Here is a 126707-nt window from a genome sequence, read left to right on the forward strand (position 1 = left end):
TTTGTTTCTGTGCGTGTATGAAAGTGTATTGTTTGTTGTTATAGGCTATACTCACATTTGACAAGAGGAATAACTGAAGAGTTGAACAAGTCAAGGTAACAACGGATAATGATAAACATTTCATCCAGGTACGTATATATTTTCATGTTAAGTAGGATCTGAAACAGCTGATATAATGCCAGTATACATGCATGTTAATGAGATGGGTGCGTATACATGTATTTTTTTTACTGCTCCTAAGTTTAAGTAATGGATAAAGAAGTAGCCGAATGTTATACCAGCTAGCAAGCAACATTGAGGAGGTAATAGAGACAAACATTGGATATAATTTGGTTCAGTATGTTTCTGTTGTTGAAGCACTTTGGTGCAAAATAAGCACTTATGTAACAAAACAAACAAACAAAGTTCATGCCACATCAGGCATAATATCATGCCAAGAGAGCCTCAGCAGGACTGCATCAGGTTTCTGGGACCTCCGACCGTGTCTCAGCTGTTCTCACCTGTCTGAGTGCCAGCTGAGGCGTGTAGAGGCAAGAGAGAGGCTCGGTCCAAGAGAGCAGGTCCAGGCCGCGGGGGCGGCAAACAGGTCACGGATTTGCGTCATTCCCATTGAAACCTGAATGAATGACCAACCGGCTTTCTGTGTCGATGTGCTAATCAGCAGTGCATTGATAATGAACCGACCCAAAGTGATTCAGAGAACTAACAATGTGGAAGATTGGCAGGAGGGGACAGAAAAGGTGTAAAATGTCCTGCTGAGCTGCAGGGTTGTGAAGAAACGATTGTGTGTGCGTATAGTACAGCTTGTTCCTGGAACTTGTTTTCTTTCAAATTGAGAGCTTTAAAAGTGGCCATAATAAAATCAGCTAATACTTGATTGATCTATAAGATACCTCTATGCTACAAAACCCTCCCACAGCAACATGCAACATATTTTTCCTTCAAATAAGGTTGTTTTTTTTCACTGCAGTTATGTAATGTTGCCTGTATGCCTGCATTTGAAACACACTATGTAATTGTGTTTGTGTGTTTGAGGTGTTTGAGTTCAATGCACCCCTGAAAGCATATTAGCCGACAGAGATTACAAAGTAATTGTTTCCTCTATTTTTCTAATTTTTCTAATAGATGTCGTGCTTTCTCATTTATTGCTATGTAATTTATTTCTGTTGGTTATGCAATCTCTCTCTCTCTCTCTCTCTCTCTCTCTCTCTCTCTCTCTCTCCCTCCCCCCCTCTCCCTTCCTTTTGAGTGTTTCCACAACTGTAGTTTGTTTCCTGGTGGCTTTGTTCCCACTGCTCTTGGAGACTTACAAAAAAAAATAAAAAATGCCTTAAGATGCCAGTCAAGCTCTGAACCAATTCCATTAGATGGTTGAATGAAATCCGCAGGTGGAGAACAGTCCAGACAGCCGAACGGATTCATGGTTGTGTAGAGAGGATGTTTTTGCTCTAATCTCTATTCATTCTAGTTCCACTTCCAAGCAGCTCCCACAGACGCTGCGGTCAGTCTGGCATTGCTTAAAGGCTTGCATAACTTCTACACAGCAAACTGCCAAAACAGGCAGTGACGCTCCCTGTCAGGACGCTCTCTGCAGTGCAGGTGCATAAAGGCTTCAGCACCTTGATGGGCAGCCTGAAGTCCCTGAGGCGTAACTGGCGCTGTCCACCCTCTCCTCTGTCCACTGATCTCTGTCAACTCCTGAGGGACATATCTGGCTCCATAGCAGCTGAATTATTTGCATCAACGTATCGCTGTCTGCTGTTTGGTGCTGGGCAGGTAGTCTACCCTGAGTTTATTTATTTGAGCTTTTTGCTGAAAACACCTGCTTTTTTCATGAGGAAACAGCTCAGGCTATGTTAAACATATACCCTGGCCTTCCGTGGCCCTGCAAACAGTTCTTAAATTTACGCTGCTGTACACATTCTAGAGTGCTCACAAAGTATGAAAGGTCACCAGGGATCCACTGCTGTTGGATTCCTCAAGCCGCTGTCATCACACACCAAGTTGGCAAACATGTTGATGAACTAGTTCACCCACACCCAACCCATCGCAGGTCTGTGACAGAAGATATGGCTCTGTTCTGTCAGTCACTTTCTTTTCTGTCCGAGTGTGTTAAAGGGCCCATATTATAGAAAGTGAGATTTCCTTCCTTTTTTGATCCTTAAGTACAGACTTTTATTGGTTTGTTATTTATACTTTGCATGTTGGTTTTGAGTTTGATGGTAACAATGCAGCTAAGGTAAATAAAGTATTTTTTTATCTGTCAAAAGTGGCATTTGGTAAAATAAATAAGATTTGGCACAGGGCCCCCAAGAAGCTAGAAGCGTCCCTGCTAGCTGGTGCATCTTAAAGTTGGAGGAGCTGCTGAACAAGATGCAAGAAGTTTAACAACAACTGTGTGCTACACAAATCCGCCCCGATCCTGTCTTCTTAAGAGAAGTACTGCTGAACTAGTTGACAGTATGAGGAAACTAACATGTTTTTTTGTTAATATGAATGAATGTTAATATGCTCTTGTAAAAGCCCAAAATACAATGATTAATGAACCTGAAAATGAGCATAATTCTTTTTCATATCAGAAAGTAGAACTGTCACATCACCCAATTCGCTGCATCCCATTTACCACTTAAGACTGCAGTAAACTCTTTGCTTGTTTGTCTACTTATATCACAATAACATGCAGAGACACGATTTGCGATATATTTATAGACAATGAAAATCAAACTTAAAGGTGTTTTTCAAGCCTTCTTGTAAAATTCACATTTGTTTACCATTGAATGTTGGGGCAACATGACACACTGTAATTTTGTTTACATGTCCCAAATAAGTGTGTCCCTAAGTTGAAGAGATCTGGCCTTCAGATGAGAAGTAATAATTCGAAGATGGTCTTGTTGTGGAGATTTAGTGACATAACCCACCGTGGTGCATGCAGTCCAAATGTGACAAGGGAAGGCTGTCTAAGGGAACAAGTATGACATCGCTTTTGTCCTTCTAGACAAAAAGGAGGCATTGTCTTCTCCGACTGACTGAGTAGAAAGCAACGAACCCACTCACTGTCCCATGAACAAGCTCCAAGGACAGCGGGGAGGCTTGTTTCTCGGTGTAATCTGCGTAGATGCTGTTGTTCAGATTGGAGTTGTTCTTTCTCTGAACACTGTTGACCTTTGCAAATGCCTCGGTGCTGATCTACGTCATTAAATCAAAGCTGCAATTGAGAAAAATATGCAATTGCTGTTCTCTTCATCCAAACAATAGGGATAAACTTCAAGTGCTTGCGTGAAAAAACAAATCTAGAATTTAAATATCTCTAGTCTTGTGACTCTCTGTCGTGGTAAAATCATCATGCTACTAAGTTAATTTGAAAAATGCATTTTACTAGGAAGTGCGATAAAAAGTATGAGCAAGGAGAAATAATAAACATACCTTTTTGGTAAAGTACACTGTGCTCCCTGCTTCAGTTCCCCATACATTACCACTTGCTTTCTAGGTTTAGTAAATCTCCTCTTCCTCTGTTCTCTGCTTCTACCACTGAATGTAGAATCACATACAGGATATGATCACTTGGCTGACCTCCTGCTCTGCATGTCCAAACCAGATGAAGATCACTGACGTAATCTTCTGGAGATTGACAATACCAGGTGCACCAGTCTGTGAACTTCCACAGTCCGAAAACTCACAAGCATCACATTCACCACTACGTTGTTATGCATCTACATTTAATTTCTGTTCCCCCTTGACTCACAGAAGTTGCAAGGGTTAATGACTGAGGTGAGGCTAGTTACCTAACGCATCAACGTGTTGCGCCAACATGTGTCAGTCACTCTCTCTCCAGTGACAGTGCTGTTGTGTTTGCCGTGCTGGTTCATTCCTTTGTCGGTGCAAACGTGTGCGTCACTCTCATTGTGTTTGAGCATGTGTGCTTTTTTTCTCACATGGGCGTTACATCAGTGGTTTTCCCAAATGAGGAATTTTAAAATAGAAGCTGAGCAAGCAACTGAGATGACAATATACAGAAATTCGTCATATTTCGAGAGTTTGTTCCACATTTTGAATAATAATAATATTGGGACAACTTGAGTAAAGTACCACTAACCCCTAAATTGCACTAAGTATGAGTAAATGTACTTGGCCTAATTAATTCCCACCTCATTGGTCTGATTTCCCACTTTGGCGTCTGCTACTTCCGGAGTAGTGAGCCAATTAGTGTCATCTGCCGAAACCGGGTAAATGAAACGGGCTACGATGAGGAACTTTCAGCTTACTGTAGAAATCAAACTGTTCATAATATTTACGGCTACGTCATGCACCGTAACGCTGGATAAACAGAACAGACCAGTTTTTGGCTGATTTAACGCGCACTATCCTGACTAACAACTAACTTAAGCTGCATAACGTCATAACCAAGGTTACCGCTAGACAGCCAGCTGGCGCTAGATAATTGAAGCTAAATCAAGGTACTTTGTGTAACACTAGAATTAACAGTGAGCCTTTAAAAATGCACTTAGTTGCTGTAAGTAAGGTTAGGAGCAGTGTGTGTGTGTGAGAGAGAAAGGTAGTGAGGTATGGTTATGGTTACGTTTGGGAAACACTGGTTACTAAGGAAAGATGTGGTCATGTTAGCAGTCCCACGATTACATTATGTTTGTGCAAGTGTTTGATATTTGGGGCTGTTGAATCAAAGAATGGGTTATCCTTGGTTGTATCGTCGTAGCATTTATAGCTTTGCTGGACCTCTTATCTTGGAGCTGCAAACAATACTTATTTTATTGTGCCAATTAGTGTTTTGCTCAATTAGGCAATTCACATTGTTCTATAAAAGCCAGAAAACTAGAAAATGTCCATCGTCTTATAACCCAAGGTGGCATCTTAAAGTATTTAGTTTTGTCTAACGAACGGTCCAGAACCCAAAGATGTTTCACAAATAATACATTTATCAAATCGTCACATTTGAGAAGCTGGAACCAAAGACATTTTTGAAATTTTTGCTTTTGAAATTAATTGAGCAATCAATAAATATAGCCGCCAATTTTCTGTTGATCGACTAATTGATCAATCCCTCTTATCATTTCAGCTGTAGACTGGTGTTCATTTCGTTTGCCTGTTCTTACCACAAAGCATCACATTTGGTAACTTATCTTTCACTATATAGGTTTCAAATACATTATCTTTTCCTCAACATAACCGAGTAGGTTTGTTGCCTAAACCTAAGGAGATTTCTTGCAGAAAGGCAAAGTTCTCCCGTGTACATTTGGTTAGGTTTTTCCACATGTCGATTTAGCATACAGCTATTGTCATTAAAGTCCAGCCCAGCCAGTGAACCAGCCTTTTTTCACAAGTCTATTAAATTGTGGATATCTCCCCTCATGGATAGGACTCTTAGCACTTACGTAACACATGTTATGGTGAAGATTTCCCCCACTGGCAAAGGGCTCTGACTGGCTTGGTTACATGGAGGATGACAAGCTGTCGTCTCACTGAAGATAGATTTTAGCATCGCATATTTCACAATCACATCTCATTTTCCACAGCACGTTTTTTGTACACTGACATAAACGGTTAGTTATGCATTCAGCACACACAGTATATTATGCTTCCATCCACCCATAACTTCAGGTTTCATTGACTCATTGCATGAAAATCTGCAATTATGTAATTTGCATTTAGTTTGTACCATCTATGTTGTACTATATATATATATATGTATGTCAGCTGGGGCCAGGTTGTTCAATTTTGTTATTCACCTTGTGTAACAGCAGTTGCACGATGACATATAGATATATTGCATAGCAAAGCCAAGCAGCTCTGGTATACATTTGAGGAAAAAGAATAATCATATGGGAATTGACTTTGTGAGACCACAACATTGGACTTAATTCCTGATGCAGTGTGTTGTTTTTGTTGCAGGGTGAGATCTCCCCTGACTCCTGGATTCCCCCTGCTTTCCTGGCAGCAACAAACTCTGGGAGGCCACTGCTGACAACTTTTCTGTTGTGATGTTGAAAAGGCTGCCAGCAGTTCATGCAAGGTTACAGACCCGGTGAAACATTATGTAAAACAAAAAGTTAAACAAATCAGAAGATAATTGATGCTTCATAAGCTTGCAGTAAAGAGGCCAGAATTGTCTGCAGTGTTAGATCCTAATAGGCTGGCCTCCATCACAGGGCTACTTTTGTCTGATAATGAAGCTCACAGCCAGTACTCACTTGGCAGACTTGCATGTACAGTTTAATATTTAAAGTGATTGTAAATTTGTATTTTTGCATAACCAAGCCACAGTGCTTAAAAGTGCCATTTTCACATAACTGAATAGGGATTGCTGTATAGTTCTTGCTTTTGTGGTCCCTCTTCTCGTTCAGTTATCCCCAACTCTCGAGCCACAGCCCGGCTAGCATCTGAGTCGCTGACCCCCTTTAGGCATGCAGCCTCTTGCAGTCCATCATTCAGCCCCTGTTAATCTCCCAAACCTCTGATCTGAGAGCTTTTATTACACATGCTCGTCATACACACTGCCATGTTTACTGCACTGTTTACTGTCACTGCGCTGAAAGGGATGAAGAGCTTTTTGCTAGTGAACCCAACCAGTGTGCTTCTAACAAGATACATGTTTTTTGTGTGTCTGATCTGATTTACCTTTTTAGAGCATTGCTCAGTTATCCTATGTATACCGTAGGCCTATCCACTTAGAGTTGTCACAGAGACAAGGTCACACTGGAATGAGTAACTGGCCAGCAAACACTGGCTTAATGACAGAAATATTCGTTGATGAACACAAATGTACTGTGTCAAAATACCTCAGAATATATCTGCTTAATGCCTCGCCCACAATGTTTACCTTCAGGAAGGTGGACATAAAAGATTGGTCGATATACATACGGGAGCACAGAAGAGCTTCCCTCTGAGGTCAAAACTAAGGGAGAAATAGATACTTGACACTGGATATGGGAAAGATGAAACCACGTCAGAGTTGTGTTGTGGAGAGAAAGTAACACTGTGCCGGCACCTCATTTGAAGCCCAAGTTTCAAAGCGTGTCCTAGGCCTGGAGCCAGCAGCGCTTCTTTGACCTCTCTGAATAATTCAGGTACTTACCCCAATCCAACAGGGTGACTGGTTCCCTCACCAGTCAGTCATTATCTCTCACTCACGGAAAGTGTGACGAGTTTTAATCCTGAGACTGCATTCGATAATCTGCTAATTCATTCTTTTGATTAGTAGCCATGAGCCCAGTTTGAAAGGAGAAGCATGGTTCTGTAAGGTTTGGTGGATTGATGGTGGCCTTGGACAGCGAAGGGGAGAGCGGTATTTGTCATTGAGAGGGCGCAGAGCACGAAGCCGTTGCATTGGATGAGTGGACCACCTGCTCTGAGTAGCAGTGGCACAATCCTGGGCCTTTGCTAATGGCATGCCTCCATTGACCTCACTCCCTCTAGCTCACATCCTACCATTCAGACTGACACTTGTTAAGTGCCCTTTTGTTGAGGGATTACTGAGTTTATATTTAACCTCTGTTTGCACTATCGAAGCATTTGTTGGCACTGACAGCTCAGCTAGAGTCCATATCTGTGAGTCTGTCTGGCGTCTGACTCCCTTCGCTGTCTCTCTACATTTGCAGCCGGTCTTCTGTCTCACATCTCTCGGTTCCAAGGACTTCCCTCCCTCTGGATAATACAGTCTTTATCTATTTTTGTCGATGCAGGACCTAGTTCCTCCCTGTGGAGACCCCAGCTTGGTTTCACGTTTAGGACCTGAACATTCAGAGAATTACTGCGTCTGTGTGTTCCCATCATTGTGCTGCGTCTGATTAATCAGGCATCACCTTTTTTTCTGAAGTTTCTATGCCTGACTGCCCTCAATGTGTGCACACACATGCACCTTTCATGCCATGTCCGACACTACTCATGTATGTATGTTTGTGTGCGTTTGTGTGTGTGCATTGTGTTTTGGGAACAGGTTGTTCCCTGCCTACCGGGCACGAGAGAGTTGGGCAGAGTGAATTCTAATCTTCCACTGACTCGCTGAGAGTTCAGTTGTGGGGTTTGGCACTTAAGCAACTGTCCTTGATGGCGAAAAAACTCAGGGTATAAGAGGTCAGTGGCATGGAAACAACTGTTTCTATTTTGGGGGTTTGGCTTTGTTTATGACTGCGTATGTGTAACCTTGTTGACTTTTTGTTTAGCAACATATGCATAACTCTGAAGTGGTGTTTATGTGTTTCTGTGTGTTTTGCGGGCGTTGTCTTTCAAACACACAAAGCCAGGAAAACGGTGTTTGAGCTTCAGGTAAGCATGGTCTTCTCTGGACAGCTCAATTGTCTGCAATTCACCCTTAATTCAGTGGTGCACTCATTTTTTACTTTCTGCTCCCAGTCTTTCCCCTCTCCACCTGGTGGGCTCATTCTTTACCTCCAACTTTGGCCCTGACTGTGTCTCGGGTGTGGCTTTACTAGGCCAGGTCATGTTAGTGTTATGTATGTTAGTATAGTTTAGACTTGGAGGTACAGACAGAATACCTGTTGATTCAAACGTCTTCACCAGGGGGTAAAAATAAGCCGTCCCTTTATGGTACACTATATTGTAACTAAACTCCAGCCAGCGGGGAAAGTCCATCTGAATGCCAAATATTGTCGTTGCTCTGAGTAGAGATAAGTGAGGGTTGGACATTTGGACAGAAAGTTGATATGCCCTGTGTTAAGGCTGATATAAATGCCGCACAAGGAAGTCATCAGAGGGATAGACCACGAGTCTGATTTAGAAATTACGACTATGTGACCTTCTGTTAGGGTTTCAACAGCATGTCCCTGTCTCATAACGTACGTGTTGATCCGATGGGTAAATCTGTACCCTAGGACTTCTCAGGTCTCCACACCTTGCACTCTTCAGTAAATCTTTTAATTTGTCAAATTATCTTGGGGAACTGGACGCCCCTCTCAAAAAAGGAAATAGGTTATTTGAATAATTGCAAGGTCTTGATAAATAATTCAAGCTTCTTTTTCTCCACTCAAATTCAGATTTAGATGTCAAACATCCTCTCCCTGCTATTATTGGGACATCAATTGACAAATCAAAAACTCCAACTCCTCTCTTGATACCAGTCCTACCCGTTTTAAAACGGCAGTAGTACAACCTCTCCTTGAAAAACCCACACTAGACATGAATAATATTTGCTTGTTGTATTGTATGTAAAGGACTTTGAAACTTGTTTTGAAAAGCACTTTGTAAATAATGGTATTATTACTATTATTGAGCTGTCCTTTCTTTCTGTGTCTTTGTGGGTGTTCTGCAGGTGTTCTTCAGTCAGCTTCCTTGAACAAGGTCACGCTTTTTCCCATCAGTGCACATTCAGAAACCATCATCTGGCCCAACACCCCAAACCCCAGCATGTCTCGGCACCCTCTTCACAATCCTGCTTCTGTATCACCTGCACCGCTCACAGGTACAGAACTTTAGCTCAGGAGAAAAAGAGACAGAGTGACGAGAGGAGGGTTAGAAATGTATCTAAATTTGAACACGATGTGTTTTGATTATGATGAAAAACGTGCATGTTTTTCCAGGAAAAGAAGTGGCCTTCTTTAGTTGTCAGTTGTAGTGAATTGTATTCTGTAATGCTGCTATTTTGGGTATGACTGAGTACTGGATGTTCACTTGACAAAGGGATAGCAATGAGGGCTTCATTAGTGCAGCAAGGGGTGTAGATTTTATCTGAAGGGGGGGAGGGCGTCTTCAGAGGGGAGTTTGGATGGGCTCTTCTCAAATCCTCTGACATGTGCACTCTTCCTCACGTGCACACACAAGCCCTGCAGTGCAGAGCTGTCTGTGGCACAGAAACACACTGCACTGCTGCCAACGCAGCCCACGCTGCTTTGTATCACCCGCCAACATCCATACCCACACAGACAGTGTAAACATTTCATCACAGACCTCACAATACATCTCCTCACTATTTTCTCAATTGTGCTACAGTGGAACTTTATGTCTCTTCCCAGTCATCCTTTTTTTGTGCTAATGAAATACTACATAAAACCTCCATCATAAGGCCACACTAAATGGTGCTTCTTCCTACATTTTGATAGCAGTCGGTGCCGCAGTAATTATAGGAATCATGTTGAAATTCTGAATCACAAGTTGTGCCATATTTGCCTTCCAATAAAATGATATGGAATACTAGACTTAATACTAAAATAGCTCTACATGTGTTTGCTTTGGATAATGAATAACGGATATATTTTAGTGTGTTGCTGATGTTTTATTGTGCATACGTTACCGTGGAAATATTTGAGAAAAGCAGTTTAAAGTTTAGTAGGAAACAAAAGTAGCGTGCCATGTGGCAGGATTTGGAGTTTGGGTTACATTACCACATAAAGCAGGTTCAGCAAGGGCTAAATGAACAAGATCTAACATCTACAAGCATTTTACAGGTGACAGATTATTTCCCATCCTGATTTTAGGACTGTTTTATGCTCCTTGTGATGAGATGAGATGAGTTCAGATGCAGCCTGCAATGCAAGCAGATTGAACAGCAGAGGAGTATCACAGTAGCACACAACACTCAATAGCCCCAGGTGTCCATCATGTCTTTCACAATGAATAGACTCTCAGGTGTGTAGCCAAGTATGTGTGTGACACAGCCTATTCTTGCTTGCGTTTGTTTGTGCATGTAAAAACATGTACTTCAGTAAGTCAGTCTGCAGTGCACCAAACCTCTAAGTTGCTGTAACTGTACTCCGTCTTAGAGCCTTATCTAACCGTATTATGTCTTTGCACTGTATGTGTGGCCTTTTTTCAAGGATTAATATTCATCTAGAAGTCAGCAGGGGCTGAGTTTGTTTGCCTTTGCATGCTGAGATAATTTACAGTATTGGGTGTCCTGGATGAAGCAGTTGTCTTCTCACTATGATGATCACATTTATTTAGATATGATGATATCTGCTTTCAAACCATGGCTACATCTTACCTTCAGTCTTTTCTTTATTAGGCTCCACTCGTTCACTTGTACCTTCATCATTTCCTTTAGTGTCCCGATCTTACCTTATCCAGTTGTCTTCTCACATTTCCTTTTGTTTTAAATGTCTTTCCTTCATATTCTGAAATTGGGAAAGCTATGGTACCCATGTCTGAAGGCAAGTCAGGTCTGGCATGTCGATGCAAAAGTGTAAGTAAATTACCGCTGCATGGAAATGCTACTGACACTGCATTCAAAACGCAAACAAATTCACCCCTGGTCTGTGCTTTTGCAACTGCAGCATCTGCTGTATTTTATGTTTTTGTCTGGGCCTTCACGGCCCCTATCTATTGGATCATCTGAACACAAGAGTCAGCCCAAATACAGCTGGGTTAGGAGATCGGTTAGGAGCGGAGTTAGGAGTGACTGGGTGCTTGTGATACTGATATGTCGACAGGAACCACTTGCTCACACGAAGTAACACAACTCAAGGTTTCCTGCCAAATACAGAGCGCCTATGATGGTTGTCTGGGGTTTACCGTTTACCTGCCCACAGCCTTGCATGGTCAAGGTTAGACATTAAGACAACTACAAATGACCAATGTAATTTGTGGGTTTATGTTTAAGGAGATATTTGCAGTAATACTTTGAGGATATTAACTATTTCATCTTGTTTCTGCTCCTGAAACATTGGTTGTTTTTTCAGTTTTCGATAAAAAGAACCACTCAATCTCATGCTTATTGGCTTCACAACTCTTGGCCGGGGTTATTGTGATGAGAATAACTTGGTTTCTTCTGAGTAGAATTACATATTATTTTTTTAAGCGTGGTCCGTGTGAGAGGCAGAGGTTTTCTCCAACCAAGTCATAATGCTGTTGGGGGAGAGAAAACACTGCTCTGCTGTCCCGTCTAAGAAGATTCTGAGAAACTAAACTAAAGAGAGGGGGTGAGCCGATGCCCTTTGACCGTCCTCAGCTGCAGAGGAGGAACACAGCCAAAAGGACATGGAAATAGTCCAGTCCAGGCCTGTGTGAGGGAATGCCAGAACCAAAACAACTTAGGGAACGTGGGTTTATTGTCACTGTACAAGGCTCACTTCTTTAGTTTGTGTAAATATGATACACATAAATATATAATTGCCGATATGCACAGAAGAACAGCATAACAACAAGGGATCTTTGAGAAATTCGGCTTATTTCTTCACATAGTAGCTTGATGTCAAATTAATTAGTTATGTTGTGCCTTAACGTTGCTGTCAATGAATGCCAAAAAAAAAAATTCAGTAGTATAAGAACCAGCTCTAGCTCTCTGCTAGACTGCACTGTGTCAATAGACTGAAGCCAGTGTCTGTCTAATAATTCTGAGAAGTGTCGACGGCTTTAAGCATAAATCCAGGAAGTATATGAGACGTCCACATTCCCATGTTCTGTCCAGTGGCGCTGAGCTTTATGGCTTTATAGCCGGGGCTGGACCCAAAGGCAGCACAACAAATTACTATGTCAATGTAACCACAACTATTATGATGGTTATTATAATTATTGCTTGTTTTAATATTATTATTACAATATGACCATTATGTGAAACCATGTCATTATATTGTTTTTATTATTATTAGATATTACTGTTGAAGCATATATTTATTTATTACCATTGCAACAATTCCACTACATCACCAAACTCCACCTTCTGTATGACATATCTCCAGTATCATATACTCCCATTTCACCGTTTCTCCTTGAATCAACTAGGACTTCACTGAGGCCTAGGGAAACTGGCCTATGACATTTCCCGGGTTTAAATTTTGTGTGATAGCGAGAAAATCATGAGTGTAACAACATCAACGCTGGCCTCGTTGTATTTCAGTGTGCCAGTAAACCATGCAGTGGGTTGGCATGCACAGCACCAGGGCCTTGTAACTGACACACTTGAATGGAATCAACCGTTATTAATGCTATACCTGTGTTTGGCAGGTGTCCTCTGTGCGAAATGTCTTTTGACAAGTGAATTGCTTCCTTTCTGTGTGGTCCCTGAGTTTATTTGTCTCTTGCATTTGTAATGGACCTAGCTGTTTATTTATAGCTAGTCCGCAGCCTGAATTACTTCCAGCATGTGGTATTTTTAGTGGGGGCTTAAGTGTTTATCTGGTGTGATGTCATGTGAGGTGATCAGTCTGTAAAATGACCCCGAAAACCACCACATGGGAAAGATCCTTTCCACACTGCACCCGTGCCAGGTGCCTGACCAGCTGAGGTAGAGCTTGTGTGTTTGTATTTACGTGTTGGTGCAGTTTATATTTTCCTTTTTTTTGTGTATTTGTTGCTTTGTTTCTGCCTGTCTGCATGTGTGATTTTCATGACTTTTGAGAGTTTTGCTCACCTGAATATGAGTTGATGTGTCTTCGCATGCTTACCCATGGCCACCGCCTAAAATGGTCCAGGTATAGATCCAGACTCATGCCACCTCATTCAGATTATCTGTCTCATCCTAAATCTTTTAAGGCTCTTGAGCTAGATAAGGTCAGCAGTACAAAAGCACACAACAATCTAGTTCTGACACCCATGAAAAGCACCGAGCATACACGTGACATTTATAAGAGGCATTTATGTATAAAGGAGTAGTTGTTTGTAAGATTTACTGGAAGTAAGAACCACGTGATAGACCTATCCAAGTTTATGTGTGTGTGTGCGTGTGTGTGTGTGTGTGTGTGTGTGTGCTCTTTGTTACTACTTTGCCCTTCACATTCCCCATGTCCCTTGCATTTGTTTTATATCTAAATTCACTCAGCACCTCCATATTAGCCTCCTCCTCCAATGTCAATAGCCACACAAGGGCAAAAGACAGACTGCACCCACCCTTACTTCCCCTCCACCAACCATCCTCCACACCGGTCCTCTTAATACGGACATATCTGCCAATCACCTTTCTAGGACGCCTGAACCTGTTGTGAAGCCCTCCAGAGCTACCTTGATCAATGAATCATCGACCCACTTGACCTCCCCCTCTGTCCCCTTTGCTGCCCTGTTATTGCTGATAGACAACAGCTCACAGATTAAGTTTGCTAGATGAGCCCTTTGATCTCCGTAAATATGTTGATCATGGTGAGGAAGGATGTTATCTGCAGGGTTTTGTCTTTGAATACATGCAAGGAGCAGAAGGTAATGCACAGTTAAAAGCCGTTTTTAGGTGAAATATTGTATGAGAAGAGAGACGGTGGCTTCAGCTTTGTGTGTAGCATGAATCAAGGAAGATGGATCCAGGTTTGATTTCTGGTACATTCTGCGGGGCTTCTCTGTCTTTGTTATTTGTGTGATGGACTGGTGACATTGACTGTGCGTATACCTCTGTGACAATCCATATAGTTATATGTTATATATTGTGTGTTTTATTCAGATTGATTTCAGAGTTAACTAAATCCAGCTCATTTCCAGTGTGTGGAATCACTCTAGTTTCCTAAATGAACCTGAATCTCGCTTGCTGTCATAGAAGAAACCAAAATTGTGACGGACAATCATAAGGCTGAAGAAAAAAAACAGAACTTTGAAATCCATTTGCAAAGCTGTTTCCCCACCTGTTGTGGTTCTGGATTCCAACTTCCTGTTAGCTGCATATCCCAGTGTCTCTGTCTGTGACCGGCACATACCTCATCGGCGCTGTGAAAAGCCCCTGCTAACTGCCCCATGCTGGTCTCGGCCCATTTCTTTCAAGGTCACGGCGCTCACTCCGCTGTCTCCTTTTTTTTTATTTCCGTTGCTCTCTACAGCATGTAATTTCAACTGCACAGTTCATAATCAATTTACAGTTTGGGCTTCAACTGCTGCATTTTTACTGTATGGTACGACTCGACTCGAGTCGACATGCTTGGAACCGTTCTTTTTGCTTTTCCATTGGCAGAAGTTGTGGAAAGTAATCGGGACCTGGTACTTGTTTTGGAATAAAGTCTCCCTCTGTGTGTTGTAATCCATGCATCTCTGTGCTGTGTTTAAGTAGCTGGTCTGGCTAAGAGTCCCTGTTTTTGGGCCCCACCGGCCAGCTACTGGCCTCTGCACTGCTCTCATACCGCAGTTATCACTGATAACGCTGTTCCGACCGATGGCGTCCTCGCATAAGTTTAGCGCTCACCCTTTGGTTCCCCTCTGGTTAACACTGTTAGCACTGTTACCTTTGTTGCCACTGTTCATGCTGTTAGCACCGTTAGCTGCTAGCTGCTGGCTCAGCCTTCGCCACATTGAGAGCCGCGTGGAGGCAATCCCTCAATCATAGATTTGTTTTTGAATTCCGTATTGAGCTTCTTTAAAGTTGGCTTCTTCACATTGCCAACTCTCTGCCACTCTCTCTTTGATCTAATTTTAATATAGCATGCAATACAGGAGTTGACATTGACATAGTTGTATGTTAACGCTGCAGGACACCCATGTGGTGATAAACTCAGGGATTAAGAGCTAACCCAATTCTGTGTCCACCATCAGACAGAAAGCAAAACACACGTGTGTTTAAGTGTAACTGTGGCTATTTCCTACTTGTTTGGCATGGTTTCATTTCTAGTTGTGTTCCTTAAGGGAGGATTAGAGAGATTAGCTCTGGCTTTCTGACTCTGCTCATTGCACAACCAGCCAGTGTCCAACTGTAATGTACAGCACAAACCCACGTGCCTGTGCAAGCAGGCGAGCACACAGTCACACGTTTTGGTAATACACCATGGACTTCTGTCTGTGTTGTGTGTTCCCACCAGCAGCGTAAAGGTGGACGCACATGAATGGAGAAAGCAGGGAATGACTGTCTTGATCAGATGTTGTTTTGCCTGCTACGACAATCTGTGTCACGAAGAAAAGGAGGGTGAATGAGGATTATAGTTTCCACTCTGGCCACAGCATGAGTTCCTAGCAACCCGCTCTTGTCACCCCTCCTTATCTTATCCACAACTTCTGCTGCCATTGACATCTTCTACTTTATCAGATTCTTTAAATCTTTCAATTAAATTCTTATTGAGCCATAGGCTCTGCTATGGTCTGGAAGAATTTCACTTTACGATGGAGTTTAAATGCAGGCAGGATTCCCCACAACTCTTATTCATTCATCTAGTTTTATATTGTTGCTACACCACTATAATTCGGGGTGTAAGTGGGAGAAGTAAATACAACAAATATTGACATTTTTAAAGCTGAATGCATACTATACAATTATTATATAAATTATACAAACTTATTTTCTTAGTCCTTACATTTTGAGTAAGTAAGTTGATTTTGCCATCAGTCAAATTATATTATAGACCTTTACTCCAGTCAGTTAAAAAGGGCATTGTGTAATGGAAAAACATGAATATTAAGTAAGGCAAAAGTGCCTCTTGCCATCTAAAATTGATAGGATCCATGCGGATCTGAAGATGATCCCTGATGGTTGGTAATTGATCCCCCGGTGTAGCGAACACAGAGGGGCCTCGTAACGCCCCTAAACACCGTGTGTAGAAACATTGCAATGCTTTACATACTAGCCAGACAGAACCACAAGTGAGAGGGCTTAAAGAGACAGGCATCTGATTATAAGCTACCTTCTGCTATAAGCTATGAAAGAGATGCTTTTTTCAACCGAACTGCATGAAAAATGAAAGCAATGTTGGTGGACCTGCTGACCTGCTGGCCAGTTGGGAGCAGCAATTTTTGATGGCTAAAAATACTTCTATTTTAAGTGTGACAACATTAAAATCAAGGCTTCTTGCATCATGTGTTGCATATCATGTCAAAGCTGTTGGTTCTTTCAGTCCAAGTTTTCTGTGTAGTTAGTAAGGCATTTTGTTTTGACCTTTATCAGTGTATTTTGTACTGCACGCCAGTTTCCGTGTTCCTATCTCCCATTTGTTCTGTTGTTCCTTTCTCTAAACCTCACTTTACATGAGGAAATGGTGTTACTTGTTGTGTCAGGTTGTTAAAACCTGCTGTGACAGAGAGAAAAACAGCTGGGCTCAGCTTCGCCCTCCCCCCTTGTTTTTATTCTCCTTTCTCTCTCCCTTCCACCAGACTCCCCCCTCCCACCACTGTCTTTGTGTGCTAGCTTCTTTCCCTTGAAGGGTTACCACCCAACAACCTGCTCTGGGCGCTCCTGATTGGTGGATTGCTTGTTCTGGGGGTGGGCCCATTGTCAGGCTTGCGAGAGCTTTACCAGTGGTGAGCCAGCTCTCAGCTGTCAGAGAACATTCTGTCTGAAGTGGAGGCACAAGCAGGATCTCTGTATTCTTTATCTGACGCTGCAGCTCTCGTCCAAACCTCAACATTTAAAGGACTTTCTGTGGCTTTCTGTTTCTACTCAGCTACAACAACTGCCAGACAAGGAGTTAAAAAAGAAGAAGATATCCACTAAAACTTGGCTTTTTTATTCTGTTTCTCTTCTATTTCCTCCTTGCTGTCTTAATGCCCACGGCGGTGTGGTCAGGACCAGAGGAGGATGGGTCCGGCTGTGGAGGCTCAGGCCCAGAAGGCCGTGGATGCAGAGCAAAAGCAGCAACAGCAGCAGCAGTGCTACATGGAGAAAGGGGTGATGCTTGAGCCTTTCCTACACCAAGTGGGGGGACATTGCTGCGTCCTGCGCCTCGGGGAGCAGACCATCTGCAAACCCCTCATCCCCCGCGAACATCAGTTCTACAAGAGCGTACCTGCAGCAATGAGGAAGTTTACCCCCCAGTATAGAGGTAATGCAAACTATCCTTCCTTCTCTAACCGGTGTTGTGTTATGCTGTGTTGTTATTCATCACTCTTTCTTTATTTCACTGCTCTATGTGCTTTTGTGAAAGTCAGGTGGGGAGATGATGCTTTGCAGGTTGTGTGTTAATTTCTTAGATTTAAAGGAAACAGAGCTCCCTGCTCCTGTTCAAGTGTTGTTTCCAGGTGCTTGTCAGCAGCATGTTTCAAACTGTGCCAGAGGACGGTGCTGCAGCTGCAGCTATAAGTGGGCCTCCTGCAAACATACCACCCGGTTGCGATGTCCTATTTGTAGGAGGCTGTACTAACACAGGTACGTCACCCATTTATTTTTCTGGCTGACAGCCAGCACGGTGAAAATGGTACCAAGTGAGATTCTCCCTCGCTTTGATCCCAAAATCCACCACTAGGTCATCTGCATCTGAAATGTCAACATTGGCAGACCTCCCCTAAACCTCCGGACGACTGTGGATTAGTCCACAAACCCAATGGTCACATCACCACCACACCCTTTTTAGGATCTTAAAAAATGAAGCACAGTAAGTGATGTTAGCAAACAGAGCGTGGTGGACTGATGGTTTAACATGTCACCTCTTAATGAGGGAAGCTGTATATCACTCACACAGATTTCTATAAGGTCTTCAGGTTTTTTATGCTTCAGTGCCATCAACATATTAGTTCACACAAATGTCTAATAGGATAAAATGATGACATTTAACTAACTTCACTGCGACATCATGATGTTTTGCAATAACACTTTTCTGGCCATTATGCAACGACATAACTCAGGAACAGAAAGTGTGATTGTGACCATATTTCACAGCTTTGTTCCCCTCTATTAACGTACCCAACAATAGACAAACAGCAGAACAAGAACAACAAAGCTTGACAAAGTAAAGTCAAATCAATTTTATTTTTATATCCCTATATCACAAATACGAAATGTGCCTTCACAAGCTGTACAGCAAACAACATCCTCTGTCCTTAGACCCTCGATTCATCTATATTCATTCCCTGGATGTTCACTGGTACAGGAGGAGATTGTTTGCACCTGCGAAAGTCCACCAACCAGCTTTTTGTTTTTTTTCCTGCGTCGATCTGGAGACAGTTCCGCTGGCAATAGCCCACAAAGTCTGTAATCCTCTATACAAATAGTCTCTAACTGAAGAATGCATGTTTCTTACTGGAAATCATTCACTGGAATCGTGCATATCAATATAGGGATAACGTCCATTTCGGCAAAAAATACACATAATACCTTTTATCACGACATCTATTATATGAGTCTGGACAGACATGGATGTAAATGCAACTTGACTAGTTGGCAAAAGCATACAACCGCGAGTTGTCATCTCTGCAAGATCCCCTTTTCAAAAACCTGTTATTCCCTTCCCTTGCTTTGCTTTAAATATTTTGAGGCATCGGTCCTGTCATTTCAGCGTTTTCACCTCTTCATACTTATTTTTTCACTTACATTCTCAGTCCTCCTCTCCTTCTCCTTCAACCATATTATTGGACACCGTGGGGAGGAAAGACTTTATGATGATGATATGTATGTTTATGATACAAACCTGTCCTGCTGACTGTTATTTGTTGTGCTCTCCATTCGTAGGTGAAGCCTGTAGACTAGCATATATTTTTTTCTGTGTACATTTACAGTGATGCTGTGTTTTTTCTGTATGGTATTTATGTATATTGCTCATCATCTGTGTGAGATTCAATTTTTGGCAAATAAACAGAAAATTAAATTATGCAGCCTTGTGTCATTTATGTCTGGCTATTATTTTCTCTGTGTTGCTATATGCATTTTAGCATTACTACTGAAGAGCATTGTTTGTTTTTTTGTATGGGTTTACACCATTAAAACCCAATGGCAGCACACTGATATTGATTGGTTGTTCTCTCATTCTGTCCTTTTCTGTGTTGCTTTTAGAGCTCAGTATCTCAGTCCCATCCTTTGTCGTGATTTTGTCCAGGTATTGTTAGGACAGATGTCTTAAAGAGATGTGGGTGTAGACACAAACTACTCTGTAAAGCAGCAGGTTGGGGATAAGAGATTCTTAGCACTTAAGAGCTTGTGTTATCTTGTCAGCTTTATTTAGCTTTGCTTCAGTATGAGAGACATATTATCTTCCCTGCTTCATGATCCAGATGCTTTTCTGTTTCCCTCTATGTTCGGCTCTCAGGTGTGGTGTCAGTGAGCTTCGAGGAGGACGAAGAAGGGAACCTTTGCCTGATTGCTTACCCCATCCAGAGTGACCCAGCAGATGATTTAGAAAACAAGGACCCCTCGGCCGACGGTGAGCCCAAATGCGAGATGCTGATGTGGGGGAAAATGATGGCATCCTGGCCGCTTGTGGACAGCGAAAATTACAGCAAAGATGGCAGAAGCCGCCATTCTTGTAAAGACCAGGACAAGAGGTAAAAGAAAAGAAAATGTCCCATCAAAAACAGCAGTACACTGTGGGCCAGTCACGATCTATTTACGATAATCTTTAGTTTTCCATGAATGGTAGAGCTGTAGTCTGTAGACTCACATTAATTGACAGATGACGCACACTTTAACTTACACATACAACCTTAGGCGTTACATACTGTGAGAGGCTGATTCTTGGCCTTGGCAGCCAGAGAGAGGCTTATATATCTACAATAGATGCATGTCTGCATATACACAAACACACTTAGTCAGCCCTGGCTTGGAATGGCAATACCGCCGTAAGGCTGATACTGATTGACGGCGAAATAAATGTTGAGATTGATTTTAAATGTTTTGGATGGATCATAGTAAGTGAAAGACACAACAGCATTGGTTTCCTCTTTACATCCAATATAACAGTTTATTACTGCCCTCTCTTTATACTCTAAGACCCACACACATACTTTACCGATACGATCCCAAGCAGATGCTGAGTTTGTTTTTTTCTTTCTTCTTTGTGCCTAAATCGAATGACTCTCTCTCCGTCTGCTGTCCAGTGTTAATAAGCTGGAGGAGGAGGCCGAGGTGCTCTACTACAGACTGGAGCGCAGTCACAGTAACGCTGTACCACAGCTCAAACACAACCCCTGGACCCAACAGCACCACCTGCAGAAGATGAAGGACAAAGCCATGCACTGCAACCAATACAGTATCCTTTCCTCTGACTGACAACTACACTGTTTTTTTGGCCCCTATTTTGATGAAATTCAGTATCACAGTGCATTAAGATTTAATGTCCAGAGGTTCAAGGCTAGAGGTCATGGTACGTGCATCAAGCCAACTGAGCCACCAGGACACCTTAACACCTGATGCAGCTGAAATGTATACATGATTGTCAGTGGCTCCAGCATGTAACCGGAGGGACTATACCTCCTACAATTTCTAGCTATCAATGTCTTTGTCTGGTGGAGTTGTGCTTCCAAAGCACTCCTATTAGCTACTTGATATTGAAGTGACTTGCCTCTACATACAGTATTGCATGGACTGTAGCATTTATGTGAATACAGTTAAAACTGTGGAGGGGGAAACTTAGATAGACACAGTTTTTTTTAATCTAACCTTGTTAAGCAGTTTTATGTTGTGAACTGATTAGTGTAAGAGATGGCCACATTTTTACGGCTCTTGCCTCCTTGACTCAGTTTACCAGAATTCCTCCTGCTGGAAAATCTGACGTGGCGGCACACGTTGCCGTGTGTGTTGGACCTGAAGATGGGCACGCAGCAGCATGGAGATGAGGTCCCCGAAGAGAAAAAAGCGAGGAAGATGCACAAGTGCCAGCAGAGTACAGCATCTGTTTTAGGAGTCTGCCTCTCTGGCATGCAGGTGAGCTTCACTGTTCATGGCTACATTTTTAAGGGACAGTTGGACATTTGGGAAACATCTCTGAAGTGCTGTAGTTATATTATATCTCAGTATTAATGAGACTATTGCTACTGTTCATTAACCATCCCTTGAATAAATCTGACTGCCATGTATTGTTATGGAATCTACTCTGCAACAAAAGTCTATGACCAATCAAAACAGTGGCTCTGTACATTTTGGAACACTTGTCCTTTTTTCATTCACTGCCGGGATTATTTAAGTAGAAACTAGAAAAAAAGACGCAAAACATTTGTTGTACAATTGACTGTTAATTATCTCTTTTACCTGGCCAGTCTAGTCCAGGTGAAACAAAGCCAATTTTAGGCACTTCTTTCAATATAGTCAAACAAATCTTGGGTGTTATAGAAGAAGTCACTATTCCCTCTGTACTTTTCCAACCCCTCTATGTCTCTCCATCCCTTCAGGTGTACCGGTGTGACACGGGCCAGCTGATGTTCATGAACAAGATCCATGGCCGCAGGCTGACTGTGTTGGGCTTCAAGGAGGCTTTGTTCCAATTCTTCCACAGCGGACGGCGTCTACGAAGTGAACTCTTCTCATCGGTGCTGTTCAGGCTCAGAGAGTTGCAAGCTGCCCTGGAAACCTGTGAATCCTATCGCTTCTACTCCAGCTCTCTGCTCATCATCTACGACGGAGCGCCCCACCAAAAACACACGGAGGATGGCCTCTCGGAAGAAGAAGAAGAGGATGAAGGTGAGGAGGTGGAGGCTGAACCAGAAATGGAGGAGGGTAAAGTAGCAGGTGCACTTGGTTTTCCTCGCAGGCCCTCCACGTCTAGCAATGACAGCACCAGTGGCGGGAGCTCAGGTGTCAGCCAGGCTCGCTTGTCCCTCTCAGACGCTCGTAGCCCCTTGGTGGATGTGAGAATGATAGATTTTGCCCACACCACCTGCAGACATTACCACGGGGACAGCGTGGTGTACGAGGGCCTGGACAGCGGCTACATCTTTGGTCTCCAGCACTTGATCACCATCATCTCCGAGCTGGAGAGCCACAGCACAGACTGAAGACTGACATGACACACACACACATTCAGACATAGATGCACAGTAACACAGAGGACAAAGAGGAGGACTTGACTACAGAGGCGGAGAGAGATTTCTCCTTTCCTCTTCAAACATAGACCTGGCCTGTGATTGGACCCAGTTCCTGGTTCTGCCGTTGGTGCTTCTCAATGTTCCTGTTGTTGTGTGTGTCCGTCTTTGGAATATGAAAGAGACCTGCACATAACATAAACCAGCCGTTTGACTGATGTAATCTCTATAAACAGATTCTGCATCTTATCCGTTGTCAGACTGATAGCCGATGGGTTCCCAGATTGTGACTGAGTGTAGTAATTTACCCGACGTCATCATTCTGTTTAACAAAGTTCACTGTTGGAACAAATGGGTAGGCAGCAATTAAAGAAGTTTGAAGTCTTGAGACAGATCCAGACGAAATATTTTCCTAATGTCCGATTCCAAAGAAGGTGTCAGCAATTTGTACGCACAAACACATCCTGTTGAACAAGTATGTGGTTGCACTGGTACAGGGTTATGAGAGAGAGCAGGAGTTGTATGAGTATGAGGACAGAGCCAATAGGAGGAGAGGTCGTGAGCCCACACCCTCCAGTCTTCTTTTTTGCCTGTTCTTTCAGCCATCCTTCTATCCCTGTTCATCTCCACTCAAAGAGACTATATTCATATAGGTATCAGGGACAGATGATATAGAGTTATTTCTTTATTTGACATGTTTCATAAAATAAACTAAAAGTTCAAAAAAGAATATGAATGAAGAGTACTACATTCCATGTTATTGATGTTATAATAATGATATTAATTAATATTGTTATTTGACATCTTTGGTACCTCTATCTTGTATGTATGTGTTGTCCACACTTTGTTGGCAAAGAAAATAAAGACACTGGTTTGTGTTAACATCTGTCTTCTTTCATATTTGATGTTATTTGTTGAAAAGGTCAGGAACTTTATCATCACTGGGTTAAAGAAAGAAACCACAGACTTGGCTAATTTATATGTGCAGCAATCAAATTTCATGTAAATATCCATGATGTGAGGTCGTCCCCTGGGTGTGTACAATTGATTGCTCTCTGAGCGCCAGCCAACACAAACACATGCTGACAGAATTATTAATGTCTCTACAAATACCCTGGAAAGTATGGGTCTGCATTCAGACCCACTCTCACTATCTGCTTTGCAGACAAATAACTGGAGCAAATGCTGTGGAGTGCAGCCAATACACAAGGTTCCCCCTGACATATATATAGACGTTTTTCCCTTAGTCTAGAATAATTTTATTTGTTGCAGAGATGTTAAAACAGAGACGGGTTGTTTTGGCAGGAGGAGGGGGATGACGACACCCTGGGCTGCCTCAGCCAGTCCCGGCCATCTCTTACCAGTCTGAGGCGGATAGCGAGGAATCGAACAATCTGCTCCAAGAGACACAGGCGCTGTGTCATGAGGAGTACCGACGGCCTGTGTGGAGAAGAGCTGTTAAGCAGACACAGGCTTGTGTCAACAGAAAGCACAAGCCACTCTCATCTGGAATGTACTGCTGCCATAGACATCCATCTGACACACACATTTCAAGTCATTTTGAAGTATACAGCACAATTTTATATTCATTCATTGTCATTTTTGTGGACATTTCAATCTGAATGCAACCCCCCATATTTCTCACCGCTAGCTGTGCAGACACTGTTTTTCTCAATAATGGCATTGGTTGACTGTCAACACATATGTTCTTTATATACTGTATGTTAGAGCTGGCTTATCTGTAATCCTGTGGTTGTTTAGGACAGTGCAATACAAGGTCAAAACATTTACTGTGACCCAGTAAAGGACAGACACTTTATTCTGTAAGAGTCTGGGTCGGGGCAGGGTTAGGGGGTGTTTATGAGCACATACTGTATTTGCACGCAACTTTTAGATGCAAATGTATGTTTAATATACTGCCAAAGTTCAGCTGCAGAGCCACAGTCAGTCCCTGAGGCAGTATAGATCTGATGTTCCTGTGCTGTGTGATTGCAGAGGGATGGAAAGATTGATAGATGAGAGGATGGAAAGATGACAAAGATAAGCTCTTCCATCTCAGCTGTACTGGGAAGAGGGGGGGGGGTCAGACAATGTTGCGTAACAGCCCCAGGATCAGTGGTCTGCTCTCAACCATCAATATGACCCCATTCTGCCATTGTATATGTAGGTATGTATGCAATGCACATAACACTGCACACACAGTACATCTCTGTTATTCTATATACCATGGAGCTTGCATGCCACTGTTTGACACACGTGTGCATGTGTGTCCTTGTAGCCCGATGCTTTGTGATGTGGAGCAGTTGCATAATGGTTAAAATCACTATGGCAACAGCAGGCTTTTCTGGGAATGAAATAGTGTCAAAGCTTTTTGGGTGACGAGAGTCCCAAAACATGAATAAACTATTTCACTACTCTACTCATTCATCAAGTCTGCTCCATCATTTCATGAGCATTTAGTCAGTGATTGTAAATTGTACATTCTTGCATAATGCACATTGTGGTGCACACTTCCATTCAAAGCACACAGTCCTATGATTGGTGCATGTTGTGTGAAAGACAACAATTACTTTGCGTCGCAAAAGTCATCCTTTGCCAACGGAAGTCCATGTCATGCATTATGCAAAATCAATTTCACTTGTTTGTTCACTTCCACCGACTCAATTCCTTTTCTGTCAGCAGTTCACTCACTCATTATCTGCAACAGGCTGAGGATTACTTATAACTGTGAAGCACTTTCACTTATTACACTGTGTCCTTAAATCTACCAACATCCTCTCTGTTTTTCATATGCTGATAGACACACACACACACACACACACACACACACACACACACATACAGAGATACAGCAGGAATATATGCTCCGGATAAATCAAGCACACTCCTTCATGAAGCTGCATTTGAGTGACAGCTGTGAATACACACAGGTGATGTCCATTTAACTAATTATGTCTTATAAACTGCAACATCAAGTCTCTGTCTCATAAAGTATCTCACAGTTACACTACCATGACTGGAGACTGTCAGCCTTGTTTCAGATAATTTTTGCCTTTATTTGGCAGCGTAATGTCAGTATGCTAACGTGCTAACAATGACAATGCTTGCTGTTTGTCCAGTCACAGAAGCAGAGAGAGGCAGAGAAATGGACGGCAAAAAGCAAGAGAGGAAAAAGCAAAGTGGAGCCGAGATGTAATTGGAGGGTTACATAACGGCGGCAGTGACGCTGTCAGCCAGGCGTCGGGCCTTGACCTTGCCTGAGGCCCCCGTCGTACTCACGGCATGCCGGGCCACTCTGTCAAACTAATTTACACTGACCTCTTAATTATACAATGAACCATCAGAGGCACAGATTTACTAAACACCGTCTTTATTCAAACTCACCCAAGAAGGTGAAATGAAGGAAGACTTTCTACCTTCTGGAATCACTCCATGGGTGTTACTCTGGCTCCCATTACACTATTCCACTGCCAGGACTCGATTGGATTAGTTGGCGATTGCAGTTTGGGTTTAGGCTTGAAAAATGGGAATACTATGAATACATAAAACCATTTTGAAACAGTTTTTAGTCATAAGTGGCTGTGCCTTCCAAATGGAGCCCCAGCTGTCCACAGTCTGACATGGTTTCAGTGATAGACAGGTGCCAGACATGGTGTTATGACAAGTTTATTATGAAATATGAAATTATTAAAGTGTATTAGGCTGTGTTATCCTTTTCAGATCATTAAAGCACAGCAGATTAAACAATCATATCTGGATGGCTCTGTGTTCATCAAAGCATGCATTTGATGAATTCAGAAATAGATTCCCAGCGAATAATAAAAACTTCTATTCAACATATCAAAGCAGAGGTTGACTGCTTTCCTTATGACCGACAGGAAGAAGTGTACAGTAGATCTCGAACAGACTGTTCAACACTCTGTGAAAAGCAGAGACATGGAGGGGGTTTGTGTGGTATTTGCTTTCTCTCACCTGTTAGCTCACAGCTCTGTGGTCATTATGTAACCACATGAACAAACATTTCTTTATCTGAGGGCAGATGTGCTGGCTCCCAACCATCCTCCCCCTTCTTTGTGTGTGTGCTTGTGTTTTATGTGGGTGATTGTGACGAGAATAGGTCCAGAAAATTTAGACTGATTAGATGTACAGTTGTCTGAAAGCTCCGATCATTGTGGTGCTATCTTGTCATCATTATGGGTCAGTGGCTATGTGTGCCACCAGCACTTTGCAGCCAAAGGTGCTCACCGCCATTCAATACCACAATCACTGACCTAGAGCTTCACAACTAAACCAAAGTGGTGAAATATTCTCATTATAATAGCCATACGCACAAACAGCCTCTCTACACTCAATCTACATCATCTAAATGTAATTTGTTTTTCTTCGTTTCCATCTAATAGAATACCACTCGCACACACACAGAGCTAACTTTCACCAAAGGAACAACACTGAGCCCTAGTGGTGAGAGCGTCTCAGGAGAAATAATAGCGTTAAAGAAGAAAATTTGATTGCTTCTCAAATAACTTTATTAGAACCGCATGTATTATGAATGTTTGCAGAACACTCCAAAAAGCCCACTAAAATGTTACACAGTACATTTATTGTCATTATACAACGGGGTTAAGTAACATTGTAGTCCTATTTTGCTGCACAACAAAAACAAAAGCACACAAAACAACTACAAAATAACAAATATTCGGGCACAGGAAGTTTTCTTATACAGCCGGTTGAGAGCTTTTTAACCAGGATGCAGATATTCTTTCATCTTAAAACACTGAACTGCTAAGACTTTTTTTTTTTTACAGTAAATACATTTTAATAAAATATTACAGTAAACTTTTTACAGTCTTTTTTGCATACATACTATGCCAACGCAGTAGCCTACTCCACAGCCACACTTATTCTAAGTAATATTAATATTATTTATTATTGTTGTGGTGTATGTTGTATGCACATATATTATCATAGTATAGGGTTAATAGGCGAATGCAAGCGAGCAGCAGAAGAGTGGTGGTTATAAGTCCATGACAGTTTGTATCATATCTCTTCTGCAAGATTTGCAGGTATGTCACTTGTCGGTTCTCGTCCAGTCCTGATCCCGAGAGGCTCTTTATTTATGGGGAAGCATATCAGAGCAGCTGATGAGTCCGGAGCATGGCGCCCTCTGGAGGATGGAAGACCTCTGTGTCATATGAGGTTACCTTTATATATGTTAACAATTTAAATCGGGCGTTTTCTGGATTTGTTCATCTCCTTTAAATAACGTGTCTTCATAGACACGACTGCACACACACCACGCATATGTGCGCGCGTGCAGCTGTGTGATTCATGTGTGATGGGTGTGCGCGTGTCTCGGAGAAGTGACGTGTGTTAGCGGCTTGTCTGGTGACGTGTCTCTACTGCTCTCTCTTTTCTCGCGGAGAGGCTGGATGGAACCACACTGCTGACTCCACTGAGCACTCAAACCCGGTACCAGTAAACACGACAGGAGTCGGTCTAAAAGGACACCATGGGGAGTACGTGACATTCTTCTCTTGTAGACACGTTGTCAAAAAAAAAAAAAGCCTGCTGTCTTTTTTGTTTTTTAAATCTCGGAACTATAACGGACATAATGCTCTCGTCGGCAAGCTAACCTTGAATAGGTTAACGTTGAACGTTAGCTAGCTTATACCGAGAGCTAATTTAAAGCTTTTATTCAAATCAAATTCCGTCTCAACTGGATTAAGTAACGTTTGCTTCATAGTCTGAGCCCATTACGAGCTCCCTGCCTTCCTCTTTACAATAGGTTGCAGAAGCTTCCTGTTTTTAAAGTGATTTGCTCACTCGTTTTGTGATTTAATGCTAGATAGCATCACGCTAGCTCTATGGGCTGTTCAGGATCGTTCCATGAAAAGACAGATTTGATGTTGGTTTCTTCTCCTTTCTTCTGTATGATCACGTTTGTAGATTGTGCCAAAGTGACTAGTCGTGTACCAGATAAAATAATTGAGTAGAATCTGTTAAATCGCTTCCTGTCAAAGACAATTTCAGTTATTGAAACAGCTGATCGGCACCAACACGAAACATTCAGCAGCAACGAGCCCCGCAAACGGTTTAAAAAACGACTCACTGGATACTAGTTACTCCAACCTTTGTTAAAGTCTATTCGTTTGTGTATCCAGATGTTGCTGCATTGGCCAGGTGACCGCTGGCAGCTGTACACCTGAGGGGTTTAGTGATGACGTAGCATCTAATGCAACATGCTGAAACAAGAGACCAGTAGCTTTATGATGACACTGTGTGTGATACTGCGACCGTGTAGTATTGCAGTATTACTCATGTTTTAAAATCTCTTTCTGCAGTTAAGTTTTTGGAGGTCATCAAGCCGTTCTGTGCGGTCTTGCCAGAAATTCAGAAACCAGAAAGAAAGGTACGTAAATTTCCTGTTAACATATATAATTACATTGCATCATGTCTGCACGGTGCATATATGAATGACGTGCTCATTTTTTTTAATCCTCGCAGATTCAATTTAGAGAAAAAGTACTATGGACCGCCATCACACTATTCATCTTCCTGGTGTGCTGCCAGGTTAGTATCTGTTGATGACGAGCAACCTACTGGTTCTGTTAGGGGTGATACTGGTTTGTGACACTGTTTTACATCTTTTTTTTTTTCTTGATCTAGATTCCTCTTTTTGGCATCATGTCTTCAGATTCAGCAGATCCTTTCTACTGGATGAGAGTAATCCTGGCGTCCAACAGAGGTGCTTGATTTGTTTAACAGGGTTAATCACTTCTTTTATGTCCTGTGCAGCTCCAATAAATAGAAATAATCTTAATGTTTGACATAATCTCATTATCACAAGTCAAAGGTCATCAGATAAAGGCCCTTATGCATTGTTTCTGGTGTTGCTGCTGTTTTTGACACTACTGCTGTTCACCTCCAGGTACTCTGATGGAGCTGGGCATCTCACCCATTGTCACCTCAGGCCTTATCATGCAGCTGCTGGCTGGTGCCAAGATCATTGAGGTGGGAGACACTCCTAAGGACAGAGCCCTTTTCAATGGAGCTCAGAAATGTAGGTGTACTTGCTCACTACATTTGCTATTTTTAGACCTCGTCACATGCCTTTTGAAACTGATGATTTTTTAAAATTAGCTTTTGAAGATGGCACACACTGTTTATTGTTTAGTAACATCAGCTGTCCCTGCAAGATTGCCAATTGCAAATCATTTTTTTTCTGTCTTTTTGCAGTGTTTGGAATGATCATCACCATTGGACAGGCCATTGTATATGTTATGACTGGCATGTATGGAGACCCTTCAGAGATGGGTGCTGGTATATGCTTGCTCATCATCATTCAGGTTAATACAAACCCGCTGCTGCTCTCCTGCCTTCACTTTGTATCTGGAAACCGACTCTGTGTATGAAATTGTGTTTTATATAAAACAAGGGGTTGAATATAAAACATGTTAGCTCTTGTGCAGTACGTGTGTTCCTTTACATTATTTTCAAATTAATTTACAAATATCTTACAAATTAAGATGAAATTGTAATCGTCTCCCTTCGTGGGGGAGGCAGAATATTTGAAAATTCAAACCCTGACATGTTGATTTTGACTCTTATAATGTTTTGCTGTTTTGAAAAGCTGGCCGTCTGCCTGATTCGGCTCAATACAAAACCTCTTGTCCGTTCCTTCAGCTCTTTGTTGCCGGTCTGATTGTCCTGCTGCTGGATGAGCTGCTCCAGAAGGGCTATGGTCTGGGCTCTGGAATCTCTCTCTTCATCGCAACCAACATCTGTGAGACAATCGTTTGGAAGGCCTTCAGCCCCACCACTGTCAACACTGGCAGAGGTACGAACACATCTCAAAGCCAAGTGATGATAAATGAGAGACATCATCTGTATTATAACTGCTAACCCCGTGACTCCTGTTGTTTATCCAGGTACTGAGTTTGAGGGAGCCATCATTGCTCTATTTCATCTTCTGGCCACCCGCACAGACAAGGTGCGTGCCCTGAGAGAGGGCTTCTACAGACAAAACCTGCCTAACCTCATGAACCTCATCGCCACCGTCTTTGTGTTTGCAGTGGTCATATACTTCCAGGTAAGCCGGCAACACCAACTAACTACAGTGTCTTACCTGCTGTTGTTGCACTAAAGGAATTTGGACGACATGTTTTGAAGCAGATTATCAGCTTACTGATCAGCACACTTTGTTACCTCACCAGGGCTTCAGGGTGGACCTGCCCATAAAATCAGCGCGCTACCGTGGTCAATACAACACCTATCCCATCAAACTGTTCTACACCTCCAACATTCCCATCATCCTGCAGTCTGCCCTGGTCTCCAATCTCTACGTCATTTCTCAGATGCTCTCGACGCGTTTCAGCGGCAACTTCCTCGTCAACCTCCTGGGAACCTGGTCTGTAAGTATTTAATGGGTGCTCCGCCTCCAGCACTTATGGTCTCAGTCTTTTGCGACACATTTGCAGACCATTAGATTGTATCAAGGAGTCTTAGTTATTGTCATGAAGAGGATCCGTCAGGTTCTGTCTCTTGTGATCTATTTAAGTCATGGACGATCAGCATCTTACGATCAAAATCTTGTTTTGTTCAGGACGCCACAAGTGGTGGACCAGCTCGGGCCTACCCAGTGGCCGGTCTCTGCTACTACCTTTCTCCTCCAGAGTCGTTTGGTTCTGTCCTAGACGACCCGGTTCACGCCGGTATCTACATTGTCTTCATGCTCGGTTCCTGCGCCTTCTTCTCCAAGACCTGGATTGAGGTCTCAGGATCCTCTGCCAAAGATGTAAGTCTTTGTTTGTACAAGCATTTCCTCCTTGCCTCGCGTTAGTCCCGCATGAAATTAACCTGTTTATATCACTTTGTGCGTCTCAGGTGGCGAAGCAGCTGAAGGAGCAGCAGATGGTAATGAGGGGACACAGAGAGACCTCGATGGTGCATGAGCTTAACAGGTACAAAGCAAACAGAGTCTCGGGTTTCATGTTTGCTACTTGCAGCACATTGAAAGTTGTCCTCCAGAATATGTATGTATTTATAATGCATTCACTCCTCACAGGTATATCCCCACAGCTGCTGCCTTTGGTGGCCTCTGCATAGGAGGGCTGTCTGTCATGGCGGACTTCCTGGGTGCCATCGGTTCGGGTACAGGAATCCTCTTGGCTGTGACCATCATCTACCAGTACTTTGAAATCTTTGTGAAGGAGCAGAGCGAAGTGGGCAGCATGGGAGCACTGCTTTTCTAGGAAAAACACCAACCTTCTGACACACATCAGACACAAAGCATCCCCCCCCCATTTTTATTTTGCAAATCGCACAAACTACATTTTGCTGCTGGGATAGGTAATCTTTCTCCGCCACCTTGTGTTTTCCATCGTTACCTCTCCAGCATGTCAATGCTGTGAAAACCTTTATACTTTGAGCACAGCATTGTGCGTCTTCAGTCCTTTTACTCCAATAGCTATTACCCATCTCTCTGCAGGCTGCCTCTGTACCCACTGACTGTCTTTATCAGCTGAAGAATGCCTACACGCACATGCGTGTGAGGTGCTGTCTTTGACTTACCTCAGGCATTGTTCATTGCAGCATGTTCAAGGAACACTAAGACGGCGATGACGAGTTAGTGCTTATTTCAAGCTGAAAGCACTGCCTGGACATTTCGGGGGAAATGAAAGAAAACCATGTCGTGTTCATCAAAAGTAGCAATCAGGCTTGAGGTTTCTGGGGGCCCATAGTAGGATGTGAAAAGTATAAATATGCTTGTACTCCTAAATAGGGTTCTTGTAATCTCAGACAAGCTGTCTGTGGTTTTTATTTACCTTTTATTTTAAATGACAGACTATGTTTATATTCACTCTGGTCTTATGTAGGGCAAAGTGTTTGTCCTCAAAGGAAAGTGTTTGTCAGTATCGTCATGCTCTTTTATTCCCAGACTGAATCGCTGCACAATACTGCCGAGATGGTCGGGATGAGGGTGGGTTTGATAGGGATGAAAAGGGGTTTCATTTTGGTTTTTACTTTATGTAACAAACATAATTGTGTTATTAAAAAAAAAAAAACAGGATATTTTTTTTTTTTTTTTTCCAACATACTTGAACATTTTGTTTTGATTCCTATTGTCTCGTCCTTGCATGTTCTGTGACCACGACAGAATATTATTTGTGGGGGACATCATTAATAGTGGCATAGAATTGTGTTGGCGCACATCATTGATAGGTAAAGCTGAATATGACACTAAAGGGAAGTAAAACAATCTTAGAGCAACAGGCTACGACATACTTATTAACTTACTAGGGCTGTTAGTCTGATCTAGAGATGAGACCAGTTTATGTCCCATGAGTTGATTTATAACTAGTAGTTTAATTCAGTTACTGTAACTACAAATCACTTAACTTCCACTTGAGGTCACTGTATGAGGTTTAAGATCAACTTGTTTCACATAGTAAAGAGTAAAATATACTCTATAACCAGGTGAGGGGTTGCTATTCAAACTGTATATGCCAGTCCATTACTACTGGCAACCTTCTCACATTACATTCAGTGTTTGTATTAAATGTTGCTTAACAGAGCTCTAATGTGACAATGAAAATGAGGATAAATAAGAGATGAATTGCCTTCCAGACAAACCAGAAGTACAGCTACCCATTACTACTTACTACTACTAGATATCCTATGATTTGAAGAATGAGAGTCACCAAACATAAGTTGAGGCTATGCATTAATGACTATTTAATTAGGTGATCAGTAAGAATACGTTTAGGTTATTTAACAGTTTGTTTTATTTCTTTTAGTTTACCATTTTGTCCCCGATACACTCTGCTAGCTCTTTACATGGAAGCTTGCAGCACATTAGACTGTGGGCTGTGTGAGCGTGGATACCACCTGTAGTTTGCCGTGCACACCTCTGTGGCAGAAATGAATCACCTCCCGAGGGAGTGACGGACAACAACACACCGTTTCCCGTGATCGCTTTCGTAGTAGAGGGGTAAATGTATAGGCGTTCAGGTTAACTCATCACTCACAGGTCATATGACTAATAGAACCAAATAGGAAGCACGAGGCAACTCTGTAGGTCCAAATTATAATCTGACATTATTGTTAAATCTATTTGTAAATTCAGTTTATTTAGTTTAGTTTCACTTTTTTTAAAGAATGATATATATAAACACCTATACATGTCTTGTAGTATGAATTAAATAGAAAACATTTACAACCTGTTTTAAGGTAGTTCTTGTGTTCATACGTATATATATATATTTTTTAAAGGACCTTGTGACGTCATTACGGTGCGCCCACATGTGACCGGAGGGTCAGAGGCGTAACGGGGATGTCGGACGCCGGTTAGCTTTTCAAATGAGATCCTTGCAGTTGCCAAGTAGCCTTAAATTCCTCTCACACTGGTCATCTTTTACCGCAGCGGGCGACGGACAAAAGCACCGGAAGGAATGTCGTACTGCAAGCAGGAGGGTAATGTCAATTTTTCTTTCGTTAATTTTTAAACTCCATGACGTCCAATGCCATCGAGCGAGCCACCATGCTAGGCTAACGTACAGTAGGTTAGCTACATGGCTAGCGACGAGGAAAGCAACAGTACAGGCATGTTTATGATAGGCTCTGGCATTGTGATGACAAAGTAACACTGTTCGCTGCTCTTATTTAACGTAACGTCAAGTCGCAAATTGGGAGAACCGGTTAGCTCTGGTCCTGACCGTCCTGTTGGAGCAGGTTAAGTCGAAGAGCTACTGTCAAAGTGCGCTGTTAGGGGTCACTGTCAACCAAATAGTACAGCTATATTCTCCAGGACCAAGGGTACTTCTCAAGTCTCTTAATTGCATCCCCGTTTCCTTCGCTTGCGTCCTTTCCTTGCGTCTCAGTCCCTCCCACCAGGGATGTATGGAGGAAACCATGCGAGGAGAGAGGAACGAGGAAATATGTTTTAAGAGACATGAGACGTCCTTTCCTCAGTTGCGTCACGTGAAGCGACGTCTGTTTCTGATGAAGGTGGCTGATGATCACAGCTGGATCAGTTGTCAGTCGGCTTTAACAGCTGGAGAGACTTGATAAGTTTGTGTCTGTTCACATGATCACTGTACTTAATAATAGTAATTAATAATACTAATGACTAATAAAGACACAGTTATCATCAGTGTAGAGGTGTTTCTCTCTGTAGTCTGTTAACAAACTGTGTTCTGTTTATAAGAACGGGATCGATTTCTACCAGCGGAATGCGATCGTCTTATTTATGAATTATTTGCGTCTGTACGTTTTGAAATTGTGACTGTGGCGTCATTATTAAATAACCCAGAGTATGATTATTGTTTCTCTTAAATGATAAAACTCATCAAACACTCAGGAATGATGTAAAAAGTGTTTAATCTCTCCAGCTCTCTCTGACTTTAATTGTATTCATAATAAAAGTTATTGAGGGAAATATCAGATCATGAAAACACAAATCTTTCTAATAAATGAAGTTCTAATAAAAGTTGTTTGTGGTCCTTTTTGTTCAGTCTACAATGAACATATATTTAAACCAGATGTTGAATCAGAAACCTAATCAAATATAAAGCTTGAGTTTATTCTGTGATCCGTCTTCACTCTGGTATGAAACTCTAGTCAGTCGGATCGGCTGCAGCGTCCAATCACATAACTGATGAACAATGAGGGGGCGTGTCGGCTGTTAAAAGACTTCCTGGAAGTCTGTTCTCGTGGTTCCTCGCTCATGGCTCCTCCGAGGTCCCTCCTCCATCCTCCATCCTCGCTCCTCCAAGCTAAATAAGAGCTTTGGGACGGCCGTCAATATGACGGCGCAGAAACAACTTCCGGTTCAAGCGAGGATCGAGGAAACGACAATTAAGAGACTTGAGAAGTACCCCAGGTCTTCTGCTTGTCTGTAACCCATGATGTTTTCCTTGCTTGTGTTTTTTGTCAATGAAGGTAAAGACCGCATCATCTTTGTGACCAAGGAGGACCACGAGGCTCCCAGCAACGCTGAGCTCATTGCAGATGACCCCAATGATCCTTATGAGGAGCAGGGTTAGTCATTTAGTGGAAACAGTGGGCCTGACTGTCAAACATTCCTTACCGCCACAAAGGTATTCTAACTTGATCCTGTTTCTTCAGGTCTGATCCTGCCGAATGGTGACGTCAACTGGAACTGTCCGTGCCTGGGCGGCATGTCCAGCGGACCGTGCGGCTCTCAGTTCAAAGAGGCCTTTTCCTGCTTCCACTACAGTACGGAAGAGGTGAAGGGCTCCGAGTGCATCGACAACTTCCGCAACATGCAAGAGTGCATGCAGAGGTACCCCGAGCTCTATCCTCAGGATGAAGATAAAGAAAGCTCCTCCCAAGCAGAGTCCGGCTCTGGTTCCGTCTCCACCGACCCGACCGAGGGCTCCGCCTTACCCCCTGAAACTGACTCTACCACAGCCGCCTCAACATCCGAGTCTGCCGTCTCGCCTGACAGCCCGTCACTCACAGACAACCAGACCGCCAGCTAAGGCCGGTCACCCGAGCTTCTGTGTGCAAGCACTGCCCAGCATAACTGACTCTCCACGTCAGAGCTGTGACACCCGTGGGCAATAGTTGCAGGCCATCGGAGAAGGACTTTGTGACGGCAGAGAAACGTAGCGTTTGTACAAGAGTTTAGGCTGCTTTGTTTGCTGAGCAATCAAAAAACATTGAATAATATGATTTAATGACAGCTGGCCAAGCTGTTCGCTGCAGGGACATTAATTGAAAGACTTTATATGCAATTGGAATTTAATTTACTGCGTGTCAATCAGAATAGCTTGTTTGTTAGCGTTCAATATGTGTGTTGTTTGACAGATCTAAACCGTAATCACTGGATTTTTGTTATTTGAGCAATGCTCAGCTTAGGAATTCACATTTTTGACTCTTACTATGACGTAACCGTTAATCTCTTTGCTTTGCATCATTTGAGAGACCAACAAGCAGGTAATTGGTAAGAAAACAAGGCTACTGTTTCGGCTTCTGAGATGTTTTTAGTTGTGTTTTTTGACATCTTGTAGAAACTTCAGGGGTCTCATCTCACCGCATATGAACAACGGTCGTCATATTTCCTAATTGACTGTATCTGTTCTAGACCAAAGTGGTGTTTTGGCACATTCAACTGTCACTGTGTAAATGTTCTTGTTGTCTTCTGTGTAGAGTCTGCAGTTGGATGCTGTGGTCACTATTCACTGACATTCAGGCCTTAAAAGACTTGATCGATATTTCTCAGACATGTCCAGATTAAAACTATAATCAAAGTATTTCAATTTAACTTTTCCGTTTGTTCTTGAGGCACCAATGCCCTCGTATGTCAGTAATGTTCATCTTTACACGTTGAAAGTCTGAGATTTTCTCTCTGAAGTTGCCCAGAATATTTACAAGTTGACGACAATAAGACAGAACCACACCATCATATTTACAGCTTTAACTTATCTCATTATATTGCCTGTATATTAGTAATTTATAGTTTCATTTCATTGAATCCAAATTATTTTCAAAATGTATTATATTTACCATTTACAACAAAAGTTTTAAATACAAGTAATGCAACCCAACTAGACATTCAAAGAGCTAAAGCTCAAGGGTTTTGTGCTTCTTATATTTTCTGTATGATAACAACTTAAAGACATTGAAGAAGATATTTGTTGGACTTAACAAATCCAGGAATTCATTTGTCTTTTGTGTTGCACACTCGCACGTTGTGAGTACCTTTCTTCAATGTTCTGAGCGAGAACGATCATGAGTTTGACTCTTTGATAACGTCCTTATGACGCAGCATATTGTCCAGCGACTTTCAGTCTTTTTTCTGAATTGTCCACAGTCTGAAATTTCCTTAAGAAATCCTCTGAAGCCAGTTCTGCTTTTTTTGGATCTCTATTCACGTACATCCATTCCTCAGACCCTCTGATATAATTAGTCCGAGTCGGGGTGTCCATGGGACCACCACACTCTGCATGGTGACCAGTAGACGGCCTGTCCCGGCCTCCTCTGGGCCTGCCAGCAGGTACTCCATACCTGGTGGAAAAAGGTAAGACATTGTCAATGGACCTAATCTTATTACAAATCTATCTCTTTGGTGTTCGCTCTTTTGTGTCAATGTTTGTTCACCTTAAATATTCATCTTTTAATGCTGAAAGTCTCTTCAAGAATACTTTGAACTGACCAGTGCGGTGCTTCGGGTACCACATCACAAATTCATTTTCTTTGTATTGCTTCAAACTCACCTTACCTGGGTTTAGAATAGGACAGGTGCAGCCGCGGCTGGTCCAGGACAGAGGATAGATGCTGATGGTCCCTAAGTAGAGTGCCACATTGCCTGATCGAAGGACTTTGCAAACTTTGACCTGCACTTCTGCGTGGCTGCCTTTGTCGTGAGCAGACAGCACACTGGCCTTGATCACTGTCATGACCACACAATAAAAACGATAAGACAGAGACAGTATTTTAAAGCAAGTATGGATAACACCTTATTAAACAAGTGACAATTGCTCATCATTTCTTACCATAATCATATTTGATCTTACAGAGGTCAGACACACTTCTCAGCTTTTTCTCCTTACAGCTACACTTTCCTGTGTACAGATGTTGAGTTATATGCCAATCCACTTATATCTCCATAATTACACTGCAGGATTCCACAATTGTAAGCCTTGCAATGCAGATGAACGTCAAAGTACTACTCACCTGTGTAATGCAGAGCAGAGACCGCAAGCTCCTTCGACCACTGTACCTCTTCTTCTATCGTGAACATGTGATCCAGATCAGGGATTTTTCCACCAATGGGCACATTGAACACCTGGTTATTTGAGGAGCTGCAAAAGTGGAATTGAACTCATCGGGTTAAGGTTCATTGTTAATAGTTACATTTTAGGTTCTGTGTTCAGGTGTAAATGATTTGGTTGAATTAAGCATACATGGCTAACCTGTCCAGACACTGCCCAGTGGTTGGATCACAGCTGTGAGGGCATGTGCAGCGTTTACAGCCCTCCTCTCCAAAACCCCAATAGCCAGGCAGGCAGTGGCTGCAGCTCTTGCTGCCTACACCAGATTTGCAGTGGCACTGCCCGCTTCTAGGGTGGCACCAGGGTCCCTCCTCTCCTGGACGAGTAGGCAAAGAGCCCTGTGGATCACACCAGCAGCCTGAGGAACAGAGACACAGATACCGTTGTGTATGCTGCTCAAACATTTGTTTTTATTTCTCTTATTCTATTTACAAACATATGCCAGCAGATGGAGCTCTACAACATTATGATTCCTTTTAATTTCATCCACAAACATCCCACAGGGGTCAAATCAACCATTAAACCTTTATTTTGCTTTTCTGTCTGTCTGAAAACATATTAGCCAATCCCACACCAGAGCAAGTGAAGCCCCCCCCCCCCCCCCAGTTCTGAGTCTCTTACGTGTGCAGGCGTGGGGGGAGTTGAGGGGCAGCAATGGGTGGCGGTGGTGGCCGGGGCGACAGCGCTTGCACCTGCGCCCAACAGTGTTGTGTCTGCAGTCATCACAAACGCCCCCACTGATGCCACTGGAGGAAAGCCATGCCCGCTGAGAGAAGTGGCAGCTATCTGCGTGACCGTGACACTGGCACTCTGAAGTCACACAGCGGTGTGTGTGTGACGTCAGTGAGGACACCAGGGAGGGGAGAAGAGAGAAAGGGAACATTAGGTCTAGCGCTGATTCCCTAACAGGTGTTAGGTGTTTCCCTAATTAACCGAAGGCCTTTCCCTAACTAAACTGGGTGACAAGTGAATCAAAAGTCTGTTCTGTATATGTAGTGTACTTGTATACTATAGGCAACTATATATCTAGTGTTGTAGAAATGATTTGCATCCTTGCTGACATTGACAATACAGAAATAAATGTAAAGAGTAGACTGGAAAGGTAAACCAGGGTCCAAGCAGCCAGAAGCAAAGGTGCACTGACCACATGTGATGAGCAATATGAGGCCATCTCTGAATAGGTCTTAAAAAGACCCTTTAACATGTTTTTGTTTGTATGTCTGGGGTCTGATCTAAAAATGAAACGTCTTGAAAAAGTATGAAAATCATTGCTCTTCTAAAAACGTCTTGAGTATGTATTTGAAACACTGCTATGTGGTGCCTTAAAAAATAAATGAATATTTAATTCACTTTAAAGCTCTTCTCTGGCCTTTTCTTTCTCAGCAAGATGAGTATCGTGCAGTCCTGTTTGTGGTCACTTACTCTGGCATGGGTTGGACTCCCCGCTGCTGCTGTTGGCAGACCTCCAGGGACGATCATTGTAGAGCGGGGCACACTTCTCACAGTGATCCCCCGCTGTGTGGTGAGTACATAGGCACCTACCAGGCACCTGGAAAAAAACGCATCTTGTTCTGCTCAGTTACTTCACCTACACCAGCAAATGTTACAAACACCTGCAGTCTGGGGAGAGCTATAAAATAGATCCAGGCAGGTGGTGTAAAGAGAAAATCACTGGCAAATTTTCCATCAGTAAGTACATTGTACATCTGGACCTAACTTCCTGACATGTGTGTTATACAAGACTGCAATAGAAAACAGGCGAGTGCAAAAACTGATACACACTTTCTCTCGTGATGGTTTTTCTTTTATAGCCGTTCTTTTACTTTTCATGTACCTACACACACAGGACAAATCCACTCACCATGTTACTGTCCTGGCTTGTGTCTTGACTGCTGTTGTATGGTACACAGTACTCCGCATGTCCATGGCACAGGCAGGTCCCTCTGGCCAGTAAAGTATAAATAGCATAAGGTGCCGAAGCTGGGCTTTCTCTGGTGGATGTTGAATTCAGAGCTGAGGCTGTGGGGCTTGTCAACTCCGCAGGGGGATTTAGAGGTGCAGGACAGGTCTGAGCTTTTAGCAGTCTGATGCGGAGATTAGTGAGCGTGAGGCGGACGAGGGCCTCTGGACTGTAAGGGTCCAGTCTTTTAACACTGCTGGGGTCAAGTGTCCGTATTATTACCTGGAAGGAGAGCACCAATCAGCACTGAATCAAACATTGTGGATATGCCAAAAGAAAATACGCTGCATCTTTGTGCATATTCTCTTACCTCCCCCCCGCTGCAGGGTGTAGGGCTGGTATAACGGGATGTACACAAAGAGCCTGGCTGAGTAAAATCATCAGGCAAACCAAACTCCATGCTGCAATTGTGCGCAAATAGCTTAAGAGCTTCCCAGGTCTTTCCAAAGTCAGCGGAACGCTCAATGGCCATGGCAGCAGGCCGCGGTGACCTGAACACCAAAACTACATGGGACAGACAGAAGTGTGCTTCCAGGTCCAACCGGATCTCATCCTGCTGCTGGTTGGCGGTGCCTGCACCTGATGCCCACCAGGTATCCGGATGCAAGAAAGGGTCGTCAGTCATGTGAGCAGATGGGTGGGTGTCCTCGGGGCAGGGGAGGTGGGGGTTCACCGGAGGATTTGGGCAAGGACTGTGGTGGAAGGAGCTGTTCCCACAGCAGCTTGAGTGGGTGAAGAGGGTCCTGCCACTAGCCAAGTTCCCGATTGGTGGGCTACATGCATGGTCCACACACCTGGAGACTGACACAGAGGGGGATGGAGAGGCAGCAGAACACAAACAGGTATTCAGATCACTGCTTTTACAGTATAGCTGGTGACAGAAACATCTTCAAAAAAGAACAAGCACTTCCCAGCACTGACGTCATGGACAAAACCTCCTCATTGTGTTTGTCATGAATATTTAATTTGCCTGACCACTGTGCCACTGCTGCTTGCTCTGATGTGAAACACAATCCCGCTCTTTCCTCATTAGCATTAAAACTATCACGTTACATGCAATGGCAAGACACAATCATGCAGGTAGGCTAATAGGTATATGGCCTTTACTTTACTTTTGGGTCAGCGAAACTTAAGCAAACACAATGAAGAACTCACGTAAGACATCATTAGGTCATCAATTTCATAGCAATGTAACGCATGCTGAGTTATCATACGGTCTGCCCAATCATTAACATAGCCTAACCATAAAAACGAAAAGTTCAGCCACACTGATGCAGGACTTAGAGGAAGAGGAGCAACAGATATGATGATGATGATGCACCTCACCTGCTCCGCTCCTCGTTAGAGCCAAAAACAGCCAACAAAGCGCCACCAGCATCTGATGCCAAGCATCTCTCCCAAGCACATTAGGCACTCTCATCCTTGTTTCTGCTGCGTTTACAACATACATGGTGTGACAAACACCTTCCAGCAGAGATTGGTCCCAACATTATGTACAGCCTGACAAACGGCCAAAGCGCATTTTCTTGCCAATTACGCAATGCGCAAAGCATACAGATGATTCCAATGAGTATTTTCCCGGTATCCTTCTGGGAACAATGTGGGGGCGAAAAAATCCTTCATAAAGTTCAATGCATCCTCAGTAACAGCTAGTGCGTCTCTCTGACAGAAGTGGATTCTGCGCCCCCAATGCAGCCAAAGATGGACGGGATGGATCATTGGTCAGTCAAGAATGAACGCTCCATATTTGACGTAACAACGAAATATTACTTAATTAAGATTTGATAGAGGTTTGTCGTCATCCTTTTTGCGCAACAAAAAGTGTCTAAACGATGAAAATGATGTATCCAATACTAGGCTAATTAATAAACGTATATGTTTTAATTAATTCACAGTCGATCTGAGAGTTCCGAGTCGCAGCGAGTTCCAGCGCTCTGCGCGTTTACGCACAGGAGAGGAGTGTGTGCTCTATTTATCCATGGTCCTCCCCGCCCACACACACGCACGCACACACACACGGTGAGGACGTTGTACCGCAACAACGCTAAACCAAAACTACCCTGGATGGAGAAGATGTATTTTTTCTCAACTCTGGCCGACTTTCATCCATTTGGGATTCTGCGAAAAAATCGTGTGCAGAGGACAGACAGGGCTCGTCAACGCAGTTAATGTGAACCAGCCGCACAGCCAGCTAAGCCAGGTCCCTCCACTAACCAGGGCCTCGTAATGGACCGAGGAAATTTGTTTATCTGCTTCTGCTATTCTGTTTTTCAGCTGTAGTGATTCCAATTTACAGGTCTCTTTGAAGTCTAGCAGGAAGAAACCTGAGAAGAGAGACACAAATAGTCCTCAGTGCAGTATTTGCAGCTTGATGGGGCATTGTGGCACCAAAATAATGTGACAGCTTGGAGTTTAATGCAAATGACTTGAACATGAAAAGGGTCTTTCTCCCATCTGTCTGCCTGACTGGATAGATTACTCTGCCATTATTCATTATAGCCCTGGATAGTGAACACATCTGATATATGACAGTCATTCATTTTAAATTCATTTTAACAACACACATCAGGAAATCTTGAGTCTTTTGCTATATTCCCTCCCTTAGAGAATAAACACCATGTCGCTTCAGTTTTATGGCTCAGCTTCAAATGGGGCTCAGAACATTGGAATGGCCGCCCAGAATTGGATTGGTTTCCATAAATGTCTCTAATACCATGCAAATTCTTTACAGACCCGCCTGCTTGCTTTTCCCCACGAATGGAGAGTGAAAACAAAATTACCAAGGAATGCCATATGGACAATGTTTGCTCTGACAGAAAATACAATATGATGTTTATGAACAGCCAGCAGTGGGTTACTCACATCATCACTTTGTCCCAGTCATCAAACCCTATTAATCTGACATTCATCCATCTGTGTTGATTTTAAATGTATCTCCCTGTTAAAGTTTTCATTTCCTTTTCCACAGTCTCTGAACTCCAGTAGTACATTTGTCTTTGTTCACCCCTCGCTAGTCTCTCCTTTCATCTCTCTGTCCTCCTGATCTCCACTCGTAACACCAGCTACAGCGTCTCACAAGCCTCCACACAATAAAACCTGGAGGCTCTCCATCTTCTGGCATCTCACAGTTTCTCCTTTCGTCACACTCCAGTGGTGCAGTATATGCTAAGATTAGCTTTATGGGAGATTAGGGTAATGCCATTTATGAGGGATTAGCTGTTATCTGGTATCTGGTTGTGTTAGTGGCATACAGACATAGTTTATGGCTGCCTTGTGCTGATTTGGAGTCAGTTCTGGATCGATGGGACACACGGAAATGAGTTTAACATCTTTTCACATGGTTGCAGGATGGGAGGACCTGTGTGCATTTGTAATGGATAAAACATAGAGGGAAATCTTCAGTGTGGTCCAGCTGTGGTTTTGCTTCCACTGACAGAATCAGGTTGGTTCTTGCAGAAGTTCGTACTGTATTTATGAATTCACGTCACTGAGGTTTGAGGCCAAGGTTTGCAGCAGAGCCATAAAACATTTTAAGAGCAGCTGGTTCAAGTGCAAGTAAGCTAAGTTTGGTTGCTCATTTCTCCTTTAAAAATGCAAAAAACACATTGCATTCTTAATTGACTAAGGGTAATTTTCTGTGATATAGGAATGCAGAGCCGCCCACATCAAATAAAGTGCTTGTTTAGAACGTGAGCGTATCAAGGAGGATGAACAACAGAATCCACAGCAGTCAATGACACGTGTTTCATTCTAAGTGCCGAGAGAAGAATGTCTTCTCATTTTTTCTTTCAGTACCTCTTGGCGAATGCATTCTCTTGATGTACAGGATGTATATTTATCCTGGCCCCCAGCTGGGAGAGGTCAAATACCAGCCAGGAAAGGTCACAGAGATCTCCTACCTGCCGCGTGACTGCCTCTCTAATTACTCCTCTTTCTCTCATTTACAGGGCTTAATAGGGGCCGGGGGTTAGAGAGCTGGGGTCAGACGAACGGGGACTCCCCCTTCCCCGCCCTTATAATCTCCAGTGTTTCTCCAGGCTTCTTGTGTTGTGGAGCACATGGTGTCACTCCACAATTCTCCATCTCCCTCCGTGTCTTCTCTCGGTCCTTGTGTTCTACATGTCAGCTCATATATTCATCCACGGATGAAGAGGATTAAGCTGCTTCCTTACATGACTTTACTGCATTTAGCCAACATGGTCACGCTCGGATTTGTTTTTCCAAATAGAACGTCTATTCAGTTAGCGTGTGTTCATTTGGAACGATGAAGTTTATATAACAGTCTACTTTACGTGTCGCAGTTTGTTATGGAATTGTTGTTATGGAGACTATAACGGCACACAGTAGGCCCCAATATGACGTTATCCACTGGCCACAAGAGCCACCAGTAAGTGCAATGGTTAATAGGAGGTACTTGAGGTAAGCACTGAGGTCAGAGGTAATTATCTTGTTTGGAGGAAGACTCGTAGCTTTAAAAAATCTAAAGTACACAGTACTGATGTCTTATATATACCGTAGAGCCAAGAAATTCCAGTTTAGACAGTTGCACTTAAAGTCATACAGCAATTCCTGAAACTCTTCCCCAAAGCCAGTCAGTTGACATAGTTTGAAGTTTAAAGGTCAAGGCGATAGGTTAACAACAAAGGCCTACAGTTCAAGTCCAACAAAACCAAGAGGACTGTATTTCTTTAGGATCGTTTGAGTTGTTCTATTGCTTTAATTTATTATCACTGTGAGCACGGTAATCGATGTGGACAGCATACAAAAGAAAATGTACTCCCTGGGGATGAGTGCTATGAATTTTCATGTCATGGAGTTTTTTTTTTTTAAATATGCACAAAGAGACGGTTCAAAGTCTGTTCGCACCTCTTAATTTGTGTGAGTGTGCTAGCATGATGGGTTTAAATAGCATGTTGCCTCTTTGATGTGAGAGGATGAATGACACAGATTAAGCTGTCAGACCAGAAACTGATAGATGCCAGATGAGGCCTCAGTGAAGCTCTCAGGCAGCTTGCCAAACCAATAATGCGTGCATCTTGTTAGCTTGTGTGTGGAATTGTGTGTATGTGTAAGTGGAAACTAGGCAGAACGGTTTCCATTTATTCTTTATTAATGCTTAACGAGGAGGAATTTCAGAAATATTAAAGAGTGGTTTACTTGAGGAGACTTCAGCTGAGCGGTGGTGACTTATTTATAGCTTCAACTCCTGTTTATTATTGGACAACAAATGAATCTCCCACCCTCAAGCACACTTGCAAACACACACTCCTATACTACTGCTCCCCTCAGTCGTGTGTCCCCGACTGTCTGACTTCTTTATATCTGTTTATGATGTCATCAACTAACAAGACCAAAATGTACTCTTGTGCGTCACCAACTGGCTCACATAAAAACATTGTCCCTCTGACACACAAACACATGTACATGCATGCACATTCACAACCACAGACACAATTTCTTGATGAATCGTTCTTGGCTTTCCATCGCCCACCCACATAAACAAACTGGAATGCCAGTAGACACACTGGTTTGTTACCACAAAAACAATCGCACACACACACATGTGTTACAGATTCCATTCACTGCTTTCTTATTCTTCCAGCTCATATTCGCACACCCACTTAGATAAAAGATAGTGACTTGGCTGACATAACATTTTATTTTAACTTTCATAGAACTTCAATGGATTCAAAGGAACTGTAGTTTGACACGAGGATAAACTAGCCGAAAAAATATCATTAAGTGTGCTGGGGGTCGGAGGTCAGCACGATGAAGATGGGATAAATACTGGACAGTCATTGGAGTTCAACGTCGGTTAGATGCAGAAAGCCACAACAATAATAAATTCACACAAGCAGCTTTAGTTCTTTAACTTTACATCACTGAAATTCTCTGTCAGGGCTCAATATTTCTACGACCTGTGTTGTCTGACTTTGGTTCTCTTCCTAAAAGTCACACTAACAAATGTAGCAAATGAGAGAAGAAAAAACAATCAAATGCAACTGTTTGAGGTCCTGGGCCACAGGTGGGGGGGTTCCAGTCTGCCTCTCATGTCTGGCCACTTTGCTTTATTTGAGGCCCTCCTTTGCTCATTAAACAAGTTTTTATTGGCATGCCAAGAGTCCACCTGTGAGTCATCCAAGCCATGACGGAAACTTCAATGTATGACCAGGCACAAGGGTCACCGTTAAACAACTTCATATGACTGGGCAAAGTCAAAAACCACATCTGCATGGAGGCGGCCTCATATGTATGTTGCTGGTATCTGCTTTGCTCTTGTAAAATGCACTGCCACAAAACACTGTGATGTTAACGTGACCATTGCTTCCCTTGCGGCGGTTACGGTCCATCTTTGAACTGACACCAGTGACAGTCATTGACCACAGCGGTGCTGTCGCTCAGATGCTCTTTAAAAGGGAAAAAAGTGCTTTGAAAATGGGGTGCAGCGATGTGTATTAGGTTGTAAGTGTGAGGTTTAAATTATTCACACAATGTGTCCAGGAGCTCTATTTGGTCCTGGTAGTTCCATAGTGTCGATGTGTAAGTCACGAGGAAGACTTTATAGCTCTGATGCTCTAATGCTCTAATGATCCCTGCATGTTTTTCACAGTTTTCTTATGAAATTAAATAAAAATATCAGTCTATTCTCAAGAAAGTTTAATGAGCCTCTACTGAAAACCACAGCATGCCTTTGTATGTTTCCATTCCTGTGTGTAAATGCAAAAGTAAAATCACCCTGCGACGTAAGGGTGTGCCTGCAATTGTGGTTGGATTGTGGGTTTCTGCTGGAGGTATGCGGGAATATGCGCAACTGCTAAACCCTCCTGGCTTGCCCAACAATGTGACAGTAAGAGGGGGATAGCCAGTGTTTGATCCCATCAGCCAACATCTGGCCCTCAGAAGGAGCTAAAGTTAGCGGCACATACTGATGTCATTAGCGTAAAATTGGAGTTATATTCACAGAGCCATGACCCTCACAACATCCCAATACTGTCAAAGTAGGGCAGAGGGAGGATGAGAAGTGGATAAATAATATAAGGATTTGAGGATGAAGAGAGGATGGATTATACATCTGAGTGATTATGTAAGTGACTAATATTGATGTTCTTTAACGGTTGATGTTGAGCCAGACCTTTCATGTTAGCATATATATCTACTGCTGGACCGTTAGAACGGGAAGTGAGAAAAGGACGAGTACTGGGTGGATCAAAGCTGTAACAAAGCTTGTTAGGATTTAATCAGTTCCACTCACCCAGAGCTGCTGGGCACATCTGTTCAATCAAGTCCCATCGCCACGGTGGGCTCCTGGCTCCAGAGATGGCTTCAGTACTGCCAACCAAACATTGGTAGTCGGCGACCATGTTTTGAGGACCACCACCTCATCAGAGACTTGTGGTTCTCGTGGGCTTTTCTTTGAAACCTCTCTGGCCCCGGATCTCCTCACTGATTTAATCAATACCATTGAACATGTGTTGATGATTAATAAATTCCTGTGGTCAGGATGCTTTGAGTGTTGAGGCCACTCTGATATGATAATGTCTTTATTAGATGTGGGTTATTGAGACCCTTGGCGAAGTCTTTCATTTGGTTTAGGCTTCCTGGTGATGTCATTGTTTTGAGACTGAACTCTATTGAGAAGAAGCCAATGAAGCAGAAGGCCTCTTACTAAACGGGCCTACACTGAGTAATGACCGCTACACAGTATTGCAGTATCCATAGCATCCATATCAAGTCACTCTATTTGACCTGTGTTCGTTGTCTCCACTGTAAAGCAATTTGTTCAGTGTTGTACAGTGATGTAGTCACTTCTGACCCCCTTGTCCTCATGATCCCAGCCACACTTTACCTCCTCAGTGACTCTCCGGTCCCTTAATTTATCCATATCTGCGTGGCAGCATGTCCTACGCAAGTGACACGTGAAGGTTTTAGACACATGAGACTATTCATTTGTGCTTGGCTACCCAATCTCCGGCTGCTCTGATGGGTTTTAACTGAAGAGGCCATGGGCCGGAGCAGGGGCCGCAGTGCATGATGCCTGTGATCTGCCATGGGAAACAGACAACGTTATGATGCCCTTGTGACCCAGGAGTGTGGGGATCCACGGGTTGATGGGGGTTTCCCCCTTGTGGACACATTCAAGCTGTCATGAGTGTGAATGGAGAAGATTGGAAATCTGCGCAAAGTGTGCATTCCAATCAAATTCCATTAGCTTATCATTACTGCCATTACCATCACCATCCTCACCAGGAACAGCATGGGATGTGAGTGTCCTGGTGCTTACCTGTGGAGAACAGTGTTATGTCACATTTCTCTCGTGGTTTACTCACAGTTTTGAGTATCTATATCCCAGAGGTTCAAACTAAATACTAATATATATATATATATTTAACATTTTTTATTTACTCTGAGTTATGTTTTGGGTCTTCGGCTTCCAGATTCAAATGCTTTCATCCAGCAGTTATCCAGCTGTTTAAATAAGACGACTAGTTGGACTGGGTGTGGTTTGAATTAATATTTATCTCAGAAGAGACCCTGAGCAATTACTCTGTTCGTGTTTTTCTTATTGTGTTCACACATTGTGTTCATAATCTGTTGCTCTCTCTCTCTCTCGCGCTCTCTCGCTCGCTCTCGCGCTCTCTCTCTCTGCCGTTGGTGCAGCGACGTCTCCATGATAACCGTTGCCGTGTGTAACGTTTATAATCTGGTCGCATAGAGACCGGTTAGTTAACTTCCTTCACTTGGAAACTGAGATTTCAAAAGTTCAGCTCGACAATATTTTGAGCCATGCAAAGGACAATTAAAAAGCAGCGTTAGCACTCGCAATTGAATTCAAAGATAAGGTATGTCAAAAGTTAAATAAGAAAACGTCACGTAACGTCACTTGTTAATGTCATGGGGCTCAATCTGACTCGAACTGTGGCAGCACAACGTTGCGTTAAATGTTGTTAGCGCTAGCTAACAGCTGATAGCGTCAGCAGTTGCTTTGACGTACACAGGTGACAAAAGTTACTCACACGTTTCGCCGGTGGATGTTGTTGATTTCACATTTTCTTTTACAAAATATAGCTATATAACAGTTTTCATCCACATTTTGTATTATTCATAGTAACACATCATCAGTTTCCACTTACAGGACAAAGAAGACCAAGTGACACAGGCAACAATTCGTTTGTATTTATTAAGCAACAATATAAATATAACATAAACAATGTTCTTTATAGACAACCATTAGGTTGAGGCAGCTCGTCCAGTGTACTGTCTACTGATAAATGCAGCTAAACAGGATTAAATCCAGGCTTCATTGTTTGACATTAACGTCACACATAACGTTGTTTTATTCTGCTAGGAGATGGAAAGGAAATGTTTTCCTGGTGTCGTACCGGTGCCTCATCCCCCGGGCAAACCTCGAGCTCTAAGTCCCTGGTGCAATCTCCCTCCAATCAGAAAATACATTGTGAATAAACAGAGGGGCTTCTATTCGGAAGACATCACTACGTTCAAGTTCCAGGTAAAGGCACAGATGCTCATGCTCCTTCATATTCTGACAGACATTTCATTATGAAGCCCGTGCAAAACACTGAGCTTCTGTTGAGTTCTAACCGAAAACCAAGAGACTGAGTGAGTCTTCCTGTTTATTGATCAGTCCTGTACAGCAGGACCTGAGATCCAGCAGAGGTCCCGGGGTCATTCCATCTCTGAGTTCATTGATCTCAACACAACAAAAGGTGTGATGCTACTGTATTACATACATTCTTTTAGACATGTAGGTATTTCCAGTCATTATTTCTGATACAACTATGTATTCAAATCTGTGTCCTTCTGCACTGTTTTCCTTAGCTACAACCTTCAAGACTCCAGAGGACCAGTGGATCATTGAAAGCCTAAAAAATAAATATAGATCTACCTCACACGAATCACAAAATTCTTACTTCTGCCGAGGTGGAAATGCACCCAAGGTCCAGATAGCCTACCAAACCCTTCCTGGCCAGATCCCACGCAAGTTAGCGATAGAGAGGTATGCAGTGTTTGTGAGCACCATGTATGGCAGAAGAGGACACACCATCTAGTGCTGTGGAGCTTTCCATTCTATTCCTGCATTTGTTGTAGTAAGGGTATTGCACATACGGTAATGCCAAATGCACTGGTCATATGTGATTGAGTAAGACAGTGAGCTTCTATCATACAGCACATATTTTGTGATTTTCTCTTATTGTACATTAGCTGGTTTAGTTGGGTCCACAAATTGGTTCATTTTAACGGCCTGTTAAGACTCATTCATACTGTTTTATATTGTTTTCTTGTAGACGTCGAAGGGAATATTTTAAGTTAGACTTTGAACAGCTCCTGGCAGAAAAAGGCATTGACTCCAATCTCCTAATTCCAAGACATCGGAGCAATAGTGATGAGCATGTGACTACAACAGACAATCCTGTATCACCCTACCTCCCCCTGGAGGTAAGTCTTTTACTGCTGCAATCGTTTCTTTAGCATTTGGGGAGCCAACTACCGGTGCACAGCAGCACCCTACACTCATCTTTCCTGTGTTTGTCCTTTTAGGTATTTGACAATGAGGAGTATGACTGCCGGACCCCAGATGACTGGCTTGCCCTGGGCAATGCTGAACGATCACTTGATCAAAAACCTGTTCCTGCAAAAGCCCTGCTGCCTACAGATGACCAGATTGCCTCCGGTAAAATGTCCTCAGGAATATACTGAGTAAACAGAGATAGACACTATTTTTTGTTCTTGGGTGATTACTCTCTTCCCTCTCTTTTGAAGTGGACCCAAAAAGCTCCTCCCATGGGTACAGCTGGCATTTGGTTGGGGTTCTTGACTATAGTAAGGAGAAATGCCAGTACCTGGTACAGAAAGTTCTCCAAAACAGCAAATTGACCGATGAAGAAGGAAATCAGACTCTAAATAAGGAACACAAAAAGAGCAAATCTCCTGGTTGGTTTTATGTCGTAGCACTATAATGACACAGTATAATCTCATGATTTCCTCTGGTCTCTGTTGACCATGTATGTATACCTTTCATCTCCCTCCTTTTTTATAGAAGTAAACACTATGATAGCAGGCACTAAGTTCTGGGTTCCCAGGATCAGATTGATGTTCAGTGCTGAGGACCCACAAGTCTTTGTGGAACGGATCCAGTTTGCCCTGCGCTATCGGGAGAACACAGAAGCCTTGCTTCTCTACCACTTATCTGTGGACTGCATGCCCTTCTGGAGTGGAACACCATCTATTGATACCCACAGTCTCCAGCGTGTCAAAAGATACGCGCTTTCAACACCTGGGCTCAGGCTGAAAATGTGAGTGATGTCAGAGTATATTACATTCTGTCATTGTCTCCTTCTTCAGAAAGATCTGTTTTATAATAGATCCCACTCAGTTGAAATGTAAACTAAATAACAGGGTGTATAAAGAGAATATTATGTGTGCAGTCTGGAGAAGTGTACAGAGGATCTGGAGAAGGAGGTCAAACTGGACTATGAGTTTACAATGAACCGCATCATCTTTGACAAAGTAGTGATGAGCCACCCAGAGGAGTTTTCCCACATCACCCTGCCACAGAAGGATCCTGAGTGTGTTCCGCAAAAAGGTAAGACGGTTTGCTTCGTACACATTTGTTTGAGTCAATGAAGTTAAGATGAACGAAATGTATTACCATCCAAAACATGGCATTCACCCTCACAATCTGTTTGTTTGTTTTATCTATGTACAGGGCGTTATCCAGTTCCTTGCTTTCCCTATGAGGAGAACAAAGCTGCTTTTTTCGTCCGTTCCATGCTAACAAAGCCAGAGGTGATCTCTGCATTATATGATCTACGGTCTGAGTGCAACAAAGTAGCAACTATGAGGCTGTTCAATGTCACCTCAACCAAGCCACTACAACTGCACGAGTTTGAAGTCATCCAATCTCAAATGCATACTCAGGTATTGTAGCATTGGGGTACCTTTTCTTCTGCATTGCTTCATACTGGGCTTCTTTTAAATAAGAATTTGAAGACGTAGCACCCAAATTTAACTACCACTAGTGCTAAAATTGCAGCTTATTGTTGGTCAAACCATTTGTAAAAGATTAACAGCAACAACTCACTTATTTTAAAACATATGATACTAGGTAAAAAAAAAAAATGAAAGCCTCTACAAATCCTATTCATTCAAATATAATCATGGATACATTTTTGTTGCTGATGTGGATTACCAGAAAGAGATACCATGCAGATAAAGAAGACACCTGCATATCACATGAATAAAGAAGCTTGAAATCTTTTCCTCCCTCTCCAGATAAGCTTGTTTCTGAGGAAGGAATGGATTTCCACGATAAGCAACAGCATCCATTCCAACCTGGTTAAATGTCGCATCGGCACGTACAATGTGAACGAGTCTCGCTGGGACATATACAAGTTGTCCAAGCTGTACAGAGTGATGGCTGTGGTGCACTTACACATGCGGGACTCCCTGCGCTTCCTCGTGCTGAATTCGCTGGTCAGCTTGACTCAGCTGCTGTTAAACGCTTGCCACAGTGTGCTGACATGTCCTCAGGGCCTGGCCTGGGGGAAGGACCTTATCACTAGCCCCTACAAGTAGGATAGCATGCAGTTGCACACATTCATTTATGTAAACATCTTCACACACTTTTTGTGCTTTATGCATGTGTGTTTTCTTATGCTGTTCTTATATCTTGGAGTTAGTTCTACATTATATACTCAGTATGTAAATATTATATTGTACATACACATTGTATACTTACAACTTATTACTGTCCTAAATATTCAGTATTGTGTTTGTAATATTACTCTATTCTCTATAACTAGGCCAAAAAAGAACCCTCTGTTCCCGGTGGACTTGGTTCTGAATCAGACTGGGGTGCATTACAGCCTTCCACTGGAGGATTTTGAGACATCTATAGTCAACCTGTTTGATAAGGCCATTCTGGCCACATACAACGTACCACAGCCTGATAAGGTAAAATAAAATCTGCAATCACCTGAATTACAGAGCATTAACTTAAATAAAGAAATGAAATGTAAAACATGTTCATTATAGGTTCCTCTGTCCATGGATGATGATAATGACTAAGGGTCAATGATTTAACCGTTCCTCTCTTTTCCATGCCAGTTTGTGATGCAGAAGTTGTTCATCAGTGGCAATCCGGTGCTCAATTCAGTGAATCTTTTGGATCCAGATGTAGCTGAGCTGCGAGAGAAGGTCCGCAATGCTTTGATACAAGCAGCCATACCTCTCAGGGCTTATGCTGCTGAATACGAGAAACACTTGGAGTTACACAACTTGGACATAGAGACCCTGCTCAAGTAAGTCTGTTTAAAGATTATGTATCCTTCTCCCGCAAGGTTAAGGCTCAGTCATATTTATGGTCCGTACAGCATGCTTTTCTCATTAAATGGAGTCACTTTTTAATCTTCTCTGCCAGATCTCATATACATGCAGAACAGACATATCAGGAGGTGAAGAAAGAGATGGAACAAAATCTCAAAGACAAGGAAAGGCTCGAGCGCTCTCTTCCATCCTCTATTGTCATTGGTCCATTCATTGTCTCTGTAGAGGCTGTACGTCAGGTTCTCATTAACAAAAAAATGGCTTTAGCCAATGCAATGCTGGATCACCTTACTCTGAAGCTACACAAAGAGATTGATAATGTAAGTCATTTGTATGTATGTATATATGTATACATACATTAAAGTGTTTTGATAATGCATTTCTTTTCCACAAGATCTACATTTACTTCAGTTTAAAAGTGGCCTTTTCCTACCTTTTTAGCTTTGATTATACGTTTTTCTCTTGTATGTGCATAGGCATGTGAAGAGTGCATCAGAATGAGTGGAAAGCTATGTGAAAGGGTCAACAGCATTGAAGAACTGGCTGAAAAGGAGGAGTGGATAAAGCAAATCCCGGAACAGCTCAAGAGTTACAAGGTGCGCATGCATGGACTGGCTGTTTCTGTTATATGTCATATGAAGGGTTACTTTGTCAATAAATCTGATGATAATCTGTCCACAACAGGAAGATATTGACAAGATCCTGCCAGGCTATGAGGTGACAGAAGGAGTTTGCCGCTGTCTTTCAACTGAGGATTTTGATAAAAAGTAAGTGTAACATCATCATGCTAATGTTCTAATTTATACGCTCATTTTGGGGTAATAAGTGATTTGCTGGGTTCGTAGTGATTTGAGGGAATAGAGGAAACTGTGGAGTTATTACAGTGATTGCTTTAGTTACAAATCCCTGCAGGTGGACAGCTATTGGGTGGCCTCAAAGGATAATCAGCCAGATGGAAGCAGTAGCCGTCCAGCATGCTGAGGACAAGGAGCGCTTCCATACGATCCATCTGGTTAAACAGGACGACTTTGAGAAACACCTAAACTCTCTAATGGTCAGTTGAGTCTTTTTGTTCAACAGCAATTGAACTCACAGCCTTGTTTGGACTTACAGTTGTGCCCCTTGATGATTTATACTTTTTCAGATGTCTTCTTTTGAACTGTCGTCCCTTAACTTCTGGCAGTAGTCTCTAAAATAATCCACTCTAGACAAGCTTTAGTTTATTCTGTCTTAATGTTAGAATTTTTAGGTTCAGTCAAAGTAAGTTGATATTATTTGGTTCTAACTCCCCACAACTGTGTTTATAGATGGTGGTTGCTGGGTTTGCATGTCATGCAGACATGGCTCATGCCCATGACGTTGCCAACGAAATAAAGCGTACAAGCAAGCAACTTGAGGAGTGTCAGACAATGGCTCAAACCTACAACGCCAGAGAACGACTGTTTGATATTCCTCTCACTAATGTAAGTGAAAGAGAATCCATCAAATGAATATTCCCCCTTATATATATATGTGTAAATATATATATATATATATATATATATATATATAAATATATATATATATATATATATATATATATATGTATGTAATATACAGCAAGATTTAACTAATAAACTTTCAACTAGTATTCATAGATGGCATTACATATAGTACATCAGGTGTCATACTTTTTCTGACAATGAAATGTAAATCTGTATTACAGTATGATCGGCTGCAGAAGCTTGTCAAGGACTTCCAGCCTTTTAAAGATCTATGGACCACCACCTCTGATTGGCTTCGTTGGCATAAGAGCTGGCTCAATGACCCACTTATTTCCATCGACCCTGAGCAGCTTGAGCACACTGTTACAAATGCCTACAAGACTATGCACAAATGTGTTGAACAGTTCAAGGACAGTCCCGGTAGGTGACACATCTATCACCATATCAAACTTGACAAAGTGAAGTGTGATATGTCTGACGTGTTCTTTTCTTGTTGTTTTCTTTGTCCTACACGACGTCAGCGTGCCAGATGGCATCTGTAATCCACAGCAAGATTGAGGACTTCCATCCTTCCATTCATCTGATTCAGGGCCTGAATAACCCGGGGATGAGAAGCCGACACTGGGAGATGCTTTCAAAACGCATTCAGATGAAAGTTGTGCCCACAGCCAAGCTGAACTTATCTCGCTGCCTGGAGCTTGGTCTACAGAACCATTTGGATGACATAGCTCATGTGTCTCAGGTGGCTGAGAAAGAGTACACCGTTGAAGAGGTACCCTTTGAACAGGATTCATATTCTAAATACAGTGTTTTATGAAGTGTTAAGTTAGTACTAGGATGTGTAATGAATGGAGTGACCCTATGGAACTGCAAAGTTTGGACAGCATTTGGAAAGCCTACTTTTATTCTCTGCATGATCTAAATGTAGTTCAAGTTATAATGCAATTTTCACAATAGGTTCACTTAAGAGGGGTGTTACACCTACAAAGTGATATAGTAAAACTGTGTTTTTTTGTTTTTTTGTTGTTCAAAGCAACTCCACTAACTTTTCTTGCTCATGCACATGGCCAGTGTGTGAATATCTGCATTAAAATTGGTGGCTGCTGCTTTTTTTGACACCTTCTCACTCAGGCCATGGAAAAGATGGAACAAGAGTGGTCGGCAGTAGTCTTTGATGTATTGCCCTACAAGGAGACAGGCACCTACATATTGAAGAGCCCAGATGACGCATTGCAGCTGCTGAATGACCACATTGTCATGACGCAAAGCATGTCTGTCTCTCCATTCAGAACAAACATTGAGGGCCGTATAAACACCTGGGAGAGCAAGCTCAGGATGACTCAAGTACACGTACACACACATACACATGCACACACTTATAGTCTTGTGTTTTGTATCATTATTTTGCAGTGTCTTATGTTGTGCTACTGCCCTCTTCTGGTGCTTGCAGGATGTGCTTCAGGAGTGGCTGACATTCCAGCGTTCCTGGCTCTACTTGGAGCCCATCTTCAGCTCTGATGATATCAACCAGCAGCTGCCTGTGCAAGGAAAAATATTCCAGCTCATGGATAAAATATGGAGGGAAATCATAAAAAGCGCCTTTAATAATCAAAAGGTCAGAGCTTCCATAACACTTCATATTAAAAGCCTTGTGGCAATTTGTAATTTTAGATTATTATTTTTTTGCCTGTGTTATGGCAAATAGCATACTTTTCGGCAAGAGTGTGGTTTATTTATTTGTTTTAACTTTTGGAACCTCATTTCCATAAAAAGTCTATAATAAACTAGCCAAAATGCAGACACTCAGACCTATGGACAAAAAATGTTCCCTATGAAACCCATTCAAACCACAATGTTTGATCCAATGGCCATTACAGCATAAATCACGCATTCTGTCATATCTTCAAAATGGTTTGACTATTTTCCACCATATTGAGCCATTTTTTCATGTTTGCTCTATGGGTATGCTATTTCTCTGGTTTCCTGCACAAAAAATAAAAATGAGTCAAAGTCAATGATCACTGACATATCATGAAAATATTCCCTCGCATTTAGTATGGAGAAAATAGTCTCCATACTAAAAAATGTCTTTTGTTCTTTTTTGTTTAATAAAAACCGAGGCATTATGAAAACAAACTGACATTTAAAGGGTTAAATTAATGAAAATTAATGAATTGCATTTATGGTCAGAACTGATGTTGGTTAAAAGATTAAAGTGGTAAATAATTATTTAAATATAAATATAATTTTATGGCAGATTTCTTGATGCAGACATTTTTGTCCTCTCGGGACATTATAGCAACGTTTTTATAGTGAGGCACAAGGGTTAAAGGACAAAGGTTTTGTTCTTATACAGTGATACAACTTAATTGTTTTAAACTGTTAATATGGGTTTCTGCATTTTTCTCTAGGTAATTGAGCTGTGTCCAGATGTTCATCTACTAAACAAACTGAAAAGGTGCAACACACATTTGGAAGTGCTGCAGAAGGGTCTCAGTGAATACTTGGAGACAAAACGAGGATCCTTCCTCAGGTAAGCCTCGCTGAAAGTGTGCTGAGATTCCCCTGGCTCTCAATTGCTGGTGGTGTTAATAACAAAGTTATGAGATGATTCCACATACCATTCCCCTGAAAATGATGTCATTTTTTCATACGATAATAACAATCACGCCAACAGGGATTGGCCAAATAAACTTGCTTTGGTTGCTATAAATGGAGGTAGCTTTGATACCAAAAGGAAAACAAGCCAATGTCTTCAAAAAGTAAAGGCTAATTTATCAACAATCATATATTTGTGGACGATTTGGGGCCAGAAATGGGTTTCCATGCTAAACTTCGAAACACTTTTGATTACTCAGACTTAGCACTATGTACTGATCAGTGGATATTTATCCTTTTAGGTTTTACTTCCTGTCAGATGATGAGCTCCTGGAGATTCTGTCCCAGACCAAAGATCCTACTGCTGTACAACGGCACTTACGCAAATGCTTTGAGAACATCGCATGGGTTTGTTGTTTCTTTACAATTACTCTGCTCATGTATTACTGAAAATATAACATGCATACCACATACGACTGAGACTTCTGTTGGTTCTCAGCTTCAATTCCAGCCAGATCTACAGATCACACATATGCACTCTGGAGAAGGGGAGGAGGTGAAGCTGTCACTGCCAGTGTGGCCTACTGGAAATTTGGAGGACTGGCTCAGGGTGGTCGAGAAATCTATGAAGGCCACACTGAGGGATAACATTGACCGCTCACTCAAAGTCTATCCGGAGGTTTGCGACCCTAACTCTCACTTTCATATGTATTCCAATCTTGTATTGCTTATTTGTACAATTTCAAATCATATTTAAACTGTCCATTTTTTGTACCATCTCTGTGTGCTCTCCTGACACCTCAGCAACCTCGTGTAGAGTGGGTGTTATCGTGGCCTGGTCAAGTGGTGATAGCTGGCTGTCAGGTCTTCTGGACTGCTGAGGTGTCTGAGGCCTTGGAGCAGGGAGACTTGTCCAACCGCCTTTATCCCCAACTACAGAAACAGGTGTGGAACATGGGGCCAATATTCAAACTAAAAACTTTAAAAATCCATAATATTTGAAAAATACATGTCGCTCACATTTACACTTAACATTGTGCCCACTACAGTGTACTGAGCACTACATTCTTCCCCTTTTGATTCTGAAGCTGGGCGACTTGGTGCAGCTGGTGAGAGGACGTCTGTCTAAGATGCAACGAGCTGTGCTGTCTGCCCTTATCGTCATAGAGGTCCATGCTAAGGATGTTGCGGCTAAACTGGTGGAGCAGGAAGTCTCAAGCATCAATGACTTTGAGTGGATCAGCCAGCTCAGGTTATCTGTTTGTTTTGTTCTGTAATTTTCTTGCTTTTTAGTTCTCACACTCTTGACGTTGGAGTTCACTGTATTCTATCATTGCAATTAATTGTGTGCAGAATAAGTTTGATACTGATCTGATACTGTTTGTAGATATTACTGGGCAAAAGATGACTTGTACATCCGCGCAGTGAATGCAGAGTTTTTGTATGGATACGAGTACCTTGGTAACTCTGGACGTCTGGTCATCACCCCACTCACTGACAGGTAGTTGTTAAGTCTTATGTTGTCGACGCTGTTTTTTTCCCTGAATGTCATTCAATCGTTTGAATAAACTCCCCCTGCCTCTTTCAGATGCTACCTGACCCTAACAGGAGCTCTACACCTGAAGTTTGGAGGAGCTCTTGCAGGTCCAGCAGGGACAGGAAAGACAGAAACCATCAAAGATCTGGGAAAGGCTCTGGCTATCCACACAGTTGTTTTCAGCTGCTCTGATCAGCTGGACTTCATTGCAATGGGCAAGTTTCTCAAAGGACTGGTCAGGTGAGAGGCAATTACCAAATTCTACTGTTAAATATCTTCTTCAATCGCATTCATGTTTTGTCCATCTTCCTTTTTGCAGCTCTGGGGCCTGGGCATGCTTTGATGAGTTTAATCGCATTAATGTGGAAGTGCTGTCTGTGGTGGCACAACAGATCACCGCTATACAAATGGCCCAACAGCAAAGGGTGAGAAGAAGTTAATTCAATAGAAATGCATGTGCTGCTACATACTGTAGTTAACCACAGAGTACATGAGTTGTACAAATACTATGTCTAAGTGCAGTGAGTTTTTCAATGTTGTGTATACATGTTGTACTTTATTTCTACTGCATTTCAAGAAAGAACAAATGCTTGTTATGCTTTAGTAAACATGACATTCATTTTATTTCATTACTTGAGTTGAAGAAACATTCACCTCCTGGAGCAATTACAGAGACATGGAAGCATTACACATTTACAGTAGTATTGTGAAAAAAACAATAATGATTTTTGCAGAGACCAACTGCAGCAATGTGCTTTAATTTTCACATAATTAAAGTCAATTATGTCAATCATTACAATTCTGAAAGTGACTAATCTTGCTGCAAATACAATCTGGAATGAAAGTTTACTTTTCATTGAGTCCTTTCCCATTATGAAGTTGTAAAATATATACATTGTTTTTATTTAAGTAAAGAATTTAGTTTTTCACCACCACTGCATTCCACCCAAAAAGAAGCAAATGCAGTATCATGCATTTGTAAGATAATTGTGTGTATGTTGTGTTTTTAGGCAGAGAGGTTTGTGTTTGAGGGGACAGAGATCCCTCTTGTCCCTTCTTGCGCTGTATTCATCACTATGACTCCTGGTTATGCTGGACGCACGGAACTGCCTGACAATCTCAAGGTTTGATATGATGATTTAATTTTAAATAACTGTATAACACTGAGGATAAGCAGATGGAGCTCAACAAAGGAGATTATATCTTCTACAGGCACTGTTTCGTCCTGTGGCCATGATGGTGCCTGACTATGCTATGATAGCTGAGACCTCCTTGTACTCATTTGGCTTCATTGATGCCAAAGTCCTCTCCAAGAAGATCACCAGCACTTTTAAGCTCTCCTCTGAGCAGCTTAGCTCTCAGGTATTGTATGGATTCAGAGGAGCTCAGACATTACATTTACATTACTATGTAAATGCGATATTTGTCCAGGGAACTGGGTGTACATAAGATTGAAAAAGCTAGTTAAACTGGCATTACTTTATTAAACTTTAATACTTTAATTTGACAGCATTAAACTATAAAATATTGGTATACAACACATAGTTACATAGTTAATACATCTCCGAGAGGATGGAGAGATGTTTGTGTACGTGTGTGTGTGTGTGTATAAGGATAACAAAGATATGAAGATGTGTTTACTTTTGCTCTTGTTTATATGTAGGATCATTATGACTTTGGTTTGAGAGCTGTGAAGACTGTGATCTCAGCTGCTGGAAACCTGAAAAGAGAAAATCCCGACATGAATGAGGTTAGAAATGTTTCTTTTCTTCATGATGGAAATAAAGTAAAGGAAAATATGATGCAAATTTCAAATCGAGTTTGTCAAATTAATATCATTCTTCTGCAATCTTGCTGTCTCCCAGGAGTTGATCTGTCTTCGAGCCATTCGAGATGTGAATGTGCCAAAGTTTTTACAGGACGACTTGAAGCTCTTCAACAGTATTGTGTCCGATCTTTTCCCTAAAACAAAACAGGAGCCAATCAACTATGGAACACTCGAAGAGTGCATGCGCAATGTCTGCACCAAGAAGAACCTCAAAGATGCGGATGGTTAGTGTTTCTGGAAGTACATAAAATATGTTTCTTTTTTTAGATATGCAGGTACTTGTGTTTTTAGGATGAGCAGATGACAGTCTTGTGGTTATTGCAGGGTATATAAGTAAGTGTATTCAGCTGTATGAGACTACTGTGGTGAGACATGGCCTGATGTTGGTTGGACCCTCCGGATCAGGCAAAACCAAGGTGAGGCTTTTACTTGTCAAGATGTTGTTTACAGTTGTTTTCACAGTTTTCCAACGTAGACAATCATTTTAGTTTTGCAGTGCAGAGGTGTGTATGTCAGCATTACTGTTGTGTGTTTTAGTGTTATGAGATACTAGGTGAGGCAATAACAGCTCTGAAGGGCCAGCCCTCTGTGAGTGGGGGTGTGTATGAGGCGGTTCAGATGTGTGTCCTCAACCCCAAGTCTATCACCATGGGACAGCTCTACGGGGAGTATGACCTGCTCACACATGAGTGGTAGGTGATGCTTTGTTTTACACAAACTACAGAACAACCAAAGAAACCAGTCAGACTTATACTACACACAGACACTTTTTCTCCACCCCTACAGGACAGATGGTATCCTCTCATCTGTTATCCGTAGAGGTGCAGCATCCATGGACAATGAGAAAAAGTGGTACATGTTTGATGGGCCAGTGGATGCTGTATGGATTGAGAACATGAACACTGTGCTGGATGACAACAAAAAACTGTGCCTAAGCTCTGGGGAAATAATCAAGCTCACTGATGTAAGGTTAAGTCTTCGTTTTTGTCCCTGTGTTCTCCTCTGTCCCATGTGCATTCAGACATTCTGTGTTTTCCCCTTGCAGGCAATGACCATGATGTTTGAGGTGCAAGACCTGGCGGTGGCATCTCCAGCTACAGTGTCTCGCTGTGGTATGGTCTACCTGGAGCCCAGTATCCTGGGCCTCATCCCTTATACAGAGTGTTGGCTGAGGCGAGTCCCTAAAGCCCTGAAACCGTTCACAGAGCAGCTTGACTCCCTGTTTGCCAGGTTCCTACAGGTGAGAGGGGAGAAATAACTGAAAGACACCACCAGGGAATCCTAAAGCTTTTCATTATAGTCGATGATTATTGTATAAACTTCGTGCTGTTTTTGTTTTTCTGTACTTTTAACAGGACTCCGTCACATTTGTCCGCACATCAGTAAAGGAGGTCATCCCCTCTCTGGACAGCAACCTAACCTGCAGTCTGCTTAAACTTATGGACTGCTTCTTCAATCCTTACGCCATTAGAGAGGTGTGTGCTGCTTTTCTTTGTTGGTTTAGCCCCCATGAAATGAATATATAGGGATTTCTGTGCAAATATGATGTAGAATATATAATACTCGTAGGAGTTCGAGCTTTGTATGGTAAATATTTAGTGCTTTAGAGAAGCTGTACAAGCTACTTCAAAACACAAGGTTTTGAGCTAATTTAAAAACTGCAATGGGATTTGAATGAATGTATGGTTATCAAAGTCATCTGTATGATGAAGCCCTGCGAGGCAAGTGAAAAAACAAATGTTGGTGAAAGATTTTCTAAGTCTCATCCAAACGGTGTTCTCTCTTGTGTTTATGACTTTTGCCACCTGTTCTAAAGTCATACACTCAGGAGAGAAAACAATTTACACGAGACTTAGAAAATGGATCAACAGATTTTTTTTCTCGCTTGCCACACAGGGAGGTCAAGTGTGGTGAAACTATACAGAAGATGCTCTGCTATTGAAAACATTGACTGAGTTTGTTGAGTTGTACCTATTCTGTTTCAGTAATGAATGTATTAGCAATCATGCTACTTGAGCATTCAATAACATATTCGATGCATTCCAACAACAAAGTCATGAGTGTAAATTAATGTGCAGTTCCTGATTTCTCCTCTAAATTCATGGAAAATCTTTCCAGTACTTTTGTATAAGTGAATTGTGTTGATTGTGATCCCCCACCAATCCTTTATTGTCTTGTAGGATGAGAGGCCACAGCCCCAAAAGAAATTGGACCGTCTGCAGGAGCTGATTGAGCCCTGGTTCTTTTTCTCTCTGGTGTGGAGTGTGGGAGCCACAGGAGACGCAGCCAGCTGTAAGCGCTTCAGTGCCTGGCTCAAGAACAAGATGGCAGAGGAAAAGGTCATATCAGCATCTCCACTTTAGCATCCCCATACCAAAATAATTATATTGTCATTTCTATTGACAGCTGGATTATTTCTTGACGTTGGTTTATTTTGATTAACTTAAAAGTATTTGTTCTTCAGATTCAGTTATACTTTCCAGAGGAGGGACTGGTGTACGACTACAGACTGGATGATGCAGGGATTAGTAACTTTGAGGATGATAAAGAAGACGAGGAAAGAAAAGTAAACTGATACCAATATTTCATGCAATCAAGAGCAACAGATGCATTTTTGCTTTTCTCTCAATCATCGTTTTGCCTGTACTTTAGGTCCAGTGGGTCAGCTGGATGAAATACGCAAAGAGTGTTGTGATCACCCCAGAGACAAATTATGCTGACATCATCGTTCCCACTGCTGACACAGTGAGAATGTCTTTCCTCATGGATATGCTTTTGACCAATAAGAAACCAGTGAGTACTTTGACTGTAGTTGAGCTTCACACATCTTGTCTACAAATGTCTGTAATTGTTATATAATAACAAGCACTTATTCAGAATCCAACGATAAACGCTTTACATTTAAATGCTTTCATTGCCTTGGAAAGGCACCAGTAGACATGATTTATATTTATGTGTGTGTGTGTGTGTGTGTGTGGGATCCAGGTGCTCTGTATTGGGCCAACTGGCACAGGAAAGACTCTGACCATGTCAGACAAGCTGCTGAAGAACATGCCTGCTGAATACATCACACACTTCCTCATGTTCTCTGCCCGCACCTCAGCCAACCAGACTCAAGATTATATTGACAGTAAGCTAGACAAAAGGTATGCCTGATCTACTATACTTTATCAATCCAACTACACATAATTTACAACACAACAATATATTTTTGACCAATCATTTCAATGATTCACGTGCCTGTGTGTCAGGCGGAAAGGTGTGTTTGGACCTCCAATAGGGAAGCACATCGTCTTCTTCATTGATGACCTAAACATGCCCATGTTGGAGACCTATGGCGCTCAGCCTCCTATTGAACTGCTGAGGCAGTGGATGGACCATGGTGGCTGGTATGACAGGAAACAGATAGGTGAGAATACCAGAGTTTTTTTCCCCCTTTTCCCACCCTGTTGATCCTTTGAGCTTTTGATATTCAATATTGACCCTTTACTGTTGTATTGCACTAATAGTACATTGCTCTAGAGTTTGTCTTCATGCCTAAAATATTAATTGTTACTATTTGAATACATGGATTTGGGTTTTGTTATTTCCGCACTTAAGAAATGTGAAAAGCCTCATTAGATTGAGCTTCTCTCTTGTTTTCCTGTCCTTTCTAAACAGGGACATTCAAGCACTTAGTGGACATCAATTTTGCCTGTGCCATAGGACCCCCAGGTGGAGGCCAGAGCCCCATCACCCAGCGCTTCACACGCCACTTCAACTTCCTGTCCTTCACTGAAATGGAAGATGCCAGCAAGAAAAAGATTTTCTCCACCATTCTGGGCAGTTGGATGGGTGAGTCGGGTCCGCTAGACGTGCAGAAGGTAGAGAATACTTACGTACATAAGCTGGTGAAAAAGAAAAACTAACAATAGTTTGTAACTGAATCTTTGTTCTCTTTCAAGTGGAAATATGAGTAACAAGGAAGCAGGCAGTAAGTCAGGGACACAGAGATAGGAAGTAGATTAAGAGTCCAAAGAGTGTAAAAATGTATTTTAATACTCAGAATCAGTTAGTTAGCTTGTATGTTATGAGAGGTTACAAAAAAATTGTCATTTTAAGTCGTTTTATTCACAGCGCACATTTACATATGTTGTTGACCAAGTTAATAGATTCTCACATGAATTTAATTTAATGTTTTCAATTCTTTCACCTCTCTCTTCTATCCTGCTATCATTCATCAGGACCTGTGCCAGTAATCCAGCCGCTGAATGAGCCTCTTGTAGACGCTACTATCAGAGTCTACTCCACCATTGCCTCCCAGCTCCTCCCAACTCCAGCCAAGTCCCATTACAACTTTAACCTCAGAGACCTGTCCAAAGTCTTCCAGGGCATCCTGATGGCTGAGGCTGTAATGATAGAGGTAGTCAGATGCAACAGAATCAAATTAATGTCAGGAGGATTGAAAGTCTTATCTTAATACAGCCAGTATAAAAGTAGTGTGACTTTGGTGATTTTAGGACAAATTGCAGCTGCTGCAGCTGTGGTACCACGAAAGCTGTCGGGTTTTCCGAGATCGCCTGGCGTGTGTTGAGGACAGGGACTGGTTCAACAGGATCCTAAAGGACTGCATTCAGGAGTTTGACTGCAGCTTTGAAGTGGCTGTAACCTGCCAACCTGTTTTGTATGGAGATTTCATGAATCCTGGAGATGATCGCAAGGTCTACACACTCATAGAAGACAAGGAAAAGGTGAGTGGTGGAAACCAGTGCTGAGAGTATTTTAAGGTATGTTTTTCTTTTGCTTAATAGCTGATCATTTGGCTTATGGGGAGTAACATTGTACTTACATCAATCTTTTATTTTCTATTCTGCAGCATAAGGGAATGTATACTTTTCCAAAATGCTTGATTCTTTTACCCATTTATTATATCATTTAGTTGGTGAAAGTGATGAATGAGTACATGGAAGACTACAACCAGATCAGTACCACCAAGATGAAGCTGGTGCTCTTCGTGGATGCCATTGAACATGTGTGCCGCATTAGCCGCATCCTACGCCAGCCTCTGGGCAATGCCCTATTGCTTGGAGTGGTTGGGAGCGGGCGTCAGTCACTCACCAGGCTGGCCTCATATATGTGAGATTCCTACACTGTGTAATTCCCATGCCAACGGGCAGAGTACAACTCTCTTGAAACAGAAGGATTGCACTGCTGGTTTTGCACATTTTTGATAATTTTGTGTTACTGCTGCGCACCTTTTTCCAAAGAATACAGACATTTTTGGATTGATGTCCTAACTTATGGGCAGCTTTTTACATTTATTTTCAGCAAACAACATCATAATGACACATGGGATAGATAGAGCAATATGTAACAATCAACAGTTACTTTTGTTTTATACCAAAGTTGCATTATTGATTGATTACTGAGTAGTAGCTCAGGCACAGCAGGTGCTTTTTTTTTTTTTTTTTTAAGATCATTCAACCAAAGGTATACACAATTTAGTGTTAATGTCCTAAAACATGCTGGAACATCTTGTCGCCCGTCCTCATAGTGTTTGTCCATATTCAGGTCACAATATGAGTGTTTCCAGATTGAGCTGTCAAAGAACTACGGTCAGACAGAGTGGAGAGAAGATATTAAAAGCATCACGCTGAAGGCCGGCCTTGAGAACCAGCAGATCACCTTCCTCTTTGTGGACACACAGGTAACAACTCTAATCACCTGCTACAGTATACTGCAAGTTTGTGGTTGTTGATTAACATCACTATCACACAGTCATAGTACATACTGTAATGGAATGTTGTGGTAGGAATGCTGTTGCACTGTCGACACTTTTCAATCTATTTAGTTATTCAAATTGAATGAGATGTGCAACATGCAACAACAAAAATGCCACATGTAGAGTATACAATGCATAAAGACAGTGCAGCATTTTACTCATCATTACCTTTGTGTTAATCTCCCAGATTAAGAATGAGTCCTTCATGGAGGATATCAACAACATTTTGAACTCTGGGGATGTTCCCAACCTGTATACAACAGACGAGCAGGAGCGCATCCTGACAGCCATGAAGCCCGTGGTGCAAGACCTGGGCCAACAGCCAACTAAAGCCAACCTCATGGCTGCCTACATCAGGAGGGTCCGCAGCAACATACACACTGTACTCTGCATGAGGTTGTACAAAGTTTTGATTACTTGGTCAAAAGCAAATTAAAAGAAGTGGATAAATTCATCTTTGTTCTTCTTATACCCATCCATGTTTCCCTTTCTGCTACTCACACTTCTCACTTTCACTTCTTCCTCTGCAGTCCTATTGGTGAGGTGTTTCGTGCACGACTGAGGCAGTTTCCCTCACTGGTGACGTGTTGCACCATAGACTGGTTCAGTGCCTGGCCAGAGGAGGCTCTGCATGCTGTGGCCACATCCTTTCTTAATAAGCTGCCTGAGCTAGAAGCCAGCCCCACAGCCATGAAGGCACTGGTGAGGATGCTCTGTTTGTGTGTGTGTGTGTGTGTGTGTGTGTGTGTGTGTGTGTGTGTGTCAGTGGGCTTTATTGATATGAAGGTTGTAGGATAGTAAGTACCATATATTGAAAATATTTAATAATTTCCATAATTGAAATAAAAATACATAGAAACAAACTTAACCTCGCTATAATAGAAAATGTGTCAACAAGCTTTCTCATTTTATATTTCTGTCTCATTGGCTAATCACACTGAGCCCCAGTTTGGATTTGTCTGTGTCTTATCTCTTACAATGAGAAAAGAGACATAAGATAGCATATAGATAAGATGAGGGCATGTGGGTCGAAACGACTTGAGACTTGCTTGAGAAAGGCTATCAAACCCAGTCAACATGTACATGTCCAATGTTATTGTCAAATTGTGTGGTAATGCAGTTCAACCAGGAGCGATCAACATGCAGCAGATTGACTGCCATTTAATAAGGATACAGGATAATTTCTGTCTCAAATGCATTTTTATACCTTGGTTAAATGAATAGAAATGACTGGCCACCTTAAAAGAAAAGGAAATATGGAAAAAACTGAAATCAAAAATCTAAGATGCTGAAAAAACTTTTCATTAAACAAAGTCTCTCCCTAATTGATTTTCTTCTCCAGACATTGATGTGTGTAAAGATCCACCAGATGGTAGCCAGGAAGTGTGAACATTACCTGGCTGAGCTTTCTCGACACAACTGTGTCACTCCCAAAAGCTACCTGGAACTGCTCAAAATCTTCTCAATTCTCATTGGACGCAAGAAGCAAGAACTGAGCGGTGCGCGACAGCGCATGAAGACTGGCCTGGACAAGGCAAGACACTGAACTGGCAAAATAAACATGCCAGAAATTCAATTTGTGTACATATACTGCTTGATTAGAAATCGTATCTGATTACCTGACGTTCTGTGATCATTTAGTTTCTTAGCACAACGGAGGATGTGAGTAAGATGCAGGAGGAGCTGGAGACGATGAGGCATCTTTTGGAGGGCCGCATCCCACCTTTGCAAGCCAAGTACGAGGACTATGTGGCTATGAAAGATGAACGGGACAAGTATCAACTGTGTGAGGCCCGCCTCGTTCGAGCAGACAAGGTCAGAAGGAGGGAGAAGATGGGATAAGACTTGATCCCTGCGGGGATATGATGTTCTCTAACAGGCATTGTCTGCTCTTAAATGGCAAGGCCAAAGAAAATGCAATTTTCAGTTAATCTCAACATATTTACCTTCATTAATATTGATAATTGTATAATGATGATGCATTTGTTTTCTCCAGCTTATTGGTGGACTGGCAGATGAGAAAGTGCATTGGAAGGAAACAGTGCAACATCTGGATGACATGGTCAATAATGTGGCAGGCGATGTGCTCCTATCTGCAGGATACGTAGCATACCTGGGGCCCTTCACTGTAAGTGGGTTGTATTTCAGTTCGTGCATGAGTGTGAATATGTTTTGCGGTTGTTTTGTGTTTCTTTGTAGGCGTTACGCATCTCTCTGTGGTTTTGTGTCTCTTTGTGGTAATTTTGTGTCTCTTCATAGTTGTTTTGGTCTTTTTGTATTTTTTATTCTGTGCTTATTTTGACCTTTATTGTAGATGTGTGGCTGTTGTGTGTCTCTTTGTGATTTGAGTATTTTTTTGAAGGTTAGTCAGTGTGCCACTGTTTTTCTGTCTGTTCCTAGGGAGAGTACAGGGCGGCCATGTCAGAGGAGTGGCTGCATTGTTTCAAAGAGCTAAGTGTTCCACACACTGACGAACCCAACATGATCAACACCATAGGAGATCCAGTCAAGATCCGCTCCTGGCAGGTCAGAACCATCCTACCATCAGCTGGCATTTAGGGCCTAAGCCTTTTAACATTTTGATTGTAATTTGTCAGACCATCAGACTGAATCAGTTTTAGATTAACTATTAATGATCATTTACCTTTACAGTCATCATACGTTGTCATTTCTATGTGCATAGATATCAGGTCTGCCCAAGGATAAGCTATCAGTGGAGAGTGGTGTGATTGCCCAGTACTCTCTGCGCTGGCCTTTATTCATTGATCCTCAGGGACAAGCCAACACATGGATCAAAAATATGGTGAGAAATCTGTGTGCTGATCTGAACTGTAGAGGGTGCCAGTGGGACAAAAACACATATGAAAAGCAGCTTTATCAAGATCTGAATTTATTCCTTCACAGGTGCAGGTGCTCAATATGTTGTTAAACTAGGTTCAGTACATACACGTGTACCTGCTTTGGCTCTGTGGCAACCAGTGGGTGTACTGTTCTGTTGGGGTTACCTCATATTCCACATCACCCACAACTCCTCTGGAAAGCTTCTCAGTGTCAGTATTTAATCCACTGTTCATTCATACAGTACTTGCTTCCTGTTGTCACCCAGGAGCAGGACAATGGATTGGAGGTTATGAAGCTAAGTGACCGGGACTTCCTGCGCAGTCTTGAGAACGCCATTAGATTTGGTAAACCCTGCCTCTTGGAGAATATAGGAGAGGAGATAGATCCTGCTCTAGAACGTGTCTTGTTGAAACAGGTGAACACACACACACACACACACACACACTTATTACAAACAAAAATCACTTGTAATGTATGGCAGTGTTATATGCAAATATCTACCACATACTCTTAAGTCACATTTTTCTGCCCTTAGACATTTAAGCTGCAAGGTAGCACAATGCTGAAGCTCGGGGATTCAGTCATCTTTTACCATGAAGACTTCAAGATGTACATCACCACTAAGCTGCCTAACCCGCACTACTCTCCAGAGGTCTCCACCAAAGTCACCCTCATTAACTTCACCCTGTCATCCAGGTAACATGCCTTTAACACATAAAAGCAAAATTCAGAAACTTCATTTTTGTAGATTTATCATCAATTATTTCAGGTATGATCACACTTTACTCAGCTCCTTCAACATGTAGAGCTGACAGAACGGTTATTGTCTTAATTGGCCCAGCATCCAAAATACACAGGCTGTGTATTTATTGAAATATTTAGTGCAAACTATATAATAATAACTAACATTTAACAACAGTGGTAACGCAAGATTGTCTATTTGTCTTTCAGTCTCATCTGTTTATCAATTTGTCATTAAATACTGTACCAAAATAGCATTCTACAACTCAAAATAAAATTGTTAGCTAAGGATTTTAGGGTTTATTAAAAAACTGCTGACAACTGTATGCCAGATAGAAAACCAATATTTTTTCAGAATCAAATTTAGGGTATGAACTTCTAACAGTTATGTCTTAGTGTTATGATCTGTGTTTGTGTAAATGTGCATTTCCAGTGGTCTCGAGGACCAGTTGCTGGACCAGGTGGTGGCTGAGGAGCGTCCAGACCTGGAGGAGGCTAAGAACCGGCTGATAATCAGTAACGCGAAGATGAAGCAGGAGCTAAAAGAAATTGAAGATGAGATCCTGTTCCGACTCAGCTCCACAGAGGGAAACCCTGTGGACAATGAGGAGCTCATCCAAGTGTTGGGGGCTTCCAAGATCAAAGCTGGAGAGATCAAGGTAAAATAGTGGGAGAGCTATTACCTCTAATATCGTATATGGCCTACCTTGGAAGGGTTTTTCTACCTTCAGACCTCATATATGATACTAAAGTGATTTGTCGTCAAACTGACAAGCTACTATTGTTGGATTTAACGCAAGCTGGTTTTACTGGTAGGCCAAAGTGATGGTGGCGGAGAAGACAGAGCAGGACATTGACGCCACCCGTCTGGAGTATGTGCCGGTGGCTGTGCGTGCTCGGATCCTCTTCTTCTGTGTATCGAACCTGGCCAATGTTGACCCCATGTACCAGTACTCACTGGAGTGGTTCCTTGGCATCTTCATGGCTGACATTGTCAATTCTAAGAGAGCAGGTAGAAAGAAATTCCACAGCATTGAAACCAGATGAAGGGATGTTTCCCTGCTTCCACTAATTCTTTTTCTTGACATGTTTCTCACAGACACAGTGGAGAAGAGAATCGCCAACATCAATGAATGTTTCACCTTCAGCCTGTACAGCAATGTATGCCGCAGCTTGTTTGAGAGGCACAAACTCATGTTCGCCTTTCTCCTCTGTGCTCGCATCATGATGAATGAGAACAAAATTGATATGGTGAGAAACAGGGGAGTTTGCACAGTCTCCTTCCCATCTTTAATTTCCTGTAGGTACTCATACAAATACATGAAATGGAGTTAATCCGGGTACATTTAATGAATCTGTGTTGTGTCTCCGTGGCAGACTGACTGGCACTACCTGCTTTCTGGAGGGATGCCCGTCCAAGAGCTGACCAACCCGGCAGTGAGTTGGCTGTCGGAGCGCGCCTGGCAGGACATCCTGGGCCTTGGCGCTCTGAAAAACTTCAGCAACCTGGCAGAGAGCTTCAGCGAATATCTGCAGGGTTTCAAGATCATTTTTGACAGCAAACAGCCTCACAGGCACGCATAGATAAGCACTATGCTGACAAGTGCACACTTGTTTCCTTAATTTGAACTGTGCCGAAGCTGTCAATATCTAACAAGGTGTGCATGTGTGTTTGTTTGCCTCTAGGGAGCCTCTCCCTGGAGAGTGGGAGACAAAGCTGGACTCATTCCAGAAGCTGTTGGTCCTGCGCTGTCTGAGGGCTGACTGTCTTGTTCAAGGCCTGCAGGACTTTGTCTCAGCTCAGCTGGGACAACGCTTCAATGAGCCTCAGGTAGCATCACTCTCCTACCTCTTGTGTTAATGTTGATATTAAAACCAATATGTCTTATCTCTCTGGCAGTGGCTTAGATGTGTGGTAATATTAACATGACAATGATGGTTCCATTTGTTTTGGCTGGGTCTGCATCAGTGCAAACATTGGTTAATGTTTGGAGTACGGTATTAACTCTGCTAACTTCACCTGAAAATCATTTCCGGTTGTTTGCTCTACAGTATGCCGCAGCATTATTTATGGCTTGTTGTTCCTTCTCTCTCCATCTTTCCACAGACGTCAGACCTGTCCGTGGTATTCAAGGCGTCGTCCCCCTCCACTCCCCTCATCTTTGCCCTGTCCCCTGGGACTGACCCTGCTGCTGACCTCTACAAGTTTGCTGATGTCATGCGGTTCTCCAAGAAAATGAGTGCCATGTCTCTGGGCCAGGGCCAGGTCAGGGTCATGGGGGGTGCCTGGGAATTATCTCTCACTCTCTCTTTCGTACAGTCTCTCTGACCCTGGGGAGAGGCACTGTACAACACTTTCTCACAGAACCAGGCCATTCTCATTTGTCATGTTAAGAATGGCCACCTATGTGCTAATTGTTTCTCTATTTATGGCCATAGGCCAGGGCAATGTACAATACTACTTTGACAGATGCTAGATTACAGGACACCATAAATAAACTCAAAGAATAACCAGAAAAATCTCACGTGTACGTTTTAGGATAAATGCAGACTCATCCTCCACAAACCTGAAACCTAGTGGCTGGCCAAACATTTCTCCCAGTAACACACTACCCCTGTGGCTGTTCAATAGGTGTTAGCGTGTGTTTATCACATTACTTTCAATTATGTGAGTTAGAATCCTGGCTCATACTGGGCTGTTACATCAACCTGTCCTCTGTTTCTGTCTAGAGCTCTTGAGCCTATCTGAAAGACTCCTAGAATGTCAAACTGGCTGAAGGGAGATTATTTTATGACTATGTTACTCGCTCTTTAAATATAAAAAACTTTCCAGGAAACGTGGATGTTTTCTCTTAAATTTAAGCCTTGTGTTAAATTTACTGTTTTTGGCACAACTGTTGTTGTTGTTGTCTTCACATCTGCCTTTTCTTCTCCTGCTGTTGTTATGTGATTTAGGGCCCCCGGGCTGAGTTCCTGATGCACTCTGCCATGGAGAGCGGTCAGTGGGTCTTTTTCCAGAACTGTCACCTGGCGCCCAGCTGGATGCCCTCCCTGGAGAGAATCATTGAAAACATCAACCCAGAAAAGGTCAGATCATATGCACACACGTACTTCACACTATTGTAGTATTGTATGTTCGACAAGCTTTCCTTTACTTTGCCAGTGTTAATACTTCCTTTACTGCCCACGGGCACCACATGTCCCACAACACCCCAAATAGGTGCACAAGGACTTCCGTCTGTGGCTCACAAGTCTTCCCAGCAACAAGTTCCCGGTGTCCATTCTCCAAAATGGGTCAAAGATGACCATTGAGCCTCCCAGGGGAATCAAGGCCAATCTTCAGAAAACTTACCGAAGGCTCACCAATGATTTTATCTCCTCTTCTACCAAGGTCTGCCCAGTCTTCTGTCACCATCTGAGTCTGTTCCAGCATATTGTATTTATCACTTTATACTTTTGATTAGAAAACCTGCCTTGCAGATCAGCTTTGTTTTTGAGAACATCTAGTACCTAGTAGTATCTCCAACTTATTCCTCTCCTCTGCTCTCCTCTCCAGACCGCACACCTCAAGTCTCTGCTCCTGTCTCTGTGTCTCTTCCATGGAATTGCTCTGGAGCGAAGGAAGTTTGGCCCACTGGGCTTTAACATTCCCTATGACTTCACAGACGGAGACCTGAACATCTGCATCAGCCAACTCAAAATGTTCCTGGATGAGTACCAGGACGTCCCATACAAGGTGGGAGGAGAGAAGGCTTCTGTCAATATTCAACAGCCTGTTAAGACAGCAATAGTTCCAAAGCCACTTCCTTTCCAATCACGCTGATGCTGTTCCCTTTCTCTTCCTAACTTGTCTTGTATTCTACATGTCCATTGCTCACAGTTAATTGCTATTGTGACATGTGCCTTGCCCTGCAGTAAGAGACCCACATTGTCTCAGAGAATGAGTGTGTGTTTGAGCCTTTTTGTCCTCTACCTGTCCAGGTGCTAAAATATACTGCAGGGGAGATTAATTATGGCGGCCGCGTCACAGATGACTGGGATAGACGATGTCTGCTCACTGTGCTGGAAGATTTCTACTGTCCCACTGTGCTTAATGATGATCATGTCTACTCTTCATCTGGAGTCTACCGGCAGATAGACACGAATCTGGATATCAATGTGAGATAAACGCAGGAGCTTTCAAAAGATTGTGATAAGAGTAGTGCATTAGACTTGACCTTTGTCTGCATCAGTTGGTATACTCCAAAACCGCATATCGTTTCAAAGGTTGGGGAATCACGTTGCCGCTCTCTATTCAGTATACCTATCGTTGAGTCTTCAGGCGATAAGACAACCATCTATGAAACATGATGATGTCTTTATAATTAAACACCATAACACTAAAAAAGGGAGATAATTCTTTTAAAAGCAGAAAACAGACAAACCATATTGAATCATTCATTAAAGGGTCGATTAACCAAGACTGGGTGAAACGACCCTTTAAGACACACAGCATTTCTCTAATGAGAAGTCTAACTTTAGCTTAATGAAATGTGCTGGTCCACAGGTTGTGTATAACATTTAGTTTTAACATCAAAATGAGAGAAAAATGCTAAACTATAGTAAATCAAAGCGCATCAACTTCTGAACTGCTGACTCTGAAACTCATTGATAACAGTTGGTGTCCGCGAGTGACCTGATGTCATGGTAATTCTGACTCTAGGGTTACTTGGCATACATTCGTGGTTTGCCCGTCAACGATACACCTGAGATCTTTGGTCTCCATGACAACGGCAACATCAGCTCTGCCCAGAAGGAGACTTTCGCTCTGCTGGGAGCCGTCGTCCGTCTCCAACCCCGAGCTGCATCTGCTGGGGGCAAAACACTGGAGGAGGTACACATATCTATTGATTTGATTTTGTCTACTCTCAATTTTTTAGTACTACTTGTATAATGTCATAGTTTGCAGGGACATAAAACATAATTTCATCATCCCCTCCGAAAATACTTAACTGAGCATTGTTTTGACCTAATGTGTGTGTTTGTAAATGCCTGGACTACGTACGGCTGAGACATGTTGTGCTTCATTGGTGATGTGCCCTTTCCTGTACCGTAGAGAGTGGAGGAGATAGTGGCCGGCATCGTGGAAAAGATTCCTCAGCCTTTCAGTGTTCAGGAGGTGATGGAAAAGTACCCGGTCCTCTATGAAGAGTCCATGAACACAGTGCTCATCCAGGAGGTCATCAGGTAACATTAGGCTGTGCTAAAACATAACTTCACAAACCACACCTCAGGTCTCCTTGATATAAACATAATGATACAGTTTGGTAATTCTTTGAGATCAGAGAAAGAAACTACCATGTGTGCTGCACTGAAAGCCTCTTTGACTATATTTAGCTCAACATTTGCAGCTCAGTGTCCATAATAGTTCTGTGATTTTTCCCAATGTCCAATTGTTTCACTTTTGAGGTAAAAAAAAACCAGTAATTAAATGCGTAACCAACAGTAATGTAATATCTCTATTTAAGTCAAGTAGCTGAAATTGTACCCTTCAAAAGTCACAGCTTGTAATCATAATTATACGTCTCGGTAATCATACTGTAATAATAACTGCTTTTTCATCCGGTTATGTGTGAGTAGCTGTAGCGTGAGATGTCAGCAACTCTCCAGCTGGAAGCTGGAATTGTAATTGCTGATTTATTGATCAATGGTCCTTTCAGCTTCTCGCAAATATATTATCTTTCTTTTTACACTGTGGAGTCGTAAAAACTTTTCTCATTTTTATCTTTAAGTGTTGTTAAACTACCTCTTATATTGTTGTTTGCTTGTTGCTTGTCCTTGGACTAATAAATTCATTCATTAATAACTTTTATAAACTCCATCTGGGAGTTTTTGGTCATAGTTAGTAATTTACAAATTATTACTTATTTAGATTTGTAACTAAATCTAGCAGGTATGTTAGCAGTAATCATATTTAAGTTGTATTAGGCTGCAAGAACAAAATTATTTTACTACTTTTGGGCCCTCAGTGTGATTTCTTGATATATTTATCTTACGTTTTTACTTCCCTTTATGACATATAATTGTTATGTATTTGTCTTTGCCCATCTTGATCAAATGAGCAAACACAAGTGATGCACATGCTCTTGTAATTGGCAAATAGTAGGAAACATGAATGACTGAGTGCTGAATCAGGAATTGCCAGTTTAAATCATTAGTTCTTCAGTAACTGGTCCTTGTATCTTTTTGTCTTTCAGATATAATACACTGCTGGCAGTCATCTCTCAGAGTCTCAGTGATATTGTGAAGGCTCTGAAGGGTTTAGTGGTGATGTCATCAGAACTGGAGCTCATGGCCAACAGCCTGTTCAACAATGTGGTGCCCGATATGTGGAAAGCCAAGGCAAGACACACACAACAGTTATTCTCCTTCTGGTTCTCTTGTGGGTACCACTGCCCATTGCTCAGATGTTAGTTACAACCACTGTTAAACATAACATGATGAAGACAACCCACACAACAAAATGCTGTGTTTATGTGAATGAATTCTCTTCATTTCAAAATCCTTATTTGTAAACAATTACCGTCTCATATTTTTATGCATTTAGCAATTCTGTGGGCAGGACGGCTCACCCTGGATAATTGTGAAACCTTGACTCGCACACACTAAGTCAAAATAGAGGATTTTTTTAGGTAAGGCATACTGAAAATGCCAGTACAGAATACAGCAGTGGGCCTTGAACTGAATAATATTGTGACATCCATCTGTGTGTTTTAGTGGATGCATTTGGGGATGAGACTTGAACATTTGACATTTGGGAGTGATCTCAGTGTGCAAGATATTGATAAACTTTTGGAGACATTTCTGTCCTGCTCTAATAGTTCCAGCCTCTGTTCTCTAAGAATACATAGCTCTTTGACTGGGAATGCGTCTCTCTCTCCTTCCAGGCATACCCGTCTCTAAAGCCCCTGGCCTCCTGGGTGTCAGACCTGCTTCAGAGGATCAATTACCTGCAGAGATGGATCAATAATGGCATTCCAGCTGTTTTCTGGATTAGCGGCTTCTTTTCCCCACAGGCTTTTCTCACAGGAACCCTGCAGAATTACGCCCGTCGCTCCGGCACCTCCATCGACACAATTGGATTTGACTTTGAGGTCTGACATTAAGCTGACAGCTTTAGCCCCACTGGCTAAAAACATACAGATTTTGGGTGTAGCACTACATATTTACCCGTCTAAATTGATGTTGTATCAATATCGACACGTATGGTCAATTTTTATTAGCATTGCTTTGAAGATTTGCTATTAATGGTTTATACAGGCTGTCACCCAGTCTCTTCCTCATTTCCTTTGTAATCCCTTCTACCTCAGGTAATAGTGAAGTCAGCGTCAGAGATAACGGAGAAACCAAACGCAGGGTGCTACATCCAAGGTCTATTCCTGGAAGGGGCTCGCTGGGATTACGAAGCAGGTCAACTCAGCGAGTCCAGGCCCAAGGAGCTCTACACAGAAATGCCCGTCATCTGGCTGATCCCCAAACCCAATCGCAAACCTCCAACCTCTGGGGTCTATGTCTGCCCCGTCTACAAGACCCTCACACGTGCTGGTTAGTACACAGTATCTGAGCTTGAGTGGATTCATCTGTACTACAAATAATATTATTTGCTAGATTAGATCGCGCTGGAATTATAATAATAATTTTTTTATTCAAGAAAAATGTATTCTCTAAAACTTTTGCTGAGCTGTATTAACCCTGTTCTTCAGTGCGACTATAGGTGTTGCTCTGCTCGCTCTAGTGTTTGTGTGTATCCCCTTTTGGTGGTTTTATTACTCACCCAAAATAGACTCCAGTTAGTGTCTTGTTTCACAAAGCGTCTGAAAGTGCAGCTCTGTATTTTCCACCCACAGCACAGTAGCCAACACCTCGTGTGCTGGCATGGTAGACTGGTTAGAAACACTGAACTCAGTGCTGTGATAGAAAATACAAACAACTCAAATGCTTTGTGAAATGCTTTGTCAAATGCACTGAACTGCTTTGTGTGCCTTTGTAGGGACTTTATCTTCAACCGGTCATTCCACCAACTATGTGATGGCTGTGGAACTGCCTACAGATATCAGCCAGAGGCACTGGATCAAACGGGGAGTAGCCCTCATCTGCGCACTGGACTACTAAATTCTGACAAACACAAGAAAAAAAACAAAGCATCTGTTGTATCCACACTGTGTAATAAACTGTTTTTCATAATGCCTTATGAGTGTAATATTGTTAAATGATTTACTGTGATTGAGGTTAGAGGGATCCTGTTCCAGTGGTTTGCTATAAATCAACTCTCCTCCCAGCTTCACTTGTTCTCCACAGTGCTCACTGGACACTGAACTGAATATACGTCCTGCTCCTTTAAGGCTTCCTCATAGATGGGAAATATGACTTAACTGTAGGAGGGTGGTGCTTAAACAAACGGTGACAGTGACTGGCCATGTGACCACTACCAAAGGACTCCAGATCACCGGGAAGCTGAGATCAGCAGAATATCGTCACACTTCTGTCTGTTAAAGACTTCTCTTACTGGAATTAAATTTTTGTGACATTCAGAAAATCTAAAAAATATTCGGATTTCTCTGAAGAGATCAGCTTTGACCGGTTGAAAGAATAGTTATTTTTGAAAATTTGCGGGTATTAAAGTTCAGAGAGAAAACTAGCTATTGGGCAGTTTAAGCGAATGTAATTTGTTTTATAAACTATTTATTTTAGACACAGAGGAATTAGTGTGTGGAGTCCAGTGCCCAGTCCATACAGTGGCTGCGGTGCCCAGGACAACCAGACGCGCCAGCGGTGCTCAAGGATTCCTCTCACCTTTGCGCAATTACCGGAGGGCAGCGGGCGTCATCGCGTCACTTTGGTGAATTACTCGCGCTTTTTCTACTCCGGAGTACCGCTGGTGACAAGAAGCCGGTGTCAAATATGCTGCAAAATGGAAACGGAAATGAGAAGCCGCTGCAAGCGCCAAAGGCTGAGGCAGAGCCGGACTCCCCGGTCGACGAACCGAAGCTGCAGCAGACCGCTCCCCCCGCAACTGACAGAGAGGACCCGGGCGGCGAGTCCACACACTTCGCCTTGCCCGATTATCCCAAAGTGGAGATAAAGCGCAACGCGGTGACGGACGAGTATAAGATCTCCAGTCAGGTTCTGGGTTTAGGGATCAACGGAAAAGTTCTTCAGTGCTTCAACAAGAAGACTGGAGAGAGGTGCGCACTGAAGGTACTGAAGTCACCTGACACACGTTTGTGTTATCAACAGGGAAGTAGACAATAGACCCCTTCAGCTCTGTTTACACTCCCCATAAGTAAACTTCAACTTGCCCAGTCAGCACAAAGTTAGATTCAGTGTAGTGTAGGTCACTTACAGCATTATGGAAGACTTGTGTGTGCCAAATGATCCCGCTTGAGAAATGGTTTCACTTTGTTTTAAGTTGTTTTTGAGCTGTCAATCATTTTTGGAATAGTGCAGCATGTAATAGAGCAGAGGGATAGTCTGAGCATTTAGCTTTCAAATAGAAACGTTTGTAAATTATATAAAAGTGAGTTTACTAGTGAGTCTGTAGCTCAGATGCAAAAACATTGGCCCTTTATTGAAGTCACATTTCTGTCACAGACATACAGGACAAACACTGAAGCTGTTAAACTGTTACAAAGTTGAGGCGGCCAAAAGAGCACAAATACCCGGCCTCAGTGATGTGAATATACATGACTACATTTGAAATTATGGATATGATTTTACACAAACACATTTTTTCTCCCACAAGTGACAAACAAAACTCCTCTTTGTGTCACTTTGTCCAGAGCCCTACGCTCATATCAAGACTATGACTGGTGTACAAGCATGTCTGGGCTCTGCTTTCAGATTTGGATTTGAAATGTACCGAGCATGTTGCCCACTGAGCTCACATGCTCTACATATGGACAGGTTGAGCGTGAATCTCAGCCGATCACTGTATATCAGATGCAAGTTAAAGGCCGCGTGGTCACCCAGCCATGTGCCATGATATGTTGCTTCATGGGGGCACGTAGATTTTGACAGTGGCACCTTGTTCTGGGGGCAATGGAAACTTGAGCATGCCCCCTTTAGAGGCACACAAGCTCGGGTCGTCAGGCTGTCACCACTTTGGTACAGACTCTGAGAGATTTACTGGCTTACAGTAATCCATCTGGATCTGAGCTGCCAAAAACGGGCAGCAGTGGCACAAGCAGAGCGGAGCTGTAGAACCAGACTCTGGGACAGATAGAGAAACAGAGGATGAGAAAGAGAGTGAACTGCAGCAGACAATAGGGACTCAACATCAAGAGATGAAAAAGAGCAAGAGGGATAGGATGCCCCATAGTGTCATGTCAGAGAGGGAGAAGAACACGGTTTAGAAATGACAGCGGAGAGAAAGATATATATATATATATATATATATATATATATAAAAAGTCATAGTAGAAACTTCTTGCTGGCTATATAGCGAAGGTGTGTTAATCTGTGAAAACGGTTTGCTGTGTAGTCATGTAACTGCTGACTGCATCCATAGAAGCATCGCCTGGTGCTCGACAGACCTCAGATTCCACCAGAGAAAGCTATAGCCGGCCAGGGTGACCCCAGCTTTGTGGTAGCTCCACAAACCCACCACTCTCAGCGTCTGAAACAACTTTGATCCCTTAAAAGGCTTTGAGAGATGACAAATGAAACACTCGTAAAATCACAATACGCCTTCTCTATAATAGCCCTTACTGGCGTCTGTGTGTGTTTGTTTGCTCGTGGATTGTACTGGACTAAGTACCTGATAGAGTTTTTATTTCACTTCATTACCATTCAAGCTAATTCACCACTTCTCTGTATTTTTTTAATCTCAAGGCAAAAAGAGAGCAAAAGGAAATAACCGAGAGTGTTTGTGACTGAGGAGAGTTGACCAGCTCACTAGCTTTTTAATTAAGTGTTGATCTCAGCGCTAAACGTAGTGGATGGGTGGTAACGATGTAATCTACTTTGCAGCAGAGCTGGAGGGGAGCCATCCTGTTAATGTCATTGAGTTAAAGTCATCAGGATTCTTTTAACTTGGATTTGTCTGACTCCCTGGAGGAGGGAGGACCTGGGAGAGCCCCGTGCTGCGCGGCAGTCCTCTTGAGCACCCCCATTAACTGTTAATACCTTTGGGGGCACGTATTTGGCCGCTGATCATTCCATCTTAGCGCCTGCAGTGCCTTCCAGCTTAGCGTGCGGAAAGCTGTACAAGCCGCAAGTTTGTGTACCGGCAATCCAATTCACAGTTCATGTGTTTGTTTGTGTTCACCACTGTGGTCAGGCCTTTGGCATGATTGTGACACATCTGGGTTTCCTCTGACACCAAACTGTCATAGAAATTCTCAATAGTTTGATAAGCTCTTCATGGAAGAGATCTGGTGTATCAAAACCACAATCAGATCTTACGCAGGTTCGCTCCAGGCCACTGCTCGATGTGCGCAATTCAAGCTTATTACCCGCTTTGACGGTAGCATGGAGGAAACATGCTGCAGGACTGAAGATCCATGAGGTTGTCGTGAATGAATGCAACGAAAGATCCGTTCTGGTTGAAGATATATTTTGATCCCCTGACTTTTCCTCTCGTGCCATCATGAGGTTGACGTTCATGTTGCCCTTTGGATGAATTGTAATAACTTTAGTGATCCCTTCACTTCTCATCGGGTCCATTTAGTTTTCTTCCAATACTCTGGTTTAGGATTAAATACCTGGAATTATAATTCCCTTTCCCTTGAGCCTCATTTGCATTTTGCAGTTTAGAGCTAATTAGCAAAAGTTAGCATGCTAACATGTTAACATTTGATCGAATGTTAACACTCATTGATGAACTGTATACCACTCTGTTGTAGACTTCATGAGCAGCGATTTATTGGTAGAAGTTGTAAAGATAAATCACCTTTTTATCAAGACAGAGAGATCAGGACTCTCTAAGCCACTAATATGTGAGAGAGTGTAAACATGCTGGAGCCATATAAGTGTGTGTGTGTGTGTGTGGGGGGGGGGGGGGGGGGCTGTTAAACTCAGTGGGCATTATCAGGTCATGGTGTGTGTGTCTCAGTGTGGTCTATGCACAGAGATCTGATTGTGTGAGGATGTGGTTGATTGGTTTATAGCACGATCAGGGACAAGCGTGTGTTTAGTCGTCATGATACGGCCTCACATGAGAAAAGAGTCCATCAGAAGATTAACTGTCTGTCTCATTCTCTTAATCGTCTCGTTGTCCTCCCCCCCATGTTTTATTTATGTATTTAATCCAATACAGTCCTCTTTTATTGGAGCCAACTCTGGTTCAATGCAGGAAATTAAGGAAAGCAGCTCACATGCTATCTGCTCTGATTAAAGTCGTAAAGCTTCAAATGATACAGCAGACACAAACCTGCTTTACAATATAGGACACGCGTAGCTGTAGATCAGACGAATATGTCACCGGAAACCCTCAACTTCTACTTTCAACACGCTGCTGCTCCGAAGCACACGGCCCTCACTTCCTCTTTGACGTTAGCGAGCTCAAACACAATGTTCTTTTCACATTTTGAGAAGTTTAAAGTCACCTGTTAGAGAACACGGTTTTGTGTGTGTGTGCATGTGTGCGTGTGTTTTGTACGTCAGTGAGTCAGCCTCTCTGTGTGTCATGTACTCCAGGCTCAAGCCTTGTGAACAGCAGGAGATCACTCCATTCCTGTCACATCCAAAAATACACCCTGACTGAAGATGTGTGCTATGTCAAGGTCCACCTGCTGGTGCATGTGTGCGTGTGTGCATGTGTGCATGTGTGCGTGCTTATGTCAAACGCACATCCTGACCAGGCTGCCTTACGGATTGTGTTTGTCCTACACTTAGTGGGTCAGTGGAGACAGTCAGTTGCATTAATGTTACTGGGTCTACACTATTGAGGCTCACTTTTCACCAACTAAAACAAAAAAAGTAATTAATATTGAACCACGTACGACTACATTGATGGTATAGGTCACAAAAAAGTATGAATAAATGAAATATAATTGTTTTGACCAAATGATTATAATATTTGACATGCTGTTTTAGGTCTCGGTGATAGTGTTGACATTATCATTACAACATTAACAATGATTCTTTCTGATATTAACATTAGCGCGCTGCAATTATCAATCATTTTCATCATCGATTGAACCACCTGTTATTTTCTTGATTGACCCATGAATTGTTTGTACAATAAAATATTCATTACAGTTTCCTAAAGCCAAAAGTGACACCTTCAAACTGCTTGCTTTGTCCAACCAACAGTCCCAAAGCCAAAGATATTGAATTTACAGTCATAGAACAGAGAGACGCAGCAAATCCTCACACTCGAGAAGCGGGAACGAGGAAAGAAAATGAAATGACTCAAACAATTAATTGATCAATCAAAGTTGTTGCAGATTGATTTTCTGTTAAATTTACATGAGACCAAAAGCTTCATAAATGTAAAGCAAAAACGTGAATTTTGTGAGTTGTTTAATTAGAGTTTGCTCTGAAACGTGAATTTTGACGATTACATAAACGTGATGGGATTCCACTGCAAGTCGATCAACGACAATATTGAACCAGCGTTGAATCTAGCAATATAAATGAATATATTCCTGTAATTAAATGCATATTCATCATATCACATCTCTGTGTCTCCCAGATTCTCTACGACAGCCCCAAAGCCAGACGAGAGGTGGAGCTCCACTGGCGAGTATCAGGAGGACCGTATATTGTTCGCATCATCAGCCTGTATGAAAACATGCATCAGGGAAAGAAGTGCCTGCTCATCATCATGGAGTGGTAGGACTCACATTTCACCACTCTACCCATCAGCTTACACGCTCTCACACTCACGCGCCTGACAACGATCTATTCCCTTATGTCTCCATATTTGGTGATATAAATAATGATTCAATTCTCCTGTGTCATAAAAGAATTGATTAGACAAATGATTTAAATTGGGCAGTGATGAGTTAGTGAGCTATTTTATTATCAGGCTCAAACTTAAGCCTTACAGTGACTACAGTGCCTCCTAAATCACAGCTCTGCTCTCTCTGATCTGCCCTGCGGAGCACAGATCTTAAAAAGGAGGATGATGGGGAGTTATTCAACAAACCTCTTTCAAACAAACGTTGCCCAGACAATGGGAAGTTACAATGACTCTGCTCAGATTCCACAGGTTTCCACTGGAATATTTGCATTTGCTTTGCGATGAATAAAGAACACAAGCTCCGTAGCGACTACAGACGTGTGACCCGACATATTTATTTGAACAAGAGGCCGCTGGTACAAATCAACACACTTTGTGTGATCGTCGAATCACATCTTTATATACACATCAGACTGAAACTGTTGCTTCAGTTTTCACAGCAGGTTTGTTTTGTCTCAAGAAAATAATCTGCGTATTACAGGACTCAACTAAAGCCACTCTCTGGAAAGTTCTGTCAGAAAGTAATTTTTCCAATATACAGTATATAATATGTTCTTATGTTTTCACGCAAATTCGAGCCTTAAGCAGAAGCTTTGTGCCACTGGGAGCATGTTAGAGGTCCGTCATAAGGCCTGAAGACGCCTGCACTGATGGTGAGATATATATAGAGAGAGAGAGAGAGAGAGAGAGACGGAGAGAGAGAGAGCGCGAGCGAGCTTTGACGTGTATACATTTAGCTGAACTTTGTTCCTTTTATTGCCGCTCACTTGTGAATGGAAAAAAAGCAGAATAATTCAGTGGAACAGAAAGAAACCACAGAGGCTGACAGCAGAGAAATGACACCGTCCTCTGTAACTTCAAGGGGATTTTAGATAGTGATTAACTTCTCTTTGCATTGTACTGTATGTATGTGTGTGTGTGTGTGTGTGTGTGTGTGTGTGCTCTCAGTATTCACTCACTGCTTCCTGTGTGAGCAAGGGTCAGAGGAGGACGGCGGTACAGTCAATTCACATATAGACTTCTCTTTCATCTATCGCCCGCAAGGCATGTTCTAAAAATAGTATTAATCACGAGCTCCGTTTAAACATTTTAGTTGCTGTTCATTTTTAATCAAAAACGCTTACATGAATGTTGATTTTAAAATGACAATATTTCGTCATAAGAGAGTTGGGACCCAGAGGCGCACGGCGGACAGCCAGGAAGAGGCTGCCGCGCCGCACTGGGTTTTCAGGTTCTGAATGGCGGGCGCTTCCCGTTGGCGCCGGACGCGCGCCGCGAGCGCACCCCGTCGTCAGATCCGTAAATCCTCGGAACAGTCCGCGGGGCAACAACTCAGGGGTGGCGGGGGTAGAGGCGAGGCAACGCAATCCGACCGAAAAGGCCCAGACTAGAGGTTTGAACGCGGGCGCCCGAAGATTCTCGCGCGCCTCGGAGGGTTGGATCCCCCCTCGGCTATAGACCAGACTGTTTACTAGTTTCTTCGTGGAGACAAAGGTACCATCAGACAAGCTGGTGTCGGTGACAACAAACGGGGCTCCCGCGATGACGGGCCGGCATGCAGGCTTCATTGCGCAATGCAAAGGTGACCCAGACTTCCCAAAATGTCTACATTACCACTGGATCCTTCACCAGCAGGCGCTATGTGCAAAAAGTAACCGGCTTTGATCACGTGATGACTCCTGTCGTGAAGATCATAAATGGCATCCGCTCCAAAGCCAAACAACACAGGATGTTCATAACTGATGATTTGTATAAACATGGGACAGAGTTGATTTGTTGATCATGATTTGTTCAAAAATGTTACAAAAGTGGTGGTTAGTACAAACGAGACATGATTTGAAGATTTGACAGTTGATGATTTTCATAAAAAATGTTAGAAGTGATAATTTTTTACAAAAATACAACAGGTGTGATTTTGAACCAAATGCTACAAATGTGCTTATTCATACAAAACTGTCAAGAAAGATATTTACAAAAATATCAGAGATGTGATACCTCTGACTTTCAAATGTTGAAACAGAACAAGAGAAATACATGTTTAAATATATCTGTGTTTCCTACCATCATGTCGTGGAAATCATTGTTAATAATTATTGTGAGGAATAATTAACATTGACATGTGATCAGACAGTCTCTTCACACATATTATTATTATTATTAAAAGGTGATCTGTGCAACTTTGTTATTCAGGAAGTTTGTATCAAACAAGTAGCCCTTCGTACTACTCGGACCCTTGAAGTAGCTCTCAGTTTAAAAAAGGTTGGTGACCCCTGGTCCATCTGTTCATCTGTGTGTGTTAGGAACCACAATAAGTACGCTCTTACTTAAAACCTCATCCCACTCTGACCCGCGGGCCGTCAGAGTGATAACTGCATATTTGTGTTATGCACACAACTGCCCTGTAACGATGAGTATAATGTGATATCTCATTAGAAAGCTACGGTTCTTGTAATTAGATTTATGCAAACCATTTCAAGATTCAACAACAACAGCAGGTACAGTTAACGTCTCTGTCAAACAAGCACTCCAAAAATAGCCGATAAAATATCGCCGTGACTCACCGATTATGATCCATAACGTGCCCCTCGTGCATGCTAGTCCAGCAAAAACGGTCTTGCTAGGTGGCTAAGGGTCCACTCGATCGAATCCAGTAAAAGATTTAGTCCAAAACACATTAGTACGTCCATAAAGACCCACGGGGGGCTGTTGCATCATTTCAAATTAGCCAGCAGATATGATAACTCGCGATCATATTTCGGGCATAATTTCACTTTTCATGTAAACAGAGCGGAGATTTTCACCACAAAATGGAGCCTGCATTCCGCCGGTTAGATTGACACCTTATTTGACCCAATAGGAGCTTCTATAGCCCGGCCACAGTCTGGAACAGCCAACGAGAGTCCGCTTTGAAAGACAATGCCTGCCTCTCTTCTTTGGGTATAGCTCGAGCCAATCGCAACAGATCCTGTTCAAACTCAGGCTCCACATAGCCAATGAAATTACGAAGCCAGGGATATGCAGATTTATCAGATGGCCCTCTGGGAAAGTTTTCAAAACTGCAATTGAATCCGTGACTGAGGTAACTGGGACAGATTATCAAGACCAAAGTCTGGTTCATGAGAATTTTCAAGAATCTGTGAAAGTTGATAATGGTTAAATATGATATAGCTAACCATACATCGACATAAATAAACTATAGTTCGAATTTCCGACACATGGTTTATCGTAGTAGTATATGCGGTCTCCAAATGCGTTTTTACGCGGTCTCCAAATGCGTTTTTACGCGGCCTCCAATGCGTTTTTACGCTGCCGCACTCTTAGTAAACCACGTGTAAAATATACATTTTCTGTTGTATTGTTATCAAATTAGAACTTGTACCATGACTCCATGGTGACGTAGTATTGTCTTTTCAGGCCTGTAAGTCCCAACCATAGATAACATTTGTCTGAGGACCGGAGCGGAGAGTCTCCGGCATCAGTGAGAGCCGTTTGATGAGTGGTCGTGATTCTGAAACTGTCTGAACTTTAAAAGGGTTAGGTCATAGGTCTCACCATTCCTCAGTTATTGTATTGTTATACAGTTTATTATTGCTAAACAAATTATTTTGTTATAAAACAGCTATGAATGAGACTACAGAGGAGACAAAGCAGCCATATTACTGTTAAAATGATGAAAAACATAATTTTACAAAATCCCGTAGATAAGAATATTTTGGTACTTTTCCTTTCTTCCGTATTTCGGTTCGGTTTTGCACTCTGTTTTTTTCTACTTTCACTTTCACGCATCATTTCTGAAACTGAAAGCTTTCGGTGAAAGTGTTCAACAGATTTCCACTGAAAACCAACCCACTGGCTCACAGTGTAAAACTGTGTATACGTAAGATATCGTGTTTTCTCAAACTAACTGTGGGGACGATTTCACGATAGTTACTTGGAATTGTGTATGGCCAATAAAATGTCACTGCTGTAGTTATGTCAGCTGATCGTTTCAAAATCACCTTCAGTGTACTTTGCACCTGTGAAGTTCACCTGTTACACTGTGACTGTGGTGCTTAGTGCAGATGCATTACCGGTTCCCAGTGTCTTGCACTACATGATGTAAGTAGAAATGTATGAGGGCAAATCACAGTCAATATCCACGAGCACAAATGAGATCCGCGCGCGTGTTTTTTTCTTTTTGACAGTAAGTGGGCAGACCCCGTCCCCATTGTATCACTAAATTGAATTGGTTACAATCCTCGTCTTTGGATTGGCCGTATATCACTCCTGACACAGACGCTAGGTGGCGGTATAAAGGTGGCTTTCAATCCGCCTCTCAACACCACTCCTCTCCATCTCAGACGTAAATAATGTGCTTTACTGACACTACAAACATACAATGATCTTATAGAATACGATGCATTGCTGTAGATTAAACTAACCAACAGTATATAAAGGAGGTACATCGGATATCATTGTAAAACACTGACAGGGAACATTTTAATGCACGGGTACTTTTACTTTCGGTACTTTAAGTACATTTTGCTGATAATAACATACTTGACTAAGGTTTTGAATGCAGGACTTTTACTCGTAGTGGATTGTTTCATCAGTATGGTACTAGTACTTTTAGTGCAGTGAAGGATCAATCATTTTTCATCAACTAATTCAGTGATTTAAGTTTGGGAACTCACTTAGCAAACAGTTAATATACAAACAGGGGTTCCTAACCCATTGAATAATTGTATTTTAAAATGCTATGTACATACTTTGTATTTCATCAGCCTCTACAGTCTGAAAAGTTAACAAGCTGTCAGAGAAATTAATATTTTCCTCTGAGATGTAGTAAAAAGTACAATGTGCGGCTGTTTGAGTTGCACATGCAGGACCTCTACACACACACACAAATGATCTAATTTGTGCTCATGGATATTGACAGTGATTTGCCCTCAATGAAAGACTTAAATTCAAATATGGAGAGCATTTAACAATTTGAAAAATGTTCTTCCTACATTTTTTTTCTACAGAAGGCGAAAATATCAAAATGAGAAAAGAAGATTATTACTTTATTCAAGGTTGATATCTGTGATACAGAGACGACATTATGCCCTGGATCGTCATTTGTACATTTTGTAAATGTGTGTGTACGTGTGTCTCCAGTATGGAGGGAGGAGAGCTGTTCAGCCGAATCCAGGCCAGAGGAGACCAGGCCTTCACTGAGAAAGGTGAGGACTGATGGACTGATGTGAGAGAGAATAAACCGTTATTAACAGAGAAGAACGATATAAGGCAGCCATCTTGGATAACATTTGACAGAGAGTTATATATATGTTCCTTTCTGATCCCTGTTTTATTGGTATCTTTTGTTGTGTGATACTAGAATTGCTTCTGGTTTGAGAGTATGTTCTCCTCTTTTCCTCCCAGAGGCTTCTGAGATCATGAAGGACATCGGCACGGCCATTGAGTATCTCCACCACATTAACATCGCGCACAGAGACATCAAGGTGCAGAGCGATCAAGAGTCAAGACCACCACCGAAATCATGAAGAACGTGATCCGTTCTGGGTCATTAAAGAACATTTTGTGATATTGTTTTGTTCTTCCTCTGCCTCCTAACCAGCCAGAGAACCTGCTGTACACCCTTAAAGAAAGAAATGGGGTCCTCAAATTAACAGACTTTGGCTTTGCTAAGGAGACGACGCTACACAACCCTCTGCAGACCCCCTGTTATACACCGTACTACGTGGGTATGTTGCTTTATCTTGTTTTTAAAAGATTTTCTTTTTTTCCTGACATGTGAACTGTTTGAGGGAAGGCTTGGAAACATTGTCATGTATTCTGTATATGGTATTTCTATTATTTATTTATTTTTTGATAAGAAATACAACATACAATATTTTTTGCCACTGATCGCCATTATATATTTTTTAATCTATTTCTTTGTGTTCATGTTTTGTCAATGATAAGCTCCTGAGGTTTTGGGTCCGGAGAAATATGACAAGTCATGTGACATGTGGTCTCTGGGCGTCATCATGTACATCCTGTGAGTAATGGATGTGGGGTTGGGTCGGGGGCCTGGATGCCTTTAAACAAAGCGTTCAAGATTTTAAAGGTAGTCTGTCTCAACCCGTTTGTCTCTGTAGGCTGTGTGGCTTCCCTCCGTTTTACTCCAACACCGGCCAGGCCATTTCTCCGGGGATGAAGAAGAGGATCCGGATGGGGCAGTATGAATTCCCCAACCCAGAGTGGGCTGAGGTGTCACAGGAAGGTGTGAAGCCCCCTCTCCAAAAAACACACACACAGGCCCTGTCCACACTCACAATTAAACATTTGTTTTTCTCTCCATTTCTAGCCCTGAAAATGTAGTTTTTCAAAAACATTTTCCAGAATACAACCTGCTATCAATGGAATGTTTAACTTATATCTTCAACCACACATTTATGAAAATATCACATCATGTGGATGAAGTACTGCACTTTGCTTTTAGACAGCTTCAGTTTACGTCTACACCTTTTAGCTTCTCGTGTCCTTACCTAAGTGCAGTCTCTTTAAAGACACAATATTTTCCAACTATGGTTAAGGTAAACTATGGTGTCTCTGTCTGCTGCCCTGCAGGTCACAATGGCTCATCTCCAGCACTCACTGGCTTTATTTCCTGCTGCTTTTCCTTCAGTTTTACTTCTAAAGAAATACAACAAACGCTCTATGAGACGTCAGAGACAGATAACTCAAGACACGTCATGCAGCTGGTGTTGTCCTCCTAACCAACTGCGATGACAGTGCATGATGCTTTGCACACGCTGTCATTTTTCTATTTTTTCACTCAGTCTCACTCTTTTCTCTCAAGTAATGCCATTCGCTGTGAACGTAGGCCAGTCTGTCCCTGAGTCCTTGAAAAGCTCCACAAGACACACAATTAGGCATGTATGTGTTCTGCTGCTGATAATGTAATTATCTTTGCATTGCCTTTGCTCTTCCAGCCAAAAATTTGATCCATGAGCTACTGAAGACGGACCCTAATGAGAGAATGACCATCACTCAATTCATGAACCTCCCCTGGATTAATGTAAGAATCTGTGGGTCAAGTACAGATAGACATTGTATACTTCCTGTACTGCTTCATGTTTGTCTGCGCATCTGTTTGCTCGTATCTACACCTGCGTTTTTATGCCCTCTGCAGAAGTCTATGGTGGTTCCCTCCACTCCGCTCCACACCACCCGGGTGCTGACTGAGGACAGAGAGCTGTGGGAAGATGTGAAGGTCAGAAGCACAACAACACTGACCCCCTCTGGTCACATATTCACATTACAACCTCTAAACTCAAAGCTTTAGCTTGTCCCCAGTGTTACAGGGCCACTCCAGCATTTCAGTATTACACATCTGTAAATGTAGGGAGTAGTGAGAGACAGATTAAAAAAAGAATAGTCAAAATCAATGGGGCAGAGGCCGAGGTATCCTGACTTTTAGTCTCTAGTAAGGGGCAAGCTCTGAAAGTGCTAGATCCTACGTTTCCCAGAATGCAATTCAAGAGCATCTTATATGCATGCCTGGTAAATACCCATATGCTTCAAACTCCTCTCCCTCAGTTTGTGATACTCTTTGTTAAAATTTGGAGTCTCCAAGCCCAAACTGAGATACCCCCTGATGACATCACTATGACATCATCGGGGTCATTTTCTCAGCTTTTACAAAACTCGTCCAGAACCACAGAAGCCATACAGTATACAACCGTTTTCACAGGCTAAGTAGTACTCTATATGACTGGGAAACTGATTTTCGTGTGTAAAAAAGTGGGATTGCCCCTCCAGTGATTATAATGATTACCACATGAAAGCCAGCAAAGGAAAATTGCTAATTTTATTTAATTCTTTTACACCCTTCAGTCAATGAAACAAATTAAAATGCTTCAAACCTTGGACTTTTTTTTATGTATCGACATCTTGATGGTCCCCCGATAGCCAATAGGGGGAGGCAGTGGTCACAGTCTTGTTTGTACCATGAGTTAGTTCATCGTAACTAACATTTAACACACACACATACAGTTTTTGTTTAACACACACATTTAAACACAAAGGATCTTAGCTGCCCTGTGGTGGTTTTTTTTTTCCAATTCTGTTTCTAGATTTACGCAAAGCAATGTGTTTACAGAACAAGAACGCTGTTTGCTCTTATCAAGTCACCGTGGGCTTAATGCACAGTACTGTATGTAATGTACTGTATGTAATGTACTGCACAGTTGTGCAATGGCATATTTCTGCAGTGGCTGTAAATGTGAGTGAACATCATGGAGAGAATGGCAACAGGCGAATGAGAAGGTTTGAAGCGATATGCTATGAAAAGAACATTTCCTCAAAAAGATAGGGACACAATACGCCTCTGTTCATTCTACGTTGTGCAAAACATTTCACGGATTGCACTCCTGAGCGACCACTTCTCAAAAAGCACAAAAACGTTCTACATAAGTAGACTGACACGACTGACAAGTGGCTTCAAATCATGAACCATAAAGGATGAAGTGTTTGAGGGTTCACGTTTCCAGCGCTGGAGCTCTCAGCTCCAGTTTGCAGACCAGTCTTCTCTTGTCCCCGGACAGTGATGGTTTGATCTTTCCCAAACTCATAAAAGTGTTCAGTTTCTCTCTACATTGTCCACTTTTGGTTATTTTTACCTGCACTTCCAATCCGTTAGTGAAATAGGAGGACTTTGACATTTTGGGAAGCAAGCTTATTGGCTTTTCGAGACTCTCATGTCTGTATGTCAAGGTTAAAGCCAGCAGTCGGCTATCTTAGTGTTACATAAAGACCGGAAACTGTTGTCCAAGGGTAATAAAAAACACCTACCAGCACCCCTAAAGCTGGTGTGTAAAAATGCAAAGTTGTGTTTTTTTACGAGGGGTTATGTGCCGGACAATGTCTATGCCAGGACCATAGACCCATAAAACGGCAACCTGACCATTTGGTGCTGGTAGGTTGATCTTATTACCTTTGAACAGAGCTATGCTAGCTCTTTCCCTCCGGTTCCAGTCTTAATGCTAAGCTAAGCTAACCAGCTGCTGGCACCAGCTACATGTTTACTGTACAAATGTAAGAGTGGTACCAACCTTCTCATCTAACTCTGCAAGAATGGGAATAAGCATATTTCCAAAAATATTTCCAAAAATGTTAAACTATTGCATGTCTGCACTGATTAGCTAAAATCTATTGATGTAAAGGGGGTAAAAGATGCAAAGTCAATATTTTAAAAACTCCTAAAGCCCCGGTTTAAATAATTTCTAGGTTGAGAATAGGGTTCAACAAAAGTTTACTTGCAACATTATATTATTGCCCTGTATCGTATCATCGCTGCACTCTTCACTGAACTAACACGCTGTGCCCTGTCTCTCACAGGAAGAGATGACCAGCGCTTTAGCGACCATGCGTGTGGACTATGACCAGGTTAAGATCAAAGATCTCGACACCTCCAGCAACCCGCTGCTCAACAAGAGACGCAAGAAGGCCGCTGCAGGGGCCAAGGGTGGCTCCACGGTCTGCCAAAGTCAGTGAGACGCGGAGGACTGTTGGTGGAAACCCAGGCGGGACAGCTGATTGTGATGACAAGCGGTTCACAAGAGGGAGTAAAAGCTGATTTGTGCAGGAGAAGATAATTTAGAGATTTGCCCGAGACTCTTGAGAGACTGGATGTCGAGGAAATAAAGGGGCAACATAGGAACAACATCACAGTGAGAGCTGGACATTTATAAGACGTATCAAGACATGATATCACCTGTTTCTCCTGTCAGTGGCAGACATCAACAGCTCTGTTCACTGTGGTTTTATCTGTTTTTAATCATTTTTATGTATGTACGTCATTTTTAGACCATGCCAGTTTGTAAGAGTGTCTGTGTGCAGACATGGAAGTATTTCTAGTGTTCGTGTTTTGTGTATTTGAATGCTGGGTTGCCTATTTGAGGTCTCCTTTTGTAACTATGCACTGGTGTGCAAATCACACACAAAGAGAGACAAAGCAAACTGTGGACAGACTGAAACTAGTGCGCTCACTATTACCTGCGTGGTTTTAACGCTGTCCGTCAAAGCAACGCATGGCACTGACTGTCTTGTTAATAACATCCACTGCCTTCAACCCGAGTGAGTATTTTTCATTGACACGACAATAAAAATGGCCCCACACTTATTACCCTGCAGTGAATTTCACTCTGTGTCGCTGCTGCAGATAAACATTGTGTCTTCTTGATGGAGCTACGAGAGGCAGCACACAACCTGTGAGTGTGAGGAAAGAGAGCTTCTTGTTTTAGTGGCGTAATGGTTGGTTGTGCTACATGGATGAGTTGTGACACTTTTTTTGAGGAAGGTCTTGCGCGTGTGTTTATGGGGGTTGACTTCACTGCTTCCAGTAAATAGGGGCTGCAGGATCACTTCACGTTAAAACATCAGCAGTGCAGCCTTTCGATAATGGAAACCTCATCTATCAAGTACATCCACTCCGTGTAGAAATTGGATTTGTTGATACGGTTGTCAATAAAACTTTACAAAGCAAAGCTTCATGTGTTTTTTTTCCGAGGATCTTGGAACTACTGCTTTTGTATTCATGCCTTTCAGGCTTTGTGAGGCCGCTATATATAGCAGCAGTGGAATAGTTATTTGGGACGCAGCTATCTGGAGTTCGACTTGGAAAGGTCAACAATATTATGTTTAGATTGTATGTTGAGTACCTTTCCCCCACTTTGATCACATGCAAGTATTTAGGTGATGGGTTAAGGGAAGCTTATCATACAAACGACTTGGCTTCCCCGCAGTAAATACAGGATGTCAGCCATTATTAGATGCGCCCAAATAGAGCACGACCTCTCAGCTGTTGTCCGGTGCTCTATGACTTTGAGTATAAAAGTTCTCAGAATAGAACAAAAGTGTATTTGTTGGTGGAATTTTACAGAGTTTTGCAAATGACATACTTCTTCATGAGGTGGCAGTCGTAGGTACTTTTCCTTTGTTAGTCAACCTCCTCACAGAGACATGCACAGTCATGATTACACCAGGTATCTGTAACACCACTATGGTGTTGACATAATAGTGTCTCATGCACATGCTATTTGAGTTACTTCACACAACAAGTCACTGATCCTCCCCCTCCAGCCTCCTTGACATTGGCTCACGGGGACACCTGACTACAACAAGTTTTTTCAGCAATATTCACAGGACAGACACAGAGCTAGGTCTTAAATACTTTAGTTACATTTATTTATTGTTATTTAGGGGATTCGATTGATTAATCATTTTCAAGTGTATTGTTATTTTAATATAGGCTACAGTCAGACACAGTACCTCCTGATAAAAGACATATCTCTCCAAAAACTGTGCAATGAAAGTTGTATATACATATACATGACATAGCCTGGCGTGTAGAGCAGACTGAGGCGTAATCATTGATTATTACATGGTCATGTAAGGTTATTTTTATTGGATTGTTATATTTACAGAAGATTTAGGAGAATTACCAAAAAGTCATCCAAAAAAGGGAAATTGTTTTTGCGACTACACGACGTTTAAAGCTGCACAAGTGTAACCCCTAAACTCTGAGATGAAGCCCAGCGAGACAAGTCTGACTAGTATGTGAGTGTGGTTGGGGGTGTGGCATGCAGGGTGAGTGTATATGTAGATGAGTGTTAGATCACTTTGCCTTTTGGGGAGGAAGAAAAAGTCGAAGGTCAGTCATCTGACCTTCGACTTTTTCTGTTATGCTCACTCCAAGTGGTCTCAAACTGTCTGAGATCCATTCGTTCCCTTTCTTTATGTTTCATGGCCTCCATGGTGTGAAGAACTCAACAATTCCCTGATTGTGTGTGTGTGTGTGTGTGTGTGTGTGTGATTGTGTGATTGTCTCATTCATCCACAGATGTGCAATCAAAGGCCTTGTGCTTGACAATAAGTGGCACTACTAGCACAGGCTGCTTGTAAGGGTCTAATGACTGCCACTGAATTATAAACCCAAGAGTGTGCTTTCCCCCGGCTACGAAATTTGCATGACTTCATAGCACTGTACTTAGAGGATGAGACGGCTGGGTAATATGATCTGAAAATGGTGATCGTATTTCAAAAATATGTTCAACCCCACGTCATTCCTCCTTTAAGTTTTTCATCAAATCTTTACAAATTGATAAACATTGAACACATTGAAGTCTCTCCCACCTGAGCCATGAAACCCTGCAGCTCATTCACAGTGTCCACAGGTCTCTTGTTGTCCTCCATCAATAATGCATGCCTCTCATTTTCTTCTAACTAACCTTCCTGTGAATGACACATTATCTCTTAGTAAACTTGGCACAGATATGTTGTGTTTAATTATCCTCATGTTCCCCTGTCACATCCTAAGTACACACAGGTAGTCAATAAACAATGTCTGAGGCTGCACCAGTTGTGGTTTAGGTATGTCAAAATAAAAGGGTGCACAGTAATGCAATCCAATTTTAAGAAACCTTTGATCAATTATAGAGATTTCCTTACAATTTGATATTAAGGACTCTCTTGAGTTCTGCTTATTCATGACAAAAAGCCTGATGTTACATAATTAAACATGGACACCATTGAAGTAGGGTGAATGTTTTTACTAGCAATGCAGAAAAACAAGCTCTGCAAGTTTGCCTGCTGCTGGGAAATGTCTAACTTTTCCTGTTTTATTCCTCCACATAAACAATGCATATCCTCAACTCAACCATAAGTGGAACAACGTTAGCCCTGTCGCGACATGTGGGGACATTTCTCAGCAGTCAAGTGGTGGGTGGGGTGTAGGAGGGTGGAGGGGGGGCAGGTAGGCTGCTACCTCACTCCATCCAGTTTTGGAGAAATCCTCCCTCCCGGCCCGAGGTCCGCCTGTAAGTGCGTACTGTACTGTACGGTGAGCATCAGTGAAGAGAAGCGCTCAGCAGGCTGCCGTTTTAACGCACGTATACACACCGCCAGGCGCTGCGCTCCATCAGACAGACGCCCATGATGAGGGGCTGCTCCAGCCGCACCAAGCTCACACAGAACCGGGACACAGCGGGTAAGACGCGTCGCTTTGAAGGCGTTAGTAGTTTTAATTGTGCATCTTTAAACTGGATGACAGAGGGGGAGGGGGATGTGGTCGAGAAGCACCGATGTGCTGTCGGTGTGTTGGCGCTGTCACCGTCGAGACCTTTACCCTACATAACAACAACAAGCGACAATCGTTGGGTTTATTTTAGCAGCCAGCCTCGTTCGTAGCAGCAGCAGCAGCAGTGCTTTGACACAGGGTCAGGAGCCAGGCGGATGTTGTTGGACTGCTGCCGAAAAAACAAACAAACAAAAAAATCTCAATGCTTCGTGCAGCCTGAAGCGGATCTCCTCGGGTTTCTTTTCATTTATTCATATTGTCATTTCCCATACATACACTGATCATGACGGAGATGCTGCTGACGGTTGATGGTTTGCGTTTTCTGGCGGTTTGTGCGTTGTGTTTATGTTTTTGTTGTGATTGTACAGCTCGTGCTGCTGCTACGATGACATTATTATTGTTTTTGTCTTCTATGTTGGTTCTTGAGCTGAAGCGGCCTCTGATGCGTGGTGGGTATTGGTTTACTGTCGAGTGTAACGTTAACATACTATATTGGGAAATGACTTGTCCAGTGTAGTTTAGGGGCTAAACGCTGCTAGCAGCAATCCGAGCACTGACAGCTGCTGTGTCGGGCAGGAGCTCGCCGAGCTGTTTCCTGGTCATTGCCCAGTGTAAATTATGCAAGACACTACCGTTTGAAAAAAGGTGTGTTGACATTTTCACCACAAGTGCGGATGTGAATGACTGCTGCTGTTTTCACACGGGCTACCCGAGCTACTTAAAATAAGACATGTTGCCTGACCAAGTTTTATGCAATGTACAGGAGACTATGTGCCACAGTTTGTATGTTTTTTTTAATTCTGCAATGCATTGTGTTTAAGAGCTAAAGATATATCCCCAGCATGAGATAGTGTGTGTGCGGACCTGATGCACCTGATATGTTTTATAGTCTACTTGCAGTCAGGGAATTTGAGGGAGAGAGTAGGAGCTATTTAATTAGAAAAACCTCCATCCCGCCATATTTAGGTCACAGGCCCTGTTGCTCTATAAAGAGTGACTAAAGCTTAATATAATCAGTGCATCAGATGGTCCAGGAACACATAAACAGATGAACAGTTATCACCCTATCAGGCGAACCTGCACATTCAGTCCAGTACAACACCTCAAAGTCCTGTCTTTGTAAAGCCTAAACTGTTCAGTTTGTGTTGACCCTGTGTAAGTGTGGAATTATCTCCATGGCAATTGTGATAGCAGAGTAACCGGACTCTGGCACTCTGAGATGGACAAAATATTAGAGACACCCTTATAGAGATCCTCAGGTACCTCCCCACCCCACACACTCACACAATCTGAACATTATAAACATTGCATCTATAGGAATTTGCCACAGTGCTGTTGAGTTGGATTGCATTACAGGTGTGTCTTATACACTAGTTTAAAAGTCTAGTCAACACACATACAGAGGAAGAGGGAGAGTAATGCTGCCATCTCGTGGGCATTGTCAGCTTGTGCTTGATGGAATGCACCCTCGATAATAATAGATCAAATACCTTTAAAACATTTGTCACTTAGTGATGGCTGATCTGTGGAAACTTGCAGTAGGCTATCAAGAAATAGAGTGGCATTATTGTCACAATAGATCTTTTTGTTACACAAGATATTTTGACTTGTCAAAGCAGGAAAAGCATTAACAATAGCTCCATTGTATTAAAATGTGCCAGTAAGTTATGACAGTGTGACAGTGAGTCAGCATGCACAATAGAACCTGAAACTGAAGCAGCTCAATGGACAGTCGTCATTCATTTCATTATTTTTACACCTGTGCTTTTACGGCTTGTGACATGTCAAAATGTCTTCTGTGAAAAAGGCCTGTTAAATGTTAATCAGCAGAAAATGTTGAAAAAGGAGAATTCTTCTTCAAAAAGAATCTGAATCGGAATACTCAAAGTAGTGGTTGGGTTCATACTCTATGCCCATAAAACATCCAGCCAGTTGTCCTGTGCCTTGCTTTTATTTTGTCACAAATACTGGCTCAACACACGCAGCACTGCTGTTGCTTCAGAGGTACTGGTCGGCATATTTTTGGCGTTTGTAGCGAGCAAGGCTTGCTGTTTCCCACTGCTGGTTCGAGTTTCATACATGGTGCACAGCTGTGAGTGCTTATCGATCCTGCCATTTTTCTTTAACCATGACCTAAATCTTTTGCAAACTTTAGCAAAGCAGTTTTAGTGAACCGAACCAATGAGCTGGCAGAATATAAGAGTAATGTTTAGTTTATTTTTTCACCTTTTAACCTTTTGTTGTTAAAAGTAGAGGAACTTGTAAGCTGATAGAAAAAATGAATAAATATATAAAATAGCAGATTCTTTAAAAACGAGTCCAGTATAGACCCAACACAAGTGGAATGCTTTGTCAGCTCAACTTTATTTTTTAATTCACTTTTTATTTCAAATATTTTTTATATTATATCAAATATAGATTTTATTATATTACAATATATTACATTATTGATTACATTATTACATTGAGCCACAGCCTCTTAAAAGTCCTCCCTTCTCCAAACAGTTCTTCCCTTTAGGAGATCTCATAAGGGCCGAGATGCTTTGTGAATAACTTTTATCTTTCCTTGTTTTTGTTCCTCACTTGTTGGATCTCATTTTAACTCTAAGGAGGAATTTCATTACTAATGATAACTATTTTACTAGGAAGCTTAATGAATACGGCCCCAGGTGTTTTGAGTCATTCTGGCTGAATAGACCTCTGCTCAGGTTGAAGTTGGGCAAAGCTGTGCTAGACATGAGGTCACCAAATAACGAAATAACCAGTTGAACCGGTAGGAACAATTACAGTGTAATTTGACCCACTTAAACATGTACAGCGAGGGAGTAAGGGAGATATGAATCAAGCACAATCCTTACGCGCCCACACAGTGTTGAGCAGAGGTGAAATCAGGCAACATGATGAGTAAACACCCGTGTGGGTGGATCATGGCGACAGACAATGGAGCAAATGACTGTGATGTGAGAGAGGTTGCTCGTACTAGCAGTTATCCCTCGCGGCTGGCAGCTTAACTGTTTTGGTTCACTGCTCTCATCAATCCCACTTCCAGTCATAGCAGGCAGCTGTTTTCAGTGATAAAGCTCTGTAGGCTTTGTTACAGAAACAGCTGACAGACTAAGTTAGCTACTACCTGTCAAATATATGGAGCATTTAGCAGCCAAGGAGGAGTCAGATATTTCATTCATGAACCAAGGTAGAGTTTTTTACCTATGTTTGGATGACCAGAAACAGACCTCCAAATAAACACCAATGATGCAATTTTACTTTTTTTAACTGTGTTTTGGTAGTCCTGCTGCCCCAAGCGGCTAAAATAATATTTGATTAGCTAAGTGGCTAACTAACTTAAGACAATAGACCTTTTCCACTGCAGGCAGACATCATTAGTGTTATTCGACACACATGGGGATTTCCTGCTGTGACATCTGAAACATATTTTGTGAATTGCATCACTCCTTCAGCATCACCTGTTGCCCAAATAAGTCTAAAACGTCGTTTTTTCACAGTTACACTTGTGCCCGAAAGCAGCTTTGAATATCTTGTGTTTTGTCGCTGAGCACTCAGCGTTGCTAATGTCACTTACGGTAAAGCAGAAATGCGCTACGCCCGTATTATGGTCATTACGGCCAACCGTCGATTTCCATTGTGGCCTGACTGGAGCACGTGACACTGATAACAGCTCTGAGAGCGAGAGAGAGACACCGGCCGGCGGATTATCTCCATCACCGCAGATGAAACACCGGTCACATTCAGAGAAGCATTCGGGGAAAAGGCCCTGTGTACCCGCCGCGGCCTCCTCGGCCTCCTCCACCTCCTCACTGCCGGACGGAATGGAGGACAAAACACCGCCAAAGCCGCGGGAACTCACTCAAAACCCACTCAAGAAGATCTGGATGCCGTGTAAAAATGGCCTTCCTGAAAAGCACATTTCTCAAAGAAAGGGTGCGTATGACGACGTGGCGTCACTTGTTAGCATCTTTATCTATTTCACCGGTGGCGGTTTGGCCAGAAGCTAATGCTAATCCGTCCCCTCTGCATGTAGTATGTAGCATATATCTAAATCCGTTACGTGTTAGCTTAACGTCTCTACGGTTTTAAACGCGTGGACCACAGTTCGCAGAGTTCATGTGCCTCGCTGCTGCTGCAGCCATCTGGCTTACTCAGTTATGTAAGGACTCGCATGATGAAGGCTGCTCGCATCGAGGAGAAAAGGACTGATACTAGCGGTGTCAATGTCATTGTTGCTGTCAGCTAAGTCAACCACCAGCTGTTGATAACACACGAATTGTATCCCTGTAGTGATGTGAGGGATATGCACCCCCGCGTGGATGTGCCGTTGCATTTGCTGTCACTTCTCTGTATGGTCAGTGTCTCCTCACCCGAGGAAACAATTACAATAGCATTGAAATCAGGAGCTTGTGGTGGGTGAACGGGTCTGTTTGTGTGAAGTGAAGTGGGTTTTGGTAAAGTCAATAACAATCAGGGAGGTAGTGAGTAATGCATGCACCAGGACAGACTGTCAGGGGGGTAGGTGTGTAATGCATGCACCAGGACAGACTGTTGTGCCCTCCTCTGATAGTTAGTTTAGTCTTTTCCCCCCCGTACTTTTACAGACTGGGAATGTTAAAACATGGACATCATCTTACAAGAAAACATGAAGTAACACCCCATGAAAACTATCTCGCTCTCTGACCCAGTCGTCTGTGCACACACTGCAGCTGAGTGTGAAAACACAAGCCTGGTGCCACCGTGACCTCTGTGATGCGACTTTATCTTCATGGCAGATAACACAGGATTACACACCCATATCGATAATGGACAATCTAATATTTAAGTTAATATTGACTCTTATAAATGATAGTATAAGGGCAGATTTTGAAAATCGGTGGAGGCATATTCCAAGCTGTGGGAATAATCGTTGGACAAAACCTTGAGATAAGATGATTTTACACTAAAATCACTTTGCATAATGTGTGACGAGCGCACGACTTAAGCTTTCTTCCCCCTCCTCATTCTCTCGTTGCAGTATGTATGACCAACTGTCCCACCCTGATTGTGACAGTGGGCCTTCCTGCCAGGGGGAAGACCTACATCTCCAAGAAGCTGACCCGCTATCTCAACTGGATCGGAGTGCCCACCAGAGGTACCACTTCTTGGGCTCGAGTGAATAGTTTTGTAGACGCATCGATTCTAGAGAATAAAGGGAATGGATTTTAGAAGGTGCATTACAAGTTTCATGCTAAGAGAAAGTTGTCTCATGTGTCCTTGCCTCCATCTTTGCCATAGAGTTCAATGTTGGGCAGTACAGGAGAGAGTGTGTGAAGATCTACAAGTCCTTTGAGTTCTTCCGTCCAGACAATGAGGAAGGGTTAAAGATCCGACGGTAAGAGTGTGAACTGGCCTCGGAATGTATTTAACCACCAGCCATGTGACCTTTTTAACATATGTTATCTTTGATCTTTACAGACAATGTGCCTCAGCAGCATTGAACGATGTGCGACAGTATCTCACAGAAGACGGAGGCCAAGTGGCGGTGGGTCAAATAGTAATATAGTTTTGGTTTAGATGGTTTAGGTCGGTCAAACATGGTGTGCGAGGCTAACAAGCGTATCCATTGTTCTGTCTATGTTAAACAGGTTTTTGATGCAACAAACACCACCAGAGAAAGACGGGAAACCATCATCCAGTTTGCAGACCAGAATGGCTTTAAGGTAACTGTTGTGGGAGGACATACTGCATTAGTTCACATCATAGAAATACAGTAGAAGTAGAACGGACGCTCACGTTCCAATCAACGTAGCAGGTCAGAGTGGTGGCCATTTTTATGTTTGCCATTGCAACCTTTGAGATTAGCAAGCTAACTAGCGGACAGGTGGCTATTAACTAGCTTGCCAATTAAGCCGTGCTTTAATGCTACACTGGTTACAAAAACACAACAACTGAACAGCGGACTTGTGGCCAGCGGTCCTTCTGCATCACTCCCTAACGCTCGGTAGAAAGACATGCTAGCTAGCTAGCTAGCTAACTAGCCATGGTTGACATTCACACTGAGCTTGATTAGTTCCTTCTCCTCGTTTCTCAGGTGTTCTTCGTGGAGTCTGTGTGTGAAGACCCAGATGTCATACAGGAGAACATAGTGGTAAGTCAATGGGTTTATCTGTTTATTTCATCTCAAGAGAGAAAATGAACTGCCGTCCAAGTTGTGCTCACTCCTCTCTGCTGTTTCTCTGTTCAGCAAGTGAAGCTGGGAAGCCCCGACTACACCAACTGTAACACGGAGGAAGCGGCAGAAGATTTTATGAAAAGGATCAAGTGTTATGAAAACTCCTACGAGCCGCTGGATGAAGTCCTGGATAGGTAAGGGGAAAGCTGGTGTGGAGAGTGTGTTTAGTAAAGATGTCCTAGCAGTGGGAAAATATGGGAGTAGCATATTAGCATTGTCAAATATACTCGGGTCATTTCACAACTAATTATGCTGTGGTTCTCAAATCTGTGCACGGGTTTGTCTCCGTCCGTGTTAAACAGGAGGCTTAACGTTTCTGTGGTCTCCTCTCAGGGATCTCTCCTTCATTAAAATCATGGACGTGGGTCAGCGCTACTTGGTCAACAGGGTGTTGGACCACATCCAGAGCCGGATAGTCTACTACCTCATGAACATTCACATCACGCCGCGCTCCATCTATCTGTGCCGCCACGGTGAGAGCGAGCTCAATGTCCATGGTCGAATCGGTGGAGACTCTGGCCTCACGCCTAGAGGGAAAGAGGTATATCTGACTTTTTTCATCAATGTGTCTTCCGTTTTTATCACTTGACTAGAAGAGATGGTAACATTTCTTTCTTCTCCGTGCAGTTTGCCAAGAAGCTGAGCCACTTCATCCAGTCTCAGGGCATCAGCGACCTGAAGGTGTGGACCAGTCAGATGAAGAGAACCATCCAGACGGCCGAGGCTCTCAGTGTGCCCTACGAACAGTGGAAGGTCCTGAACGAGATCGATGCTGTGAGTACTACGTCCTCGACTGCTAAGCAAGCACAGCTGTCTGCTTGCATGCGTGCGATGTTAACAAAAGTGTAATCTGTGTGTGGTGTCATTTTAGGGCGTGTGTGAGGAGTTGATGTATGAGGAGATTCAGGATCACTATCCTCTGGAGTTTGCTCTGAGGGACCAGGACAAATACCGCTATCGCTACCCAAAAGGAGAGGTCAGTGGCTAAAAGTCAACTTAATATGTTTTGTCTAATGATGTTGTTATGTAACTGTTCTTGTATTTTAACATTGAAGTAGCATGCTTGTGGACAGTGTGTCTCTGTTTTTAATGTTTCAACTTCCCAATGCAGAGTCTGTCGTCCTCTGTGAAGATAAGGAAGCTCTCTCACTCTCACACTCTCTCACACATATATTAAAAACTCACACGTCACGACAAACCCAATAAAACTGTGTCCACATGGCCACTGGCCACTTACACTCTGCTAATGAGCCTCAACATGGACGAGCAGCCTCTTAGAATGATTTGGCTAAACACCAGATTACAGTAAACAAAGACTTCGAGTGAGTGAGTGAGTGAGTGAGTGAGTGAGAACTGTGTGGTCAGCTTGTTTACTGTGTGTCTGAATGCCTGCTGGTCTGTTCTCACCTTACGTTCATCCCATTACCACTCCATTAATCCAACACAGGAAGATGGATGTGGGCATTAGCTGGCTGCCCAGGCGCACAGGGCTTTGGAGAATCTTGTTAAAGCTGGCGCTGGTCTAGACAGCCGAGATGGATTTTTCCACCTGCAAAAGATGTAAATCAGTTTAAGAGATAGATTATTCAGCAGACTGTGAGGAGAAAGTGGATTGTGTGGAAGTTTTAATTTCCTGATTTACGAGTTTCTTTGTTTTATTCCATTGTTTTATCTTGACTTCAAATGTAAAGGTGTCGGTTTGCTCTTTCTCTGATTTGCCTCTTTTGCCATCTGTTGTGACTCAGTCCTATGAGGACCTGGTGCAGCGGTTGGAGCCGGTCATCATGGAGCTGGAGCGGCAAGAGAACGTGCTGGTCGTCTGTCACCAGGCTGTCATGCGCTGCCTCTTGGCCTATTTCTTGGACAAAACAGCAGGTCAGTCCTTAAACTGAACCCCTGAAGGCAGCGCTCGTTAAATCAGACTCTTGACTTCTTCAGAGGTGGTGGGAGATGTAGGAAGTCACTAAATCCACTCAGTAGAAGTAGATAAAGTAAGTTGAGGGAAAAGCATGGTTTAATACCTCACACCAAAAAAATAACCAGTAGAATGAAGATTACATAAGATTATCTTGAAGGCACATCTTCCCTTATTTCTGACTCATTTTGAATAAAGCACTGGATCAAATGTTTTGTACACCGTGAAACGTTCAGTGTAAAGCTGTGACATACTTCCATAGTGACCAGATTGAGAAGTGTGTTTCACGCTTTGCTGACTGACCTGATTCCCATGTTGTAGACCAGGGAACTGCAGCAAAAAAAATATGATTAAAGATGAGATTTAGTTTTCTTTCATTCCATTTTTTTCTTTAAAAATACTACAGTTTATATTGTATATTTCAAGACTATAGATGACTATTATTAGGATTTTATTGATACTAGTGTGTTCCGATACTTCATACATACTCTTCTCTTTTTTATTTTTATAAAATATAAAAATGTAGGAGTAATATTAGAACAGGTGTAGAATGTATTTATTTTTAAACATAACAAACCACTGAGTGACGCTTAAAAAGAACAGTAACAGAAATCCGTTACGATCCTTCATCCTGTTCACTGTCCTCCTATTGCTGCTAATTCTGATTAGCTTCATAAAGATTAACTGTTGGACTAATTAGTGCTCTGTGGCTTGAACATACCAGTGATTAACGGGACACTGCGGACACAACAAGGTAATGCTGGTTGAACAGGCATTTTAATAAATTACAAATAATTAAAGTTTTCATTGCACTTACTGTAACGAATGTATTTGTGTTAACTCAAACAATATCTTTACCTTCCCACTCCTGCCCTTGCTATAAACATTACTCCTTGAAGATCACAAGTTATAGATTAAAAGAAGTAGTGTATGCAAGTGTTGTTCAGGAATAAGAGTTCTTTGTTTCATGAATGTGTTTGTCTCCACACAGAGGAGCTGCCCTACCTGAAGTGCCCGCTGCACACTGTGCTGAAGCTAACGCCAGTGGCCTACGGTGAGACTGGTCTCCTGTTAGCTTATATTGCACGTGATGAATCTATTTCTAATTAAAAGAAAGAGGGGAAAAGAACTGAACTAATAGAAACAAATGTTCTGTCTGCTCAGGCTGTAAAGTGGAGTCCATCAGCTTAAACGTGGATGCAGTCAACACACACAGAGAAAGGCCGGAGGTGGGTATATTGTTAACAGCATACACACACACCCAGCAAGCGCACACACTGAAGCCACTTTGTAAAAGGAAGATGGTTCACAAACAGGTTGCTACGACGGCCTCAGGTGCCGGTTGCACCAACAGGTCTAATGTCGGTCATTACTAAGCCCGACCTAATAGTTACTTTTTGCACCATCTAGGCTTAGTCAGGAGCTGGCGGACGCGTAAGTGACGGATGCATAAACACGCCTCTAAACGTCCGGGTCTTAGCTTCGTCTGTGTGCAGTGGATTTAGTATGTCCGATGTGTTTTCATCCCTCCCCCTCTTTGTGTGTGTTGTTTTTTTTATCAAACAGAACGTAGAAGTGTCGCGGATGTCAAAGGAGGCTTTGCTAACAGTGCCAGCTCACCAATGAGGCAGTCTCCCCCCCCCCCCATCCTCCTCCACCCGTCTTTACGCACACTGTACCGGGCAAACTCGGCAACCTCCAGTTCTTCTCCACCTTCCTTTGATTGAATCACCCTCCGCTGTTCTGATGATGATGATGATGGTAATTGACTGGAATCCAGTTTCTAATTTTGACGCGGATCTTGTGTCTCGAGCATGTTCTCCCATTTTTGGAGAATGAATGAAAAGCAGATGACGTGTTTCTGAATTGATGCCATAATACAAAGTGTGAAGCATTGAAATTGAAGCACCTTTTGTTTGTTGTGATGTAGTTTGTTTTGTTATAGATTTTGCCTTTTGAAATTATTTTACGATGTTAACTTTTAGCGGTCTTCTTTGTATTTCTGTTGGTAGAAGTCGGGTCGCTCTACTCTTAGTTTTACAGCTTTGCACAACCCAAAACAAAATTGTGCCTTTTTATATTTTGCACATAAACGAATCAACTCTGTTTATTTTCTCATTAAATGTCCTCTATTGCAGCTTGTCTGTAGCTTTAGGATGGTTAGCACTGTCTAATGAAGATCCTCGAAGCACATTCATACTTTGTTTCATTGGTTTTTTTGTTGAATGTGAAGGTTCTTAAAGTATAATACATAAGAGGAAATATTTCTGTTTGTTTCTAAATAAACTCAACTCAACTGTTTCCCTTCTTGTGCCTCATTTTAAGAACATTTGAAATGAAAAGAGCTTTCCTCTCTAATATTTGGAATCATGGGTCAAAGATGGGTCATCATCTTAATACTTGAGGATCAAAAGTGACAGACCACTTCCTTCCTATTGGTACGATCCACAGCGTTTCCCTTCCTGCGTACTGTGCTGTGAGAACTGAAGACTCCGAGGTTTCCCCCCATTCATTCGTATGCAAAGACTCCACTGGGATGCATAAGAAAGTGCTGCCATTCATCACCCTGAACAAAACGCTCACTGTGTCTCACACAGACACACACACACATATTTCTTCCTGCCTCCATTTAGAGAGATAACAAAACGTGAGCTGATACTCACAGCTAATAATACCGGCACTTTGTTAAAAGGTGCAGTCAGTTAAAGGATGATCTTGCAATGCCAAAAAGAGTTTCCCAAGAGTTGCTGCCATGTACATGGTGTGATCCAAATAGACAGTGATGAAATAGCTGTGGTAATCTGCATTTACATGACTTCAACGGACGCTGACTCATCCAAAAAAGGTCAAATCATCTAATGTATCAATCCAAAAAAACATTTCTAATAAGGCAAACTGTCTTGAAAGCCGTGCTACAGTACAGTAGTAGTCACGTGCAGAAACATGGATATATACAGCATGATGTTGTATATATCTTATGTTTGATGCGTGGAAACTAAATTACACTTTTGGTGAAAACAAACATTTTATACAGACGGGTCAAATCAAGTCATAGCTGATGTTAATCATCTGTTTCTACAAACACACCTTCAATGAAATATGAACATGTTTTTGTGAAGAACACATCTGAGGTGCAACGGTTTTGGAAAATAATATAAGCTGAAAGCTGTTTATGTGTGATGACTTCAAAATGTACGCCCTAGTTAAAGATGTTATTTTTATAAACCAGTCCGTCATTATCTCTGTCATTGTGGGATTAAGTATTTATTGGGGCTACACTGATGATTATTTTACCTTTAATTAATCTCCCAGCACATTATCAATGAATAATTGAGTCTATAAAAAAACAGAAATAAAGAAATGGGCATCAGAGCCCAAGTTAATATTCTACAATGCTGTTTTGTCTTACCAACTGCCTCTAAAACCAAAGATATTTAATGTCTTGTATTCACACTTGTGCTAAAAATATCGAATATCTAAAATGTTGCTTGTTCATTTTCTGTTGATGAATTAATTGTTTGCTCTGTTATTTATGGAGAACATGTAGAGGGTGCCGGTAAGACGGATTGGCGTACTAATAAAGTGTCGGTGACGGCTGATGGAGGTTGGATGAGGTTCTGGGTTCTCCGTCACATGTTGGTTCCCTGACATGAGGAACTGAAGGGGAGGAGGCCGCATGATCAGAATCAAAAAGGTGAGCAGGGAGTGTCCACAGGGTTATTTGATCCGTTTATCTTGCCGTTTTCATAAAAAAAATATGCCAATAGGTTGTGGCACAATTGTGGTTGGGATAGCCCTTCTTCAACCATTATTACTTCAGTGCAGTTGAGCAAAAGCATTTCAAATCCAGCATTACAAGTCTTGTGGATCAGTGTGTGTGTGTGTGTGTACCTGTAGGGAGGTATTGCATGTCCCAAGGAAATTAAGAGTGAATTTTCAAAGGTTATTCTTATTTTGAATTTGCTTCTTTCTTCTCTGTGAACCACACTCTATAGTTAATTTGGATCGCATTGATGTGAACAAATGGTGTAAAACCAGAATGTTTCACAGTGTGCTGCGTTACTTCCCTTTCACCACAGCTGAAATAACACAGCAAGTATATAAAGAGAGTTTGTGGTGAAGAGCTGAATACAAACGACTTCCTCAGGCAGAACAGATCTGTTAAAGGTACAGCAGCAGGACAAACAACACAGAATGATATTTAGTATTTAAACAGGAACACCAAAAGGTATAAACAACTGAGTTTTATTATCTTTTATCATTATTTTCATACGTGTGTTTTGGTGGTTTCTGTATAGACAGCTCTTGCTCCATGACAGTCATTTAACGCCACACAGACTACTTTCCCCAAACATGGCGTTCCTGAACAGAGAAAATTTTGAAAACTAATTTGAACCGACAGCGACAGATCACGCTGACTCACATACACAAAATACAAAAACCTGGCCGGTTAATTTGCAACGGCACATTCTCAATGCCCCTGTACTCGTGGCTATCATCTGGATTAATACTTTAAGGACCCGCCTTTGAATGGGGATTTGTTCTACGTGGCTGAAAATGAAACTGGTAAATATTTCATTATATACAGTCATTGATATTCATGAGTACAGGGAAGTACTCGAGAATGGTGCAAATGGTGTCATCGCCGGATTGGTCATGTCCCTCTCATCTCCTCGCTGATTGGCTGTTTACTCCTTTAGTTTTCCACTCTTGTGCTGATTGGGCCTTTGGAGCGTTTTCTCTGCTTGTTTGGGACCAACATTGCACTCAGAACTGTGGAGAGGAGAAATCTAATTATTTTCTTTAACAATACAGAACATGTGTCCACAATTACAGCTATTAGTCTGACTGTTTTATGCAGAAAAAAACAAAACAAATAATATCTAAATTAAAAGCAGAGAGCAAGTTTCTTACGTTCTTGAGGAATTCCTCAGCAACGATGCGGGCCCTGGCATTAACGGACAGTTTCATCTCGCTGATCTCCTTGTCGATCTCCTCCATGAAGTGGATGACATAGTCCACCAGCTTGTGTTTGTACATCTGCTCCGTGTGGAAGTTGGTAATCAAGAAGCTAATATCATATCCCTGAAACCACAGTGCAAGGGACGCAGAAAAGCGTTGGAGAGACCGGTCAACACATTTTAATCACTTGTGTCATTGTAATCACGGGAATATTGAGGGATTTTATGCCAGTATATACAGTTGTGTGAAAAAGTGTTTGCCCCCTTCCTGATTTCTTATTTTTTTGCATGTTTGTCACACTTAAATGTTCCAGATCATCAAACAAATTTAAATATTAGACAAAGATAACACAAGTAAACACAAAATGCAGTTTTTAAATGAAGGTTTTTATTATTAAGGGGGAAAAAAATCCAAACCTACATGGCCCTGTGTGAAAAAGTGATTGCCCCCTAAACCTAGTAACTGGTTGGGCCACCCTTAGCAGCGACAACTGCAATCAAGCGTTTGCGATAACTGGCAATGAGTCTTTTACAGCGCTGTAGAGGAATTTTGGCCCACTCATCTTTGCAGAATTGTTGTAATTCAGCCACATTGGAGGGTTTTCGAGCATGAACCGCCTTTTTAAGGTCATGCCACAGCATCTCAATCGGATTCAGGTCGGGACTTTGACTAGGCCACTCCAAAGTCTTCATTTTGTTTTTCTTAAGCCATTCAGAGGTGGACTTGCTGCTGTGTTTTGGATCATTGTCCTGCTGCAGAACCCAAGTGCGCTTCAGCTTGAGGTCACGAACAGATGGCCGGACATTCTCCTTCAGGATTTTTTGGTAGACAGCAGAATTCATGGTTCCATTTACCACAGCAAGTCTTCCAGGTCCTGAAGCAGCAAAACAGCCCCAAACATCACACTACCACCACCATATTTTACTGTTGGTATGATGTTCCTTTTCTGAAATGCCGTGTTACTGTTACACCAGATGTAATGGGACATACACCTTCCAAAAAGTTCAACTTTTGTCTCGTCAGTCCACAGAGTATTTTCCCAAAAGTCTTGGGGATCATCAAGATGTTTTCTGGCAAAACTGAGACGAGCCTTTATGTTCTTTTTGCTCAGCAGTGGTTTTCGTCTTGGAACTCTGCCATGCAGGCCATTTTTACCCAGTCTCTTTCTTATGGTGGAGTCATGAACACTGACCTTAATTGAGGCAAGTGAGGCCTGCAGTTCTTTGGATGTTGTTCTGGGGTCTTTTTTGACCTCTTGGATGAGTCGTCGCTGCGCTCTTGGGGTAATTTTGGTCGGCCGGCCACTCCTGGGAAGGTTCACCACTGTTCCATGTTTTCGCCATTTGTGGATAATGGCTCTCACTGTGGTTCGCTGGAGTCCCAAAGCTTTAGAAATGGCTTTGTAACCTTTTCCAGACTGATAGATCTCAATTACTTTGTTTCTCATTTGTTCCTGAATTTCTTTGGATCGCAGCATGATGTCTAGCTTTTGAGGATCTTTTGGTCTACCTCACTTTGTCAGGCAGGTCCTATTTAAGTGATTTCTTGATTGAGAACAGGTGTGGCAGTAATCAGGCCTGGGTGTGGCTAGAGAAATTGAACTCAGCTTTCCAAAGATGTGATAAACCACAGTTAATTTATGTTTTAACAGGGGGGGGCAATCACTTTTTCACACAGGGCCATGTAGGTTTGGATTTGTTTTCCCCCTTAATAATAAAAACCTTCATTTAAAAACTGCATTTTGTGTTTACTTGTGTTATCTTTGTCTAATATTTAAATTTGTTTGATGATCTGAAACATTTCAGTGTGACAAACATGCAAAAAAATAAGAAATCAGGAAGGGGGCAAACACTTTTTCACACAACTGTAGTTTCTATGACATATGTGCATGAAGAGCACTTTGACATATTTTCATATTAAAGATAAACTCTGTTCCTGTTTTGTTTTTTGATTCTTCCTGTATATTGATTCCTCTTTCGTCCCTCACATTCTTTTATACAAAACCCAGATTACCCGTTCATCTCTCTCTCTCTTCTCTTACCTCTACTGGTTTCCTCCTCAGAATGAAGAAGTTCTCCGCTCTCATCATCATGAAGCGCATGAACTTGTGGCAAAGGATCTTCTCAATCTCATCAGCCTGCAGTGAAGAAGTTTATGATTTTAAAAATGCATTTTAGACTGTGAAAGAAAATTAGGAAGTGTGTGTTTTGCATAGCTCATAACCAATAACAGCCTGTTTTAAAATCACCTGTTTGACAGCAATGCTGACTCTGACAGAGTTGATGGATCCCTCGATGAGAACCTTCTCCTTGTCATTACGGCTGATCATCACAGGTTGAAGTAGCAGCTCCTTACTGCTCCTGTAACCACAGAACAATCCAGCCATTACAGAGAGAATTCAATTACTGTCTTGAGTCTACGTGGCTCTTAAAGTGACTTGTTGAATAACTCGCAATCTTCTCATTGGATTTGAAAAAGACACCTCCAAATAGGCTGCAGCAAGTCCCCACAGGCCCATTTCAAGGCCTTGCTCGTGCCATTCTTTTCCTCCCCTCATAGATTTTCTTATGCAAGTTGGCACAAGTCTGCACTTGTGTGAAAGCTGCAGAAACCGCAAATCAGGGGGACAACTAATGAGACTGCACAACTCCAAACACACATGCCATCAAACATACCTGACCTCCACCTCCGGCTTGTTGTGACGCTCCACCACCTGAGAGGAGAAGTTCTCCAGACAGAGGGCTGCTTGCAAGGTGGCCCTCACAGCGTTTAAGTAGGGGCGCAGAGTCGCTGTCTGAGGAGACATTGCATTAGGTCATTATCTAGGTATCAAGGAGATCTTGTTGGATGATGCATTTGTTAGTTAAGAGTTTGGATCAGGTTTAATAAGCATACTGAACCCCACAGTCTAGTGAGGGGGACTTGATTAGCAGGGTCAGCCTGTGAGGTCATGTTTGACCAGGAACCAAACAAAATGTGCTATGTGCAGTGGATGCTGCTCAGTTGCACTTTAAGGTTTCCATCTTTATATTTTAGAGATAGAACGACTGTCTGTCTTTTTTAGAAAGACAAACATGATGGTAATCCATATCAGGGTCTTTAAAACATTGATTTCGCTCGCGGTAACGTTAGCAGATCGGTGACCGACATTGCAGCCCATTCACATGATTTACGTCCTCCTACATCACAACAGATACACATCTTCCTCCTAGTCTACTGACAGAGCTTTTGGGGGAGCGGACTCTTCGCAATGATGAGGAAAAAGGGGGGCCGAGAGGAAAAAAAGACAGCTCAGCTCGATCACTTTAGTTTCTGCAAAGCGTTTCAAGGATGCCCGTCCTCTCATTTCACCACAAACCCCCGTCTACGACAAATACGAGGCTAGCTAGCTAATCTCGCCTTAAATCTAGCCACAGCTAGCGGAGATAAATGGCTAAATTATGAAATATACAGGTACATTTAGTGCAAGACACTTACCATTTTTGTGTTGTAAAAGACGGAAGTTCCTCAGCCACGCCTGGGACTCCTCTTCCGTAAATTCTACATCGTCTAGTACAGATAGGGTGCGCTTGTTTTCCATATCGCTCTTTGGTTTGACGAGACGGATTTCTCCGCACCACAGACATGCAACTGTTTTTCGCGTATAACTCCGCCCAGTTGGAGTATGTTTTCTGTAAAACGAACATACCCTACCGATTAATCCATTCCGGTCTCTGAAGAGGAGACATATCGCTCCGCGACCGTTGGTTCAGCAGTCATTTTTACATTTATAACATGTTCTTGAATAAAAAAAATGCTAAATAGCAACGTTACAATACACATATGATCCAATTAGATTACGGAACGACAGGTTTCGCGAAAATGTTTTAGTATGCACCGTGACAAAATATGGTTTGATCCGATGATACCATTGTACCATTAGCTCGGTACTCGCCGTCACATCACTCAAGATGATATTGCTATGTTAACACAATAACACAACCTAAACCTGCAATGTGTATAGTATTGTGTGATCAAATAACGTTCTAAATGCGACTTTATCGAAAAGAGGCCATGTATCAATTTGAACAATTTTCACACCCCTCTGTTACCACAATGGCTCAATCCATCATGGACGCCATACACTGACCGTAAATATCAATCCTCTTAAACATTCTTCGATATACATCTGTGCTTTTCGTTAGTTCTATTCAATTCTTGTAATTCGGTCAACTGAATGTAAAATGTTCGTGTGCAAAATCGTGAAATCATAGCTACCGATATTTACATGTAACAGTAATTTGGGCAGTTTGGGCCCAGCGAGTTCGCGTTCTACACAGCAGACCTGCGTGTACGTGTATTTGCGTGCGTGCGTGCTTGAGTGTGTGTGTGTGTGTGTGTGTGTGTGTGTTAATGCGTGTATTGATGGAGAGATGCAGAGGAACTGAACCACAGCTGGACACCTCTGTGTCAGTGTCTTAATGATCATAATAGCTCACGCACTGTCGATCTTCTTGTATCAGTTACTTCAGACGCTGCCAGGTCTTCGCCACACAGCATCATGAGTGAGTTGAAGGACTGCCCCCCACTGAAATACTACGACTTCAAGCCCGTGGAGCATGTCAAAGTGTGTCCGCGCTACACTGCTGTGCTCGGCCGCTCGGAGGACGATGGCATCGGCATTGAGGAGCTGGACACCCTGCAGCTGGAGCTGGAGACGCTGCTCTCCTCAGCCAGTCGCCGCCTCCGAGCCCTAGAGGAGCAGAGACAGGTATAGGAAGTTGGGACCCATTATCCATCTAACTTGTTTTGTGGTATGGTCAGTTTTCTGTGTCTGTGAATCTCAAATGAAGACAGCAAAAATGTCACTTTTCACATTGCCTCTCTCGTGTTGGTTTACTATTTGTAACCATGGATGGGTTATGGGTGCTCGAGGGCCTCGGATTGCCAGGGAGCCTCCAATGTGGCCTGAGACATCTGTAGGAAGTTGAACACCAAGGCCCTCAGTGAGCACAATGCAAGCCGGTCATGGGGGCCTCCCACACCCCTCAGGGCTTAGAATGTGAGGGCCCCCCCAGACCACTAGGGCCCCTGCGGCTTAAAGTGTAAGGTGACCCCTAGAGCCCCAGGGACAACTATGGCCCGAGGCCTCAGGATGCATATGCTTCTGGTGTGAGTTGACCACTAGGGCCCCCCAGGCCCCTCAGTGCACACATCAAGCGTAACATCTGGATTGGCTCTAGGTCTGCTTGGGTTTATGTGCTTGCTGCACCTTCTCTTTCTGCAGGAATGGACTAAATATTCGTGATTATGACTTTTGCCATAATCAAGCTGAGGAGGAGGGGCCTCCACAAGGAATGTGCCCAGGGGCCTCACAGGTCCGTGATCCAGTCCTGTTTGTAACCCCTCTTCTCTGCGCTGCCTCTCAGATCCTCACAGACTGGCAGGACAAGAAGGGAGACAAGCGCTTTCTGAAGCTGGGAAAAGACCCAGACCCAGCTGCCTCATCTCGCCACAAACCAAAAAAGCAGAAGTTGGACGGCAAAGGCGCTCACGCACCAGGTCCAGGTCCTGGCAGACCCAAATCCAAAAATCTGCTGCCTAAAGTCCCAGAGTATGAATTCACCGACGATCCACAAGACATTCCACGCACACCTAAAAACGATGCACCCAACAGGTCAGCAACAACCGCCATTCATAATATCGCTCAGTTCTGTATTTGCTTTGTTTGTTCTGGCAAGGTTGTTTGTGTTCATTTATTTTTATTTTTTCAGATTCTGGGCATCAGTTGAGCCATATTGTGCCGATATCACGAATGAAGAGATACGATTGCTAGAAGAGCTTCTGAAACCCCCGGAGGATGAGGCTGAGTATTTCAAAGTACGACATAAAAAAAACCACGTACCTTTATTATTGTGTTACACCTAAATTCACTCAAGGCATTGCCAAATGTATGGGTCTTTTTATTGTGTAATGCAAAATTTTCATTTTTAGATGTGTGTTGAGCTTTACTGTCTGTGTGAACTGTAGATTCCGGCTCTGGGGAAACACTACTCTCAGCGGTGGGCTCAGGAAGATCTGCTGGAGGAGCAGAGGGAAGGAGCACGAGCTAATGACAAGAAGAAGAGCCTCATGGGAGGGCCGCTGTCTGAGCTGGATGCAAAAGGTGAGGGTGCATGGGCCAGTGTGCCCTTGACATAACCATACTGCACAAGCATGTATCCACCTTAATACTCCTCTTCATGTTCAACTGCTGTAGATGTGGACTCCTTGTTGAAAAAGTCTGAGTCCCAACATGAATCTCCAGAAGACGGATGTCCCTTCGGTCCTCTCACGCAGCGTCTGCTCCAGGCCCTTGTAGAGGTCAGTGTGCTGTGATCACGTGCACTGATAAAACTTCCAATAATGCATATTGGCTTTTGAAAATACAAATGACTGATGAGTGAGATATAGCATCTGAAATATTCATGTTTGAATATTGTGAAAACGCTCAAACACGACCACGTTGTTCTTCCAGGAGAACATTATATCCCCCATGGAGGATTCACCCATACCGGACATTTCAGGGAAGGATGCTATTGATGGCGCTGGGACGTCTCCTAGAAGCCAAGGAAAAGCTTTCAGGTATTTGTCCAACACTACATTTGAATATAGAAATCAGAAGCATCAAGATTAGCTCTCCACCGTAGGATAATAAACACATGTTCAAGCCATTCGTACCAGACTATCGTGGGTTAACCCCAGGTCATTGGGCCTCGTTCACTAATATGTGCGTAGAAATGTTCTGACTTTGCACACAAGATAAGCGCACACGCAAAATTACAGCCGTGTTCATATCATGTGCACACCGGCCAATTTAGTTCTGCCACCATGAATCAGAACCAATCTAAATGAACCAACACGCGTCCGCTATTTCAATCAGCATACTGCCACGCAGCCATTTTCTATATAAGGAAATACTTATGAAGAAATGAGATAATAGTCTGAAGTGGAAGGCAGAAAAAGCTTTCTGAAGTGTTTCCACGAGAGTGACGAGGATTTAAAAAACAACAACAGATAGACCGAGGCGGTGAATGTTGTGTCACCTGAGATAATGACTGTGGCTCATTTAAAAAAAGAAGAAGTTGGATATTAAAGTTTATGCAAAAAGAGAATAACAGACCGGAAGAAAAATAAGGAAACAGGAGGAGGACCATCTGATTTTTCAACCCGAGATGAGAGACTCGGCACAATTGTTGGACAAACATCCATAAGTGGGATGTGTCCAAGAAATTAGGGTGAAAGTGAGGACATCCAGCAAGGACTTTCACCCAGAGGTAATTCATTTCATAATCTTATCAGAGCTGAACCAAATAGTTTGAAGCTTCATTCGTAACGTTGAAAATCAAAATCAACATTTGAATGCTGCATAACTTCTTTTGTTTATACTGTATTCTGTTTAAACCCGGTATTTGGCTACACTAATATTATATATAAATAAATATATATTTTGATGAACAATAATTGATGAGGATGAAACGGTATCAATTGAGTAGATAAACTGTTGTCTACTAAAGCCTTGTTTAATGGATGCTGTTTTAAAAGTTGTGTGTTTACAGACTTGTGAATGAGGCCTATCGTCTTTCACATCACCCATGAACTGTAGATACATTCACTAAAGAGAACTGAGCTGTATGTGAAGTATATTTATCTTTCCACACATATACACGGGTCACACTGTTGATCTGACTGCGGCCGCCTGTCTACAGTTGGTTGTGAGTCTAGTCTCAAATTGCCATCCTGAAGTTTTTTGACTTCGCTCTATGTCACATGTCTCATACCTTCGATCTGTCTCGTCCCCCTCCAGTGTTCCTCACACACGTTCTCTAGAGGCTCGGATCAAAGAGGAGCTGGTGGCTCAGGGGCTGCTGGACTCAGAGGAGCGACCTGGACTGGGAGGAGACTCTGAGGACGAGGTCCTGGCAGAGCTGCAGAAGAGGCAAGCGGAGCTCAAAGCCCTGAGTGGTCACAACAGAGCCCGTAAGCAGGAGCTACTCCGGTGAGGACACAGGCCAACAATGAATATATATGTACCACAAAGTACACTAAGCTGTACTTCAATTAAAGTCTGATCCACAATCAGCAGTTGACCTTAAGTTTTGTACTTCTGCTGCCTCACAGGTTGGCAAAAGAGGAGATGCGCAAGCAAGAGCTGAGGCAGAGGGTCAGGGTGTCTGACAACGAGGTCATGGAGGGATTTCGGCGAATCATGGCAGCCAGGCAGAAGAAACGCACTCCAACCAAGAAGGAGAAGGACCAGGCCTGGAAAGCACTGAAGGAGAGGGAAAGCATCCTCAAGTTACTGGACGGAGAAAAGTAGAAACAGTTTGTGTCTGGTGTTTATCCAGAAAAGAATGTTGGACGAAGAATCTTTATCCCACAGATTGACGCAAATCAAGAATAGCTGTGACGGCTGTTAGATGGTCAGTAAACCGCTGTATTTATGATGATGTGTGATACTGTTTACTGCAGGTCTGCGTGATTTAATTAGGGACATTTCTGTCGTAGTTTTTGTTGGTCATGTACAGCAGAATGCTCAATTGATCAGTAGCATTTAAAACGCATACGAGACTTTATTTGTCTTTCTTTCTTTGTCAGGTGAATTTTTATGTTGTTTTTTTCTTTTACCATTGTAATGTTGTGAAAACAATACACACAAATGTTTGAATAAATCAGTACCACGTGAGGACAGTTGTTTGTAAGTGTATGAAATGCACAATTCAGAGGATATGCATCATCACAGTGTGTGCTGTCGTCTTTTTCTTCAGTGCAGACGAGTCCTCAGCGTACTGAATAAACACTGCTGCTACTGATTCACATAATGCTTCAACATCATTGGATCAATTCATATTTCTGATGTTGCTATGTTTATATTCCTATTGTTGACCATTTTCCATAACTGCCACAGTGCATAGACAGAAAGTTAGATTTTACTTTATATTTTATCAAGCTTATAGGCTAAATAGGTCATGCTCAAAAAACATTATGCATTCATGTTTTAATGACTCGTATCTATTTATGTATGTTTAAATTAAGCCAGAGGTTCAGCTTGCTCCACTGTTTATGTGCTGGCTGTAGAATAATTTATATTGGTATTTACAGTAATATTACTACACCAATAGGAGGGAGCATCTTGTGAGGTAACCCAAAGGAAACTGCCATGAGCGAGATTATTTGTCATATGTTTGTTTTTTTTAACTTGCTTTCTTGTTTGTTTATTTATTACTACGTAAAGTCATACAATCTATTGTGTGAATATGCAAAATAGCATACAAGTATTTCTACTTTATGTTTTTTTTTTTTTCTATTTACCCACCTTGTTGTTTTTGCTCCATTTAAAAGTCAACATGCGGAGGAATGAGTAATTATATTACTTCTGGCTCACTTTCCCCTTTTTGTGAGAAAACATGTTAAATAGTCTCATCTTACTAAACTCTTCACATCGCAGCGGAAAGTGCTCCTCTTTGCTGAGTCACCACAAGATGGCAGTCATCGTCTGTTGACTGACGAGGCCCATAGAATTTGCATAGCGAAGGCTCCTGTGGTTGACATTAGCTCAACGCAGCATGAGTCAGTGTGGTGTGTATCACAGTCTTCACTTGAAGATACCCTCACGTATCAGGAGACTGTGTCTCACGCCACGCTGTGCATCTGCTTGAGGGTTCACAACACAAACGTCGGACACGCTGCTCTTTCACCGACCATGACATGGTCACAGGCACGTGTCCACCCAAGTTTTAACAGCCATGTCAGTAGCTCCAAATTTTTTCTTCTAAAGCATTTAAAAAATATATATATTTAGGTGAAAGTGTTGATATCAATATCAATCTCCTCATTGTTTGTTTTACCCCCAGTGCCCAAGTATTATCATAAGGCTTTGTCAAGCGTAGAGGAACGGTGCTATCAGGATGTTTGTTACTGTGTGAAAATACATTTATCTTACATATATTATATGGCAGCAACTATGATACCTCTAGGTTCTTTTTTTAATTTGCCAGACATGTATACGCACACATGTGTAGTGTATATACAGCATATCGGTATGCTTGCAAGACCCTGAGTGGAAACTGTCTGAATGTAAATTAATACAGCTAAACCATCTTTTCAGAACGGACCGGTTGAAAATATAAACTCAAGCTCAGTGTCCTTGAGCAGAGCTTACAGCCAGGCTGGAGGCTGCAAGAACGGCCTGATCCTCATGTAAAATAAACCTCAGTTTAGGTCGATGGCCTCTATGCAAATGCATAATGCCATCAGCCCGTGTGTATGAAAGCTTTTATTAACATGCAGACCCATTGAATCCTCCTCACAGGTGAATGAGAGGCTGAACAAATAGCCGGGCGGCCCTCCAGGCTGGGCGTATTGCACAGGGCTTTTGTTTGCATTTGTTGTCATTGGACCTAAACTGAAGGGCAGGTGGGTTTTGTGTTGATACATCGCTCATACATGCTCACTGATGCCCGCCTGCTGTTTGCACACCACGTATTGAGCTGTCTTTTTAAAGGCTAGCAGGACTCCTTTTGACAACCCAGAAGGACTTATGACGAGGCTCTAACTTCAGCCTCAGCTCCCCTCAGTGATGTAGCTCGCTCTCTCTCTCTCCTCTCAACGTGAAATTCAGCTATGTGGTGAGCTTCTTCACTCATGGTTTGTCATGGTTTGTAAACCTTTATGGCTGTTTAAAGTACAGGGCTCTCCACTGGAGGATCTGCGTAAGTATCTTGAACTTCAGCATTCTGGCACAAGATGTGCAGCGGCTGCATGTCTGGAAGCTTTTCCAGCATCTCCTCAAGCAATTACCAGAAGACAAATGGAGTGTAAATACAGTGCTATCATGTTGGCAGGCTGTGTGTAATTTGTTTACATTAGCCCACACACACACACACACACGTGCGCGCACACTTATCTAGGCTACTATCACGCCAGGACTCCTGTCAGTGGGGGGCCTTTCTGTCCATTGGCTCTTTGTTTTGTCAGTTTGTACGAACTTTGTTTCTTTCTCCGGGGCTCTCCTCCTACTCCACCTCCGTCCCTGCATTCCTGAGCTGGAACTGACCATGGACACACACACACACACACACACACACACACACACACACACACACAGATACATAGGAGTTAAGGGATTTAACATAAATCTGTTGATCCTTTGCCCTAATGCTATGTCAGCTTTCATGCTGGATTGAAATTGTGTGTGTGACAGAGACACAGACAGAGGTTGAGACAGCTGCTGAGGCTGACTGGTCCACTGAGACGACCCTCTGTGGAGCCAGGCCACGCCTCGGCTCTACTCCCGCACAGAGAACTATTGTCTTCAGCGCTGCTTCCACTATTCTGATGTCATGCCTTGTCTTTCCCCAGAGGGCTGCTGTTACTGCTGTGGTAAAACTTGACAGATCTTTTAGTCAGTGGTACAAATGACTGCATGGATACATGGTGAGATGGTTGCACATAGTATCACACACACAAAAACACCACTCTGGTCTGGTTTGAATCTCATTTGCTTCTCATTTGCATGGCAGTTGATGCTTTTCTTGAGCGACTCCTGAATTTGGCAGCTCGTATGCAAATCTTTTTGCCTCTTTCAGTCCCACCTGCCTGTGAGGTAAAGATCAAGATCCTTTGGTCTCCTTTCCAGCCTGCCATGTCTCCAGGGTAGTTTGTACAAGATAAGTACAATCAGTCACAGACGAGCTCTTCACTTGCAGTATTTGAGGCAACAAACCCAGTCAGACAAGCGTCGTCTATAAGTTGCAAGGGCATTATTAGCCATGCTATCGATGGCAATGTCGCTATTGGATGGTTTTGCCATGAAATGTGATGACTTTGGTGATCCTCAGACTTTTCATCTTCCACCACCAGCAGGTTAAAATCTTCGCTTATGCTGTGAACTATCTAAACATCTTCTAGATGGATTGGCACATGTTTTACGTGGTATCCTAATAGGTGATCCCCTGACTTTTCCCCCTATCAAATACATTTGTGGTTCAAAGGGAAATATTGTGACTTATCTGATGGATTTCCATTTAATTTGAGAGACGTTCATGTCCCTTTCAGAATACACCCTAATGGGTTTGGTAATCCCCTGACTTTCTCTCTAGCGCCATCATCATGTACGCCTCAGCTGCACTACTAAACTAAGATGGTGACCATGGTTGAAGCTATAGCTAAGTGCCACCACTGCGTAATGCGCTGTTCAGAGGTTGTGGATATTTCAAATAGTTCTGAGATCATGTCGGCCTAATTAAGTGCAGCCTCCCAGAGCTGCTAACATTGGTGTGTAGACTGAGGTTCAACTACTGCTACTGTTAGGACTATAACACAAGTCGCTAAAATTTGTCGTGAACAATTCTCAGCCCATGTTTACTCAACATTTTCTGAGTCCTTTCTTTGTAAAGGCTCAAGTCTTGCTAAGGGCATTAGGCCCCCATCTGATGCAAATGCACAGCAAAGCCTTTTCTCTTTTTCACCTCGGCAGCAAAGTGAGAGCTAACACGGGTCCGTTAGTGTTTGACTATACTTTATTAGAATCACCAGGTTAGCAAGTAAGATAAGAAAGAAAGAGATAGGTGGATAAGAGTGCGCCATGCTAAAGTACTGGTTGTCATTGGCAGTAAATTTGGACAGCAGAGGTCAAAGCTCTTGAGAAATATGCTTCTCTAGCGATAAGGCCAGAAAGTAGAGGTATGTAAAGGGGACCAATAAGGGGAATGTATTTATGCTCATATTTCCACATACAATACTGTCTGCCACTGTAGCTTCTCATTGTGGTGTGCAAATTGTAGCAATGGGACTAGAAGAGACCCATCCAGTGGTTGTGGGACTTCAGGGTGCCGGACGAATGACAGATAAGTTCCTTTGAGCTGTCGGGCGGTGGGGCAGAGAGACGACATCACCGGCACTGAGGATAATGTTCGGTGAAGTAGAGAAGAAGACGCAATGAAAAACACTTCTCTCACCACCCACCACTTCTCTGTCATCCTCCCTCCATCCTCTTCCCATCTCTCTTTCGTTTCCTCTGCTGTGTTATTATCACCCAGTCCAGATCATTATCAGGCTCACTCTCCCCTCGCTGTGATGGAGAGGAGGGCCGGCCGCCCACATGGCTTTGGTGAGAGATTTCTAACAGCGGCAGCACAAGAGGAGGGGGGGAGAAAAACGAAGACAAGAGGCCCAATAAAGTCCATCTAAATATAGAGGCAGCAGGCCCTTGTCCTTATAAAGAGCTGCTGTTGGATCCGGGTGTACTATCCCTGTACACACTGTGAACCGAGACCTGATCACTCCCACCATGATGGGGAACATGACTGTTGGTGCATGGAAACACACACCCGCACACACAGGGCTACGTTGTTTTATGTGAGAGAGAGAGGATGGGCGCTTAGGGAGTTTTTTTCTCTACACCAGAGGGCAAATCATGTTCGATGGAACATACTAAAATAGGAGAGGTTTGAAGAACAAATGATGGGAGAAATGAGTGATGGGGGAGGAGGCTCTCGGCCTGAGAGTTCAAGACAGTGGAGGAGATTAGGAAAGAAGACACGGATGAAATTATGCCCCAAAATACCTCAAAGGATGGATTATACATTACAATTTATATCAACACAGTCTCAAACTCAAAGATGCCCCTTTTTGGGCTTTTTTACTTCTCTAATCCGATCTTATTAAAGTCATTCTGTTTTTCTTAACAGAGTTCTGTCTTCTAAACTTGGCTTTGTTTTAAAGGAATAGTTTGACATCTTTGGAAATATGTTTTTTCGTGTTCTTGCTGGTGAGTTAGGAGAGAAGATCGATACCTCTCTCTTGTCTGTATAGTAAATATTTAGCTGCAACCGGGAGCCAGTTAGCCTAGCTTAGCATTAGGACTGGAAACAGTTGGGAACAGCTGTTCTGTGTTTGTCAAAAGGTTACATATACACAAAATATATACATTTTTGTAGCATAATTGTGGCTTTATTAGAGAAGACATACGGAAGGAAGATAGTGTAGCTAGAGAATGACATGCAGTTAACGTTTTGTATCTTTTGTTTAGTCAAGTTGTGGTTTGGAGAAGTTTCAAATTTCAAAGTTTCCAGCGACTACAATATCTCTTGCTTCGTGAAAGGAACAGTACTTCCCTTTATATAACTGTCAACATGGCTGCAAAGCCTCCATTGCTTGCAGTTACATCTAAATAAAGTCCAATATTAATGCTTGTAACATAATTTCAGCTAACTAGAAGGCTCTAAATGCTCTTTGCTTGTGTCTGTATCTTCATGCAAACAACTACAAATACATAACCAGTAATCATCTTACAACAATGTGTGAATGCTCCCAAGTTGGAAGAATGGGAGGTTTTCCTGTTGTGGATGCAGCAATGCCAGGACCACTTTCAGCCCCCAAAAGCAAAATGTTTATTTAAACAGAAACAGTGGTTAATTGCACACCCTGTTGTGTAAGTAGATCCACTGTGCCTTTTTAATAAAGTGGGGTTTATACAGGCCTATCGTTGCTGCTGATTGGGTAACACCTCTGACACACCCACCGAAAAGTACCGCAAAGCCATTGCACACTGCTTTGAGGAAATTAATCACAGAAGAAACCGTACTAAGAAGGTTTTTATATTGAACGTGCCTCACACAAAAGACAGGTACCACCTGAAATAGAGTTGAAGCTCCTCAGTTCAGTTTTAAATGACCAGGCTTCAGTCAGCAACATAAAGGTGACGTCTTCACGCAGGACATTCTCCACATGACAAATTAACAAATCCAACAGCTGCGTCATCAATGTGAGTGTGTAATGTGATTTACTTCCATATCCTATCCTATCCAGTGACGACCTGTGCTGTTTTCTTGCTGTTGTCGTCTGTGAAATCAGCAGCTGCCATATACCGGTCATGTGCTGGTTAACGCACACCACAGATAAGACGTTTCACTCGGAGACACAGAAGCAGGTCACTTACGGTGCACTTATCTGCACAGAGATACACACATACTGTGTGCCACGCTCTGCGTGACGCTAACAAGATCATTTTCACAGCTGTCCTCGTATGCTAGCGGTGACAGCAAAAGTTCAGAAGTCAAACAGGAGAAAATAGGTTCACTGTGTTTTTCACATCCTCTTTTACACCTGTTGCTTACTGTCCTCTGTGGTGTGTGTGTTTGTGGACACACACACACACACAAATCATCGGCAAGCGTAGAAAACATCACACACAAACAGAGTCACTAGTGAGAACATCAGCACTTCTTACATAAGAGCTCCTCTTCCACACAGACAACTCCACAGCACAGTCTGACAGAGTCAATGTCAAACTCTGCATGAGAGACAAAATGGGTGTAATTCGTGCGTGACCACTCAGTTGCTATGTGCTGAAGTGGATCGATCTGTGTGTGTGCGCGTGTGTGTGTCAGTGTGAGACTGTGTCAGTTTGTGGTCGTGAAAGCCCCACTGAGAGAGAGGAAGCTCAGCTGTCAGTAGTTGTCAGGCCTCTGCTTTTCTCTCTTTCTTTGCTGATCCTGCTAAAGCTTACCCCCCCCAACCCCCTTCCTCCTCTTTTTTGTGCCCCAACAGCGGCTGGCTGGGTTTGAGGTCGAGGTGGAGGAGCTGGTTTGTGCAAGCATGTTGGCCAGAGATAAGGAAATGTGTCACAGGATCAACAAACCTCCCTCTTAGCTGAACATCTTACGAACAAACACAAACATACAGCAAACAAGTGTCAGAAATATTGTTGCCAAAGCTTAAGGCATTTATTCCGTGATATGTGATATTATAAACAGAGCTTAGACCTCGCTTCACCCTGAGATTTAGCACGTTTGACCTTCTCACCTCCTCTCTTGTCTTTCTTGTACTCTTTCCACTGCTCTGTCTCACCCCGTTTAGGGTGTTGCTCATGCTACATCAGCTGCTCACGTGCAGAAGGAAAAGGAACAAAACACCAACTCTCTGCAAAGCCCTGCTCCACGTTTGTTGTGGGGGAGCACTCATTTCTGTGCATGCCGACACTGCCGGACTGGTGTGGCGTGAAATGGACATGAGAGGATGCGGGGCTGAAAGCGTCTGTGGCGCCTCAGCTCTGCTTTCAGTTGGGATCGGGATAGGGGCTGTTGGTGAGGGGAGTGTGTGTGTGTGTGTGTGTGTGTGTGTGTGTGTGT

The 126707-nt window shown here is 42.5% G+C and overlaps 9 protein-coding genes across 17 annotated transcripts; 7 read left to right on the plus strand and 2 right to left on the minus strand.

Moving 5' to 3' along the window:
- Nucleotides 1–17088: 17088 nt before the first annotated feature.
- On the plus strand, nt 17089–23400 carry LOC116387509 (inositol hexakisphosphate kinase 2-like). The gene is made up of 5 exons (XM_031854690.1): nt 17089–17615; nt 19812–20046; nt 20599–20750; nt 21249–21424; nt 21889–23400. The coding sequence occupies exons 1-5, from the start codon at nt 17372–17374 to the stop codon at nt 22489–22491; spliced, it is 1410 nt and encodes a 469-aa protein (XP_031710550.1). The 5' UTR covers nt 17089–17371; the 3' UTR covers nt 22492–23400.
- A 4515-nt stretch (nt 23401–27915) lies between these two features.
- On the plus strand, nt 27916–32582 carry LOC116386912 (protein transport protein Sec61 subunit alpha). The gene is made up of 12 exons (XM_031853510.1): nt 27916–28034; nt 28860–28927; nt 29023–29088; nt 29185–29263; nt 29447–29578; nt 29755–29864; nt 30202–30355; nt 30447–30607; nt 30732–30929; nt 31121–31312; nt 31402–31478; nt 31583–32582. The coding sequence occupies exons 1-12, from the start codon at nt 28028–28030 to the stop codon at nt 31767–31769; spliced, it is 1431 nt and encodes a 476-aa protein (XP_031709370.1). The 5' UTR covers nt 27916–28027; the 3' UTR covers nt 31770–32582.
- Nucleotides 32583–33832: 1250 nt separating this feature from the next.
- On the plus strand, nt 33833–36794 carry chchd4a (coiled-coil-helix-coiled-coil-helix domain containing 4a). Of its 2 annotated transcripts, XM_031843569.1 has the most exons (3): nt 33833–33990; nt 35458–35556; nt 35644–36794. In XM_031843569.1, exons 1-3 carry the CDS (start codon nt 33969–33971, stop codon nt 36018–36020), a joined length of 498 nt encoding a protein of 165 aa, XP_031699429.1. In that variant the 5' UTR covers nt 33833–33968; the 3' UTR covers nt 36021–36794. The 2 variants fall into 2 exon arrangements, with proteins under 2 accessions (XP_031699429.1, XP_031699345.1); XM_031843485.1 differs by lacking the exon at nt 33833–33990 and having other exon boundaries at nt 35343–35556.
- A 48-nt stretch (nt 36795–36842) lies between these two features.
- Nucleotides 36843–42201, minus strand: LOC116381240 (netrin-4). Of its 2 annotated transcripts, none has more exons than XM_031843268.1 (10): nt 41602–42201; nt 40586–41076; nt 40177–40497; nt 39738–39864; nt 38937–39125; nt 38457–38673; nt 38218–38345; nt 38037–38105; nt 37763–37933; nt 36843–37548 (listed from the first exon to the last, which is right to left on the minus strand). In XM_031843268.1, exons 1-10 carry the CDS (start codon nt 41723–41725, stop codon nt 37412–37414), a joined length of 1974 nt encoding a protein of 657 aa, XP_031699128.1. In that variant the 5' UTR covers nt 41726–42201; the 3' UTR covers nt 36843–37411. The 2 variants fall into 2 exon arrangements, with proteins under 2 accessions (XP_031699128.1, XP_031699217.1); XM_031843357.1 differs by having other exon boundaries at nt 37758–37933.
- Nucleotides 42202–49006: 6805 nt separating this feature from the next.
- On the plus strand, nt 49007–78639 carry dnah1 (dynein, axonemal, heavy chain 1). Its single transcript, XM_031844292.1, has 74 exons — nt 49007–49115; nt 49622–49783; nt 49919–50000; nt 50113–50290; nt 50580–50730; nt 50833–50965; nt 51055–51225; nt 51332–51587; nt 51720–51877; nt 52001–52212; nt 52567–52865; nt 53097–53247; nt 53401–53594; nt 53714–53939; nt 54096–54215; nt 54304–54386; nt 54532–54673; nt 54927–55082; nt 55325–55523; nt 55625–55875; nt 56235–56447; nt 56554–56718; nt 57515–57636; nt 58004–58109; nt 58201–58380; nt 58506–58646; nt 58790–58953; nt 59089–59202; nt 59290–59478; nt 59558–59663; nt 60249–60362; nt 60451–60600; nt 60902–60988; nt 61104–61290; nt 61391–61482; nt 61604–61758; nt 61853–62030; nt 62112–62306; nt 62422–62541; nt 63247–63405; nt 63531–63632; nt 63719–63859; nt 64052–64212; nt 64318–64475; nt 64727–64900; nt 65290–65468; nt 65566–65796; nt 65985–66181; nt 66617–66752; nt 67015–67223; nt 67358–67529; nt 68170–68361; nt 68469–68642; nt 68824–68955; nt 69228–69353; nt 69511–69630; nt 69934–70083; nt 70204–70364; nt 70843–71068; nt 71226–71421; nt 71509–71660; nt 71787–71983; nt 72096–72240; nt 72517–72675; nt 73365–73496; nt 73630–73800; nt 73966–74145; nt 74391–74567; nt 75112–75282; nt 75505–75635; nt 76646–76790; nt 77336–77542; nt 77759–77993; nt 78439–78639. Exons 2-74 carry the CDS (start codon nt 49625–49627, stop codon nt 78558–78560), a joined length of 11919 nt encoding a protein of 3972 aa, XP_031700152.1. The 5' UTR covers nt 49007–49115; nt 49622–49624; the 3' UTR covers nt 78561–78639.
- A 35-nt stretch (nt 78640–78674) lies between these two features.
- On the plus strand, nt 78675–94868 carry mapkapk3 (MAPK activated protein kinase 3). The gene is made up of 10 exons (XM_031844279.1): nt 78675–79646; nt 84085–84224; nt 89494–89558; nt 89758–89837; nt 89954–90080; nt 90301–90376; nt 90477–90601; nt 91314–91399; nt 91514–91594; nt 93721–94868. The coding sequence occupies exons 1-10, from the start codon at nt 79350–79352 to the stop codon at nt 93874–93876; spliced, it is 1233 nt and encodes a 410-aa protein (XP_031700139.1). The 5' UTR covers nt 78675–79349; the 3' UTR covers nt 93877–94868.
- A 2308-nt stretch (nt 94869–97176) lies between these two features.
- On the plus strand, nt 97177–107895 carry pfkfb4a (6-phosphofructo-2-kinase/fructose-2,6-biphosphatase 4a). Of its 6 annotated transcripts, none has more exons than XM_031845199.1 (14): nt 97179–97369; nt 102483–102599; nt 102743–102839; nt 102923–102989; nt 103093–103167; nt 103539–103595; nt 103692–103813; nt 104013–104220; nt 104307–104453; nt 104551–104655; nt 105425–105554; nt 106586–106648; nt 106759–106823; nt 107161–107895. In XM_031845199.1, exons 1-14 carry the CDS (start codon nt 97315–97317, stop codon nt 107218–107220), a joined length of 1368 nt encoding a protein of 455 aa, XP_031701059.1. In that variant the 5' UTR covers nt 97179–97314; the 3' UTR covers nt 107221–107895. The 6 variants fall into 6 exon arrangements, with proteins under 6 accessions (XP_031701049.1, XP_031701059.1, XP_031701040.1 ...); XM_031845171.1 differs by lacking the exon at nt 97179–97369 and adding an exon at nt 99238–101398; XM_031845189.1 differs by lacking the exon at nt 107161–107895 and having other exon boundaries at nt 97177–97369; nt 106759–107147.
- Nucleotides 107896–109794: 1899 nt separating this feature from the next.
- LOC116382282 (actin-related protein 2/3 complex subunit 4-like) lies at nt 109795–114134 on the minus strand. The gene is made up of 6 exons (XM_031845220.1): nt 114034–114134; nt 113232–113350; nt 112805–112916; nt 112598–112693; nt 110509–110679; nt 109795–110367 (listed from the first exon to the last, which is right to left on the minus strand). Exons 1-6 carry the CDS (start codon nt 114034–114036, stop codon nt 110362–110364), a joined length of 507 nt encoding a protein of 168 aa, XP_031701080.1. The 5' UTR covers nt 114037–114134; the 3' UTR covers nt 109795–110361.
- A 472-nt stretch (nt 114135–114606) lies between these two features.
- Nucleotides 114607–121016, plus strand: tada3l (transcriptional adaptor 3 (NGG1 homolog, yeast)-like). Of its 2 annotated transcripts, none has more exons than XM_031852969.1 (9): nt 114607–114686; nt 115059–115306; nt 115965–116212; nt 116310–116415; nt 116566–116701; nt 116795–116898; nt 117053–117159; nt 118382–118573; nt 118696–121015. In XM_031852969.1, the coding sequence occupies exons 2-9, from the start codon at nt 115097–115099 to the stop codon at nt 118892–118894; spliced, it is 1302 nt and encodes a 433-aa protein (XP_031708829.1). In that variant the 5' UTR covers nt 114607–114686; nt 115059–115096; the 3' UTR covers nt 118895–121015. The 2 variants fall into 2 exon arrangements, with proteins under 2 accessions (XP_031708829.1, XP_031708821.1); XM_031852961.1 differs by lacking the exon at nt 114607–114686 and adding an exon at nt 114699–114886 and having other exon boundaries at nt 118696–121016.
- Nucleotides 121017–126707: the final 5691 nt, after the last annotated feature.

The sequence above is a fragment of the Anarrhichthys ocellatus genome, unplaced genomic scaffold (genome assembly GCF_004355925.1).
Source record: "Anarrhichthys ocellatus isolate YVR2014 unplaced genomic scaffold, GSC_Weel_1.0 scaffold1, whole genome shotgun sequence".
In the NCBI taxonomy this organism is placed as follows: Eukaryota; Metazoa; Chordata; class Actinopteri; order Perciformes; family Anarhichadidae; genus Anarrhichthys; species Anarrhichthys ocellatus.

Coding starts and splice junctions, on each gene's coding strand:
- LOC116382282 (XM_031845220.1), bottom strand. Junction 112,694..112,804: donor TCAGCATTGCTGTCAAACAG/GTGATTTTAAAA, acceptor TCTTCACTGCAG/GCTGATGAGATTGAGAAGAT. Junction 110,680..112,597: donor TGAGGAGGAAACCAGTAGAG/GTAAGAGAAGAG, acceptor CTGTGGTTTCAG/GGATATGATATTAGCTTCTT.
- dnah1 (XM_031844292.1), top strand. CDS start 49,625: ATGGAAAGGAAATGTTTTCCTGGTGTCGTACCGGTGCCTCATCCCCCG. Junction 56,448..56,553: donor GCAAGCTCAGGATGACTCAA/GTACACGTACAC, acceptor TGGTGCTTGCAG/GATGTGCTTCAGGAGTGGCT. Junction 61,291..61,390: donor GAACCTCAAAGATGCGGATG/GTTAGTGTTTCT, acceptor TGGTTATTGCAG/GGTATATAAGTAAGTGTATT.
- LOC116386912 (XM_031853510.1), top strand. Junction 29,579..29,754: donor TTTCAATGGAGCTCAGAAAT/GTAGGTGTACTT, acceptor GTCTTTTTGCAG/TGTTTGGAATGATCATCACC. Junction 31,313..31,401: donor CAGGATCCTCTGCCAAAGAT/GTAAGTCTTTGT, acceptor TGTGCGTCTCAG/GTGGCGAAGCAGCTGAAGGA.
- mapkapk3 (XM_031844279.1), top strand. CDS start 79,350: ATGCTGCAAAATGGAAACGGAAATGAGAAGCCGCTGCAAGCGCCAAAG. Junction 79,647..84,084: donor GAGAGAGGTGCGCACTGAAG/GTACTGAAGTCA, acceptor TGTGTCTCCCAG/ATTCTCTACGACAGCCCCAA. Junction 91,595..93,720: donor AGCTGTGGGAAGATGTGAAG/GTCAGAAGCACA, acceptor TGTCTCTCACAG/GAAGAGATGACCAGCGCTTT.
- pfkfb4a (XM_031845164.1), top strand. CDS start 101,029: ATGTCACTTACGGTAAAGCAGAAATGCGCTACGCCCGTATTATGGTCA. Junction 104,656..105,424: donor ATCGCTACCCAAAAGGAGAG/GTCAGTGGCTAA, acceptor GTTGTGACTCAG/TCCTATGAGGACCTGGTGCA. Junction 106,649..106,758: donor GCTAACGCCAGTGGCCTACG/GTGAGACTGGTC, acceptor CTGTCTGCTCAG/GCTGTAAAGTGGAGTCCATC.
- LOC116381240 (XM_031843268.1), bottom strand. CDS start 41,725: ATGTATGTTGTAAACGCAGCAGAAACAAGGATGAGAGTGCCTAATGTG. Junction 41,077..41,601: donor TCTAACGAGGAGCGGAGCAG/GTGAGGTGCATC, acceptor CCTCTGTGTCAG/TCTCCAGGTGTGTGGACCAT. Junction 38,674..38,936: donor CTCCCCCCACGCCTGCACAC/GTAAGAGACTCA, acceptor TCTGTTCCTCAG/GCTGCTGGTGTGATCCACAG.
- LOC116387509 (XM_031854690.1), top strand. CDS start 17,372: ATGGGTCCGGCTGTGGAGGCTCAGGCCCAGAAGGCCGTGGATGCAGAG. Junction 17,616..19,811: donor GTTTACCCCCCAGTATAGAG/GTAATGCAAACT, acceptor TTCGGCTCTCAG/GTGTGGTGTCAGTGAGCTTC. Junction 20,047..20,598: donor TGTAAAGACCAGGACAAGAG/GTAAAAGAAAAG, acceptor TCTGCTGTCCAG/TGTTAATAAGCTGGAGGAGG.
- tada3l (XM_031852969.1), top strand. CDS start 115,097: ATGAGTGAGTTGAAGGACTGCCCCCCACTGAAATACTACGACTTCAAG. Junction 116,702..116,794: donor GTCTGAGCTGGATGCAAAAG/GTGAGGGTGCAT, acceptor CAACTGCTGTAG/ATGTGGACTCCTTGTTGAAA. Junction 116,899..117,052: donor TGCTCCAGGCCCTTGTAGAG/GTCAGTGTGCTG, acceptor TTGTTCTTCCAG/GAGAACATTATATCCCCCAT.
- chchd4a (XM_031843485.1), top strand. CDS start 35,421: ATGATGTTTTCCTTGCTTGTGTTTTTTGTCAATGAAGGTAAAGACCGC. Junction 35,557..35,643: donor TGATCCTTATGAGGAGCAGG/GTTAGTCATTTA, acceptor CTGTTTCTTCAG/GTCTGATCCTGCCGAATGGT.